At 42.7% G+C, this 144179-nt stretch overlaps 1 protein-coding gene and 1 pseudogene across 2 annotated transcripts; both read left to right on the top strand.

Annotated features, from left to right (window-relative positions):
* Nucleotides 1-3995: 3995 nt before the first annotated feature.
* LOC308528790 (prothymosin alpha-like) lies at nt 3996-5102 on the top strand (annotated as a pseudogene). The gene has a single exon. The product of its transcript is annotated as a prothymosin alpha-like (transcript).
* Nucleotides 5103-38478: 33376 nt separating this feature from the next.
* On the top strand, nt 38479-138651 carry WAPL (WAPL cohesin release factor). Its single transcript, XM_081104452.1, has 19 exons — nt 38479-39540; nt 43030-43550; nt 62365-63408; nt 66630-66730; nt 99121-99216; nt 102535-102687; nt 102959-103095; nt 105523-105634; nt 109257-109484; nt 113368-113479; nt 113852-113949; nt 115841-115917; nt 119353-119528; nt 119865-119980; nt 120916-121077; nt 123216-123423; nt 129881-129969; nt 135713-135808; nt 136354-138651. The coding sequence occupies exons 2-19, from the start codon at nt 43052-43054 to the stop codon at nt 136417-136419; spliced, it is 3570 nt and encodes a 1189-aa protein (XP_080960578.1). The 5' UTR covers nt 38479-39540; nt 43030-43051; the 3' UTR covers nt 136420-138651.
* Nucleotides 138652-144179: the final 5528 nt, after the last annotated feature.

Raw genomic sequence — 144179 nt, 5'->3', positions numbered from 1 at the left:
CATACACTAACTAAAATAAAGAATAATTCACAGGGATTCAACAATACAGTAGAGGATTCTATTCTGAGAATCAAATCAGTGATGTGGAATATGAGGAAATAAAAAACACCCAAATAGAAGAGCAAAAAAGGAAAAAGAATCCAGAAATATGAAGATAGTGTAAGGAGCCTCTGGGATAACTTTAAGTGTACCAACATTCACATCATGAGGGTGCCAGAGGGGATGGGAGAGAGCAAGATATTGAAAACCTATTTGAAGAAATAATGACAGCCCTAGCCAGTTTGGCTCAGTGGATAGAGTGTTGGCCCTCTGAGGGAAGGGTCCTGGTTCAATTCCAGTCAAGGGCATATACCTTGGTTGCAGGCTCAATCCCTGGCTCTGGTAGGGGCATGTGCAGGAGGAAATCAATTGATTTGTCTCTCTCACATCAATGTTTCACTCTTTCTGTCTCTCTCCTTCCCTCTACTCTTTCTAAAAATCAATGGAAAAATATCTTTGGGTGAGGATTAACTAAGAAAGAAAAAAAGAAAGAAATAATGACAGAAAAATTTCCCTACCTGGTGAAAGAAATAGACTTACCTGTCTAGGAAGCGCAGAGCGTCCCAAACAAGAGGAATAGGAATCCAAAGGGGCTCACACCAAGACACATCATAATTAAAATGCCAAGGGCTAAAGACAGAGAATATTAAAAGCAGCATGAGAAAAGCAGTTAGTTATCTATAAGGGAGCACCCATACGACTGTCAGCTGATTTCTCAACAGAAACTTTAAAGGCCAGAAGGGAGTGGCAAGAAATATTCAAAGTAATAAATAGCAAGGACCTACAACCAACATTACTCTACACAGCAAAGCTCTCATTTAGAATTAAAGGTCAGATAAAGAATTTCATAGATCCAGAAATCCTGCAACCATGGCATCCAGGGATTAGCTACTAACCCAGAAACAACAGATCTCAAGCAGCGCAAATATGTGGACTCAGAGGAGCCCTGCTCCTCCTCATGGAAAGGTCAGATTTCACCTACATAAAGGTGCAGTTTGCAATTCAGTTTGTGCCCCACAAAGTCCGTGGGCCATTGGGGCCAGCGTGATCCACGAGTGTGGAAGGGGTCCCACAGGGCTGCTGGCAGAAGGGAACTCTAAAAATAAGCCCATAGCTAGACTGGGTGTAAAAAGGCAGCCTCAGATTTTGCCAGTGTGCTGGCTGCTTAGTGCCAGGGGAGAGAGGACATGTGGAAGAGACTGTGCACAGAGCTTGACTGTGGAGGGTTGCGAATTTGCGCACCTTCTCAAACTCTTTTTTTTCCCTCTCCCCCTTAAATCTTTGCATTTGATTATTAAACCCAATACATAGGATCACCCAATTGGGGTCACTCACAGAGACTGCAGGGGAAAGTTGTTTTTGTGAAACCTGGGAAACAGAGCAGGGAATAATGATCAAAGAACCAGCTCTGGGCAGTTGACTCTCCCAAATCAGTCTACTGGCTAGAGAGGACTTATAGCCTTGGAGGTCAATCCATAAACACTGCCACCCAGGGGCTGAACCACAAACTGTCTCTTGTGTAAACACAAATAAAGGCAGTCTGTGAAACAAATACAGCCTGCTTTAAAATCAGGACTGTGGTTTACAACACGGAGGAACAGTGTATCGCAGGGAACTTCAACACTCACCTGAATATCTGACAGGACTAAGGCGTGCCAGACAGAAGAGTAGAAGAAGTGAAGGACCTTCACTACTGCACATTTTTATTTTTTTTTCACCTTTTAATTAAGAAACTAATTTTTTTCTTTTTTCATCACCTGATTTTACCTTTTTAATTACTACATTTTTATTTTTAACCAGTATTATTACTACTACCATTTTACCTTTTTTAAAAGTGTCATTTTATTTTCTCTTTATTTTATTTTGGGATTAGTGTTCTACATTCTATTTTCATCTTTCTTTTAGCATCATTTTTCTCTACCTCAACTTTACCTTTATCCCAAAACTCTCTCCCTCACTTTTCCCCTTTTGTTGTCCTGTTTCTCTTACTCTATTCCTGCTTTAGATTTTCCCTATTCCTTCTTTTTACCCCCTGTTAAAATTTCACCCTACTTATATATCTAATTTCCAATCCCCTGCTCTAAATCCATATACACCTCTCTCTTATCTTTTTTCATTATCCAAATTTTTTTTTCTCTCTGTCGTTTTGTTGTTGTTTGCTTGATTGTTGAGTATATTGGGGTTTTTTTATGCTTGATTGTGAGATTGTTTTGCTTTTTCTTTTTATTTGTCTGTTGGGTTTTTTTCTGGTTATTTTTTTGCTTCTGTTTTCCCTCGCCTCGCTTGATATTAGTTGTTGTTTGTAGATGCATCCATCTCCAGGGATCTGTTGCTTGAATTTGTTGGGATTAGTGGCTGTTCTATTGGAGTTTTCTCCCCATATAAATAGTTTCTTCCCCTCTTCTATTTCCTTCCCTTTCTTTTCTCTCTTACTTTTTATCCTTTTCCCAATTTCATTTTTGCACTCCTTCTTTTTCTTTTTCTTTTTTTTCTTTTTCTCTTCTTTCTTCCTTATCCCCTAATTCTCTTTGCTCTGGTGGTCACCTTTATTTGGGGTTATTAGTATCGTGAATACATTTGTGATCAGTGCCTTGTGCGTTGTGCCTTGTTGTGTTGTATTTTGTCCCTTTAAATCAACGCAGCAGAGAGCAAACTACATAACCAAACACCTGGAGAAGAGAGATCATGGGGAGACAAAGAAACAGCCCACATATGAAAGAAAAACAGGCATCACCAGAAAAGGAGGTAAACGAAATGGAGGCTATGGAGGCAAGCAACCTGTCAGAGAAAGAATTCAGAGAAATGGTCATAAGGTGGATGAAAAGAATGGAAGACAAATTCAACAACGTGTGTAAGAACCAAGAGGAAATGAAGAAGAACCAAGAAGAAATGAAAAATGACATCACTGCTATAAAGAACTCAATAGAAAGCATCAACAGTAGACTAGAAGAAGCATAGGACTGCATCAGTGAGCTAGAAGACAAGGTAGGAAAAAATACCCAAGCAGAGCAGCTTCTAGAAAAAAAAATTAAAAAGCAGGAGGAGAGCCTAAGAGAACTTTGGGACAACACAAAACAAAACAACATCCTCATAATAGGGGTGCCAGAAGGAGAGGAAACTGAGCAAGGAATAGAAAACCTGTTTGAAAAAATAATGACAGAAAACTTCCCTGATATAGGGAAGAAAAAACTCACACAAATCCAAGAAGCTCACAGAGTCCCAAACAAAATGAACCCGAAAAGACCGACACCAAGGCACATAATAATTAAATTGGCAAACACCAACGACAAAGCAAGAATCTTAAAAGCAGCCAGAGAGAGACAGAAAGTTATCTACAAAGGATCCCCCATCAGACTAGTGACTGATTTCTCAACAGAAACACATCAGGCAAGAAGGGAATAGAATGAAATATACAAAGTCATGCAAAGGAAGGGTGAATCCAAGAATACTCTATCCAGCAAGGCTATCAATCAAAATTGAGGGTGAAATCAGGAGCTTCACAGACAACAAAGGACTATGGGAGTTTATTACCACCAAACCAGCAATGCAAGAAATGCTAAAGGGTCTGCTGTAAAAAGAAAAAATAGGAAACAAAGAAGGAACACAGGGGTAAAGAATAAAAATGGCGACAAACAAGTATCGATCAATAATAACTTTAAATGTAAATGGACTAAATGCCCCAATCAAAAGACATAGGGTAACTGAGTGGATAAGAAAACATGACCCATATATCTGCTGTCTACAGGAAACCTACCTCAAAAAAAAAAAAAAAAAAAGGCCCCACTGGCTGCTCTGAAAAGCCATCTTTGCATTGTTCCTGTGGCTCCCTCTCCGCTCGCTGCAACCACCTCCCCCGCGCACCTCCTCCACTGCCGCGGACTCCGGCAGCTTCTTCGCTAGAGTCCTCCAACTCTCGCTTTTTAAAAAAAAAATCCGCTGCACAGGATCACCGGCGTGCCCCAGCATGTCAGACACGGCCGTGGACACCAGCTCCGCGATCACCACCAAGGACTTAAAGGAGAAGAAGGAAGTTGTGGAGGAGGCAGAGAATGGAAGAGATGCACCTTCGAATGGGAACGCTAATGAGGAAAATGGGGAGCAGGAGGCTGACAATGAGGTAGATGAAGAAGAGGAAGAAGGAGGGGGGAGGAGGAGGAGGAGGAAGAGGAAGGTGATGGTGAGGAAGAGGATGGAGATGAAGATGAGGAGGCTGAGGCAGCTACAGGCAAACGGACAGCTGAAGATGATGAGGATGATGATGTTGACACCAAGAAGCAGAAGACCAATGAGGATGACTAGACAGCAAAAAAGGAAAAGTTAAAGGCCTCCGTGACCTATTCAACCTCCACTTCCCGTCTCAGAATCTAAACGTGGTCACCTTCGAGTAGAGACTCCCGCCTACCTGCCTACCCACCCACCTCAGGCAGCGCCACCTGCAGATGACACGCCCTCGCCACCACCCAACCAAAACCACAACGTGAATTTGCAACAGGGGAGGAAAAGAGAACCAAAACTTCCAAGGCCCTGCTCTGCTTTTTTTCTTAAAAGTACTTTAAAAAGGAAAATTTGTTTGTATTTTTTATTTACATTTTATATTTTTGTACATATTGTTAGGGGTCAGCCATTTTTAATGATCTTGGGATGACCAAACCAGCCTTCGGAGCATTCTCTGTCCTACTTCTGACTTTACTTGTGGTGTGACCATGTTCATTATAATGTCAAAGGAGAAAAAAAACCTTGTAAAAAAAGCAAAAACAACAACAAAAAATCTTATTCCGAGCATTCCAGTAACTTTTTGTGTATGTACTTAGCTGTACTATAAGTAGTTGGTTTGTATGAGATGGTTAAAAAGGCCAAAGATAAAAAGGTTTCTTTTTTTCCCTTTTTTTGTCTATGAAATTGCTGTTTATTTTTTTTTTGGCCTGTTCGATGTATGTGTGAAACAATGTTGTCCACAATAAACAGGAATTTTATTTTGCTGAGTTGTTCTAACAAAAAAAACAAAAAACAAAAAACAAAAGACGCACACAGACTGATGGTGAAGGGATGGACAAAGGTTTTTCAGGCGAATGGAAACAAAAAAAAAGCTGGGGTAGCAATACTTATATCTGAAAAATTAGATCTCAAAGTGAAGGACATAAAAAGAGATAAGGCAGGCCACTTCATAATACTAAAGGGAGCAATCCAACAAGAAGAAATAACTCTGGTAAACATATACGCACCCAATATAGGAGCACCCAAATACATACGAAAAATTCTGGAGGAGATCAAGGGAGAGATTGACAGCAATACAATCATAGTAGGGGACTTTAACATTCCACTATCACCATTGGACAAATCCTCTAAACAAAAAATCAGCAAAGAAACATCAATCCTAAATGACTCACTAGATCAGATGGAATTAATTGACATCTTCAGAACATTTCACCCCAAAGCCACAGAATATACATTCTTCTCAAGTACACATGGGTCATTTTCAAAGATAGACCATCTATTGTGTCACAGACAAAGTCTCTTCAAATTCAAGAAGATAGAAATCATATCAAGCATCTTCTCAGATCATAATGGCATAAAACTGGAAATCAACTACAATAAAAATAATCCGCCAAAGCTGGTTTGGCTCAGTGGATAGAGCATCGGCCTGTGGACTGAAGGGTCCCAGGTTCGATTCCGGTCAGGGGCATGTCCCTGGGTTGCAGGCACATCCCCAGTGGGAGATGTGCAGGAGGCAGCTGATTGATGTTTCTCTCTCATCGATGTTTCTAACTCTCTGTCTCTCTCCCTTCCTCTCTGTAAAAAATCAATAAAATATATATTTAAAAAAATAAAAATAAAAACAATCCAAAAAAATCAAACACATGGAGACTAAATAGCATGCTATTAAACAATGACTGGGTCACCAGAGAGATCAAAGAAGAAATAAAAAACATCATGGCAACAAACAACAATGAAAACACAACAATCCAAAACCTATGGGACACAGCAAAAGCAGTCTTGAGAGGGAAGTTCATAGCTTTACAAGCCTACTGCAAAAAACAAGAAACAATGATAATAAATTACCTAACCCTACAACTCAAAGAGCTAGAAAGAGAGCAATAAGAAAAGCCCAGTGTAAGCAGAAGGAAGGAGATAATAAAAATCAGAGCGGAGATAAACGACATAGAGACCAAAAACACAATACAAAAGATCAACAAAACCAAGAGCTGGTTCTTTGAAAGGATAAACAAGATTGATGAACCTCTAGCCAGGCTCACCAAGAAACAAAGAGAGAGGACCCAAATAAACAAAATCAGAATTGAAAGAGGAGAAATAACAACAGACCCCACAGAAATACAAAGGATTGTTAAAAAATACTATGAACAACTCTATTCCAACAAACTGGACAGCCTGAAGGAAATGGACATATTCCTAGAAAAATACAACCTTCCAAAACTTAATCAGGAGGAATCCAAAAATCTCAATAGGCCAATAACCATGAAAGAAATTGAAGCAGTAATCAAAAAGCTTCCAGCAAACAAAAGCCTGGGGCCAGACGGCTTCACAGGAGAGTTTTACCAAACATTCAAGGAAGAACTAAAACCTATCCTCCTCAGACTATTCCAAAAATTCAAGAGGAAGGAACACTTCCCAGCTCATTCTATGAAGCCAACATCACTCTCATACCAAAACCAGATAAAGATAACACAATGAAAGAGAATTACAGGCCAATATCCCTCATGAACATAGATGCCAAAATCCTCAACAAAATCCTAGCAAATTGGATCCAGAAGTACATCAGAAAGATTATACACCATGACCAAGTAGGTTTTATCCCAGGGATGCAAGGATGGTACAATATCCGAAAATCAATAAACATAATACATCACATAAACAAATTGAAAGATAAAAACCACATAGTCATATCAATTGATGCAGGAAAAGCATTTGACAAGATCCAACATCCTTTCTTGATAAAAACTCTCAGCAAGGTAGGAATAGAAGGATCATACCTCAACATAATAAAAACCGTATATGACAAACCCACAGCCAACATCATAATCAATGGGCAAAAACTAAAACCATTTCCCCTAAGAACAGGAACAAGACAGGGATGCCCCCTCTCACCACTCCTGTTCAACATAGTATTGGAAGTACTAGCCATTGCGATCAGACAAGAAGAAGAAATAAAAAGCATCTAAATTGGAAAAGAAGAAGTAAAACTGTCCTTATTTGCAGATGACATGATACTGTACATAGAGAACCCTAAAGACTCCAGCAAAAAATTATTAGACTTAATAAATATAGCAGGATACAAAATTAATGCCAAGAAATCTATGTTATTTCTTTACACCAATAGTGAACTTACAGAAAGTGAGATTATAAAAGCAATCCCATTTACCATCGCACCAAAAAAATTAAGATACCTAGGAATAAACTTAACTAAGGAGGTAAAAGACTTATATGCGAAAAACTACAGTACACTGGAAAAAGAGATAGATGAAGACATAAACAGATGGAAGAACATACCGTATTCATGGATTGGTAGAATCAGCATCATCAAAATGTTCATACTACCCAAAGCAATCTATAGATTCAATGCAATCCCCATCAAATTACCAATGGCATATCTCACAGATCTAGAACGAACTCTCCAAAAATTCATCTGGAATAAAAAAAGACCTCGAATAGCTGCAGCAATCCTGAGAAAGAAGAACAAAGTAGGTGGGATCTCAGTACCAGATATCAAGCTGTATTACAAAACCACTGTTCTTAAAACAGCTTGGTACTGGCACAAGAACAGATGTATAGATCAATTGAATAGAATAGAGAACCCAGAAATCGACCCAAATCACTATGCCCAGTTAATATTCGACAAAGGAGGCAAGAGCATACAATGGGGTCAAGACAGTCTCTTCAATAAATGGTGTTGGGAAAATTGGACAGATACATGCAAAAAGATGAAACTAGACCACCAACTCACACCATACACAAAAATAAACTCAAAATGGATAAAAGACTTAAATGTAAGACGGGAAACCATAAAAATACTAGAGGGATCCATAGGCAGCAAAATCGCAAACATATGCCGAAGGAATTTCTTCTCTGATACTGCTCCTAGGGCAATGGAAACTAAAGAGAAAATAAACAAATGGGACTACATCAAAATAAAAAGCTTTTGCACAGCAAAGGAAACCATCAACAAAGCAACAAGAAGGCCCACTGCATGGGAGAACATATTTGCCAATGATATCACCGATAAGGGTTTAATCTCCAACATTTACAGGGAACTCATGCAACTTAACAATAGGAAGATAAACAATCCAATCAAAAAATGGGCAATGGGCCTAGATAGACACTTTTCGAAAGAGGACATACAGAAGGCCGAAAGACATGAAAACATGCTCAAAGTCACTAATGCAAATCAAAACGATAATGCAGTATCATCTCACACCTGTCAGAATGGTTATCATCAACAAATCAACAAACAACAAGTGTTGGAGAGGATGTGGAGAAAAAGGAACCCTTCTGCACTGCTGATGGGAATGCAGACTGGTGCAGCCACTGTGGAGAACAGTATGGAGTTTCCTCAAAAAACTAAAAATGGCCCTAACCGGTTTGGCTCAGTGGATAGAGCTTCGGCCTGCGGACTCAAGGGTCCCAGGTTCAATTCCGGTCAAGGGCATGTACCTTGGTTGTGGGCACATCCCCAGTGGGGGGTGTGCAGGAGGCAGCTGGTCGATGTTTCTCTCTCATCGATGTTTCTAACTCTCTGTCCCTCTCCCTTCCTCTCTGTAAAAAAATCAATAAAATATATTAATATTTTAATATATTAAAAAAAAAAACTAAAAATGGAACTCCCATTTGACCCAGTGATCCCCCTTCTAGGAATATATCCCAAGAAACTAGATACACCAATCAGAAAGGATATATACACCCCTGTGTTCATAGCAGCACAATTCACCATAGCTAAGATTTGGAAACAGCCTAAGTGCCCATCAGCAGATGAGTGGATTAAAAAACTATGGTACATCTACACAATGGAATACTATGCTGCAGTAAAAAAAGAAGGAACTCTTGCCATTTGCAACAGCATGGATGCAACTGGAGAGCATTATGCTAATGAAATAAGCTAGTCAGAGAAAGATAAATACCACATGATCTCACTCATTTGTGGAATATAGAGAACAACATAGACTGATGAACAGGGACAGATCCAAAGACAGAGAAACAGTGATCAGGCTATCAATACCCAGAGGGAAAGTAGGGGAGGGTGGGGGTAAGGGGAAGAGATCAATCAAAGGACTTGTATGTGTGCATATAAGCCAAACCAATGGACATGAACAACAGGGGGATAAGAGCATGAGTGGGGACGGGGAGGTTGGGGGTTAATGGGGGGGAGGAGATGAGGACACACTTGTAATACCTTAACCAATAAAGAAATTAAAGATTTAAAAAATAATAATAATAAAGAATTTCATAGACAAGAAGAAACTAAAGGACTTCATCACCACCAAACCAGTATTACATGAAATGTTGAAGAGTATTATTGAAGAAGAAGAAGAAGAAGAAGAAGAAGAAGAAGAAGAAATGAAAAATCTCTATATATAAAAGCCTAAGTGACCGAACGACCAGTCGACTGGTCGCTATGATGCACACTGACCACCAGGGGGCAGACGCTCAATGCAGGAGCTGCCCCCAGTGGTCAGTGTGCTCCCATAGCCAACTTCCCACCACTGGCCAACCTCCTGTGGTCCCTCCCCACAGCTGGCCCCAATGGCCCCAATCAGGACTGGGTGAGATGGCCCCGATCAGCCCTGATCACTGGCCAGGCCAAGGAACCCCACCCGTGCATGCATTCATGCACTGGGCCTTTAGTATGAACAATAAAATGGCAATAACTACATACATATCAACAATTGAATCTCAAAGTCAAAGTAAACAAACAAGAAATCTAATCACCAAAATAAACAGGTGAATAAAATAGAATCAGAGACATGGAAGCATGGAGCATACGGATGAATCTCAGAGGGAAGGGTATCGGGGGAGGGGTGGGAAGAGATTAACCAAAGATCTTACCTATGAACACAGACAGTAGGAGGGTAAAGGCCTGGGGTGGATTGGGAACCGGGTGGAGGGGGACAATGGGGGTAAAAGGGGAAACATCTACAATACTCTCAACAATAAAGATTTTTTTAAATGTTGGCAAAGATGTGGAAGAATTGGAACTTTGCATGGCAGTCAGCCTCTGAAATGGCCCCTATGATTCCTGGGCCTGATGTTCACACCCTCATGACATCTTCTTCTTTGTGCCAGAGTTAGCACAATATGGCGAAGGAATATGCAGAACTAATGGTATGTCATTTCTGAGAGGAGGTTATAAACCAGTGTGCCTTCCACCTTGGGCTCTTTCTCTTTTGGGTCACTCCATTTGGGTGAAGTTGGCTATGGGAGCACACTGACCACTGGGGGCAGCTCCTGCATTGAGCGTCTGCCCCCTGGTGGTCAGTGTGCATCATAGCGACCAGTCGACTGGTCATTCGGTCGCTTAGGCTTTTATATATAGAGATTTTTTATTTCTTCTCCTCCTCCTCCTCCTCCTCCTCCTCCTCCTCCTCCTCCTCCTTCTCCTTCTCCTTCTCCTTCTCCTTCTCCTTCTTCTTCTTCATTGCTGGGTGGAAATACAGAATGGTACAACCATTGTAGAAAACAGTTTGGCAATTCAAAAAGTTAAGCATAGCTCTTTGAGGAAGATGTGGTTGCTGCAGCGCAAGTGGTTGCCGCTGTTCATCAGGAAGTTGCCCGCCCCTGCCAGAGACCTGGCCATCTGGTCGACCCCCTCTCTCACAGATCATGGCTGTTAAAGGTACTGGGAAGACACCCGTGGAGCCAGAGGTGGCGATTCACCACATTCGAATCACACTAACCAGCCGCAACCTCAAGTCCCTGGAGAAGGTGTGTGCTGACTTGATCAGAGGCGCAAAGGAAAAGAATCTCAACATGAGTCCTGGCTTAGAGTCTCTTATGAGATTTTAGCGAAGATATAAGCGCAGGCTGCAGTCATCTGAAGGTTCACATGGAAAGGGACCATTTCCAAGGTCACTCAGGTGGTTGCTGGAAGGCCTCACTTCCTGTGGCTTTTGGCTGGAGACCCTGCTCCTCGCTGGGGCACCTTCTCAGGTTTTCTGAATGTCCTAACAATATGGCAGCTAACTTCACCCAGATGGACTGCCATGCAAAGTCCTTGAAAATATTCAGAAAGTATTTTCATCGTCGTGGTAGCTGCACATGTCAGGAAACCCAGAGGCACAGAGGAGACCGGCTGTTTTGTCCCACAGACACGGCTTCTGGGTTTCTTTCTTGGCAGTAGTTTCTCCCGCGCTGCACGCAGTGCGGTGGGTCTGACAGCCTGGGTGTGCCAGCCACTGTGCAGCAGCCACAACACTCAGCTTTAGCGAAGGGCTCCTCGAGTTCTGATAGAAGCGGGAGTGACAGAGCCTCCTGGAAGTGGTCCCAGTGGCCGGTTGGGACGGCCTCTCCGAAGAGGGCCAGAGAGCTGGCGAAGGTCAGCCGGAGTCTCCACGCTTGCGCTGGGTTGGGTGAGTCCCTCTCAGAGGCTCCTGGGGCCATCTGGCTGGCACCTGAACTGCTCAGGACCCCCAGCTCGGGAGCTGCCCCTCGAAGGCACCCCTTCCACCGTGCTTGAGGCCTTTTGCTTTCCCGGAACAGAAAGATGCACCCAAGCTCCTCAAAAGACATCTCTGTTGTTCCAAATTTCAGGTCAAAATTTTCAATGCTCTGAGAGTTTGTGCCTCTTCCACCATGCAAGTCCTTCATTCCCTGGGGCCGAGTCCTCTTCAGTAACTGGGGTAACAATCCCAGCCTCCTGGGAGTCCTGGGAGATGGCAGGAGAGGGGCGGGGAACAGGTGGCCCCAGGGTGTCCCCCAGGCATGTACTAGTGCACCTGAATTACAGATGAGCCACTGAGGAGCTTTCAGTTCCACTCCATTAGATGCTAGATTACCTTTCTCTTTTTTTCTGGAAAAAACACACAACTCTATTGTTTCCATTTGGCCCATGACATGGGGGAGGGCTCCCAGGTGGTGGGCTGCCTAGTGGTTGCAGGAAGAGGCTCAGGCAGGAGACAAACACCAGGGGGACACAGCAGGGCCCCTCCAAGACCTCTGGGCTCCTAGCCGTGCTTGAGGGTGATCCTTCCCAAGAGATACTCACCCAGCCCAGCCTGGGCCGGCAGCCTGCAGAGGTCAGTCAGGTGGTCCCCCATCCTCTTGATGAGTCTCACCTCCTCACCCAGGAAGTGGCCCTCCAGGAAGTCACAGAGATGGGGTCTGTGCAGACAGAACCAGAGCCTGCAGGTGCAAAAGGACCTGGCTGAGGATAAAACGGAGCTGCCCTGATGGTGTCCCAGGCAGTGTAACTGGCTGAGGAATAACAGTACTGACTGAACGGGCACCACACTACTCATTTTATCTGTGTTAACGTAAAAACACTCAAAGCTGTAAAGAATTTTTGTGAGTTTATTTGAGCCAAACTGTTGACAATTGCTGGGAAGCAGAGTCTCAATGGATTGGAATAATGCTGCGGAGAATGGTGGGTTTTCATCTTGTTTTATACCTTACATCAAAGGAAGAGATGTAAGTTGGTCACATGAAATCCATTGGTGGTAGATTAGGGAGGTGGGAGAAAGCAAAGTGGGGGGCGGGGAACCTCTGGGATTGGACAAAGAGTAAAATGATAGGCACATACTTAGGTGGGTGCAGGATAGTTAACAGTCAACTATTAACATCCCATATAATAAAGAGTTAATATGCTAATTAGACCAGACAGCAGAATGACCTTCTGGAACGAGGGGGGGGGGGGGCGGGCAGAGCCGAGGGCCTTGAGGCAGCCGGAGCTGTGAGGCAGCTGAGGCAGCCAAGGCATCTGAGGCAGCCGGGCTGTGAGGGCCGAGCCCCTTGCACGAATTTTGTGCACTGGGCCTCTAGTGATAGTATTAACAATGAAGGAATTTATGGTCTCTGCCCTGGTGCCCAGGTGCATTTGGCTGTGCTGGGAGGGGGCGGGGGGTTGGGGGGGAGTTACAAGTTACTCTGACATTTCATAGGTATCTTATCTTAGATGCAAAAAGACAATAGGCTCAGTCAAGGTAAAAATTGACCTTGCCAGGGAAGATACTGGTCTAGGACATGACTACCCACCATCACTGCTTTTAATTAAAGTTTTAATTTCAGACCATCTTTGTGGTTACTTTAGGTCTTTAAATTTGCAAGACCTCCATGCAGGCCTTCCCTGAGCTTATCAGGTTAACATGTGGCCTTTTTTTCCCGTCCATACCTTGTGGATTCATTTATTCCTCACAACCTGGCCAGGCAGGTACGATCATTATTCTCCATTTTATAGATAAACAAGCTGAGGCCACTGAAGTGAAGTAACTTGCCTGCAACCTCACAACAGGTAGCAGCAAAGCTGGGATGTGCATCAGGCTGCGTCCGCCAGAGATCTGCGTGTGCAAATAGGAGGGAGGACGGAAGGAGGCGGTGTCTGCGCTGACCTTTGGGAGTTCTGACAGATTGGGAAGGGAGGAAGGTCAGCAGGGCTGGAGGAGAACTGAGCCTCAGGCCCATATAGCGCCTTGGAGCCAGGTCTCTGTGCCCAGGGATCCCAAAGGCACTGGGCGTGGCTCTGCTGTTCTACCCCATTCTGACCTTGGCTGTGGCGCGCTGAGGCCCAAGGGTGAAGTTGGTCGCCTTCTACTCCTGCAGTGAGCGGCTGCCACCAGCAGGGGGCAGGGCGGGAGGACCGCGGTGAGAGCCTCAGGACCGCTGCCTGCCGCTGGGCGGCGCTGCGGCTCCGCACAAAGGGAACAGCGCTCAGGGCCGCGCGGAGTGGGGGCGCCCCGCGAGCCGTTCGCGCTGGGCTTTAGCGTGGAAAGAGGCACGAGGAGTAGTTGCCACCTTCCGGGCGCCCACGGCGGGTCAAGTGGACACACGGGTAACTAATTCATTGCTCCAATAATGGACGTAATGAATTCTTTCAACAACTGGCGCCAACGGAGGGACGCGGGGGAGGAGGAGGCATTTGAGCCTGGATGTCCGCTCCCTCGACGGGCCCTGCGCGGCGGGCGGGGGAGGCGTGCAGAGCCCGGTGAGGGCGCCCGGGGCCGGAGCGGGCGGCCGGCCGGGCCTCCGCCTCCAGGAAGCACGGGCTCAGGCGGCCCGCGGTGGGGGCTCTGGCTCCTGGCTGCACGGCCTGGCCGGACGCAGCAGCTCTCGGGCTGGGTGGCCGCCTCTGGAAGGGGGTTTCCTGCGCGCAAATGCGGTGAGAGCGAGAAGGCGGGCAGCGGCCGGCGGGCAGAGTGACCCGACAGCAGCGGCCCGCCCTGCGCTGCCTGGGGCTCCGGGCTGCGGGCTGCGGGCTCCGGGCTCCGGGCTGCGGGCTCCGGCGGGCGGAGGAGCCTCCGCGGCCCGGCCGGCAGGCCCAGGGGACGGCGTGCCTCTGCCCTCGGGGAACCGTTCCTCTCCGGGGGCCTGTGCATCCAGGCGGCCGCGCTTCGCAGCGGGAGATGGGCCGGCGGCCGCTGCCCGCCCGGCGGCGCCAGGTTACCCACCTGGGCCTGGCAAGCAGACAGGGTCGGAGCGCAGACGAGCGTTTATTCTAACGATGCTCGTCCCCAATAGGCGGTTTCTGCCCCTAACAGACACGCGTTAATTGAGATTTTAAAGGCAGAACAAAGACTTTGCAGAAGTTCTTTCAGAAGGTAATCCATCCTGGCGTGGAATCCCCTCCTGCCCTTGAACTGAAATCCGCTTCCCGGGCCAAAGCACCCGCAGGGGCGGCTGCACGTGCGGCGAAGGCGCGGGCCTCCCGGGGCCTCACCGTCCGGAAGGGGCGCTGCCTATGCCCCACCCGACGCGGGAGCTGAGGGCCGGGGCGCGGGGTGCCGGCCGGCCGAGCGTCATTCCGAGCCGAGACTCCCACGCCGGCTTTTGTCTGGGACGCGCGCTGGGAGGGGCCCCTCCGCACCGCCCCCGCGCGCCCAGCCCCAGAGCCAGCTTCCGCCCCCACCGGGGGCCCACGTCACCCTTAGAGATGGTCCCACCGGTGACGAGCCAGCGCGGCGCGGCGCGCACAGCCTTCCCGTAGGCGGTGCTCGTATTCGCACATCCCACCGCACAAGGTAGGAGGGGAGGGGGTGCCGCGGGGGCGGACGCGGAGGAAGGCGGCCAACTCTCGAGGTCTTCGCGCCCCTCTGCCTGTGCCATTTGCTCCTAAACAGTTGCTTTCTAAAGTACGGATTAAGGAGCCTCCAGCAGTAAATCAAGAAACACTTGGCTCAGGCTTTGAGGTCCACACACTAGTGCGATTGTCTGTCACTTCGTTCTCAACTCTACAAGGAGCTGTGGGCTGGGGCCGGTGGGAGGTGCCTCCTTCGCACTCAGGCTGCCCTGGAGGAGGGGCCGTGGGGTTCCCCCAACACACACACTTTCTGTCTGCTGCTGATGTCCCAGCAGAAGCCTGGGGACCTGGGGACTAACCCTGCCTGCCCTGCGGAGAGCCTCCCGCCTCGGAGCTCCCTGTTTGAATGTGAGAAGTGAACGTGGGCCAGCGAGCTGTGCCTGGTCTTTCCCTCAGCGTTTACTGTTGGCGTTGTCAGTACCTTGCTTGTGAGTTATCTTTAATACAGAAAGAGCTCATGTAAATCAAAGAAAACATGAGTCCCCCTAGGGGTCCTGGATTGGAGAAGGTGCAGGCTGGGCTGAGAGGACCCTCTCCCCCCTCCCCATGGGCATGAATTTCATGCACTGGGCCTCTAGTTTACTATATAGTACATCAAGAGGAGATTGGTCAGCTCTGGCCGAGTAGCTCAGTTGGTTAGAGCATTGTCCCAATATACCAAAGCCGCGGGTGTGATCCCTGGTCCCAGCACATACAAAAATCAACCAATGAATGCATAAACAAGTGGAACAACAAATTGATCTCTCTCTTTCTCTCTCTCTCTCTTCCCCTCTCTTTCCCCTCTTCCTCTGTCTCTCTAAAACCAACAAATTAAAATAAAGCACAGGTTAGTTAAACTATGGTATAACCATACAATGGAACACCATATAGCTAATTTTTAAAAATAAGAAAGATCCATACCTCTTGATATATGCCAATATGTCCTCAAAAAAACTGATTAAAAACTAGTATGTTCCTTCCCTGGCTTGTGTGGCTAAGTGGTTAGAGCATCAGCCTGAGCACCAAAAGATCTTGGGTTTGATTCCTGGTCAGGGGTATGTACCTGGATTGCAGTTTGCTCCCTGCCCCTGGAGGTCTGGGTGCATATTGGAGGCAGCCAGTCGATGTGTCTCTCTCCAATCAATGTTTCTCTCTCTTCCCTCCCTCCCTCTCTTCTATGCTCTGAAAAGCAGTGGAAAGGGTATCCTCAGGTGAGGATAAAAAACAAACAACAAAAAAATAGTATGTTCCTTATGAGTTCTTCTGTGTAAAAATATAAATCTATATATACATCCAAAATCTGGAAAGTTATACAGTAAATTAATTTGTGTTGATTTCTGAGAGAGGAAGGGAAAGGGAGAGATAGAAACATCAATGATGAGAGAGAATCATCAATTGGCTGCCTCCTGCACGCCCCCACTGGGGATCGAGTCTACAACGGAATCAAATCATGACCGCCTAGTTCTTAGGTCCACACTCAAGCACCACGCACGCTGGCTGGGCTGCTCTTTTTTGTTTGTTTGTTAATCCTCACCTGATTTTCTATTGATTTTTTTAGAAAATGGAAGGGAAGAAGGGGGAGAGAGAGAGTGTGTGAAAAATTGATGAGAGAGAGACACATCGATTGGCTGCCTTCTGCACGTGCCCCACCAGGGCTGGGGATTGAACCTACAACTCAGGTATGTGCCATTGACTGGGAATCGATCCTGAAACCCTTCAGTGCGCAGGTCAACTCTCTAACCACTGAGCAAAACTGTCCAGGGCTACAGTACATTGACAAAAATAAAACACAAAAGAACTCAGGGCAGATACCTTATATGATAAAATGCAGACAAAATGCCAAATTAACTCCACTTCACACATAGGACATCAAAGTTCCACTGCCTTAGGGATGGGCAGACAACCTTGATCAGAGGTTTGAAGGGTCAAGTCAAGCTTACAGGACTGTCATGGCAAACGGTTAGAATCAGCATGGAGACATGGCCCAGAGGCCTTCCTCAGTTTGGAGTGGAGAAGTTATTTCTAACTTCAAAGTTCTCCGAACTTGAGAAGTCAGAATAAAAAGTCCATCGATTGATTATATACTATTCAGACATTTCTGCATGGCAAAAAAAAAACAAACAAAAACAAAAACTCGAGAAACAATTGTCAAGACAAATGGCAGACCTTCGTTTCAGGCCATGATGGAATAAAAAGCACCAGGTTTAGCTTCCCACCAAAAAACAAGGCTGGACAAAGTATATGGAACAGTTGCTTCCAGACACTGAGTTAGCGGCAACACGCAACTATGATATTTGAGAGAAAGGAAACACAGGAGTGGCCCCATGATCATTGCTTTCTGCCGGGAGGCGTATGTCAGACTGTGGAGTAAGGAAGGGGAGGCAAACAGAGCCCAACCATCTTGCTGAGACCAAGAGCCAGACAGAGGCCAGGGGGTCTAAGGTGGCTGGAAATTGCCGGGCAGAGTTTAGAGGAGTGAATTATGTAGAAAAATAATTCCAGAAATCTCCATGAATCTTTACTGAATACTAAGGTGGGAATACATAGGATAACACTCCACAAGGCTGGGTAGAGAACAGCCAGGAGGCGAAGAGCTGAATGGTTCCCGAATTCACAAATGACTGAAACTCACTGGAGTTCTGACAGCCAGAGTGGAGATCTGTAACTGGTATCCAGCAGAGGCCCTCAGGGGCCATGCCTCAGTGAAAGACCTAGATAATCCGTCTGTCTCTAGAGTCACAACTTTAACACTTTTTAAAAAGCCTCAAAGGATCAAATTGAACTGCAGGTAACCTCATTGAATATGAGAACAAAGCCCAACACCTAGTAAAGAAAGACAACAAAATGTAGGCACTCAACAGTATAAATCATTGTCCAGCACCCGTTCAAATTTACTAAGCATTGAACAAGCCAGAACATGTGCTCTGTAAGTAGGAGAAAAATTAGGCCATCAACTAGAGCTGTGACTTACTTTCAAGGCTGCCAACCACTAGGACCTATCTCTGACTCCTGGTGGAAGTCCGAGACCATCCTTTTCCACTAAGGAAACCATGAAGTCCAGATGCTGCCTCTTCCAGCTTCCTTTGCAGATAGGGTACGGACACACGACACAGGCTCGGCCCCTCAGCTGGGTCCTCTTCAGAACCTGAAATGGGAGTCTGGTCTGAGGAGCCCTTTCTGGGTCATCAGTGGCATCCAGGTCCATCCAGGTCCGGGAAGAGTGAAGGGACCTGGGACAGCGTTAGCAAAGAGTCCAGGGCTTCCAGTGGCGAGGTCTCAGATGCATGCTGACAGATCGAGTAGATGCAGCAGTGGCCTCATTTTGCACCCCTGGTTTCATTTTACAGCATGGATTTTTAAAAATATATTTTATTTTTTACAGAGAGGAAGGGCGAGAGATGGAGAATTAGAAACATCGATGAGAGAGAAACATCTATCAGCTGCCTTCTACACACCCCTACTGAGGATGTGCCTGCAACCAAGGTACATGCCCTTGACCGGAATCGAACCTGGGACCCTTCGGTCTGCAGGCTGATGCTCTATCCACTGAGCCAAACCGGTTAGGGCTACAGCATGGTTTTTGCTGTGACTCTGGCTGCATAGCTTTCCTCAGAGCTGCCTATTTTCCAGGCCTGGTTCAGCCCATACAGAAGGTCACCTTCCTGGTGATAACATCTAGACCTCCCCACATTTCTTCAAAAACATCTTCTCCTTTGCTGAAATGTATATTCAAGCCTTCTGCCATCTTTTTAAATTTAATTTTTTATTGATTTGAGAGAGAGAGAGAAGAAGGGAGGGAGAGAGAGACAGAAAGAGAAACTTCAATTCACTTACTTATGCATTCATTGGTTGATTTTTGTCTGTGCCCTGCCCGGAATCAAACCCAAAACTTTGGTGTATCAGAACGATGCTCTAATCAGAACGATGCTCTAATCAACTGAGCTACCCGGCCTGGGCTGCCCATTTTTAAATTAGATTGTTTTACTGTTAATTTGTAATAATTCTTTATATATTTAGGATCTAATTGGTTCTTTATCAGACATGTAATTTGCAGTTACCTATCAAGTCTTAAAAGACAGCGCGTGGAGGAGAGGGAGGGAGAGGAAGAGGGAGGGAAGCAGGATGTAAGAAGCTAGGAAAAGTCTTTGGCAAGTGGAATGGGGAGACGGAGATAGGTAGCTGAACACACTGAGTAATTCACAGCCCATACAGAAGGTCACCTTCCTGGTGAGAACCTCAGTTGAATTTCAGCTCCAGGACCAGAACAGCAGCAAAACCAGGTGGGCGATCAGCTGCAATGACTGACTACCCTCTGCCCTGACAATGACCATTTGGCAGAGACCACGATGCTGAAGGGGCACACTCTTCCAGGAGTGTGCAGGAGGCAGCCAATCAATGATTCTCTCTCATCATTGATGTTTCTACCTCTCTCTCCCTCTTCCTTCCTCTCTGAAATTAATAAAAACATAATAAATAAATAAATAAAAACTTTACAAAGCAATGAAAAAATATCCTCGGGTGAGGATTATGTGGATGGAAAGGGGCCACATGCTAACGTGATTAGCTTGAGGAAGGCCTGCATGGCTGCTTACAAACTCAGAGACCTAAAGTAACCACAAAGGATGGTCTGAAACTAAAAGCTGTTTATGGTGGGTAGTCATGTCCTAGGCCGGGATCTTCCCTGACAAAGGTCAGTCTTTACCTTAACTGAGCCTTTGTCTTTTTGCATCCATGAGAACATATCATTGAAATGTCAAAGTAATTTTCCCTTTTCTAGACCCCTCAAAGCACAGGCACCCCTGCAGAGATTGCAAATCCCCTCATCATCATTGAGTTAATTGTTGACTGTTAACAATCCTGTACCCACCTAAGTGAAATAAGTATGTGTCTATCATTTTACTTTTTATCCAATCCCAGAGGTTTCCCTGCTTTGCTTTCTCCCGCCTCCCTAACCTATCACCAATGGATTTCATGTAACCCACTTACATCTCCTTTGATTGTAATGTATAAAACAAGGTGCAACACTGCCACTCTCTGGAGCATCATCTCGATCCATTGAGATTTTGCTTCCTGACAATTGTCAACAGTTTTGGCTCAAATAAGCTCACAAAAATTCTTCACAGGTTTGAATGTTTCTTATGTTGAAAACTAACAACAACTAATAATAATCTATATAATAAAAGGCCAATGGCCATAATGACCAAAACAACCAAATGAACAGTTACCAGGAAGTGCATGGAGCACCTCTTGGTCCCTCCCCCGCAGCCCACAGGCTCCTATCACAGCAAGGCTGGCAGCCTGTGGGTGGGCAGGGTGGTGGGCGGGGTGAGGCGGGCACTGTGGGCGAGAGGCAGGGCCTGATCAGCAGTTGCCATGGAGGCTGTGGATCAGGCCCAGAGATAGGCCCGGAGAGAGATACAGCTGTCAGCGGGGCCATTCTGGATTTCTCAGAAGAGTCAATGGCTGCCTAAGAGGCAGAGCTTTTGACACTGACTGGCATAGAAACCAACCAATCAGAACTAAATCTGGGTGAACTGTGAAGGCAGAACCTGAAGGTGAGGGCGAAGGAGGGGTTTTAAGGGCAACAGCTGTTTGGTGTAAGGTGTAAGAAAGCGGTTTAATTTTTCAATAACCTGTTTGGCAGTATAGTGCATATGGCTGGCTATCAGTCCAGATAAAGGGGTTATGTATTTTTGTCTGCCAAAAGCATCTCCTCCTGCTGAAAAAGACTCCTCTCCACGCCCCCCCCCCCTTTAAGCAATCCTATCCTATATAATCTATCTACACTAATAAAAGGGTAATATGCTAATTAGACAGGTCAACCAGCCATCTTCTGGACATCTGACTTCCTTCTGGACAAAGCCATGGTGGCAGGGGCCGAGGCAGAGGCAGTGAGGGGCAAGATCAGGCTGGCAGGGGGTTAGGGGTGATCAGGCTGGCAAGGGAGGGCAGTTGGGGGTGAGATCAGACCGGCAGGAGAGGGCAGTTGGGGGCAACCAGGCTGGCAGAGGAGGGCAGTTGGGGGCCTAAACCAGCAGTCGGACATCCCCTGAGGGGTCCCAGATTGGGGAGGGTGCAGGCTGGGCTGAGGGACACCCCCCACCTGTGCACGAATTTCCCCATGTATTACACAACCTCTAGATGCTGCTATAGGCTGTGATATGCCACCCACCAGGCACTGTGGGCCTTTCCTCCTTCCTGGGGGGAAATGGGAACATTCATTTAAATGTCTGTGTTAGGCCCTGGCCAGCTTAGCTCAGTGGATGGAGCATCAGCCTGCAGACTGAAGGGTCCCAGGTTCGATTCCGGCCAAGGGCACATGCCTGGGTTGTGGACTCAATCCCCAGTGGGGGGTGTGCAGGAGGCAGCCAATCAATGATTCTCTCTCATCATTGATGTTTCTATCTTTCTCTCCTTCTCCTTTCCTCTCTGAAATCAATAAAGAAATATATATATAAAAAATAAATGTCTGTGTTGGGGGTACTTGTATGTATTTTGTTTATTTAATTTATTTATTTTGGTTAATCCTCACTGGAGGATATTTCTCCCAATGATTTTTAAAAATTTATCTTTATTGCTGAACTTATTACAGATGTCCCTCCTTTTCCCCCTCTCCACTGAGTTTTTTGAGAGAGTGAAAGCAAGTGGGGGGTGGGGGAGAGAAACTTGAATGTGAGACACATCAATTGGTTGTCTCCCTCATGCGGCTGGGGATCAAACCTGCAACCCAGGCACATGCCCTTGATGGGGAGTCAAGCCCCAGACCCTTTGGTGTGCCGGACACTCTACCACTCTAAACACTGGCCAGGGCTTATGTGCATTTTTATAATACATAAAGCCGGCGAATTGGACACCCCGCCTTTTCCACATCTTAAGCAGGGCGTTGACATAAGGCCTATGGAGGGCCTTCTCTGGGGCAGGCAGTTTCATACATTTTTCTATTTAATCTCTGTACTGGGTGTCTTCTGTTTCCCGTTCCATATCCGATTTCACCCTTCTCCTCCCGTTGTGTGCCCCAGAGACCGCTGAGATAGCATCAGCCAGCTCTCTCCCGGCTTCCCCTTGGGCTTGGCCAATGAGGAGCACCAGCAGGAGACGGCCCACGGCGGAGGGAGCGCCTCGGGTGCCGGCTCCAGTTCCCCCGCAGAATCTCCCTCACACGGCCGCTCTGGCTCCAGGCTTTGTCCTCCTGACCCCGGGGAGGTGTCACCGGTTTTCTGCCAAGACCCTGCCCCATATCATCCCTAAAGAGATAAGGAATAACTCACCCAAATTTAAGAGTTAGTAAGTGGCGTAACTGGGCTGGGAAAACCAGTCTGTTTGCATCCTTTGCCAAGTCCGGCTGCACTGCCCAGGAAGGAGCCTGCCTGGGGAGGGGGCAAGTCAGGCACCGGAGAGGAGGCCCAGCGCTGGGCGTGGACTCCGGCTCCAAGCCGCGCCCACTGCCCGCCCCTCCCCCCCTCCCCCCCTCCCCCCTCCCCCTCCCCACCCCCCCACCCCCGCACACCCAGGGCCCTTTCTGCTCGGTCTCTCCGTGCGGGGTGCCCCCTCCTCCGCTGTCATTGCATTTGCCCCGCAGGCCTTGCTCGCAGCGCCCAGAGCGTTCCTTTCCATGGTTCCTGGGATGGTTTTTAAAACACGTCCAAATATCCTTGGAGATGCGTCCCTTCAGGAGTGGAGTCTAACTCTCCTTCCTCGAATATGGCTGACCCCCGTCATTTGTCTCTAGCAATTAAATGCGGAGGAAGTGGTGTGGCCTTACTTCCGAGGCGAGGCCGTAACGGTGGAGCAGTCTGTGCTGCCTCTGCCTCCTGGATCCCGCTGCCGCTGGGCGGGACACCTGGGCCCCGGGACAGCCACGCAGGGCGCGGCGGGCGCGGGCGCTGCGGCCGGAACCCCCCGGGGCTGGCGCTGTGAAAGCCGTGGACCCCCAGCCATGGTTTGCCCGCAACTGCATGAGAAGGGCCTGGCTGAACCGTCGACTCCAGGAACAGAGAGCGATAATGCTAACAAAATGAGCGCCATTATTTGAAGTCACAGCTTCGGGCCAAGGTGTGTGACACAGCAATAGAAAGTGGAGAACCTCCTCTGAGCCGTAGGGGAGCCACCAGGATGGGTTCTCCTTGGCTGTCAGCTATGTCCTGGGAGACCGCCCTTCTCTCATTCTCACAGACTCCCGACTCTCCCGTTTTTAGCTCCACCATGATCTTGTCCTAGATTTTACTCCTGGGTACTTTAAAAGTTAACTCCTTGGAATTAAATGTACCTGAAGTCTTGTTCAGAAAAAGTCCATATGCTAGAACTGCTTTTTATTTTTATTTTTTTCACTAAGTAATATATTGTTGGCAGCTTTCCAAGTGCGTGAATATAGGTGTCCTGCTTAAAACAACAAAACGCCCTGGCCCTGGCGGCTCGGTTGGACATTGTCCCGAGCAACAGGCCACAGGTTCAATTCTGGTCCCGAGCAACAGGCCACAGGTTCAATTCTGGTCCCGAGCAACAGGCCACAGGTTCAATTCTGGTCCGGGCACACACGGCTAGTGGGATGGACCCCAGGAGGGGGCATGCAGGAGGAAGCTGATCAATATATTGCTCTCATAATGATGTTTCTCCCCCCCCCTTTCTCTCTCTCTCTCTCTAAAAATGTTTTTAAAAATTGCCCAGCTGACATGGCTCAGTGATTGAGCGTTGACCTATGAACCTGGAGATCATGGTTCGATTCCCGGTCAGGGCACATGCCTGGGTTAAGGGCTCTATTCTGAGTAGGGGGTGTGCAGGAGGCAGCGATTGATGATGTTTCTCCCTCATCATTGATGTTTCTATCTCTCTCTTCCTCTCCCTTTCTCTCTCTCTAAAAATCAATAAAAACATTTAAAAAATGAGTGTTGCTTGTTTAAAAAAAAGAAAAATAAGGAAGAGGCCGCAGAATATGCTGAACTTTGGGCTAAGAAAATGAAGGGGCTGAAGAAACGTGCCAGGGACAAATGCCCAAGGGGCGTAGCCATCCTCTCTTAGAGCATCTGCTCGAAGTCTGTATCCAGTCAAAAGTGAGATTTTGTAAGTGTAACAACTAAGAACAAACATTTAAAAAAGTTTCCCAAGCTGAATATGCCACAGATAGCATCCACCTACTACCAGAGAAATTGCTAATTCATTCATTTATACATTAATTTTCTCATTTGCTCATCCAAAACACCATAAAGTGTTCCCTACATGTTGAGTGGTCATTTTTGAGAATATTAAGAACTTTTGAAACTCTAAGCCTAATTTTATAGGGACAATTTTTGCTTAAGTTAACCCAAATTGGTTGGTGTTTGTGTGCTGTTTTTAAAAAATATTTTTATTTATTTCAGGGAGGAAGGGAGAGGGAGAGATAGAAACATCAATAATGAGAGAATCATTGATCAGCTGTCTCCTGCAAGCCCCCCACTGGGGATTGAGCCTGTAACCAGGGCATTTTTCCTGACCAGGAATTGAATCATGACCTCCTGTTTCATAGGTTGAAGCTCAACCACTGAGCCATGCCAGTTGGACAATTTTCTTTCTTTCTTTTTTAAAAAATATTTTATTGATTTTTTTTACATAGAGGAAGGGAGAGGGATAGAGAGTTAGAAACATCGATGAGAGAGAAACATCAACCAGCTGCCTCCTGTACACCTCCTACTGGGGATGTGCCTACAACCAAGGTACATGCCCTTGACCAGAATTAAACCTGGGACCCTTCAGTCCACAGGCTGACGCTCTGTCCACTGAGCCAAACCGGTTAGGGCTGGACAATTTTCTTTTAATGGATAAGTAAGATATGTCAAAGACATAACCTTTTTTAAAAAAAGTTTTCATTGATTTTAGAGAGAGAGAAAGGGAGAGGAATACAGGAATACAGAGACCGAAACATCGATGAGATAGATACATCGATTGGCTCCCTCCTGCACATCCCCTATTGGGGATCGAGTCTGCAACCCAGGCACATACCCTGATCTGGAATTGAACCAGTGACTTCTTTGTTCGTGAGTGGACACTCAATCACTGAATCACACCGGCTAGGTAACCCAAATCGGTATTTAATCTTGCAATGAAGAACCCTGAATAGAACAGCAGTTCATATGAGGTGTGAGATGTAAGCAATAGTCTCATGGGAATGGAGAGAATCTGAGATTGGTCATCGTCCCTTGATAGAGTTGAAGATAATTGTGGTAGGCAGTCTTTAAGATGGCTCCCAGCCCTAGCCGATTGCTCACTGGTTAGAGCATTGGCCCCCCCTAGGACCGAAGGGTCAAAGGTTCAATTCCAGTCAAGGACACATACCTTGGTTGCAGGCTCAATCTCCGGCCCCAGTAGGGGTGCATGTGGGAGGCAATCAATTCATGTGTCTCTCTCACATCAATGTTTATCTCTGTCTGTCTCTTCGCCTCCCTTCCATTCTTTCTAAAAATCAATGGAAAAAATATATCCTCATGTGAGGATTAACAAAAAAAAATAAGATGGCCCTAACAGGTTTGGCTCAGTGGATAGAGCGTCAGCCTGCGGACTGAAGGGTCCCAGGTTCGATTCCAGTCAAGGGCCTGTACCTTGGTTGTGGGCACATCCCCAGTAGGGAGTGTGCAGGAGGCAGCTGATCGATGCTTCTCTCTCATTGATGTTTCTAGCTCTCTATCCATCTCCCTTCCTCTATGTAAAGAAAATCAATAAAATATATTTAAAAAAAAAATAAGATGGCTCACAAAGGTTTTCCCCTCCTGCTATTCAGGCTATAGTGTAACCTGGACCTAGTGACTTGCTTCTAACAAAGATATCACTTCCCTGATTAGGTTACAAAAGACTAGGATATGACTTCCATCTTGCTTTATTGCCTTCTATGTTCGCACACTTTAATGAAGTGAGCTGACACGTTGGAGAGGTCAAATGACAAGGATGGAGGGTGATTTCTGGCCAATAGCTCTAAGGAACTGAATCCTGTCAACTACCACATGAGTGAGCTTGAATATGGGTCCTTCACCAGCCATGCCTTTACTGATACCTTGATTGCTACCTTGACAGAAAGAGAACAGATAAACTGTGCCTAGATTCCTGCCTAGACACTGTGAGATAAGAAGTGTGTGTTGTATTAAGTCCCCAAACTGTAGAGTAATTTGTTATGCACCAATAGATAACTAACACAGTAATTATTTAGGGATGGGAACTTTCAAGTAATGGCATGTGATGATGAAGTTAGCGATTTAACTATTCCTTAGGTTTTTCAATAATGAAATTGAAACAAGGCTCTTGGGGACCCAGTGGCTGCCACCAACAATCATGTAGGAAATGAGGAATTCAAGGACTATGCGTGATCCCATTGCTTTGAACTCAGCTGGACAGTGTGAGGAAAGAGATGGAGAAACACAAGCGCATACGTTCTTGTTCTTCTGCTTCCCTTTACTTTTACTCTTCCCTCCTCTTCTTTTCCATGGCCTTCCTTACAAACCCAATCCTGAAGACATTAGATAGAACAAAGCCAGGAAGGCATTTGTGCCTGAAAAGGAAGGAGCTAAGGAGGCCCAGAGCGGAGTGTCGCACCTGAATTGGGCAAGAAGAGCATCTGTGTAGGAGGGCTGTCCCGCATGGAGGCAGACCCTGAGCTGCTGAGGGGCATTAACACAGGCGCGGGTCTTGAAGGGGTGTCAGAGCCCCAGAAGGCAAGGACAGCACCCAGAGGAGCTGCTCAGAGAGGTGTCACAGTCTGAGAGGGGTAATCAACACGTGTTAGTTATCTCTGTGGCATAAGAAATTACCCCCAAACTTAGTGGGTTAGAACGATAATCTTTTACTGCCTCACGGTTTCTGTGGGTCAGGAATTCAGATGGCACAACAGGAACGGCTTGTTGCTGCTCTGTGACAGCTAGGCAGCCTCTGGCTGAGGGCTGAAATCTTCTGCAGTGCTGGTGAGGCTGGGCTCAGCTTCCAGGCGGCTCACTTCATGCCCGGATTAACCATGGGGAGGGGACAGAGAAGAGCGAAGTAAAAGCTCTGTCCCAGAAGCATGTCAGTAACAGGGATGAGAGGAATCCAGTGAAGACACAGGCTAGGAGGCAGCAGGCTCCCTGACAGAAGGTTCAACCAGAGGCTGCAGTGGTGCAGGCGGCCCAGGGGGCTGGCTCCTCGGGTCCATGGCCCACGGTGGGTTCTTGGCTTCGAGCAGGAAAGAATGCAAATGCCAGCCAGCGTAGAGTTTAAAGTGGACGAGAGCTCATTGGTGAAGTGACAGAGAGTGGCTACTCCACAGACAGAGCAGCCCCTCCCTGGTGGGTTTAATTCTCGTATTGAGGTTTATTCAGTCAAAGCGAAGGGCATTCTATAAAGGGGAGGAATACTCAGGATTTTTCCGGGAAAGGATTGGGACTACTTAGAAGAGCCCTATTGGCCATTTTGTGTCCGTTTATGGCAGCGGTTCTCAACCTGTGGGTCGCGACCCCTTTGGGGGTCGAACAACCCTTTCACAGGGGTCGCCTAAGACCATTGGAAAACATATATAATTACATATTGTTTTGTGATTAATCACTATGCTTTAATTATGTTCAATTTGTAACAATGAAAATACATCCTGCATATCAGACATTTACATTATGATTCATAACAGTAGCAAAATTAGTTATGAAATAGCAACGAAAATAATTTTATGGTTGGGGGTCACCACAACATGAGGAACTGTAGTAAAGGGTCGCGGCATCAGGAAGGTTGAGAACCACTGGTTTATGGGCTTTCCTACTGGATCATGGTGGCTGGGCAGGGGGTGTGGCTGGTGTGCTAATGTGTTACAATGAGCGTATAATGAGGCTGGGGTCACCAAGAGGTGAAATTAGTTGCCATATTGGATCGAGCTGTTCTTCTGCGGATTCTAAGCCATAAATCCGTTGGGGTTGGCCTTGCTGCCTCTGATAGTCCTTATGGCTACAGCCCTTTCTCAGTAGCACTTGAGAAGTGACGAGCCCTGGCTGCAGTGGCGTGTGAGGCAGAGCACTTCACGGGGGGGCATTCCACCAGGCAGCGCCCTGGTAACAAAACCCTGCAGCTGCGCAGCCCAGCTGGCGGCGGAGTCCAGGCCGGCTGGGCAGGAGAGAGGAGGACGGGCAGGGAGTGCCGCCTGCGAAGGTCCTGGAACTGAGTCCTTGCAGCTGGGCCTCGGCAGATTTCATGGCTGGAGCCTGAAAATGGGTGCAAAATTAGGAGACCACGTGCATTTTCAAGGCACAGAGTTTGAAGAGAGTGGGTATCCTCTCTCAATGGCCGAGACTACAGGAGTCTCCGTAACTGCCGGCGCCTGCGGCTCCTGGGCGGAGCGAGATCAAACCACGCTGCCTGCGCCCGGTGGTAGCTGAGCGCGGCCTGAAGCAGCAGGGCCCTTGCCTCCCTGGTGCCTCCGAAACCCCTGGGGAGGGGAGGAGGCCTGGTATTATTGTCCTCATTTATCAAAACCGACACCCAGCTCCCTGTCCACAGTCCCAAGGGCACTCTTGGAAGTATCTGTGTGATTCCAGAGAGTGAGTGCAGCGGAGGCGGGTGTGAAAACACTCACTCCCCAGGGGCGGCGGGTCCGGGAAGCCGGGCGCACACAGCTAGCTAAGAGCAGGACGGAACCTCGTCGGTGCTCCCAGGGGTTTGGCGGCAGAGAGGAGGCCTCGGGCCGGAGGCTTTTAGGTTCCGTGTCCATCAGCCTCAGCAGGACGGAGGAAGCGATGCGGACGTGAGCGCCGGAGAGCGGAGAGCGCAGCAAAGCCGCGCAGGGTGGGCAGTGCAGCCGAGACACGCCGCTGAGAGCCTCGGGGGACCGGAGCCCACTCCCCGTGGCGGGCCCGCGCCCACGCGAACTTCCTCCGGCTGCACGGGCCGCCCCTCGGTGGGATGCGGTGGCGGCGGCACCGAGGTGCGGGTGTCCCCCTCTTCGGGGCTGGTCAGTGCATGTGGCTTAAAAAGCCCAAGGCGAGATCGAAGCCCAGATGGCGGTGGCCAGGTCAGTCTCGCAGCCGCCAGGCGGTCCCCTGCAGCTCCAGGGCGGGGCCGGCGGGAGCCCCAAGACCCGCCTGCACTCAGCGCCGGGCGGCCGCGCTCAGCCGGCAGCCTGAAAGGGGCCGCAAGGTCGTCAGCACAGGCAGCCCGCAGCGGCGCCTCCGTCTGGTAAATCATCGCAGGCTTCCCCCAGGGAACAGGGGAGTCCTGGGCGCCGGGAGCCCTCTCCGCTCGGGCGCCCACGCAGGAGGCTTTCCCGTGGCCGGTCTCGCTATTTGAAAGCGGCTCTGGGACTAGGAGACAAACCGAATCCGCGTTTGGGCTGGGTGGGAACCGGATAAACGTGTTGGTTCAAAAGAGAGGCAGGTGATACGTAGGCAAACGCGGTGGATGGTTACACAGCGCGGCCACTCTCCCCGGCCTCCCTGTGCACCGAGCCCAGGAGCTGGAGGAGTTTTCCCCATCCGCGGACGCACCCACCCTCGTTTGCACCCACAGGCTGAGGCCCCGGCAGCGCGGCCCCGCCCCCGCCTCGCCCGGAGGAAACCAGGTCAAGGGCAGAGGGCGGAGCCACGCCCAGGCCCTCGCCAGGTCCCGCGGGCCGGCCGGCGCCCGCCGCTCCAGTGGCGTGGCGGCTGGGTAACAGCCGGGCCCGCAGACGCTCTGGGAGCGCAGGCACTAAGCCAGGCACTTTCGAAGCCCTTCCCGAGGATTAACCTGTGAGCAGACGTCAGTCACTGACTCGATTCTTTCCAGAAAGGGCACACCACCTGTTCATCCATTCTCATGGGGCGAGGTCTGAGTGGGGCGCGCGACCCCTGGTTGCTGATGGGGCTCCGCTGTGCAGGAGTAGCTCCCGGCCCGGGATTTGTGTGTGCTGGGAAGGGTTGAGGCCCTCCCAGGCACCATCGTGGTCCCAAGCCGCTGCCAGGCCCCTCAACTCCTCAGCTTCAAGGTTCTTTAATCCGCTGCCTCCTCCAAGCAGGGCTGGCTGGCCTTCCAAAAGCTTGTGCCTCAAGGTAGGAAAGTCCGAGAGAGGAATGATCATTTTTCAACGCTGAGAGCCCAAACCACTCATACGTTAGAAGCAAGTCACACAAGTGACGGATTCTTTCCCGCTCTCCTGGGAGAAGCCCCTCAGTCCGGGGACTCTTCAGAGCTGAAAAACCACCCAAACTATGGGCCAGGCGGGGTGCATCCAGAGGGGTGGGGGCCCGCTGAAGAGCCTCCTACACCCAAAGGCTGGAGTTGGTCACCCGAAGCAACCCTAGCCAGGTTATTCATAAGCATTTCTTAGAAATCCAATTCTTCCTTTTTCTCTGGGCCAAGGGCAGCTGTGGGTGCCGTGGGCCAGCTGAGGGATCCGGAAGGAAGAACAGCTTGTAGAGGAGCCGCCCGCCCCCCTCCATCCCAGTGAGGGCATCTGGGTGCGGTCAGAGAACCCAGTGGGCACGGTAGGAAGACACTATACATGACCTGGTTAAGACAAGCCCTGTGGCCTGGATTGGTGACTCAGCCCAGCTTTGTACACATTGGTCTGCCCCTCTACATCGTCTCCCCGGTCTGCTATACCTCCCCGCAGGCTCCAGGCCATTCCTGACTCCTCTTTTAGAGGAAAGAGAGGCCATTTTCCTCTAATACCCTTGAGGCCTCCACTGGATCCTCACCCCTCGGGACAGGTCTGTACCTCCTGCTTGAAAGGACAGCAGAGGATGGGTTCCTGTACCTGGCATATTTAGGGCCAAGGATGGCACATGCTTCATGCCACAACCCTTGGAAAGTGGCTGGGTAACCTCGAGCAAGTCATTTATCTTTGTTCAGTATTCCTTAAGTTTCCCATCAGCAAAGTGGTGGGATATTACAACATCCTGAAAGATGTAGAGAAATCTGCACTGTAAACTCAGCACCTGGCAGCTGCTCACCTGTTACTGCAAGCTCTCCTGCAGCCCCACTGTTAAGATGGGAGAGAGTGAGGGTAATGTCACTGCACACCGTCATCAGCCCTGGAAGTGAAATACCTGAAACCAAATCACCCTGGCGTCCTGGTTTGGGGGAGCGGCAGTCAGAGGCAGATTGGCTTTCAGAGCAGGTGACAGCCCAGAGGCCTCTCTTTCTTCGTGGCCAGGAGGCAGTCAGCCAACACCACCTCACTGCTAAGACCGATCTTGCTTCCAGCAGGGATCCCACTGCCTCCTGCACAGGAGCTGAGCCCAAGCAGGTCTTCACTGACATTCAATACCCTGTTCTGCTTCCACTGTTCCCTTCTTAAGAATATTAGCACCTGGCCCGCCCGTGGTTATCTTTTCTAACATTTCCAAGATTAATATACAAACTCATATTATTCATTTTCCAAACTTAAAAAGTGACACAAAATGCCATATTCCTGGTTTTCTGTATCTACTTTTTAAAAAAAATATATATTTTTATTGACTTCAGAAGGGAAGGGAGATAGAAACATCAATGAGAAAGAATCTTGATCAGCTGCCTCCTGCACAGCCCCTATGGGGGATCAAGCCCGCAATCCAGGCATGTGCTCTTGACCGGAATCAAACCTGCCACTCGTCAGTCCGCAGGCCAACGCTCTATCCACTGAGCCCAACTGGCTAGGGCTCTGTATCTACTTTTAATTTAGAACCCATGGAACTAAGAAAGACAGCATGATTGACTTGTATGGGAGCGTGTATGATATGATAAGGTCCAAGTGGAGAACAAGGACGGTCCAGGCAGAGGGGATTGCGGGAGTCCAGCCACGGAGGCTTGAGACCCTGGTTGAGTAGTCTTGTTAGAGCTGGGGAGAGGTGGTGGGAACCAGGGGTGTAGTAGGGTGGCAAAAGGCTATGCCAATGCAAATACCAACGGATACACACTTATTTCTGGGAGACAGTGGGGAGCCACCAAAGCTTTTTAAAAGTGGGAAGTGGTTTATTAAATTTATGTTTAGAAATACAATTCTAGTGGCTTGCAAAAGTGGATTCATTTTTTAAAACAGACTTTTTAAAAAGTTGTAAGTTCACAGAAAAATTGAGCATATCATAGTATGGAGGGCTCCCAAATGCCTGTGGTGTATCTGTTATAATTAATGAGCCAATATTGATACATTATTAACTAAAGTCCATAGTTTACATGAGGGTTCACTTTCTGTGTTGTACAGTTCTCTGGGTTTTGAAAATGCATATTATTATGCACCCACCATTACAGTGTCACACAGAATCATTTCACCACCCTAAACATTCTTGGCACTTCGCCCACTCATTACTCCTCTTCCCTCCCTGTGAACCCCTGGCTTGATAGCTCATTTATTTCAGTAAGTCTATTTTATATTTTTCTTCAATAAATATTGACTGAACTTCTATATCAGTACAGTACTCTCCCATAGAGATATAATGTAAGTCACAGATTTACTTTTTCTAGTAACTGCATAAAAAAGGTAAAAAGAGATGAAATTTTAATAACATATTCTACTTAATATATTGAAAATATTTCAACACTTAATCAGTATAAACATTGAAGTACTTTGTGTGTTTTTTGTACTGAGTCTTCAAAGCCCAGTTGGTATGTTGCATTTTTAGCTCAGCTCAAGCTGGACTGGCCGCATTTCCAGCACTCAGTGGGCACTGCAGCTCGGGGACAGAGGGACCAGAGCGGATATCCTCTCTGCCCTCACAGTGTCCAGTCCAGGGTGGGAGACAGATAATAAAATAATACAGTCATTTCAGAGAGGTAAGTATTATTGAGAAAGTAATGCACCCAAATTATACAGAGACTGGGAAGCTGATTTAGGTTGCCTGGGCAGTCGGGAAAGCGTTTGCAAGGCTGAAATCCAAATGAGGAGGCATTAACCATCAATTATCTATTGCCACAATAATGCTGTAGAACAAACCATTTCAAAATTCAGAGGCTTAACATAATGACTAGTTATTACTGCTCGAGTCTGTAAGTCAGCCGGGCAGTTCTTCTGGTCCCAGATGGACTCACACATGCATCTGTGGGCGGCTGCAGGTCAGATAGGAGGCTATGCTGATCCTAGTGAGGCTGGCATGTTTGGGGTCTGCTGGCTGTTGCTTGGTGTTGGATGACCTCAGCTCTTTTCCATGTGGCTCCTCACCCTCCAGCAGGCTAACCCATGCTGGAGGCAGGGACCCAAGAGAGAATGTGGAAGCGTTCAAGGATTCTTAAGGCTCAGGCTCAGAACTATATAATTTCTGCCACATTCTTTTGGCCAACACAAGCTACAAGGTAGCCCAGATCCTCAGAGGAGCTGCAAAGTCACATTGCAAAAGCTGTGCATACAGGGAGGGATGGGAAATTCAGACATTTTTTGCAATTTATTTCCCTCATTACTTAAAAAGCCTTCAATTTCACCAGGAAGTTGTAACAATTTTACACTACTAATATATGTTCCATTATACTGTCCTCAAAATATAAAAATAGAACTGCAGGGAGAAATTGACAAAATGATTCTTATAGTGGGAGGTTTCAACCTATCTTGCAATTATTGATAGAAGAAGCACACAAAAACACCCGCACAGATACAGAAGTTATCACAACTTATGAGGTTTTCGGTCAACAAATACTTAAGGCACACTATTCTAGATCTGCTGGGCATATAGCAATGAAAAAAACCAACCATCTCTGTTCACATAGTTTATATTCTAGTGGAAGAAAACAAAAATAAACAAGTTAACATGCAAAACAAACATGACTCCTCTGAAGAAAAACAACAGGTAAAGGAGATCTGAAGTACTGGGATGCAAGGTAAGGAGCACGGTCAGGTAGGCACTGCTGTGCAGACAGGAGTGAAGACCTGAAAGAGGTGAGGAGTCATGTGCCTATCTCCAGGCTGAGTGGAGGGAACAGCAAGTACAATGGCCTTGACAGGAGCTGGTTTGGCAGGTTCTGGAAGTAGAAAGGGGCAGGCTTGGCACTGTGGGGAGGGATAGGAGTAGTCAGGGGCCAGATCATGTAGGACCTTGTAGACTATGCTAAGGGCTTCGGATTTTCCTCTTGGTGATGGAGGGCTTTGTTTGCAGGCGAGGGTAGAAGGGTGAAAACCCTGGGGAAATGGGAGCTGTTCCAAGATAAGAGTCAGGTATTGGGAGCTTTAGAGATCTGTGGGTACCAAACCTTGTCAGGCAACAGGTCCCCAGGGAATTTCTCTAGCTTGGTCTTTCAACTACCTCCTACAGTTCATTTCCCAAAGGAAATCACCATCTCCAGAGAACACATTCCAGTTATCCTGAAAAACAAGGTAATTGGGATTCTAGTAGTATTCCTTTTCTCAATTCTCAGAACGAAAACCTATCCAAAGCAAGAACAAAACAAAAGGTAACTCCAGAAAGCACTTTCCCTGTCCATGGGGAAAACCATCAACAACTTATGGAGCCACAGATTATGTAAGCAACTACTGTTTCAAGTCACTTTCCTTGTAAGATATAATTTTACATGAAAAAGAAAACAAATGGGGGCATTTATCAACACATACTTGTTGAGCACCCACCATGTGCCACACACCCTTCCAGGTGCTGGGATAGAGCAGAAACGACAGGCAGATTCCTGCCCTCACAGGGGAGATAAACACAGAAGACAAACACACAAAATATGTGATATGTAACACGAGAACATAAATGCCCTGGAGAGAAATAAAGTAGGAATAGTGAGCATTTGGGAGTGAGTGTGTGTGTGTGTGTGTGTGTGCGTGTGCGTGTGTGTTACAATTTAAAATAGGCTGGTCAGGATGAACTTAAAGTTCTACATCTGCCCACTGTGGGCAGAGCAGAGGGATGGGGGCGGGGGGGAGAGGGGTCAGAGAAAGGGCAGTGTCTGGCCCACCTCTTGGAGGGTCTTGCAACATAAGGACTACAACGTCCAAGTGTACGATTTATAGTTTTATTCCACTGTCTATGACAAGGAAGAATTTCTGTAACAAACATGGTAATTTCTGACTTCTAGTTCTCTGAACTGAGTTTTTAAGATGTAATATATTTTACTAACATTGTCAGAAAAAGACTACACAACTCTATTTAGCAGCTTGAGTTCTGACAATCCCCATGTCTGGGCTGGAACAAAGGCACAATAATGGCGAACAGATTCTCCTATTAGTTATCTTTGCAGGATTTTCTTTTTTTAGCTAAAGCGAAGTATGAATCCACCTGAGTGGAACTCAAGGTCATGGGGATTCTGCCCTCCTCCATGCAGCACACCGAAGGGAAGTCTGCTGTATCATACAAGCTTGGTTCAGATCCAGAACTTGCTTATGGCATAAATATGACATTTAATAGGGGAAAAATCAGATATTTGAGAGTTTACATAGAGCCATTCTAGCAAAGAAGGAAGCACCTACTGGCTATCTGCTTTGTGTGTGAGGCAGATTTGAAGAGGTTAAGAGAACCAATTTAGGTGGTGGATTATAAACTGAGGGAACTAAGAAAACAAAAGCAAAATAAAAATAAAAAATCTGTTTGCCTAGGTGTTATCCACACTGGAGTCCAGTTCACTCACTCTGGTGTGGAACTCAGGGCCAAGTCAAGGGAAGGGGGTGGGGCCTGCAGGGCATTTGCTTGCTACTTTGGAACCAAGGAGGTAAATGGTAAAGGTGGTGGTTCAGCCTGCAGGTCTGGAGTCTGGACTTCCTCCAGGAGGAGCCCTAGAGAGGGCAGGCTCCCCACTTGTCTCTAATGGTGGAGAGACCTGGCACAGCTCTGCTTGGAATTCATATACTAAGCTTCCATATACTTAAACACACACAATTTTTTACTTTTCAAATCATGTACCATTTTCTACCAGATTCAAGGATGTCTACAATAGCGGAAATAAAATGTTTAAGGAAAAGTTTGATTCTCCCAGTAGCTGCAATACCTTGAGCAAATGCCAAGCTCTCCACTTCCTCACCTATAAAATAGGGGTAACGTCAGGAAGGGATGCGAATGAGGCTTTCCAGAGGAGCGGGCATCATACCTGATGCCTAGTAGATTAATGCTCTCCTGCTCCCTTCCCATCCAAATGGAAGTCTAGGCTGGTGCCAGATGCTATGGGCACCCGTTAAACCAGTGCTTATCAACCTTCACTGTGCGGACCAGTCCCCTGCGGAGCCCCGCCGAAGGGCAGCTTCTGGCTCAGTGGAGTTTGGCGGGGACAGGAATGCTGTGCTGCCAACAAGCTCCCCGGTCAAGCCCATGCGGCTGACTGGGACCATTCTCTGAGTAACAGGAATTTAACATCACTAGTTCCATTACTTAACATAACCACAAAAAGCCCTCAAAAGGGCTCCACAGATTGTCTGCTTCTTTACAAAAGTTAACTCTCCACTTCAGCTTAGTGCAGTCACTGACCCGGCCAAGCTCCCAGCACCAGCCAGGCCCGGGCGTCCGGGAGGGTTCACAGGAAGATCTTCAAACTGTCGCCACCACTTCTGGGTTTTTTGATCTTAGCCTTTGCTTCTGATAATTACCCCTTAATTAGCACCCACCCCTTGTCATTTAAATAATTATAAAGGGCAGCTTCAAACAAATTGACAAAACAAGATTCTATGCTTATTTTTTAAAAAGACAAAACTGACCCAAATAAAAAAGTTATGTATACACCGACCATAGTGGAATGTACAGACTTGTTGTAACTGCCATTCATTCACATGGGCTACCCGAGTTGATTTATTTTGAACCAAAGGAAGTACCACATCGCCTTTGGGAAATGGGGATGTCAGAACATCACTTTGTAAGCAGCGGCGGGAAAGTAGAACATTCCAACCACGCGAGGGTCCCCCTTAAACTCCTCTTGGGAAGGCCTGCAGGATTTCTGAACTATTTCTTCTTTAGCGTTTTCTGAATGTATCGGATATCTCGGAGGAACCTGGTATCTTCTGGGTGCCCTCAAAGCAAACGATCTATTTGTGGACGAGGAGGCAGGCTTTTCACTGAAGGCAATAGGCAGGTTTCTAATTTCCCAGGAGGATCTCCATTAACCACCCCACCAGACCCTCCAGACCAGGGGTGCAGCAGATGAGCCATGCCCTCAGGAGAAACTGAGCCCTCCTCAGCACACACTCTCTGCTTTCCTGAATACGCAATATATTGACCAGAAAAAACCTTACATGGCACAAAAGATTAAACAGCGAAAAACAATACTTTATCCTCTCATTCCCTCCACCTCCCTGTCTTCCCAGCAATCACTAGGTCGTTTCTTTAACCTTTTTATCATGGAAAGTTACAGATATGCCTGGAGAGAGACCGAAATGAGCTCGTGTGTACACATCTCGCAGCAGCCACAATGACAAACATCCCGCAGGTTCAGTTTATTCTTCCTCTCTCCGTTTTGTTTGTTTGTTAATTTCAGAGAGGAAGGAAGGAGAGAATCATGGGTGGGCTGCTTCCTGCACGCCCCACACCGGGGACCCAGCCCGCAACCGGGGGCTGTGCCCTGACCAGGAGTCCAACCGCGACCCCCTGGTTCCGAGGTCCGCGCTCTGCCCCAGCCGCCGGCGGGCCTCCCCCGTTTTTATAGGAATTACTGTAAAGTGCACTCTGGGCACCAGCACCATATCACCTTATCCGTCAACACTTCAGTACGTTTTTTAAAAAAACACAACCACATCATCGTTATCACACCCAACAAGGTTAACGAGAATTCCTGATACCGCCCAATATTCTCATTCGCTCTAACGGCGCGGGCAGCGGAGGCCTGCGGAGGCCAGGGCCGCGCAGTAAGAAGCGGGCCGGCGGCGCCCAGCACCCGGCCTCCCCGCCCCGCGGTCGTTACCTGCGCGGGGCCAGCGCCCACCCGGCCGCGAGGCAGCTGAGACGCACGCTCCCCCCGCCCCGCCTCCCCGCCCCGAGCCGCGGCCGCAGCAGGCCCGGCGCAGCTGCACAACCCACCGTCCCCAGACACCGGCGGTCCCCGGAGGGGAAACGATTGACACAGCTGCCTGCACCGCGCCCGGCCCTCCCGCACCACGTGCGTCTCTGACGGGCCGGGGCTGGACCTGGCTCCGGAGCCGGGCGGGCCGCGACCGCGGGAGCTGCTCCACCCGCCGCCCGATCCCGCTCCCGCAACCGCGCGGGGCTCTCCGCACCCGCCACCTCGCGGACCGGGACTACAACTCCCGTCGGGCCCCGCGGCCGGGCCAATGGCGGGCGCGGGCGCGTGCGGGGCGCGGCGCGGCGCCTGCGCGGCGGTTTGAGTAAGCGGCCGCGCGATTGGCTGCGGGGTCGGACGCCGCGCGGGGCCTGTGGGAAGCGAGTGACGGAGCGAGCGGCTGTTGGAGGAAGGAGGTGGGGGCCGGAGCGCAAATGGCGTTGAGATGGTTCAGGGCCCTGTTCAAACTCCTGCGCTGACCATTCACCGGCGGAAGCGGCGGCGCAGGAGGCGGCGGCGGCCCAGCGGCGGCACGTAGCGGGCTCGGCGGCCCGGGAGGCCCTGGCCAGGCCCGGCTGGGGCGCTCGAGGCCGGGAGGGAAGTTGCGGTGCCGCCGCTCCTCCCCCCCTTCACCGGTTTCCTATTTACCGCGAGCGGAGTCGCGGGGTCTGACGGCGGCGGAGCCCTCGCCGCTCTCCGCGCACCAGCGGGCCCGGTCCTTCCGCGCGGGACGCCAGCGCCCGCCCGTGGGCCGTTGGGGCGGGAGAGGCGGAGGCGGCCCGAGGCTACAGCACCCGCCAGGCGCCGAGGGTGAGTGCGGTCTGGGCGGCTGCCTGGGCCGGAGCGAGCCGGCGGGGGACAGGAGGCTGGCTGCCTCCCCGCCCGGGTCGGAGGAAGTTGGGCAGGGACACCCGAACTCTATTATTTGTCCCTTTTCTGAGTTCTTTCCGGGCGGCTGCTGATCTACTTCCCGCCCCAGCCGCGCCGAGTGTGCCGGCTCAGCCCGGAGTCCTAGCCCGCGCCCTCCGCCCGGCGCCTCCGAGGCCTGGGCGGCCCGGGATTCGGTGGCCCAGGCTTCCGGGGCGTCGGGAGCGACGTCCCTTCCTGGGCGGTGGGGGCGGGGAGCAGGAAAGTTGCGTGAGCTCCGGCCGGAGCGGGGCCGCCGCTCGCGCTGCCCCCTGCGCGCTGGCGGCCGCAGGTGACGGTTTCTGGGGGGCTGGCTTTGCCCCTTCCGGCTTCATTGCCGAAGGGACTCCCCTAAAACCTCGGGGAGCCGAAAGACTCTGGATTTGGACGGGGGCAGGTGTGAGGACTTAGCGTACTTCCCTGAAAATTGACTTTGGCTGAGGAAGGAAAAGGCCCAGCGGCCGAAAATCCTTAGTTTTGAATCATCCCTTCTTCGGAAGTGGCGGCCTGAGCAACATACCTGTGTCCTTGCAACAGACTGAGCATAGTGTCAGGTATGTCCGCATTCTTAGTTCTTAATGTATACACACTTCACGCTGTAGGCTTACATAATGCCATCCCAATAATCTGCCTAATGACTTTTTAAAAAATATTATTTTTATTGAATTCAAAGAGGAAGGGAGAGGGAGATAGAAACATTAATGATGAGAGAGAATCACTGATTGGCTGCCTCCTGCACAGCCCCCCACCGGGGGCCGAGCCCACAACCCAGGCCCGTGCCCTCGACTGGAATCGAACCTGGGACCCTTCACTCTGCAGGCAGACACTCTATCCACTGAGCCAAACCGGCCAGGGCTGTCTAGTGTCTTTTGAAAAACAGACATGGAAAACTGTGAAGGAAATGAAAAGTAGGGGATATTATATAATGAACTCTCATGTACTCATCTCTCAGATTTAAGTTAACTCCACTGAAATTTTCTCATTTACACACTTTACCTTCCACACCCCTTGAAGTGAGGGAATCCTTGACATCATTTCTTCAGTATTTTAGTATTTCTTTGTAAAAGACAAATTCTTTTTAATGATATAAGCATGATTTTTCTTTAAAATAACTCCTTAACATTAAATATTTACCTTCAGACTTTCAGCTTGCAGCTGATTCCAGGACCATTTTTGCAGTGAGTTTTTCTGGTGTGGGTCTAAAGGAGCTCAAGTTTAGGTTTTTGGTTTGGCCTTCAGTCAACATTTTTAGGTCATTACTGTGTAAGTGTGTCCAGAACATTCCAGCTTTGTTGGGATCTGTGTGTAAATGTAGGTTTGTAGATCAAGGCTTTACATTCTTGGAGGAATGAAAATAAAGCAAAATCACTTCAGATTGTAATTCTTGTAACTGCCAAATATACTTAATTTTGTTTAGGCAGTACTTAAAAAAGACAATAAGATTCTTTAGTGTAAATCTCCAGTAGAAGGGAAAAAAGTTCTGTGATATGTTAAAAGGTTTTCAAACAATTTATGGACTCTTAATCTTAATTCAGGTGTGTATGATGAATAAATTATTATTTTGTCAAATTAGAATTGGCCTCTAACCAAACACCAGAGGGGGAAATTCTCTACTGAATATAGAGAAAACTAAGTTTATAGTTATTAAGTTAATACAGGGAAAACATTTAAAGGATAGATCAAGTATATTTAAAAATATGTCAGAAAAGAAAAATCAAAACAAAAATATATGTCGGATATCTTTCCAGTTGTAAGGATGAAGATTTTTTTCAAGCTCCTAGGCAATTGTTCATTTTTTACTAGTTATATTTAAATACTTAAAATTAAGAATGTCAAAGAAACGGAAAAGAGTTGGTAGTGTTTAAAGAGTACTTGTTTTTAACAATGTTTGACTCTTCTGATATACTGTCCTGAAATTTTTTCCTAGATTTGTTATTAAAATGTAGATAATTCAGATGAAACCATTTATTTTTTATAAAGCGAATAGGAAAATAAAGTTACATGTTTCTGTTGTTTCGTTTAATAATCCAAGGAGCATTGTAATATGCTGGAGTTGACCAGCTCCAAAAAATGTAACTAAGCAATGATCACAGGCCTATAGGATTAAGGATGAGAGAATAAGTATGGTTGCTTCTGCTTAGGGAGATGACCAACTAAATAATAAATATACGTGTGTGTGTGTGTGTGTGTGTGTGTGTGTGTGTAGTTATTCCTCACCAGAGGATATTGTTTCCATTGATTTTTAGAGAAAGTGGAAGGGAGAGAAGAAGGAGGGGGGAGAGAGAAAAACATCCATGTCACATCGATTGACTGCCTTCCGCACTCACCCTGACTAGGGCTGGGAATGGAACCTGTAAGCCAGGTACTTGGCCTTGACTAGGAATTGAACCCTTGAGACCCTTCTGTATGGTACTCTAACCACTGAGTTACACTGGCCAGGGCTAATGAGTATTTTTCAAGTCACACTTCAAAATTACATTAGACCTGCCGAAACCGGTTTGGCTCAGTGGATAGAGCGTCGGCCTGCGGACTGAAAGGTCCCAGGTTCGATTCCGGTCAAGGGCATGTACCTGGGTTGCGGGCATATCCCCAGTAGGAGATGTGCAGGAGGCAGCTGATCGATGTTTCTCTCTCATCGATGTTTCTAACTCTCTATCTCTCTCCCTTCCTCTCTGTGAAAAATCAATAAAATATATTAAAAAAAAATTACATTAGACCAAGAATTAGAATTTAAGGTTGGGTTAAAAACTGCATGTTTTAATATATGAGAAAATTGCACAATTTTCCCAATTTTCTCCCAATTTCCCCAATTTTCTTCCTCATGTTAATAAGTCTTCTGAAATTTCAAAGAACTAAATTTAGTCAGTTATTTAATGTTTCTGAAAAATGTAAATACATATATTTAATATATTTTTATTGATTGCAGAGGGGAAGGGGGAGAGAGATAGAGAGAGAGAGAGAGAGAGAGAGAGAGAGAGAGAGAAACAGAAACAGAAACATCAATGATGAGAGAGAATCATGGATTGGCTGCTTCCTGCATGCCCCACACTAGGAATCAAGCCCACAAACCGGGCATGTGCCCTGACTGGGAACCATGACCTCCTGATTTATAGGTTGGTGCTCACCCCTTGAGCCACTGGACACTCAACCACTGAGCTAGGCCAGCTGGGTGAAAAATGTAAATATTTTGTGCCTAAGATTATATATTAGGGAAAATCACCCTTAAGATTACCTTTTAAAGGTAAAAGGGACGTTGTTAATAGATTCATTTGAAACAAAATAAAATTGATGTTCCACTAGAAGTTGGTTTTGTGTATGCTGTATTATAAGATGGATAATCTTACTTTGTAAGCAGCATATGAATATAAAAATTTGACATGGGCCCTAGCCAGTTTGGCTCAGTGGATAGAGCGTCGGCCTGTGGACTGAAGGGTTCGATTCTGGTCTAGGGCATGTACCTCCATTGCAGGCTCCTCCCCAGCCCTCGCCCTGGTCAGGGCACATGCAGAAGGCAACCAATTGATGTGTTTCTCTCACATCGATATTTTTCTCTGTCTTTCTCCCACTCTTTCTAAAATCAATGGAAAAATATCCTTGGGTGAAGATTTAAAAAAAAAATTTTGACATGGAAGTCAATAGAGTAAAAAATTTGCCTCTCTCTTTATACCCCCACCCCGTATTTAACAATTTGTAAAGATTTGTATCTTTTTTTTAATGTTTTTTATTGATTTCAGAGAGGAAGGGAGAGACACAGAAACATCAACAATGAGAGAATCACTTATCAGCTGCCTCCTGACCACCCTCCACTGGGGACTGAGCCCACAACCTGGGCATGTGCCCTTGACCAGAACCAAATCTGGGACCTTTCAGTTCACAGGCCGCTGCTGTATCCACAGAACCAAACCGGCTAGGCTAGGGCAAGATTTGTATCTTGAATGTTGAAAAGCCACATGGGGAGAATCCCTGGGTTCTTAATTTTATTTTCAACGTTAATACTTAAGTATTTGGTGATTATATATATTCTTTTTTATTTTTTCTCACAGAGAATATGAAACAGGTGTCAAAATGACATCCAGATTTGGGAAAACATACAGTAGGAAAGGCGGAAATGGCAATTCAAAATTCGATGAAGTCTTTTCCAACAAACGGACCACCCTTAGCACAAAATGGGGAGAGACCACGTTTATGGCTAAATTAGGGCAGAAGAGGCCCAATTTCAAATCAGATATCCAAGAAATTCCGAAGAAACCTAAGGTGGAAGAAGAAAATACTGGTGATCCTTTTGGATTTGATAGCGATGATGAATCTCTACCAGTTTCTTCAAAGAATTTAGCCCAGGGTAAGGGTTCCTCTCATTCAGAAACTAGTGAAGCTGCTCAGTTGGAAGACGTCACTTCTGTACTTGAAGCTAATAGCAAAATTAGTCATGTGGTGGATGAAGACAGTGTTGTATCTGATAAATGCTTACATTTGGAGGATTCTTTGCTTGAGAAAGAAAAGAGCACAAACCGAATCTTAGAAGACGATGCAAGCAAAAGTAGTTGTGCTAAATTAATGACTTTAGGTAAGTTTTGATTTTCTTTATGAGCTAAAGAGCTTTATGTAAACCATTTAGTTAAAGGATTTAAATTCTTTAACTATACTTGGGTTTTCTTTCTACTTTTATGATTAATGGGGACTAAAATAATTTTGTAGAAGAGATTTAAAAACTTTAAAAAAACCAATTGGGGGTTGAAATTTTACTTAAACAACTTGGATAATGTTTCCAGACTTACTCATTTTGGGAACAGTCTTTCATAAATCCCTAACTCCAATTCCAATAAGAAACATCACTTTTGGTTTGTTTGTTTCAAATTACATGATTATACTCATGTCATCTTTTACACATATATATTTTTTGTTGATTTCAGAGAGGAAAGTAGAGGGAGAGAGAGATAGAAACATCAATAATGAGAGAGAATCATTGATTGGCTGCCTCCTGCACATCCCACACTGGGGATTGAGCCTGCAACCTGGGCATGTGGCCTGACCAGGAATTGAACCATGACCTCCTGGTTCATAGGTCGATGCCCAACCACTGAACCACACCAGCTGGGCAGAAACATCTCTTTTTGTTGGGTTAGGATTATACAATATCTAATTTTTATTACTGTGGAGGATTTGGATGGTTACTGATAATGAAAATGAGATGAGCATTTACAATGAGGATTAGGTTTAGGAGTGTTAGGCTTTCTTTCTAAATTAGTTTACTAGTAGAAAGATTAAGGAGGTACTGAGTACAGACATTGAAGAATTAAACTTCATTCCAAATTGAGACTAGCTTGTAGACTGGCACAGGTAGCAACTTCGATTAATCCACAAAATCAGATGTGTTTTTAAAATGTTAACTTGTAAATCTGGCATCTAGTGTTCATTCCTAAAACAATACAGTGGGGCCTTGACTTACGAGTTTAATTCGTTCCGTGACAGAGCTCGTAACTCACATTACTCGTATGTCAAATCATAAAGTGAACGAGTGAGACACATGATGCTGGGCTGATGTTGTGGCGTTCACTGTGACGGTCGCTGCGCCAACTAGCAGTGGGGTATCTGAAGCTGGCTCGTAACCCGAATTTTAGCTCGCAACTCAAAGCAAAATATCGGCCGAGAGACGGCTGGTATCTCAAAAAACTTGTTAGTTGGGACACTCGTAAGTCAAGGCCCCACTGTATGTTTTATCAGTTGTGTACACCTACTCCTTTTGTAAAGGAATTGAGACTTAAAGTAAATGATAAAAGTGCAGTTAACTAAAAGATTGAAGAGCTGCCTGGTCAGAGTAGCTCAGTTGGTTGAGTGTGTCATCCTGTGCACTGAAAGGTTGCTAGTTCAATTCCTGGTCAGGGCACATACCTGGGTTGCAGGTTAGATCCCTGGTCAGGGAAATAACCCCATCGATGTTCGTTCGTTTCCTTCCTTCCTTCCTTCCTTCCTTCCTTCCTTCCTTCCTTCCTTCCTCTCTAAGCATGTCCTCTGGTGAGGATTTAAAAACAAAAGGCTGAAGAGCTAAGATTGGAGGTGGCAGGGGAGACAGCATGCACCTTATCAGCAATAGGACAAGGATGGCACTAGTTGAAAGCCAACCTTAGTTCGTGACTTATTGGCAAAGTTTAGTAATGTAATATGAAAGGTTATGTAGATCTCATATTTTGAAAAGTTAAAAAGATAAAATTTTCTTAGTATTCAGTTCTTGAGAAGATTTGTTTTTGAGGCTTTTAATATCGGGGGGGGGGTGGTCTCAAACAATATGATAAAAGTCTTTGCCTTGAATAGTTTTAGTAACAATGCTGAACCTTTTTCACTCTTTTTCTCACCCTTGGATTAGAGCAGTGGTCGCCAACCGGTGGCCTGTGAGGTCTGAAAGGTTGGTGACCGCTGGATTAGAGGATGAGCCAGCTGTTATTGTCATTCCCTTGATCCTCCTGGTTAATTCTCATTTGGCTGCCTTTATGCTTTGCTCACATTTTCCCTGAAGCATTGTTCATAACTTTTCAGAAAAAGGCAGAGCATAAAAACTGTTTCCCAGATCAGCTCCTAAAAATCCTATCTAATAATAGACAAACATGGTAATTGACCATACCTTCGATACGCCTCCCATTGGCTAATCAGCGAGATATGCAAATTAACTGCCAACAAAGATGGCGGTTAATTTGCATATGTAGGTGCGAAGCGGTGGAGCGAAGATTGAAGGCGGCTCCGGCTGGAGCTGCGAAGGCTTGAAGGCAGCTCCGGCCAGAGCGAAGGCCTGGGTCCCGGGTGCCAGAGGAAAACCGGTGCCGGCAGCCAGCAAATCTTTTCGTGCAACAGGCCTCTAGTGTATTATAATTGAGCCAAGATGAAGAGGTCTAGGATCAGCTAGTGGCAGAATTGGGATGAGATTAATTTATTCATTTTCAATATGTTGAGCAGCTACTGTGTGTCCTGCACTGTGCTAAGGCTCTGGGAATGCTGTTTCACTTGAGTTGTACAGTGTTTTTACAGTCATATCTTTCTGTCCTCTGATGGTCGACCCACATGGGGCAGATAGGCTGGAGGAAGGAAGATGAGGCTGGGGAAGTGGTAAAACTGGTCATGGAAGGCAGACATAGGCTTCTTTCTCCACGTGCTGTCTTTTGAAGAATAGCGCATCACTGGCAGGCAGAGGGGTAGCAAGAGGATGAGTGTTTATATGGAGCAGGACTAGGGAATGTCCAGCCTGCGGCGGGCTGTATAAGGCCCTCAAAATCATTGGTCTGGCCCTGCCAAGGCAAATGCAGGTGGGACTCGAAATTCAATAAATCTAGGAGCTTTTTCATAGCAACATATATTTATATTAAGTGAATTATATTAAACGAAATGATGTTATAAATATTCAAATGGTTGTTGGCAGAGAGAAGATTCTCCACCCCTATGTAGAGGCAGAATGGGAACTGAAAGTTAAATATTCAAAGGCAGCAACTGCATATATAGCTTTGCTCGTGTTACATCTATATTATATATACGTCCAAACTGCCATGTGAAGTTGTTTGGCGAGGACTAGAAACAGTTTTCTGTAAAAGTGAGATATTAGCTTCCTAGGCTCATGTAGCTGAATTGTAGTTTTGGTGTTGACACTGTGTGGCCTGACTGGGAATCCAAACTCCTTTAGAATGGGTTTGTGAAAAGAAAATGTATACTAAAGTACACATGAATAAATGTTCAAGAACATCTTGTCCATCTTCTTTCTTCCTTTTCAAGGCACCCTTATAGGGTATGATACTGTGAATATTTCTTTTTTTTTCCTCCTCTCCTTTGGCCATCCAGAGCTGCAGCAACACTGGCAACCCCCTGTAGGATAAGAGGGGAACTTTGAGGGAGTGCTTTTAAGTCTCCTAAGTTGTTCTTATATAAAAGATTTATAAGTTCATATGTTTACAAGTTGGTTATAGTTCTGGGAATATTGTTATATGTTATGACCTTTTTTTCCTTTGCCTCTCCCCTGTAAAATTTGGATTCCCCATGTATCAATTTTTTTTTTTATTCCCCATGTATCTAAACTCTTTTCTTGTATTATGCCTGTCAGGTTGTCATTGCCTTTATTCTCATTCAGAAAGCCTTCTGATTATATAGAAGTTTAGAAACTCAGACCTAAGGTTTTTTCTTTTTTGTTTTTTATTAGTCCACATCCGAGGATATTTTTTCCATTGCTATTTAGAGAGAGTGAAAAGGAAGAGGGAGGGGAGGGAACATAGATGTGAGAAAGACATATCAATTGGTTGCCTCCCGCATGTACCCCCACTGGGACTGGATCTAATCTGCAAACCAGGTATGTGCCCTTGACCGAGAATCGAACCCGAGACCTGAGACCCTCCAGTATGTAAACCCACGCTCTACCACTGAGCCACGCCAGCCAGGGCCAAACCTAAGTTTTTGATAAAAGGAATCCATAAATCTAAAGTGGATCCTAACTTTTTTGAATTAGAGATCCTTTTGAGAATAAAATTTTGGATTTCAGATAAAAGTGTTTGTACACCTACTTAGGTCTCAGGAATCTCTGAAATCCTTTGCAGGTCATGTTAAAGACATAAGCTTCAGGTGTTTTATTCAAGAAATTTTGAGAAATTTTATGATCAAGCATGTTTAGAGTGTATAAGTTAAGTTCCATAGCATCCTTCCAGTAAAATGTTTCTGTTCATTCAGATCATTTTTCACTAAATAATTAGGGGATACACTCTCAGACCTCCAGTGGATGCCTTAAATCATAGATAGTACTGAACCCTATATATTGTTTTTATCCTATACATGCATACCTATGGTAAAGGTTAATTTGTAAATTAGTCATAGAGATTAACAACAACAATAATAAAATAGGACAATTATTACAGTATACTGTAAGAAAAGTTATGTGAATTGCTTTGGGGTCATTAAGTAAAGTAAGGTTTACTTGAAACAAGCACTGTGATACCATGACAGTCATCTGATAACCGAAAAGGCTACTAAGTGACTAATAGATGGGTAGCATATACAGTGTGGATGTGCTGGACAAAGGGATAATTTATGTCCTGGCAGGTTGGAGCGGGATGGCGAGATATTTCATCACACTACTCAGAATGGTGCACAATATAAAACTTAATGAATTGTTTATTTGTGTAGTTTTCCATTTAATAATTTCAGATTCTGGTGAACTGTGGAATATTAAAACTGGCAAACGAAACTGCATATAAGGGTGGGGGGACTGTTGTACATCATACCAGTGTAAAGGGCTTATCTAAACTCAAACTTATTATATCATTTCTCTTGACATTAGTGATCTCTTGCTCTTTAGGGGAGTTTGTGGTTAATTTTTAGGTGCTATTAACATTCATTTTAAATGTTTTATACTGGATAGTATATTAAAAATTGTGGCTTATTTGAAGAGGTAACTCAGAATGAGGTCATGGTAAAACATAATGGTTGCCATTTTCCTAATAGATGCTTGATGGGTAAGGGAACAAGAAGATTACAAACTGAATGAGAACTGCAAAAAACCATTCAGTTGGTAAAATGTCCTAATTCTTGATTTAAAAAAAACTAAACTAAAAACTTACCAGTGCATGGCAAATCTTGTTTCATCTATTTTACAAACTACTATTTCCACCTTTTATCCTCTACTCTGCATTATTTCAAGGCAGATTTAGGATTTTCTGTTTCATTTGCAAATACTTAGTTGCAGTTGCTATTAAAACCAGTGAGTTCTCAAACAAGTGTGCCACTTAAAAATGACTTAACAGGACTTAAAGGTTTGCCCTTTTAAAGAGATCTTGGAATATTCTTTAGTGTAGAATCCAGGGCTGTGTGCATTAAGGGTGAAAGAAAGCTTCTCTTGCCTTTTATATGAGGTTACTTCCATTTTCCACCTGTGCTTTCTGCTCTGGGTTTTTAATCTGGTGTCTAGAATAAAGTATGCAAAGATTTATATTTCTGCTTGGCACACTTGCCAGCCAGCTGGGATTCAGTCTACACATCCTGCCAAATATTGAGATAACTACTGCATAGACTTCTAATTTGCATGACTGGTTTTGTAGCCAGTAAAATTTCTTCCATTTGCTTAAAGCTGTACTGAAAATATGTGTAAGTTAGAGGGATGTTACTGTCAGGAAGTTAACTTTGATTTAGAACTAAGGATGAGTTTTAGAAAGGACAGTGATCTATTCTGAAAGCTTAAAGTAGGCCAGGAACTTGTGACTTGGGATAAGATTGTCATCTGCTCATTGGATAAAGTACAAGTGATTAATGACAATTATTAAAGAACTAGAGGCCTGGTGCACGAAATTCGTGCACAGGTAGAGTCCCTAAGCCTGGCCGGTGATCAGGACCCATCGGGGCCTTCCTTCCCCTGGCTGCTGCTGCTGGCTGCCAGCCGGGGCCTTCCTTTGTTCTGCGCCGCCCACTGGTGGTCAGTGCATGTCACAGCGAGTGGTTGAGCTCCCAGTTGGTTGAACTCCCAAGGGGACAATTTGCATATTAGCCTTTTATTATATAGGATTCTGAAAGTATAGTATCAGCAAGAGTTACTTGCCTAAATTTAGATTTTGAATGTATTTGTTGAATAAACTATACTTAAGTCATAACTAAAATCAAGTTCTTTTAAAGGAAGTGCCTAAGTCTCAGCCATAAAAAAAGAAAAAAGAAGTCTTACCCTTTCAACAGCATGGATAGACCTCCTAGAGGGTATTATGCTAAATGGAATACTTCAGTTAGAGAAAGACAAATGCCATATGATTTCACTTATCTGTAGAATAGAACAAAATAAATGAACAAACAAAATTGAAATAGACTCATAGATACAGACTGACTAATGGTTGTCACAGGGGAGGGAGGTTGAGGGGCTGGGTGAAAGGTGAAGGCATTAAGAAGTACCAGTTGACCCTAGCTGGCTTGGCTCAGTGGATAGAGCATAGGCCTGCGGACTGAAGGATCCTGGGTTCGATTCTGGTCAAGGGCACATGCCTGAGTTGCGGGTTCGGTCCCCAGTAGGAGGCGTGCAAGAGGCACCCAATCAGTGATTCTCTCTCATCATTGATGTTTCTCTTCCTCTCCCTTCCTCTCTGAAATCAATAAAAAAGTATATTTAAAAAAAAAGAAGTACCAGTTGGTAGTTACAAATAGTCAGAGGGATGTAAAATAGGGAATATAGTCAATATATGGTGCCAGGTGAGTATTGGAAATATTGGGGGGAGCACTGTGAAGTTTATGATTGTTTGACCAGTGTGCCATATACCTGAAACTAATACAAAATGATATTGGGAATGTAAACTATTAATAAAAAAGTTTAGAAAGAAGTGGGTAAGATTCCTATTACTTATTAAGTTCCTATTTTGTGCTGAGCCCTTTATATATCAACTAGAGGCCCGATGCACGAAATTCATGCATGGGTAGGGTCCCTAGGCCTGGCCAGCAATCAGGGCCGATCTGTGGGACGACCAGCAGGGCGATTGGGGGCTCCCTGCTGGCACCCACCCTGACTGGCCTGGTGCCGCCCGCTTGCCAGCCCTGCCTCCCTGACCCCTCTCTCCCCCAACCCCCCGCCACTGCCACTGGTCAACTCCCTCTGCAGAGCGACCAGCAGGGAGATCGGAGGGCCCCCGCTGGCACCCACCTTGGCTGGCCTGGGCCTGTGGGCTGGGGGAAGCTCCTGCGTTGAGCATCTGCCCTCTGGTGGTCAGTGCGTGTCATAGCAACCGGTTGTTCCACCGTTTTGTCGATTTGCATATTAGGCTTTTATTATATAGGATTGATCCTTAATCACAACTATGTTAAGACAGGCCTTCCTCCCATTAAAGTACAGTTCAGAGAGGCTAAATAACTGGGACTCTTAAGTGCAAGATCTGAGAAACATGCAAAGTGCTGCTGTATTCTGATGTGAATAATCTTAATTTTATAATATTTAAAGCCTTATATTTCAACTAACAGACTGTCAGCATATGATCAGTTTTATCTTGATGTTGGAAATAACTTTATTTTGACAACAAATTATAGATCTGTCTTGCCTCTAAGTTATTCTTAAAAATAAGAATGATATTCAAACTACTTATAATATAACTGACCTTATTTTTACAGGTAATAAGTATCTTTTCTAATTTTTTGTGCTGTATACAAACAAAAATTCAACAACATGTAAATTTTGAAGGAGGTGCTGTAATTTAAATTCATTTTGTTTTAAAGTAGAACTTTAATTTCTTGTAGAAGATTTTCTTACTAGGATCTGCTGATGTGGAACTCATAAGAAATCTTGGTTGGAGATGATAAATTTGAGGTTAAGCATATAAATGTTACTTGAAAGTATAGGATTAGATCTAGTCATTAAGGAGAATGTGAGAGGAAAAACAACTGAGTTGTGAAGAACTTGTAATAGTTAATGGATGGAGAGAAGAGGAAGAATAACTATCAAGAAATTGAATAGGAGCAGCTAGAGCACTTGAAGGAAAATCAAGCAAGTGATATTTTATAGAGGCCAACAGACAGTTGTTTCATGGAGGATCAGCTGAATTGGAGTGCTGCTGCAAAGTCAGTGAATACAGAGACTGCAAAGTAGGCATGGGAGTGTGGATACTGATTGAAGTTGTCTGTGTAGTGAGGGCACAGTGAGGAAATGGGGGTAACAAGTATATGCAGTTGTTAAAGATGCTTAGAGGGCAGCTGAAGTCCTGGTGAGCATGGCTCAATGGTTGGAGCATCGGCCCATGGACTGGACTGAATAGTCAAGGGTTTGATTCCTGCTCAAGGCCATGTGCCTGGGTTGCAGGTTTGATTCCCCTGCCCAACAGGCAAGTGCAGGAGGCAACCAATCAATGTTTCTCCCCTCTCTCTTTCTCTCTCTCCCTCTCTCCCACTCTCTCTAAAAAAAAAAAAAAAAAAAGGAAAATATCCTCTGGTGAGGATTAACAACAACAAAAGGGCAGCTAGAGATATATGAGGGCTTCTGGAAGATTTGATTGTATGAAAGACCCTTGAAGCACATGGTGGAAAGTGGTCTTGGGAGAAGGGATGCTGCATTTCCTGGACAGGAGGAAAGATGGGTGAAAATGTGAGCTTAGAGGATGGAAGAAAAGGTGGTGTATGGACAGAAGCATTTTCTTTTTCTCCCATACAAGGACAGAAGAAGTTATTTCGGAAAGGGAGAAGGTAGGGCAGGGGTAATGTGGGAGCTGGAGGGGAAAGGCAAAGAGTTCAAACATTGCGGAAAGTGGGAGAAGAAGCTGCCCACAGAGAGGACCTGTGGACATTATTGGGATCTTAGTTGAAGTTTGCCAACTAAAAATTCATAGTCACTAATCTACCTATTGTATGAGTGAATGTGTTCCCCTTTCCCTCCCACCCCCTCAGTAGGTCCTATTAGTTAGAACCTACACAGAATATAGAATATTGGGTAGGATAATTAGAATTATCCCAAATTGGCATTTTTATCTGACAAGATGTGGAATGAACATACAGGAGAAAGAGAATTTAGGATATTGCCCAGAAAGCGACTGAAGTGATGGACCGTGGGATTTAAAATGTTGAGTAACTGAACAAGCCTGGTGGATAAGAGGAAGGAGAGAAGAGGGGTCAGTATACTGAGAGTCTTATTAAATAAAAACAAGAATGGGATTACTGGAATAGTCAAGTTGGGTAGTAGGTAGGTTGAATTTAAAAGTGGGTTCTTTGATTTAATACTTAAGAAGTGAAGCCTTTTAGGACAGAAGGTCCTGATGAAATTGTGAGAACTGGTGGCTGAGATGGAATATAGAAGACTGTTGATAGGAAGTTAAAGAACTGGGAGGTTAGGGGAGTTTGGATTTGGTGGAATTCAGGATGATAGCAAAACTGGCATGAAGAGGTAGATTATAAATCTTGTGTAAAATTCTCAAATGAATTAAAGGTTGTTAGATGACAGGTATGGGGAAGATTGGAGGGTAACTAGCTAGGTGGCACAAGACTCGAAAGAATTGGCTTTTATAAGGATAGTGGAGTAATAGTTTTATAAAGAGGCTCTGGAGAGGCAGCATATCAGTGACCCCAAAACCATCCCACTCTGAGATACTCAGTAGACATTTTTATTTGTTATTGTTGTTAATCCTCACCCAAGGATATTTTTCTATTCATTTTTAGAGAGAGTGGAAGGGAGGGGGAGAGACAGAGAGAGAAACATCGATGTGAGAGAACATATCTATTAATTGCTTCCCATACGCGCCCTGACTAGGGAAAGGGATCCAGCCTGCAGCTTGCAGCCAAGGTATGTGCCCTTGACCAAAATCGAACCGGAGACCCTTCAGTCCATAGGCCGATGCTCTATCCACTGAGCAAAACCGGCTAGGGCTTCGTGTGTGTGTGTGTGTGTGTGTGTGTGTGTGTGTGTGTGGCTGGGGAGTGGGGGGAGCGTTCTTAAGTTTTCAGCTAGGACAGGAAATGGGAGTGGGAATGAACTCCCATGTATATGTGAGTATGCTGATGACTCAGGGCTGGATACTCTGGACTTATGAGGTGGGTGGTGGTGGTGGTGGTGGTGGTGGTAGGTTGGATTATGAGATTGAAAAGTACAGATACATTTTGAGTATTAGAGTATAAGAGTAGGTAGATGACAAGATGTGTTTACATTTTGGATTATGACCCAGAGAAATGATGAGAGAGGCATGGTGGTTCTAGAACCAAATTTTCCTAGAGCAGTTTTCAAACCTTGGCTCATAAATCATCTGAACAGTTTTTGAAAACTGATCCCACTTCAAACATTTCTCCCCCTTTCCCAATAAATTTTTAAAGTTTTCATTTTGATTTGTCAGTCATGGTCCCACAGGAAACAGAAGTTATGCCCCAATTAATCTAATATTAGTAAGGTTTATTTATATACGGGTTATTTACAAAGATGTGGGAAGAATGTTAGGGAAAGCTGAAGGGATGGTGCCCTGGCCAGGTTAGCTACAGTGAAGCTATTACCCATTTTCACAGGGACAAAAGGATTATCTGAGCCATATAGGGGAAGCTACCTTCTGTTGAAGGGCTTCATAAGGAAGGCACCGGAGACTCCTTCCCTTATCCTGCCGGGCTCCTCATGGATAAGGACTTCAAAAAAGATAACTACAGAACTAGTTTAAAGTACTTACTATGGTACCTTTGCCAGTTTTTATATTTTAGGCTTTTGAACAGACTATTTATAGATAGTATACAATTCAAGAGGCACAGATATCTTTTCCCTTGTCCCCCTCCCTTAGGGCAGCCATAACTATGCATAATATTTACCTGCCTCATTCTTTTTCATAGCTACACTAGAGGCCTGGTACATGAAATTCGTGCACCTGTGCAGGGGGCGGGGAGGGGGAGGGGCCCCTCAGCCCGGCCTGCACCCTCTGCAATCCAGGACCCCTACACCTTTTTCTTACCTAGCTAACCTCTTCACATTTAAAAAAATGAACTGAAATACCACGTACTCTAGGAAATCCTCTATGAACAAATCTCTTTACAATGTGTATTAAGTATTTTCATAGTATACCATTCTTTTTCTTTAGCCACAACTTAGAGTGGATGCAATGTGCTTCTCATTCTTGCATCTGAATTTTTTCTTGTTCTTGTAATGGTGAAGCTTATCCAATTTACATTTGCCCTTCAAGGGCTTATATTTGGTTCAGTTTCTACTTTGCTTCCTGCTTTTTTTTTAAGCAATAAATTTGGGTTGTGATAGTAAATCTCACTGTAATCAAGCCTGTAGATCTCCCTATCTGAGTATTTTAATAATACCTATCACTTTAGCATACTAGAGATTGTGTTCATTTGTAGAAAATAACAATAAATGTGACCTGATCATTTGATCTTCTAGTAATATTTTATAGCAAGATGTATTCTAGTAGTTTAACTATTACAATACTGAGGCATTCAGAAATGAATCACATTGAACAATAAAGAATGTCTCAAATGTCAAACCATAGTGTCCTTAGGACCTCCCTTGTCCTGTGCCTCAGATATCACAGCGTAGTACACAGTTCACATGGAACTCAGCTTCCTGTAAAATAGGAGGGGATGCCATACTCAAGAAGCAGCTACTTCACACACATTTATTTATTTAATTCACAGGACATACTCTTAGTACTAATTGTTGGAAAATCACCCTAGCAATTGCCTCTGTTCCTCTCTGTATTGTTGCCTTACATTCTGATGTCATTATTGCACTTTTATCATCCACTCGCTCTAATAAGATTGTGAATTATTTAAGGGCAGAGATCATGACTTGAGCTTGTCTCTGTCATGGTGCCTAGATAAATACTCAAATGCCATCCAGTCCAAATGACTGTGATGAGAGAGGCCTACCGTTGCTGGAGACCTCTGATTTTTATTGAAGGGGCCTCATTTGTTCTATGCCTTTACAGAGGGGTGAGTAGGGGCTGAGGGAATTTGGGGAAACCCAGACAGAATTCTCTTCCTGCAAGATTTTGCTAAGCTGGCGACTGGGACCGCCGGGCATTTGTCCAATTAAAACCTGGACACACAGCAATAACAAAGGCACTGGTCTCCTACTGCTAATGCGTGGGGATCAAACCCCAGCCTGCAGGAACTCACCCCCGCAGTCAGGACTGGGCCGATGGGTGGACCTGGGCTAGTACTCCTAACTCTGGGGAGGGGTAGACTTCCTGTGACCCAAGAAACTTCCCGTGACCTGGGAAACTACTATCAACTGAAAAATCAGAGAAGCACAGAGGGTGATTCAAAAACATGAACGATAACGCTGGCGATTCCTTCAGTCTCGGGTAAAAACAAAACCCTGAAGTTGTACATGCACGTGTGGAAAAACGTTGCTCAAGGTAAAAGTGATTCAGACCCAAGCCGGAGGGTGGCAGGCTAGAGGCCCCAGATTGCACTATGTGCCCAAACAGGTCCATAGCGCAGGCTGGTCGGCGGAGCGGCTTCTTCGCCTGGGTCCTTGGGCAGCGTGGCTTGGCCTCTTCACGGCCGCTGGGCCTCCTGCCCCCTGCAGGGCCGTGGGAACTGCAGCAGCAGGTGTGCAGAGCAGCTTGCCCCGCCCCCACTGTGGGCGCCACCATCTTGTGATGGTCAGTTTGCATATTACCCCTTTATTATATAGGATAGTATTTATATATGTGGCTGTATGATAATTTTTTATTGATAGGTATTTGTACTGTTTATGAAAGCAAAAGTTAGGAAATAGTTTTGTAGTGAGTTTCCTTGTTAATGTTATTTTATACTCATGGAAAGTTATTTGTAAATACTTGTAAATAAAACTGCTTGCTTAAAGGGTAAGTTTATTTCTTTCACATGTACATTTTTAATTTGAAAAGATATTATCATATTGCTCTCTGTAGAGGTTGTACTAAGATATGCTCCGACAGAAATGTAGTTATTTTTATTGCTATCCAGTATTTCTTCGAAGAGACTACTGTATAGATTATATTCTTAATGAATATTTAGGTTTTGTTATGATGTTGCTGTAAGCATACTTCTAACCATGTGAAATTGCTAATATTTTATTTTTAAAATGGAAGTTTTATATGGTTCAGATTAATATGTCTTTTGGTACATATATGTTTGTCTTTGGTAAGTACTTTGGAGTTTCTGGGTCATAGAATGTGTTATGTTTAGCTTTTTTAGTGGTTGTGTAGTAGCTCATTGTTTTAATTTGCATCTTTCTAATAACTAATGAATATAAACACCTTTTAATATATTTATATTTTATATGTTTATTGGACAGCCTTTATCAAGTGATTGGTCAAGTCCCTTGGTATCTTTTTACTACTGAGTTGTAGGCATTCCTTTCATAGTCTCAATCCCCCTCTGCCTCTACTCTGGTTTGTCTGGTAGTTCTCTTTTAAAAGACAATATTTTTTTTCATTGATTTTAGAGAGGGAGAGAGAGAGATAGAAAATCATCAATCAGCTGCCTCCTGCACGCTCCCCACAAGGTTTCGAGACCATAACCATGCATGTGATCTGAGGGGGAGTTGAACCATGACCTCCTGGTTCATAGGTCGACACTCAACCACTGATCGATGCTCAGTGGGGTAGTGGGTAGTTAGTTCTCTTAAGTAGTGTTTTTTATGGACTGATTTGCTTTTGAGGAAACAAATGTCTTTTCCTTTATGTGATGGTTAATGCTTTCGGTATCTTGTTTAAGAAATCCTTTCCTGCCTGGGTCATAAAGATATGCTCCTGTATTTTAAAAGCTTTATCGTTTCTCCTTCGTATTTAGTTCTGAATTTTCAGGAGCTGTTTTTAAATTAAGGATATTGACCTTTTAAAAATAATGTGTTGCAATTATTTTTCACATTTTATTTCTTTTGACAACATTTTTTTGCCATGCCGAAATTTTAGGTTTTAGGTAAATTAATATGGATTATAGGCTTTCTATCTGAGAAAGAACTTCCTCATTCCAGGGTAATGCACTTTTTAAAATTCCCTAGTTTTATTTTTCATATTTATTTATTTATTTATTTTTTAAAATATATTTTATTGATTTTTTACAGAGAGGAAGGGAGAGAGATAGAGAGTTAGAAACATCGATGAGAGAGAAACATCGATCAGCTGCCTCCTGCACATCTCCCACTGGGGATATGCCCGCAACCCAGGTACATGCCCTCGACCGGAATCGAACCTGGGACCTCTCAGTCCACAGGCCGACGCTCTATCCACTGAGCCAAACCGGTTTCGGCTATTTTTCATATTTAAGTCTTTGATTCATCTAGAATGTTTTCATGTTTGAGGTAAAAGCTAACTTTATTTCCCCCCCATATTTCAGTACCCTTTATTGAAGAATCTATCTTTTCTGTAGAGATTTGAAATTCCATAGTGAACATATACCGATTTCCTGCATATATTTTGCTCCTTGTCCTTTAAACCAATAAAAAAAAATATTTTAGAGTGTTTGAAAACTTGATAAAACTATAGATACTCTCCCTAAAAAATGGGTGCACAAACCTTTGTTTTTCATATAGTTTCATAAGAACCTGTGAAATGATTTCAAAGATATTCAATCAAACTTCCCTTTCCACTTTTTTTTGTTTTGTAAGAGAACATTTATTGGGTAAATTATAGAGAGAGAAAATAAATTCCTCATAGCCAAAACCGGTTTGGCTCAGTGGATAGAGCGTTGGCCTGCGGACTGAAAGGTCCCGGGTTCGATTCCGGTCAAGGGCATGTACCTGGGTTGCAGGCACATCCCCGGTGGGGGATGTGCAGGAGGCGGCTGGTTGATGTTTCTCTCTCATCGATGTTTCTGACTCTCTCTCTCCCTTCCTCTCTGTAAAAAATCAATAAAATATATTTAAAAAAAAAATTAAATAAATAAATAAATTCCTCATAGAAATGGTCTTGGTAAACCCCTTGGAGCTTGAGGTGAGGAAGCCTGTGGTAAAGTGCCTGGTGAAGGGGGAGGGAAGGGAAAGGCAAGGATACTGTCCAGGGAGGGAGAGCCTCCCTTCCCTTCCCACTTTCTAAAATACTTCAGAGAATTCACTTCACTCATGGAAGCCTGAAATCATCTCACTGTTTAATTTCCTTTATAAAACTATGTATACACTCCTATTATTGCAAGTACTGATATATTTGTGTTTTTATTTTAAGGGAATCATCTGTTTTCTTTCAAACTTAAGAATCCTTAAGAAAATAATGGGCATTTAATTAATATTTTAGAAGTTGCTCACTTTTTTATGTAAGCAGGATGGGGTCTAGTGAAGCAATATGACTTGTCAAATATTTACACATCTAGGTATTGACTTAGCTGTGTGGTTCAACCCCATGCTACTCAGAACTTCCAGATTACATGTTGTCTTCATTAAGATCAATTCCCTCCCTATGTGTTACCTAATATATTAAATACTAGAGGCCTGGTGCATGGATCTGTGCACCAGTGGGGTTCCCCAACCTGGCCTGCGGGGATCAGTGGACCTCCATGCAGCTGTAGCCCGGCCTTACCCGCCAGCTCGTTGGGCTCCTGCCCTATGTCCGCATCAGTCCCGCACAGCACGAAGTAGTGCGTGAAGAGAGGGGGGGGGGGCGAGCCCAAGCTGGGTGCCACTCCTGCTCATCCCGGCCCCACTGTGCCTGCTGCAGCTGCCACTTGAGATGTGCAGGGGGAGTGTCCGCGGGTGAAGTTCATGCCACCAGCTGCGCTCACCAGCCGTGAGCACTGCGTCTCATGTCAATCTGTCAGCTGGGCTGTGTGGGAGCACACTGACCACCAGGGGCCAGCTCCTGTGTTGGGTGTCTGTCTCCTGGTGGTCGTCTGGTCGCTTAGGCTTTTATATATATAGATTGAGTAACTATCTAGTGATGCTAAAATGTAGTGATGTTAAAAGGCATTAAGTATCTGATTGCAGATGGTGCTTGGCTAAGTTTTGTACTGAGCTTTCTATACATCCAGTCTTCATCCTCTAGCTTGAGGGAAAACATTAGGCCTTAGAGTGTGGTTTTGGATTCCTTGCATGAAACTGATAGATATAGGACATAAGGGAATATTGATGAACTTACAGGTTAAATTCCACTAAGTCTTATTAATAGGTTATTAAAAATATATTCTGTATTCTGGCAAAGTTGTAATAGCTATGATAATGTGCATTTGTGTAATGCTCTAGTGTTACATTCTTTTTTGTTTTTTAATTTTTTTAAAGAAAAACCTCTTTTTATATATATTGAGTTCAGAGAGGAAGGGAGAGAGAAAAAACATCAATGATGAGAGCGAATCATTGTTTGGCTGCCTCCCACACGCATCCTACTGGGGACGGAGCCTGAAACCTGGGCATGTGCCCTGAACTGGAATAGAACCAGGAGTTGAACCGTGACCTCCAGATTCATGCTCTAACCACTGGGACACTGGCCAGGGTTGTTACATTCTTTTATCTGTTCAACCTGCCCTGAGATGGATTTTATTAGTTGTTTTTTTTAGGTGAAGGAACTGTTTGAACTTGAGACCTCGTTTTTGCCAGTAAATGGTAGAGCTGACACTCATCCACTTAATTTCTAAAATGTTATTGCAGCTAGAAGTGCATTTTGTTTATAAACATATATGTGTTGTATTTATATATATATATATATTAGATTTAAAAAGAGTAATACTTAGCCTCCCTTTTAAAAAATCATCTTTATTTACCTTTTTAAAATACTTGATGTTTATGTTAAATGGGTTTACCTGACTGAGAAGCTGGCATGTTTATGGGAGGAGGGCAGTTGAAAGTAATTTAATTGTTGGTCTGCATTTTAGGGTAAGATAGCCTTGCCTTATCTTCTGAAGGTATAATTACCAATACTGGAGAGCTAAAGGATCAAGGACTGTAGAAAGCATTTATTTTTATGTTGGAATACTCTTGTGAAGAACTTGGACAGCTTTTCTTATGCAGAACTTTTGTTGATTAAATTGGCTTTTATCTATGTATTTCAGAAGTTTAAATTTGTAATGTACTTCAGTATTTCATTTGTAGAACTGTTTATGCTATATAATTGAATTATACTTACTAATACAACTTAATTATATATCTTTTTATAGGGCTCTTTATTATTCTTTGCATTTAAAACAAATTTATAAGATAGGCTCACAATACTTGTATGTAGGGTAGCCTGGTTATGAGAGTAGTTACTGTTAAAATATAATATGGATTCTTCTTTCTGATTTTAAGGGAAATGGGAGTAGTAAGTACAGCTTGGAGTAGTAATTTTTAAAAACATGGATAAAGTTTATTATCCACTTAAATTCTTTATTTTAAGTCAGAAGGTGTTTATTACATAAAATAATCATAAGCAGCCTAAATAAATTTGTGACATTTATACAATGAGAGGCTATGTAGTTACAAATATGATGTAGTATGGAATTCAGTGACATCTCATAGGCCTTGTAAAGCTAAATACTAAGCATTCCCATAGGCATTTGTTTATAAATAATTCAGTAACAGTTTAAGGTAGTTTGGGTCAGTGGCTTCCTTTATGAACAGGTGAGAAAGTTGGAGCCATTAGGAAAACTTCCAAAGTTAAGGGTATTGCCTGAACTCAAAAGAACTAGTTTAACCAGGGCAATACTAGTTTCCAGACTCAGCTATCAGTGCTCTTTCCACTTGTTATAAAAGCAGTTATTTTTTTAGGTTTGATTTTTAGACTTAGTTTTGCTTTCATGCCTTTTAAAAGTAAGATATTATAATCAGCTTTTAATTTTTGGTTTTTAGTATTTTATACTTAAGTGATTGGTACTTCTGAGATTATGAAAACTGTAGTTCCTTGCCTTCAGCTGGGAAATATCTAAGAATAAAACAGATATACCTATAAATTAGATGCCTTCTAAAGGTAAGTAAATACAAATCTTGAATTATGTTTAAACCCATTGGATAGCATTAACAATTGTAGGTACATGTTTTCGTTGCTAATCCTCACCTGAGGATATTTTTTCCGTTGATTTTTAGAGAGAGTATGGAAGGAAGGGAGGGAAGGGGGTGAGAGAGAGAAACGTCAGTATAAAAGAGACACATTGATTGGTTGCTTACTACACACATCCTGATGGGGGCTGAAGATCTAACCTGCAACCTAGGTACATGTCCTTGACCAGGAATCTAACCCACAAACCAGGACGAGTTTTGTTTTTTGGCACAGATATTTGCCAGGGTTTTTCTACCAATGAGTCTTGGGAGAATTAATCATATTACCAGTTTGAATCATACTTCTGTCTCATTTAGAAAGGTTAGCAAAAATGTCCCTGATGATAAAAACTAAAGGCAACAATAATGAATTCCTCAAGTACAAAATGAATAGGCAGTTTAAGATTTACTCCTGACTGATATACATAAATAACCACTGTAGTCACTTAATTTGGGCCTCAGAACTACTGTTTAAAAAACCAAAAAAACTATTGAAGTCATATGGCTTTTAAGATTTGAAGAATGGAAAGCAAAAATAGTTAAAGAAACCTGATCCTGGGGCAAGTTTCTAGACAGAGCTGGTCAGTCTATGGGTAATCTTATCCCAGAGAAATACAGACACACTGGAATGTCTTCATTTATTGTGCTATTCTATTTTTATTCTAAATACATTTTAATTTAAGCATTTTTTTTTAATTTGAAAAACCCTTTATACCTCTGAGGTTTGGCTGAGTCATTTAAGTGTCATTTTGAATTGATCCAGTTGCTTAGCAACTGAAATCTCATGAATTTAGGGTAATAAATTTAAGGGACTTGGTTTCCTAGGAAGAGGTCACTAGAAGACATGATATATATACAAGGTGTAAGGAGAAATGTCAACTATGTAAACATTAATGTCTCAATTTAAAATTGCAATCATTTCAAGATTAATTGATTCTGTGCTATTAATTAGCCACATATACTGTTACTTGTTAACTTTTACTTCGATGTCACTCACTTTTAATCCTTGATTTATTTTTAATTTTTATAGATAAAGTGGAGAATTTTAGTGACGAATATGAAAGGGATAGTCACCATATTTACAAAAATGCTGAAGACAGTACTAAGAAACCCAATGCAGAAATTATAGTGGCTTCTGGATACAAAGCTGATGAAATCAAGGAAACAAATGATACATGGAACTCCCAACTTGGAAAAAGGTCAGAGTCTCCATCAGAAGTATCTCTGATTAAGGGATCTGTAAGAACTGGTTTGTATGAGTGGGATAATGATTTCGAAGATGTCAGATCAGAAGATTGTATCTTAAATTTGGATAGTGATCCTCTTTTGGAGATGAAGGATGAGGATTTAAAAAATCGGTTGGAAAATCTAAACGAAGCCATTGAGGAAGAAGACATCATGCAAAGTGTTCTTAGGCCAAGCAATTGTAGGACGTACTGTAGGGTCAATAAAGCAAAGTCTTCACAAGGAACATCCAATTTTGATAAGCTATTAGACGGCACCAGTCAGGCCTTAGCCAAAGCAAACAGTGAGTCAAGTAAAGATGGCCTGAATCAGGCAAAGAAAGGCAGTGTAAGTTGTGGGACCAGTTTTAGAGGGACAGTTGGACGGACTAGAGATTACACTGTTTTACATCCATCTTGCTTGTCAGTTTGTAATGTTACCATACAGGATACTATGGAACGCAGCATGGATGAGTTCACTGCATCAACTCCTGCCGATTTGGGAGAAGCTGGCCGCCTAAGAAAAAAGGCAGATATTGCAACTTCTAAGACCACTACTAGATTTCGACCTAGTAATACTAAATCCAAAAAGGATGTTAAACTTGAATTTTTTGGTTTTGAAGCTCATGATGAGACAGGAGGTGATGAAGGAGGTTCAGGGAGTTCTAATTACAAAATTAAGTATTTTGGCTTTGATGATCTCAGTGAAAGTGAAGATGATGAAGATGATGACTGTCAAGTGGAAAGAAAGACAAGCAAAAAAAGAACTAAAACAGCTCCATCTTCCTTGCATTCTGCTCCAGAAAGCAATGATAATTCCCAGGACAGTCAGTCTAATACTAATAACACAGGTAAGACTTTAAAAAATTTTTTTCGTGTTAAAGTGCTTTTCAGTCTTAAATCAGCAGCTACTTAGTTTCCTCCTAGATACTCAATTTTAACTTATGTTGAATTTTAATAGTACTATTTAGAACTACAGATTAGCTTATTCAAGGTATAACATTTTAAATGTTAATAAGTTCCACATTGTAAGGAGCCAATTTGGATGTAGATTGTGGAATCTTTTCATTATTATTTATTTTATTGATTGATTTTGAGAGGGAGAGAGAGAAACATCTATGCGAGAGTGAAACATCTGGAACATCAATCAGCTGCCTCTTGCACACCCCATATTGGGGATTGAGTTGCAACCTGGGCTTATGACCTGACCGGGAATTGAACCCGCACCCTTTTAGGTGCACGGGAGGATGCCCAACCAACTGAGCCACACTGGCCAGCGCCATATTTGTTTTTTAATTCTATTATTAGCACTTGAGAATTTTAAAGAGAGAGAGAGAGAGAGTGTGTGTGTGTGTGTGTGTGTGTGTGTGTGTGTGTGTTCGGGATTAGCATACATCTTGATGTTTCAGTTTCAAAAATTCAAATCCAATTGAGACATAAGGATAGATTTTGGACATTTAGAATTACACTGATAGTAGATCAAGCATGTCAAACTCGCGGCCGATGGGCCCCATGTGGCCCACAACAAATATTTTTGTGGCCCAGCAAATGAAGGTATGTAAGAAACGTTTTAATAAAAATTTCGTAACTTTATTTTTACAATATCCTGTTATACATAATTATTGATAACGAACTACAGTGTTTGCTAATGATATCACTATAATCATGTTGCATTCATTTCCCTTACGTGCCTTATGCGCAGGCGCACCATTTCTCTCCACTAATACTAGCAGCGAATATTTTAGCAGCTGATTGCCATGTCATTAGTCTTGGGCTGACTTGTTGGGTATGTGCAACAGGAAATATTTCACTTTTGGAGAACAAGAAAAATAGGTTTATTTGCGTTACGCTTATTAATTTGTGCAGTTATTCAGTGTCTGGTAAGTTAATATTCAAGAAAAAATTTTTATTAAAATGTTCTATTATTTTATGTTAATGATTACTTTTTTATTTCAGCCCTTTGTATTCAGCATGTCTCTGTTGAAATAAACCTACATTTCTATAAAAATTGAAGCTTTTGTTTTTTTGCGGCCCACATAAACTTAAACCTTGTTTATTTGGCTCATGTTAGCCTTTGAGTTTGACATGCTTGTAGTGAGTGGATGGTTGTAATGAGGGAAATATTAGAAAATTACAATTGATAAAAAGCCTTTGCATTTGGCTCAAAACTAATCAACTAATAAATGTTTCAAACAATCTAAAGAAATATTAAATTTAAAATTAAGATTAAATCTTAATCTTAACAATTATCCTCTTAGCCCTGGCTGGTGTGGCTCAGTTGGTTGAGTTTGTCCCGGGCACCAAAATGCTACAGGTTTGACTCCCTGTCAGGGCACATGCCTGAGTTGTGAGCTGGATCCCCAATAGAGGGCGTGTAGAGGCAGCCAATCGATGTTATTACCCTGTCACATTGATGTTTCTCTTTTCCTCTTCCTTCCTTGCTCTCTAAAATCAGTAATAAAAACATTAAAAAAAAAAACTTTATAAAACTTTTGTAAAAAATTACCTCTTAAATTGATTTAATAAAATTAAGAAGTGATAGTTAAGTATTTATTCATTCTTAATGGTGAAAATTTAATTTGTCTTTTAAGATAGCAGGACCAGTAATGACTAGAGGTCCTCAAGGAGTTGATAGCCTCCACTGTGAGAGACAAACAAAAGAAATAGGTTAGCTTTGCTATAATTAAGTCATTCCCTGACAAGGGTTTTGTGAAGTGGATTGACTGCTGAGTGAGGAAATATGTGAAAGCCTCTCTGGGTTACAGGAGCTATATTTATTTGTATTTGACCAAATATAGTTTTTCTGTATCTGTTCACTTGTTAAATGAAGCTTTTGTCCTGTTAGGGTTATAGAGGAAGTATCATGGTAAATTAGAATTCTAATTGTATTCTCCCACATGGTTTTCTCATAGTCGTACTTGAGACTGCCCATCTTTTTGCTTTATTTGGCCTAAAAATAGTTTTGCTAGATTTGAATCACTCTTATCTTTAAACCTAGAATTATACAGGAGTAGTCGCTAAGGGCTCACTTCTGACTCCCCCACTGCAATAAAATAAAATAAAATAGAATAAAGGTATTGTCAGAATTATTAATGTTGTCTTGAATCTCTTCTGGAGAACTGATGATTGCAGGAACCTTGCTAGTTTCTGAGCTCTGACTGAGCAATAAGCTTTAAAGTTGTTCTCTGGGAGGGTGGGATGAGGGTGATAAGTAATGTATGCTAACCTTGATAGCAAATTATCTTAATCTGCAATTGAACATCTGTGGCTGAAGTTTACATCTTGGGATATGTAATTTTTTAAACTTTAAAATGTGAAATCAGTCTCCCTTTCAAAAACTTCAGGTTGATATCAAAAATTAAATTAGAGACAATTTTAAATTAGAGACCATTTGAGTGAAATTTGAGTCTTCATATAGGAATAGCAAACACTTTAAAATTTTGACCTGGAGAAAGTTTCTATTTTTGTGTTCTTTTTTAAGCTTGAAAATAAACATTTATAGCTATCTAGGAATTAATCTGATCTTTTGGTTAGTTTTGTGTGAATATACCCTAAATCATTTAACTACATTGTATTTGGTCATTTTGTGTCTTTTGCCAAAGATAGTAATCCTTTAAAAATTTTATTTTTAAATGTAGTCTTTATAGATGTAAGTGGGCCTTCTTTGAAGCCCAACCTGATTGTGTCCTTAAATTCTAGGAAAATGTTAAAGATAGATACCACTTGGTATTGTGTGTATCTTTAAATAGATCATACCAATGTCAGTGTTCATAGATATCCAGCAGTTATTGTGTAAAAGAATTGATTTTACCATTTATACAAAATAAAACTAGAGCAACTAGGTTTCTGATTTTTTTTCTTGATGGTGGGGGTGGGACAAGTAGGGTGAGAATGGGAGAATGAGATAATACTTTTGGCAGTATTTTATCAACTGTGTGGTGCTTTTATTCCTTTTTTGTTTTTTACCCTCTTCCCTCCCCACCAAATGTCCATAGATTGTTTGGTAGATAATTTGAAATCTTAGAAAGCTAGATAGTTTTGATTACCATTTCAGAAAACTTGGATTTTACAGAGGACTTGCCTGGTGTTCCTGAAAGTGTGAAGAAGCCCCCAAGTAAACAAGGAGATAAATCAAAGGAAAATACCAGAAAGATTTTTAGTGGCCCCAAACGGGTAAGTAAAGCATTATCAGTGACTCGTATTATTTTTATTGGAGGGCTCAACTCTTAATATTTTTATTTGAAAAATACTAACAAACATTAAGGCAATTAAATTTTCTTGCAAAGAATAAATGTAAGTCATTTTTTTAAAAAAGTAACCATTTTTTCAAAATGTGGTAAAATATATTTATTATATACAAATATACAATTTAGTGACATTAAATACATTCACAATGTTGTGTAACCATCACCATTATCTATACCCAAAACATTTTAATCATCTCCAACAAAAACTCTGTACCGATTAAACAATAATTCATGACTCCCCCTTTACTCCTTCCAGTCCTAGTAACCGCTGTTTTACTTTCTGTTTCTATGAACTTGCCTGTTGTAGGTACCTCTTGTAAGTGGGTTATTTCATTATGTATAATCTTGTCAAGGTCCATCCATGTTGTAGCCTATATCAAAATTCCATTTCTTTTTATGGCTGAATAACATCCCATTGTTTAGCCATTCATCTGTTGGTGAACACTTGGGTTGTTTTTACCTTTTGGCTATTTGAGTCCCTGTTTTCGATTCTTTTGGATTTGTCCCTAGGAGTAGAATTTTGGGGACATATGGTAGATCTTTGTTGAACTGTCCAACTGTTTTCCAACTTGGCTGTACCATTTACACTCCTAACATCAATGCACAAGGGTTCTAATTTCTTCACATCATCACCAGCACACATTTTCTGAATTTTTTTAAAATACATTTTTATTGATTTGAGAGAGAGGGAAGGAGAGAGAAACATCAGTGAGAGAAACAGCAATTGGTTGGCTCCTGCATGCCCCGTACTGGCAATCCAGTCTGAAAACTGGACATGTGCCCTGACCAGGAGTCAAAACTGGATGACATTTTGGTGCATGGATTGATGCTCAGCCACTGTCAACACCAGCCGGGCCTGAGGTTTTTGTTTTTATAATAACTATTCTAATGGCTGTGAAATGGTATCTGCTTGTGGTTTGTTTTGCTAACTAGTGATGTGGAGCCTCTTTTCATGTACTTAATGGCCATTTGTTTATCTGGTTTGGAGAAATGTCTATCCAGGTACTTTGATCATTTTGAATTGAGTTTGTTTGTTTTCGTTGTTGAGTTATAGGTGTTCTTTATATATTCTCGATATTAACCCCTTATTAGATATATAATTTTCACATAGATTCCCCCATCCTGTGAATTGTCTCTTTACTCACTTAATAGTGTGCTTAAATGTACAAAAGTTTTTATTTCAGCAAACTCCAGTTTGTTTTTTTATCTGTGCTTTTAGTGTCATATCCAAGAAATCATTGCCAAATTGAATGTCATGTAGCTTTTCAACTGTTCTAAGAGTTTTATAGTTTTAAATTTTACATTTAAGTCTTTGATTCATTTTGAGTTAATTTGTGTATACAGTGTAAGTTAAGGGTCCAACTTCATTCTTAATGCATTATGTAAGTCATTTTAATTTAGTTCAGCATAAATTTTGAGAATAATTTGCTTGGCTTTGCCTTTTTATTAAAAACTAGAGGCTCAGTGCACAAATTCGTGCGCGGGTGGGGTCCGTCGGCCTGACTGGCAATTGGGGCTGATCAGGGCTGGCCGGCCATCCAGGGGAGGGACTGAGGGAGGTTGGCTGTGGGAGTGCACTGACCACCCGGCCAGCCGGCGGGGAGGGACCACGGGAGGTTTGTTGGCCGCAGGAGGTTGGCTGAAGGGAGCGCGCGTCATAGTGATCAGTTGACCAATTGTAATGATCGCTTAGGCTTTTATATATATATAGGTTTCTTTACTTAAATAGCTTGTTAGAGTGGTAAATATATTTGTTATTGAAAATCAGTTTGTAATTGTCTAATCTTTTTGTAGATTGAGCCAATTTTAAGCAACTAAGAATGAATGTGTCTGTTTTTTTACGGTTTCATTTTATTTTTGTTCTTTTACCTCTGTAAAGAGCCAATTGGGAATCTTGTCAAGGTAATTGTGCTATACTCCAGGTGCCCAACCCCCACAAGAAATAAAAAGGTGCTTAAAGTTAATTTCAACAGAGCTATCTTGCCAGGAGCCAGGGTAGTGTAGTGTAAAGACTGTAGTCATTAATGCTTAGGTGAAGTTTTTGGATTATTGAAAAATGTGTATGGCATGTATTGATTTCCAGAGCAACAGTTAAATCATTTTTTTGGTTTTAGGACTACTTTACAATCTTAAAAAAATTATTGAGAATTCCAAAGAGCTTTTGAGTATATGTATATTGATATTTATGAAATTAGAGAAGTGAAACATTTCAAAAATACTTACTAGTATTTCACTTTAAAGTAACAAAAATCTGCCCTGGCTGGTGTGGCTCAATTGGTTGAGCATTGTCCCATGCACAGAAAGGTCTCTGGTTCAATTCCCAGTCAAGGCATGTGCCCAGGTTACGGATACGGTCCCCAATCGGGGTTCATGTGGGAGGCAACCAATCTATGTTTGTTGCCCACAGCAGTGTTTCTCTCCCTCTCCTTCTCCCTCTCCCTTCTCCCTCCTCCCTCTCCTCCACCCTCCACCCCTCTCCCTTTCCCACCCTCTCTAAAATTAAAAATAACAATAACCTATTACATGTTAACAGTATTTTTATGAAATAAATGTTCTTTAAAAAATAGTGAGTAGAATAACATTGTTTTCCATTTTTTGCTACTTTCTTTGAAGTTTGGCTTAATAGGCCCTAGCCGGGTAGCTTAGTTAGAGTATCGTCCTGATATGCCAAGTTTTCAGGGTTGATTCCAGTGAGGGCACATACAAGAATCAACCAAAGAATTCATAAATAAGTGGAACAACAAATTGATGTTCCCTCCCTCTCCCTTCCTTTCTCTAAAATCAAAAAATAAGAAAGAAAAATAAATTAATAGTTTGACTTAATAAAAGATAGCTGCATTCTCATATCCCCTGAATTCAGTATATTTCATTATGTTGTTTTGGTTGAAATATATGAAGAAATTCAGCCTTATACAGCTATGTGGTATTTTCAATAGATTTTTCACATAATTGTAAACTTTCTTTGATACTACACTAAACTCAACAAATGGGAGTTTTTTAAAGACTAGAGGCCCGGTGCACGAAAGTCGTACACTGGGAGAGGGGGTTCCTCAGCCTGGCCTGCACCCTCTTGCAGTCCAGGACCCCTCAGGGGATGTCTGAATGCCGGCTTGTGGCTGGATGGCCTTCTGCTGCTGCACAGCCTGCTGCTTGAACTTCAGCAGCTGCTGCACGTGCATGGGCTGAGCCACCACAATCTGTCCTGTGAACACCATCGAGTGGGTGAGTCAAGCACGAAGGCAGGCTCACCCTGAGTTCCCTGTGCTTCCCTGAGTCACTGAGTTGTTCAGACTGACTGCCTTTTACAGAGAATGGCACTGGGATCAGGCCTAAGCCGGCAGTAGACATCCCTCAGTCGACATCCCTCTCACAATCTGGGACCCCTTGGGGGATATAACAGTGAGGCAGGCGGCCAGGGAGGAGCCCGAATTGGGGCTGGGCACCGCGCTGCTCACGCTCAGCCTGGCCCGTTGCGCCTGCTGTTGCCACTTGGTAGTGCTGCCATAGAGTCGGGAGAGTCTCCCACCGTGGCAGCTGCGCTCACCAGCTGTGAGCCCGGCTTCTGGCTGAAGCCGTTCCCACTGTGGGAGCACACTGACCACCAGGGAGCAACTTCTGCAATGAACGTCTGCCCCCTGGTGGTCAGTGCACATCATAGCGACCGGTTGTTCCAGTTGTTCCACTTAGGCTTTTATATATATGGTCACTTAGGCTTTTATATATATAGATTAGTTGGAGCTTGAAATCTAACACCATTCTAATGAACTTTCCATGCTGTTACATTAAAATCTATTAGTTTGTTTTACACTTTGAATGGACCTTTTACACACACCTGCTTTGTAACATCATACATTTGTCATTTGGAAAATTCTAGTTATACTGATTCATGCAAATGGGCTCACACCTCATTACATAGTATCAAAATATCACAATAATATCACTGCCAAACTCATCAGAAAAGCCTTTTGGTATTGGGAAGCTGTCAAGTTCACAGTGGTAGATAAAGTTCTCCAGGATTTTAGTTTTTGCTTAAAAGTTGAAAATTTTCGTTGGTAGAAATTACTTAAAGGAAAATGACTAACAGTGAGTGGCCCACTTTGTTCATTTTTGAAAAAGTGGTCTGCCTACTACTCAAGTCTTTGTAAGCATAGTTTGTCAGTCTTTCAAGTAAGGAGTAGTGTTCCAGAAAAAAAAGGGGCTAGTTTATCTGGCAACTTGAGCAGTAATGTTTTCTCTTTAACAAAACAGATACTTCTTACACAGTAGAAGTGTTTAATCATACTTATGTTGTCACACAGCATATTAGAGCCTTCAAGGGTTGTGATATGATAAAATTAATAATTTTTAATCTTTCATCAAGGGCTTTTTCTAATGTGAAACTCATTTTTTAACTGTGAAGTATGTGGCAGTGAAGAATATGACTACTTAATACCCTTTGGAGTCCCTACCCTGGTGTGTGGTAAGGCACCAGCTTTGCCCACCATTGCTTTTACTGTCTGTACAAATGTCAACATTGTGAAAAAGGCAAATATTATTATTATTGTGAAATGTTTTTGGTTTTGTAGACACTCTGAAAGTTTTGTAGATCCTGCTGATTAATAACATTTTACTTTATTTTCCTGTCAACCTTTTATTATGAATGAGTTAAAATATATAGAAAGTGTGAAAGATCAGTACAATGAATACTCATACCTCTCTGTCTAGATTGATTTTTAGTTAACATTTTTACATAATTGCACACATATGACTCCTCTCTCTCCGTGTGTGTGTGTGTGTGTGTGTGTATGATAGTATACATTTCTTAAGAAAAAGGGCAGTCTCATACCTAACTGGTGACATGATTATAGTACTTATTTCCCATGGAACTGATTTTTTTAAGAGCCCAGGATATTTGTTTTGTAGAATGTTTCATATTCAGAATTGATGTGATTATCCACACTAATAAAAGAGAAAAATGGTAATTGGCGTACGGCGATACCCTTTTCATTGGCTAATCAGGGCTATATGCAAATTAACTGCCAACTAAGATTAGTTGGCAGTTAACTAAGATTGGCAGTTAACTGCCAACAAGATGGCGGTTAATTTGCATATGTAGGCACAATGCAGGAAGGCGAAAGGGAAAGCAGGAAGAAGCCCCCTGCCACTGACAGTGATCGGAAACCCAGGGGGGAGCTAAGAGCTCCCCAAGGCCGCCTTTGCCCTGCCCCCCAGCCATGATCGGAGAATCAGGTGCCTTTTCCGCCCTGGCCAGTGATAGCAGGAAGTAGGGGTGGAGCCAGCGATGGGAGCTGGGCACGGTCGAAGCTGGCAGTCCCAGGAGCTAGGGGTCCCTTGCCTGGGCCTAAAGCGAAGCCCACGATCGCAGGGCCGCTGCAGCTGCGGGTCCCTGCTGCCCTGGCCGGACGCCTAGGCCAGAGGTGTTAGGCCTGGGCAGGGGCAGAGCCTGCAACCGCGGGGAGCTGGGGGTCCCCTGCCCAGGCCTGACACCTCTGCCGGAGGCCTCAGGCCTGGTCAAGGGGCCCATCCGGTGATTGGTGATCGGAGGGTGATGAGGGTCAACTCCTCTGGCCGAGGCATCAGGCCTGGGTGGGGGGCGGAGCTGGGGATTGGGGAGATACGATGGTCCCCTTGCCCAGGCCTGAAGCCTGGGTCAGAGGCGTCAGGCTTGGGCGGGGGGTGGAGCAAGCTATCAGAGGGAGATGGGGGCCCCCTGCCCAGGCATGATTCCTGGGCCAGAGGCCTCAGGCCTGGGCGGGGGCCAGAGCCAGTGATCGGGGGGAGATGGACCTCTGGCGGAGGCGTCAGGCCTGGGCAAGGGGCTGATCAGGCGATCGGAGGGTGATGGGGGTCTACGCCTCTGGCCAAGGCATCAGGCCTGGGCAAGGGGCAGAGCCAGCAATCAGAGGGGTTTGGGGGTCCTCTGCCCAGGCCTGACGCCTGGGCCAGAGGCATCAGGCCTGGGCTGGGGGCAGAACCAGTGATGGGGGGAAATGAGGGTCCCCTGCCCAGGCCTGACGCCTCTGACAGAGGCGTCAGGCCTGGGCAGGGGGCTGATCCTGTGATTGGAGGGTGATGGGGGTCAACGCCTGAGGGCTCCCAGTATGTGAGAGGGGGCAGGCTGGGCTGAGGGACACTCTCCCCCCACCCCCACCCAGTGCACGAATTTTGTGCACCGGGCCCCTAGTCCTATATAATAAAAGTCTAATGTGCAAATTGACCGAAAAATGGAATGACTGGTCGCTATGATGCGCACTGACCACAAGGGGGCAGACATTCAACACAGGAGCTGCCCCCTGGTGGTCAGTATGCTCCCAGAAGCCGGGCTCATGGTTGGTGAGTGCAGCGGTGGTGGCAGGAGCCTCTCCCGCCTCCGTGGCAGTAGTAAGGAGCAGCGAGCAAGCGGGAGGTAATAAGCAAGAGGTATGGAACTGTGAGAGGGTGCAGGCCGGGCTGAGGGACACCCCCGCCCCCCCACAGTGCACGAATTTCATGGGCCTCTGGTTTCCTGATGATGTCATGTAAGCTGTTACACCACTATATTAAAGTAGTACAGTGTCAGAGAACACTAGAAGCTAAGTCTGATTAGCTTGATCAGGTTCAGGCTAAACATATTTTGACAAGAATACTTCAAAGTGTTATTGTATATGTTGCTTCACATCAGAAGCTACTCTTATTATTGCCTTGACCACCTAGTAAAGGGTGTGATCCACCAACTTTCTCCAAAATACAGGTACATTTTTCCTTTTACAATTTAATTTGTCAGTAAGCTTCTGGGTGCTGCTCTGCTACCATGTGAATATCCTTCTCCCACTGTTGTTTTACCCCTTCATTTTAGCAGCCATTGTTGATTTTTGCCTGCATCATTTATTACACTGACAGTTGCAGAATGGATTTTTCTAATTGCTATTTATTCCACATTCAATAGCTCAAATTCTATAAAGAAGAATTCTCTCCCTTCCCCCCACCCTCTCAATCACTATAGACTCAATTATTTTTACTTAATAAACATGTTTACAATAGATACAGGTAGTATAAACCATTTCCAGATATCTCTTGTGTCCTTTTGATATAACCCCATCATCCCTTCCTTTCTGCACATAAGATTACCCAGATTCATCTTGTACTTTACCTGTTTCAATCATGGAATCATCCATTTAATCAAGGATCCTTGTGTTTTGTTTTTGTTTTTTAAATACATATTTTATTGATTTTTTACAGAGAGGAAGGGAGAAGGATAGAGAATTAGAAACATCGATGAGAGAGAAACATCGATCAGCTGCCTCCTGCACACCCCCCACTGGGGATGTACCCGCAACCAAGGTACATGCCCTTGACCGGAATCATACCTGGGACCTTTCAGTCCACAGGCCGATGCTCTATTCACTGAGCCAAACCGGTTAGGACCCTTGTGTTTTTTATGTGGATTAGTACTTAGACACCGCATCTGAGTGCTGGGTGTATTCATTGTTTATAGGCTCTTTTATTGAACAGAACTATGGAATATGTTGAAAAATAAGCTAAGATTATTATAATACCAGTATTACTTTGAAGAATAAAAATTTCTTTCCAGTTCTTTTTGTCTTTCTATTATTTCACTTAAGGATGAAGTAATAGTGATGTGTTTGTTAAAAAGATTTGAACTAATTTTATTGTGTATACTTAAGTTAATTCAATAATCAGTTGAGTTCATTTGTACTTATTTATCTTCAGGTTTTTAACTTTGTTTTAAGTTTATATTGGAGTCTATTTTTATTTTTATTTTTTTGCTACTAAATGGCATAGAAGGCAGCAGTGTACATGTACTTGACCCGATTTTGAAGGACTCTCTCTGACCTCAAGTAAATCAGGTCATGCAACCTAGTAAGCAGAAGACCAATTTATTGTTGATAGATAATGTCAGAAGAAATAGTGCTTATTTATAAAACCAAAAGAGCTATGGGATTTAACTCATTGAAAGATGTAATGTGGGTAAAGCCCTGTCTTAAAACGATAGTGCAAACAACATTTTATTCTCTGAAGAGGCTTGCTTTAGTAAATGTTTTAATTTCCTTTTAAACCTCCAACTGAAATGTTTTTTCAAGACCCTTTTAATTTTAAGTGGAATTATATCCAAATTTTAAATTTTAGATGGACCAGTAAGCTTTAAAAATGAAACTTTGATCCTTAGTGTTGTAGTTCTTTAATAAGAAGGAATTAAAAATATTTTAGACCCCAGGAAGTTATGTATCTTTATGGAAATATGTAGGCAAGGAATGTAGAAGCCTACTTCAGGAACAGTGCAATGTAAAATCCCTAATGCTTGTAAGAAATAGGTCCTCCATTTGCCTTCAAGACATTAAAAGACTACTTTAAAGGTGTTAAAAAGAAGAGAACATTGAGAAACAGAAATAAGGGGAAATTGTACCTTCTGACTTAAAAAAAATTTTTTTAATTGATTTTTAGAGAGAGGGATAGAGAGATAGAAACATCCATGAGAGAGGAACATCATCAATTGGCTGCCTCTTGCATGCCCCCTACTCTGGGGATCACGCCCGCAACCCCAGCATGTGCCCTGACTGGGAATCAACTGTGTGATTCCTGGGTCTGTGCTCAACCACTAAGTTCCACGGCTGGGCCCTTTTGACTTTTGATGAGTGTAAAGGAATAGAGGAAATAAATGGGATCTAAGTCTTAAACATTAAGTTAGATGGCATAAATTAACATAGTGGAAATGATAGGTTTGTTTTATATATAAGAAATTAGGATTCATGTTTTCTGTGCAAAACTAAGCTTAATTTCCCAAGGAATTTTTATGTAGGCTACCTCCCAAATCTCCAGAGAAAAAGAAAGTTGGTGGTGGGGGGTGCTAGGTAAGTGGGTGTAGAAAATATTCTCAGCAGTTCAGTTCTCTATTACAGTAGAAACACCATCAGGTAGCTGATAGGTCAGTGGGAATGAATATCTGGGTCTTCAAGACACCAGTGACTTCACTTTTTAGTGGTAAAGAGGTAGCCCATTCTTATAGTGGCAGAAGTTTCCTTCCCTACCTACAGGCTTACCCTCAACACGAGATGTTGTGGAGTGTGGCCCTGGCCTTTACCCACTAAATGCTAGTAGCAACACCCCTCCCCAGCTTTTTTGTTTCAACCAAAAGTGTCTTTCAGGGGTCAAAATGGAAGCCCCTCCCATCTGGGGGTTAGGAATGATTTGAGAGTAAGTTGCAGACTTGATGCCCATTTCTCCTAAATACTGTACGGTAGTTTGTACTTTGTAAACACAGTATCTCAGTATGCCCATCAGAATCAGGAAGTTAATGACATTGATATGGGAATACAGTCTAATCCACATGTGTCAAATTTCACCAACTATCTCAATAATGACCTTTATAGCAAAATAATATCCTAAAGAGCCAGGATCCAGTCCAGAATCATGTGTATTTAGTTGTCACAAGTCCCTACCCTCCTTCAATCTGGAACAACTGTATCTTTCCTGCTCTTTTCATGTCTTTGACATCTTTGAAGAGTTAGATCAGTTAGTTGTGGAGTATCCCGCAGTTTGTGTTCTTCTAATGGTTTCCTCATGGTTAGATTTAGGTTATGTGTATTTGTCAGGAATACCACAGAAGAGATGCTGTGTTCTCACAGCATCACATCAGGTGGCACAAAGTCAATTTGTACCATTACTATTTTTTTAAAATATATTTTATTGATTTTTTACAGAGAGGAAGGGAGAGAGATAGAGAGTTAGAAACATCGATGAGAGAGAAACATCGATTAGCTGCCTCCTGCACATCTCCTACTGGGGATGTGCCTGCAACCAAGGTACGTGCCCTTGACCGGAATCGAACCCGGGACCCTTCAGTCCGCAGGCCGACGCTCCAACCCGGTTTCGGCTCTACCATTACTATTGATGTGATCCCTTGTTGGTATCTGTCTGATTCCTCAGCTTTCCTCATCAGACTTTCACCACTAGTTGTAACATTGATTTTTGTCTGAATCAGTTTTTATTATGAAGGTTGTTTTCATTCTTTCTACAGTTATTAATATTAGCATTCTGCTCTGAGGTAGGTGTTTCTCTTCCCTCCATGTCTGTAAGAATGCATGTATTTATGTATTTGTTACACGATATGTGAACATTATATATTCATATATCTATGCCTTTATGTCAGCGTGAACATAGATTTCTGTTTTATTCAATCATTTGTTACTGTAATTTAACTGATAGTACTAAAAATATTTTGAGATTAAGATATTTTTTATGATTTGGCTTGTGGATGTTTCTTTAAACTGACTTTGAATATGCTCCACTATTTTGCATTTTCTTATTGACATACTGAGATGTTCAAAACTTGTCATATACATGCCCCGTATTCAGCCATTTCTCCAAGGACCCCTATCTTCTTTTAGTGGGAGAATGTTATTTAGAAGATCTGGTCACTAGGTGTGGTCATTTTTTATGGGGTGTCATTGCTTCTGAGCCTATCTTTGAGTTGATAGAGGTAGGAAAATTATGTGCATATTCTCTGTCTCTCTCACACACACACTTACTTTGTTTCTATGTATGTTTAGAACCATGAGTTCAATCCATTTCTAGTTCAACCGCACATATTTTATTCTAACCTTCCCACGTTCCACATTTTACTTTGCTTTGCCAACAGTGAGAAATCTGGTTCCCATTATGCTCACCATATTTACGTATTTGCTCAATCCTCACATATATAACCAATTTCCTGACCACATAGGCCATCTCCTCAGCTTTAGTGCCACTAGCCAAGAGTTCCCTCTTCCCCTCCCACCTCCTCATGTTAGAAAACACTAACTTTCTAAGCATGCTCGGTGTGAGGATTTTCTCCAACACTTCACCAGGGAGGGTTGTTCATTACAGTATTGAGGGCTGGCTAGGAACACATGAGGCAGAAAGATGAGGGTGAAGAAAACTTCTGATAAGAACACAGTTGAAATGATTACTCAGAAAAGTTGTCACTTGCCGAGGAGAAAAGTAAAGATAGAATTTGAGAGATTAGGCTGGGCCATACCTGGATATAATTACATGTTTCTATATACAGTTGTATTGATAATTTGGCATTTTTAATGCTTTAAAAAATACCGTTATCTCTGATCACTGGCTACTATTTCCCTGCATTCTGTTATTTGCAGTTGTCATATATGTGCTGATCTACTTAGATCAGTGATGGCGAAACTTTTTGAGCTCAGCATGTCAGCATTTTGAAAAACCCTAACTTAACTCTGGTGCCGTGTTCCATATAGAAATTTTTTTATATTTGCAACCATAGTAAAACAAAGATTTATATTTTTGATATTTATTTTATATATTTAAATGCCATTTAACAAAGAAAAATCAACCAAAAAAATGAGTTCGCGTGTCACCTCTGACACGCATGTCATAGGTTCGCCATCACTGACTTAGATCATTTCTTCTGCCTGCCCTGTTTTTTGTTTAATTTCTAGCTTTTCGTTCAGCTGCTGTATCTGCCCTCTTTATAAGGCATTACTTGTATAATCATCCTAACTAATCTTTACTGTTTGAAGGAGGGTTATATTTTACATGGGACTTTGGCCATCTTATTTTGCCAGTTAAGACTGCTGCTGGGTCATTGATGAAACTAACCATAATGTCAATCTTAGTTTCAATTCTCGAATATATTGTATCTTCGCTTTTATCATTTCCCTGTGGTTTAATGCTGGGCCTGTCTGGCACTATCTTTTGTTTGACTCTTCAAAGGAACATTCTGGACTTTATTTTTTTCTAACCTTCTGTCATTCAATATGACACTGGATTGTGTAGTGTGTTCCTGGATAATTAAAATTTGATTATTAATATAACAATTACAGATTTAGTTGTATTAAAAAATTGCACAAAGCTGCAGCTTTAAGTGTAGCTTTATAGTTTATAAACTCATTTTTTTTGTTTTATAAAATGAGTTTATAGAGATTGGCAACTTAAAAACAGAATCTTACAGTTGAAGAGATTTTAAAGGGTAAGTCGTCCCACTTCTCAACCAAGAACAGATGTTCCCTCTTAGTATCCTTCTCTAGCAGTTAGGATTCACACTCATGAAGCACCTAATTTTTCTGTCAAATTGTCCTACTGCCCTAGCTGGCTTGGCTTAGTTTAGTGGATAGAGTGTTGGCCTGTGGACTGAGGGGTTCGGGGTTCGATTCCAGTTAAGGGCACATGCCCAGGTTGTGGGCTTGATCCCCAGTGTGGGTGTGCAGGAGGCAGCCGATCAATGATTATCTCTCAGCATTAATGTTTTTCTCTCTCTCCCCTCTCCCATCCTCTCTGAAATCAATAAAAAAGAAAAACTTAAAAAAAAATGGTTCTACTTATAGTTATCTTTGTTCTGTATCTGGGGATTTATTGACCATCTGGGATCTAGTCATCAAGACAGCAGTGTGAGATTCACTGTATTCTCACATACTAGATAGAAACCTAAGACATGGACGTGAAGTCTGAGGAAAACAGACTCTAGCCATTGGTTTGCTGATGAGAATACTGGCCAAAGTGTGAAAGGAAAAAGCCACAGCTCCCCATTTATAGCTCCTAGTTGGGTGATCCAAAGAGTTGTTGGAACTGAGCATGTTCTGGCAGAGTCGGGGTAGAAAGAGGGTTCATTTTATTTTATTTATTTATTTACTTTTCAGATACATTTGTATTGATTTTAGAGATGAAGGATAGAGAGAGAGAAACATCAATGATGAGAATTATTGATCAGCTGCCTCCTGCATGCCCCCTACTGGGGATTGAGCTCTCAACCCAGGCATGTGCCCTTGGCCGGAATCGAACCTGGGACCCTTCAGTCCGCAGTCTGATGCTCTATCCACTGAGCCAAACCAGCTAGGGCAAGAGGGTTCATTTTAGTTGGTTGTTTTTTGTAGTTGTTTTTATTTAACATATACTACATGCCTTTCACTGTACCAGGTGCTGGGGATACAAAAAGGAATAGATAATTGTCTTAAAAAGGGTGTCTGGTGAGGTAGAATGTTTTTCCTCTATGAAAATGTTTGAGTAGTCTTAGTATTTCCTCAGTGTCTTTGTTCCAAAGCAGAAACATCTATATACATAGCATTTAACTTAAGTATTAAGCCAGGTACTTAAATCATTGATCTGTATTGCATAGAGACTTAGGAAAATGTATATTATTCATTCTATATAGTCTAAGTCTTGTGGGGGTTTTTTCCTGTAATATTTTATTCTGGAAGGATTTTAATGTGGAATAAAAGTACTAGTAATGTTTTTATTTCCTTTAGTTCAAAGTCCTTTTAAAGTTTGAAAGTTCAAAATATTCCACTATAATTTATTTTTCAGAAAATGAAGTTTGAAATGAGAAAATCTAGCCCTATGTTAATCAAGAGCCTGAGAACTTTAACATACATTTGACACTTAGCCAAAGAGTGTGTATGTGCATGTGTGTATTAGAGTGTTTATAGTTTGAAATTTGTTTTTCCAGTTAGTAATATTTATGGTTCATCGGGATTCAAACATTCTGAAAACTCGTTGCTCAACTGATACTGGTACTCTGGTGACTTCTTGCTAATGATGACCACAAATTAACATAAGATGTATAATACTGGCAGTTTTGAGGATGGTGACTGTATTTTTTTCACCTTTAAATTCTCAGTGTCTGAGATATACAAGGAGTTCATAAATGTTCATTTCTGAGATTTTTGGAAGTATCTTTCAGCTTAGAGTTGTTATTTAGTACTAAATATTATTTTATATGTATACTAGAGGCCCGGTGCACAAAATTCGTGCACTGGCGGCGCGGGGGGGGGGGGGTGTCCCCAGCCCAGCCTGCCCCTCTCACAGTCCAGGAGCCCTCAGGGGATGTCCTACTGATGGCTTAGGCCCACTCCCCCTTAGGCCTTCTGCAGGGGCCAACCAGCAGATCAGGGGAAGGCGCCACCCCCATCACCCCACTGCTGCTGCCACTGCCGGCCGCTGCAGCCGCCAAGGTGTTTTTATCAACACGAACTTCAAATCCCTTCACCACGAAAAAATGACAACTTTCTTTAGGCATTTTCAAGATGTCTCTTTTATAGGCTATGACATTTCTTTTTTTTCTTTTTTTTTTATCCTCACCTGAGGATATTTTTCCACTGACTTTTAGAGAGCGTGGAAGAGAGAGGGAAAGACAGAGAGAAACATCATTGTGAGAGGCACACTTCGATTGGTTTTCTCCTGCATGAGCCCTGACCTGGGTCCCAGCCAGGGAGGAGCCTGCAATCTAGGTACATGCCCTTGATCAGAGTCGAACCCAGACCCTGTGGCCTGCAGGCCGAGGCTCTGTCTACTGAGCTAAACTGGCTAGGGCAGGATATGACATTTCTTAGCCTCTCCAGTAGCGGACCTTTGTTTTTTCCTCCAGGAGTGAGGTGGGAAAACCCTAGTTCACCTTCTTGGATTCTTATTACCCAAGTTACCAAGAACACCATGAGTGGCATACAGGGAGCTTAGCCAATGAGCAGTCAGAAAAGGTGTTTCCTCTGTAGCTCCCGCTCAGAGGCAGGACTGCTGGTGCACTGCAGCCTTTGGCACTGGGGACAGGCCCCCCTGAATGTTGTGTCTCAGCTCCGGGCCGCCCCAGCCCTTTCTCCTGAGCTGGTCATGACTGTTACGGCGTCCCGGCTAATTTGCACAATACACACACACACACACACACACACACACTAGAAGCCCATTGCAGGAAGATTCCTGCAAGAATAGGGCTTCCTCGGGCTTATTCCTGCAAGAATAGGGCTTCCTGAGGCCAGAGCGAAGCAGAGAAGGGAACAAAGCCTGCCGAGGTGGGCTTCACTTCCTTCTCCGCTGCCTTGCTCCCTCCCATCTCCGCCAGTTCGCTCCCTCCTGTGTCCACTGCCACTTAGCTATCTTCTGTCTCCATGGCCTCACTTCCTCCCGTGTCTGCTGCCTCGCTCCCTCTTATGTCTGCTGCTTCACTCCTTCCCTTCTCTGCTGCCTCAACTCCCTCCATGTCCACCGCTTCGCTCCCTCCCTTCTCCACTGCCTTGCTTCCTCCCGTCTCCGCCACTTCGCTCCCTCCTGTGTCCGCTGCCTCGCTTCCTCCCGTGTCTGCTGCCCTGCTCCCTCTCGTGTCCGCTGCTTCACTCCTTCCCTTCTCCGCTAACTCGGCTCCCTCCCTTCTCCGCTGCCTCACTTCCTCCTGTGTCCACTGCCTTGGCTCCCTCCCATGTCCACCGCTTCGTTCCCTCCCATCTCCGCTGCCTTGGCTCCCTCCCTTCTCCACTACCTCATTCCCTCCCATGTTTGCTGCCTCGGCTCCCTCCCTTCTCTGCTGCCTCGCTCCCTCCCATGTCCGCTGCCTCAGTTTCCTCCTGTGTCCGCCGCGTTGCTCCCTCACTTCTCTGCTACCTCAGCTCCCTCCCTTCTCCACTGCCTCACTTCCTCCTGTCTCTGCTGCCTCGCTCCCTCTCTTCTCCGCCACTTAGCTCTCTCCTGTCTCTGCGACCTCGGCTCTGTTCCCTTCTCCGCTGCTTTGCTCCCTTCTGTAGCGCTGGCTTCCTTCTACACTGTCTTCAGTCTTTGCTCCATGCCTGTGTATGCAAATTAACCACCATCTTTGTTGGGTTAATTTGCATATCACTCTGATTGGCTGGTGGGTGTCGCGGAGTGATGGTCAATTTGCATGTTTCTCTTTTGTTGTTGTAGATAGATTTGAAAATTGGTAAGCCTATCAAATTTTGAAAGATTTCAGGCAGTATTCTTCAAACATTTTTTTGTCTCTGTCTCCCTTTGGAAATTCCAGTTTGCACTTGTCCTACCTCTCTGTCAGCTCATGATTAACAGGCAAAATCTGTAGTCTGATTAAATCAGGCTACTTATTGCAATAAAGGATTCTACATACCAGAGGAACCTCAGGGAATCTTATCAAAGAAAAAAAACTTGTAGGATTTGGGGGTAACTAGGGTTTTAGATGAAATTGAAGTGAAATTGTTTGAGAGACTCAGAGCAAAGCGGTGCTATCTGTGAAGGACTCCAATCAGGTCAGGGCTGCAAAGTGGGCCCAGGGGTCCTGTTTACTTGGGAACTATAATGTTAAAGTAATTGTGGGATGTTGTGTCCAGAAACCCTTTATTTGAAGCTCTGCATCCATCAAAAGTGCATTAGATTCTAAAGTGGGTATTTTAATCTTACAAATGTGATTTGTAACAGCAAAGTTTCTGACAGCTTATGGTTTTAGTAAACAGTTGCACTGTGAGTAAGCAAGCAGTAGTAGTAGTCAAAGAAGAATCCTATCTAATAAAAGAGAAACATGGCAATTGGTGTACAACCGCTACCCTTCCCATTGGCTAATCAGCATGATATGCAAATTAACTGCCAGCCAAGATGGTGGCCGGCAGCCAGGCAGCTTGAAACTAACATGAGGCTTGCTTGCTTCAGTGACGGAGGAAACCAACGTTCCCCACCTGCCTTGCCGGCCTCTGAGCCTGCAGTTTAATAAACATTGTAACAAATATAGAAGCTAAACAAAACCCCAGAAACCTGCTTCCAGCGAGCTGGGATCTCAGAGCTGGAATTGATACAGAGTTTTGATTATAGAACCTAAACAAACCAGATACCTACTTTCAGCTGCGGATGCCTAAGAGCTGGAGCCTCAGAGCTAAAGCTGGCCCAGAATAAAAAAAGAAAAAAAGGAGCAGTTGGGAGCTTCAGTCCCAGCCTGAAAACAGCCCTCAGCCCCTCACCCAGACTGCCCAGGCACCCGAGTGGGGACCCCCACCCTGAAGGGTGTGTGACCAGCTGCAAAGAGCCATCATCCCCTCACCCAGTCTGGCCAGGCACCCCAGTGGGGATCCCCACCCTGATCCAGGACACCCTTCATTGCAAACCAGCCAGCCCCACCCATGCACCAGGCCTCTATCCTATATAGTAAAAGGGTAATATGCCTCCCAGCACCGGGATCAGCAGAGCCGCGAGGCCTCCCGGCACAGGGATCAGCGTGGCAGGGGGCAGCACCCAAAGCCCCTGATCGCCCTGCGGCTCTGTGTGTGACAGGGTGCGGTGCCCCAACCTCCCTAACTGCCCTGCTCTGTGTGTGATGGGGTAGGGGGTAGAGCCATAACCTCCCCATCGGCCCTGCCCTGAGTGTGACAGTGGCTGCGCCCCAACCCCTGATCTGCCCTGCTCTGTGTGTGACAGGGGGCAGTGCCCCAACTCCCCTATCGGCCCTACTCTGTGATGGGGGGAGCTCTTCAACCCCCTGATCGGCCCTGCTCTGGGCGTGATAGGGGGCAGCGCCCCAACCCCCTGATTGACCCTGCTCTGTGCGTGACAGGGTATGGAGCCCCAACCCCCCTGATCGGCCCTGTTCTGTGCGTGACTGGGGGTGGCGCTGCAACCTCCCCATCGACCCTGCCTTGAGTGTGACGGGGCGGTGCCCCAACCTCCCAATCGGCCCAACCCTGAGTGTGACTGAGGGTGGCATCGCAACCTCCCTATCCGCCCTGCTCTGTGCATGACAGGGGGCGGCGCCCCAGCTCCCCAATCGGCCCTGCTCTGAGCCCGACCAGGGGCTGCACCTAGGGATTGGACCTGCCCTCTGCCACCCGGGAGCAGGCCTAAGCCAGCAGATTGTTATCTCCTGAGGGGTCTCAGACTGCAAGAGGGCACAGGCCGGGCTGAGCCCCCCCCCCCCCCCAGTGCACAAATTTTTGTGCACCGGGCCTCTCCTCTCTATATATAAAAGGCTAATATGCTCAGTGTCTGACTGGTCACTATGACACGCACTGACCACCAGGGGGCAGGTGCTCAACGCAGGAGCTGCCATGGTGCGCACTGGCCATTTACAGAAAAACAGCACCGTGGACCTGGAAGCCTACAAGGCAACATTTGGCTTCCCCCAAATGGGACTTAAGCCCCGCCGCCACCACCTTGGACATAAGCCCCACCAAATCACAGCCAATCCTGCCAAGACCCCATGGCGCAAAATGTAGCCCACAGCCCAGCCTAGAAACAGTGGCTGTGGGCGCCAGGTAATGACGTCACATAGCAACACCCAGCTTCCTCTCCCTAGCGACTAGCCTTTTTGGAGTTTCTTCAGCCCAGGAACACCACTTGCTTTATTGCCAGGTGGAAACATTTTACACTTTAGCCAAATGTCTGTGAAGCATTTTCCCATGCCTCATCTCATGTGATCCTCATAGGAGTCCTGGAGTAGGTAGATAGGAGACTCGGTGGAATCCTATTTTCTTTTAATTAGCCAGAAAACTGAGCTTTAGAAAGCTTAGAAACTTGACCCGACTGAAAAGAAGTAAGAAATGGTGGACCTTGAAAATGACTTCAGGTTTTCTCACTGTGCAGAATATAGTCAAACACTCCTGCAGTTAAATATTTTACCCTTTATTTTCCATGTGTGATCTACAATAATAATCTGCTTCATGTTGATATATACTGCTGTGTTGCTAACAATTACCTGAAAGAGAAGTTGGGGTGCTTCACTGGGCTGGAAGAAGTTTAGCTAAATTAGAAAGCAGGTCTAATTGAGCAAGTTTATTCTATATATAGGTTATTCTATATATTCTGTAAAAGGCTAAGTTGACCCATGCATTCATGATACATATAAAGCTCTTGCTGGCCCCAATCGCACACGTGTGTTTCTATCTGTCATTGTTGATCGTGAATTTGATTGACACTTCTATTATAGAGAAAGGGCGAATAGTGATATTAAAATAATTCTTCTAATTAACTTACTTTCAATGTACATGAATTCGTGCACCGGGTCAGGTCACTAGTTAAAAATAGAAAACTCTTGCCTTGGCCAGTGAATTCAATGGTTAGAGTGTTGGCTTGTGCACTGAAGGGTCTTGGGTTTGATTCCTGGTCAAGGGCATGTACCTGGGCTGCATTCTCGATCCACAGGCCCCAGTTGGACATGTACGGGAGGCAACCAATCAGTGCGTCTCTTTCACATCGATATTTCTCTGTCTCCCCCCCTTCCCTTCCACTCCTCAAAATCAATGGGAAAAAAATCCTCCCCTGAGGATTAACAAAAAAAACACACAAAACTTGTTACTATCCTTGAGCTAAGTATGGGTTATATTTCAATGTTTTTCTATACCTCATAAAAGGAAGTATTGCTATTAAAAATTAATTTGTTATTGATGGGTTATTTAATTAACAATATTTAATGTCAGAATATAAATGAAAGGGTATCTTTATCCCTTCCCACTTTGTAAATTTGCCTGTATAAAGGTTATATTCATCTTTTATTACTTTTTGATTTCTTACTTTCTTTTACTCTTGTCTGCATTTGATCTAGTTGCTTCATGGAAATTAAAACTATATTAACTGATAGAATAATAAATGACTTATACTCTTTTATAAGTCTTTTTGAGAGAACTTAAATTTTTAAAAAGATTTTTTATTTGGAAATGATTTAAAATGTTAAAAAAGTTATTTTTGAAATATATCAAAATTATAGAAGAGTTCCAAAAATAAAATAGTACGAAGAACACTTCTTATACTGATTATTTTTTTAATTTTATTTTTAATTACAGTTGACATACAATATTATGTTAGTTTCAGATCTACAACATAGTGATTAAACATTTACATACCTTGTGAAGTGATCACCGTAGTAAGTCCCGTAACCATTTGCCACCATATATAGTTATTTCGAAGTTAATGACTATTCCTTATGCAGTACATTACATCCCTGTGACTTATAACTGGAAGTTTGTACTTAATCCTCTTTCCCTCTTCTGCCCATCTTCTCCCCTGACCATCAGTTTGTTCTCTGTATCTATGAGCTTATTTCTGTTTCATTTTGTTCATTTGTTTTGTATTTTAGATTTCACATATAAATAAAGTCATATGGTTGTTCTCTTCCTCTTGTCTCACTTATTTCACGTAATGTAATACTCTCTAGCTCCATCAATGTTATCACAAACGGCAAGATTTCATTCTTTTTTATTGTTGAATAATATTCTATTATATATACACATTCACACACATTTTACATATATATTACACATATTTTTAAAAATATATGTATTTTTATTGATTTCAGAGAGGGAGAGAAGAGAGAAATATCAGTGATGAGAGAATCATTGATCAACACCTCCTGCACACACCCCGCTGGGGATCGAGCCTGCAACCTGGACATGTGCCCTTGACGGGAATCAAACCCGGGACCCTTCAGTCCGCAGGCCAGCGCTCCATCTGCTGAGCCAAACCAGCCAGGGCAGAGGGCATATATCTTTTTAAGTTATAGTTTAAATTATACCTAGAAGTGAAATTTCTGGATTGTATGGCTATTCGGTTTTTATTTAACAGACATTTGCCATCAGCCTCAGCACTGTGTTTTCTTTATTTTTAAAAATATGTTTTTATTGATTTTTAGAGAGGAAGGGAGAGGGAGCAAAAAGAATAAAACATTAATGTGAGAGAAACATTGATCAACTGCCTCTTACATACTCCCTACCAGAGCTCAAGCCGGCAACCCAGGCATGTGCCCGACCAGGAATGGAACTGGTGACCTCTTGGTGCATGGGAAGACACTCAACCAATTGAGCCACACCGGCCAGGGCCAGTAGTTTTCTGTTTAATTTTTGAGGAATCTTCATACTATTTTGAGGAATCTTCATAATGGCAGCGCTGGGTTATAATCCCACTAACTATATGAGGGTTCCTGCCAGCACTTGTTATTTGTTGTCTCTTACCCTGATTATCTTAACATTTGCTTTTTCATGTTATTTTTCTCTGTGTTTTTGTGCTTTGTATTTTTTTCTGAATATTTACTGGTAAGTTCTAAATATCATAATCCTTTAACCCTAAATACACTGTGTATTTTCTAGTCCAATTACATGTTCCCATCATAGTAATTAACTTCAGTAAACTTAACATGTCCTTTAGCATTTCTTTTCTCTGATACAGGATTCAGTCTAAAGTGAGGTGTTCCATTTAGCTGTTAACCTGTCTCTCTCTCTTGTTAATCCTCACCTGAGGATACTTTTCCCATTGATTTTTAGAGAGAGTAGGTGGGAGGGAGAAAGAGAGAGACACAGAAAAACATCAATGTGAGAGAGACACATAAATTGGTTGCCTCCCAAAAGTGCCCTGACTGGGGCAGGAATTGAACCTGCAACCTAGTTATATGACTGGGGAATTGAATCCACAACCCTTCTGTTTTGGGGCTGTGGATTTAGTATATATTTCCTGTTCTATTGTTCACTATCCTGCATGCAAAATAATTATTTTCCATCTCTCACTTTACTTCTATATTCATCAGTTCTCAGCACTGCTATACTCACGAGCCCACCGCCCTTCACCCATTTATTTATTATTTTTTCTATTAATATGAACTCATGAATCCCTGTTTTGTTATGTTTTTTAAGGTTCATAACTCATTAGTTATTTTGAAGTTAAATTTTTCTTTGTTTTGCTAGTGGGGCCTGTTCAAACTGGTTGCTTCATCCTTGTGATATGCCTTCATTATTATATGACCATTTAATTACTTTTTCAGGCATAATACAATGTTCCAGGTTCATCTTATACCTGTTATGCTCCAACCTTGGAATCAGGCCTATTCTCTGAGAAGTCTTGGTTCCATTTAGTGGGATATGGTAGTAGAGATCAAGTTCTGGGCTTTAGATGTACTCATTGCTCCTTGGCCCATTTAGCAGATGGCGATCGGAAACATATGCATTCACGTATAGTCACGTATGCATATAGATTCCTGCTTATGTACATCTTTGTTCCAGAAATCATGAATTCACACCATCTCCAATATTAATCCATCACCACAGGGCTCTTTCTTGCCTTCTCTCTTAACCCTGACTCCCAGCAACATGAACACATTTACTCAAACCTATCATACATTTAAAATAGTTACAGAACTTCTTGGTCTGTTTCTCTGCAATAAATATATTTAATGTATTCAAGATTTTTTTGCAATCCTGCACATGCCCCTGACTGAGGCTCCAAAGTCACATACTGTGTTCATAGTTACTTAGATTAGTTATCTGCCTGCCTCTTGGTTTGTCTTTTTTTGTCTTCCCTTCATTGTGTTTATTACTCATTTGAATTATGAGTACATTTATTTGTTCTGGTTGCTTTCAACTTTAGTTCCCCCCCTTCCATTCTTAATTGATTTATTTTTTTTAATATGTACAACATTAACATGCTTCCAAAAGTCAAAACTATACAAAAAGGTACATTCAGTGAAGGGTCATTTCACTAAGATATATTCCAGTTCATCATCCACCCCTAAATCAACTTCACTGTTTTCTGCTTTATCCTTTTTGTTTCTTTTTATAAAAATTAGTATGAATGTTCTCATTTTCCCTCATGCTCTTTTGCACTCTTAAGTAATAACTCTTGGAAATCACTCTCTTTGGTTTTATTAGAGTATATATATTTACAGTTTTTTAAAAAGTTGGCTTAGACCAGTGATGGCAAACCTATGACACGCGTGTCAGAGGTGACACGTGAACTCATTTTTTTTATTTTTCTTTGTTAAATGGCATTTAAATATATAAAATAAGTATCAAAAATATAAGTCTTTGTTTTACTATGGTTGCAAATATAAAAAAATTTCTCTATGTGACACGGCACCAGAATTAAGTAAGGGTTTTTCAAAATGCTGACGCGCCGAGCTCAAAAGGTTCGCCATCACTGGCTTAGACTGTATTTTTTTTCCCCTTAGTTTCTCCATTCTCTTGCATGTTGTTATATCCTTTAAATTGTTTCTCCTTAAGATTATATGTGTATAGGTTATGTACACTAAGTCTTCACTTAACATCATTAATAGATTCTTCCACTTCAAGTGAAAAGACGTATAACAACCAATTTTACCATAGGTTAATTGATATAGACATATTATCAATGTTATAATGTTGATGTTAATAGAGGATCTGCTGTATACAAATTCAGTGTTGGCAGAATTTTGTATAGTCAGCACATCCCTATTATTTGGTCCTAATTTCAATGGGAGATTGTTCTAAGATGGTTAAGATTTGGTTCAGTTGCTGTAAAAGAAATTTCAAATTAGTTTTTAAATAGGTCGTTTTTCTCTGGCTTAACCAGTTTTTAGGTGTTTATCTCTGGACTGTTTGCAAGGTATGTATTGTTGGGAACCAGCTTCCTCTGTGTGGTGTTCTACCATTTCCAGAGTATTTATAAACTTAAAAGGAATGAAAAGGGGGAGGCAATCTAGAAGGCCAGGAGCCAGAAGGTTACCTCACTTCTGTTCATACATCATTGACTAGAACTTAGACATGTACCCAAACAGCAAGAGATGTTGGAAAATTGGGACAAGCATGTGCCCAGTTAAATATTCTTAAAAGAAAATGAATATTCTTTAACCACAGGTGTCTCAATGTGTTTACAGTTTCTCTTTTCATATTTCTAAGTACGTTAGTCATCTTCCCAATATAACTGGTTCATTATATGCTAGTATTTAGTGGTATATTTAATTGTAAAATGTTGACACCCTTTTCAGCTGATAATTTTCATCATGGCTTATTCTAATATCTTTTATAATCTATATATATAAAAGCCTAAGCGACCATTCTACCAGTAGCTATGACGCACACTGACCACCAGGGGGCAGACGCTTAACGCACAGCATGGAAACATGGAGCAGACTGATGAATCTCAGAAGGAACAGGGGGGTGGGGGCAGCTGGAAGAGATTAACCAAAGGTCTTCTATGCATACTAGAGTCCCGATGCACAGATTTGTGCACTGGTGGGGCCCCTCGGCCTGGCCTGCACCCTCTTGCGATCTGGGACCACTCGTGGGATGTCGGACAGGTTTTGGCCCAATCCCTGCAGGCATGGCCGAGGGACCCTACCGGTGCATGAATCTGTGCACTGGGCCTCTAGTTGAATTAAAAGCTAAGTTGTATTTCACAAAGTATATTTTTTTGTTACCTGGAAGTTAAGTGTTTATGTTTATACTAGAGGCCCGGTGCACAAAAATTTGTGCACTGGGGCGGGGGGGGTGGTCCCCCTCAGCCTGGCCTGTGCCCCCTCGCAGTCTGGGACCCCTTGGGGGATGGCCCCCTGCTGGCTTAGGCCTGCTCCCCGGGGAATTGGGCCTAAGATGGCAATCTGGCAGCCCGGCAGCCCTCTGGGGATGTCCACTTGCCAGCAGGGAGCAGACCTAAGCTGCATTCGGACATCCTTAGCACTGCTGAGGAGGCGGGAGAGGCTCCCACCACCACTCCTGTACTGGCAGCCATAAGCTTGGCTTGCGGCTGAGCAGAGCTCCTCCCATGTGAGAGCGACCTGACCACCAGAGGGCAGCTCCTGCATCGAGAGTCTGCCCCCTGGTGGTCAGTGTGTGTCAGAGTGACCAGTCATTCCCAGTCTTTCTCCTGTTAGGGTCAGTTTGCATATTACCCTTTTACAATATAGGATAGAGGCCTGGTGCACGGGTGGGGGCTGGCTGGTTTGCCCTGAAGGGTGTCCTGGATCAGGGTTGGGGTCCTGCTTGGGTGCCTGGCCAGCCTGGGTGAGGGGATAATGGCTGTTTGCAGCTGGTCACACCCCCTTCAGGGTGGGGGTCCCCACTGGGCTGCTGGGCCAGTCTGGATGAAGGGCTGAGGGCTGTTTTCAGGCTGGCCCACAACTGAAGCTCCCAGCCTCTCCTTTTTTTCTTTTTTTTTATTCTGGGATTTATTTACCTTCTGTAATTGAAACTCTGTTGCCGTCACTGGCGCTTCCAGCTCTGAGGCCTCGGCTGGCTGAAAGCAGGTATCTGGGGTTTGTTTAGCTTCTATAATTGAAACTTTGTTGCTTTTGGAGCTGTTGCTTTCGGAGCTCAGAGCTGGGCTACGGCAGGCGGGGAACCTTGGCTTCCTCCACCACTGGAGCAAGCAAACCTGCTCGCTTCAGCTGCGTGGCTGCCGGCCGCCATCTTTGTTGGCAGTTAATTTGCATATCTCACTGATTAGCCAATCAGAAGCGTAGCAGAGGTACGGTTAACACATTGTTGGCGGGTAGTTTTTATCGCGCACTAACAGGTGGCGTGGGCCATTTTTGCTAATTTTTTGCGCAAATGGCAACGTTCAGTAAAATTACGATAACTTTAGTTTACGTATTTATACGTTAACCGCATTCTACTGCTAGTCTATAAAAAACGTATCCCGCGTCTATAAAATACGGGTCCCGTGCTCTACTACCAGTCAACGTAAAAACATATAAATACGTTTCCCGCATACAATGTGTTAATTACCCTTTTTGTCTTTTATTAGATAGGATTCTATTTCAAGGTGATACTCTGATGTGACAATGGCTTGCTTTTATAAAACTTCCACTACCAATTACATTTTTGAAGTTGTACTCACAACTGAGTAGTAATATGTGTTGTTCTTCAGGCATGTATGAGTTGACAGTTTTCTCATAAAAACAGCAGCTGTATCTTTAAACAGTTTATCTGTGGAACTTAAGTGAATCAGGCAGGAAAGACATTTTTCAGCTCTACTCCTTTGTACCTGTGTATTATATTCTGTTCAATAATGCTCTGTATTAACATACTCTAAATGTCTAATTGTTTTACTTTAGAGATATCTGCAGTTTTCCCTCAAACAATTTAATCCTCTGAATACTGAACAAATGACGAAATTTTATTTTAAGTTTATCATAGTTTAGAACAATTTGAGATTATATGTTATGCTTAAAAGTTCTAAAGAGCTAAAAGGTATCCTAATCTTTATAAACCTTTCTCCCTCAAATTTCCTCAGCTTCTAATACTCATCTTTAAAAATATATATACACTTAACAATTTCTTAAAAGGCCAAATCCAGATTTTCCTGTTTGAATTGCCATCAAAGTACCCCTCTGCCCCACACATCCACACACTCACACACTATACACACTTGTGCATTGCATCTCTTAGTTTTGGCAGAACTTACTTAGTTTAGGCAGGGGTGGGCAAACTTTTGACTCGAGGGCCACAATGGGTTCTTAAACTGGACCGGAGGGCCGGAACAAAAGCATGGATGGAGTGTTTGTGTGAACTAATATAAATTCAAAGTAAACATCATTACATAAAAGGGTACGGTCTTTTTTTTCAATAGTTTTATTCATTTCAAACGGGCCGGATCTGGCCCGCGGACCGTAGTTTGCCCACGGCTGGTTTAGAGCGTACTGATTAGATTACTGGTGAGGGTGTGGTTCTGTTCTGATATTCTTGAGTGGGAACAGCTGGATGAATTTTTTTTTTAATCTTCACTGGAGCGTATGTTTACTGATTTGAGAGAGAGGGAGGGGAGGTGGGAAAGGAGAGAGAGAAATATCAGTATGAGAGAGAAACATTTATCGGCTGCCTCCCATTAAACCTGCAACTTTTTGGTGTGCAGACAATGTTCCAACCAGCTGAACCATCCAGCCAGAGCAGGCTGGATAAATTCTGATCAGCTTACTGTATTTTTCCTCATTTAATACTTAGTATTCTTTGAAAACTCAGAAATCTATTTGGTACTATTTAAAAAGTTCATATGACTTAAAAGCAGTTATTCTAATTTTTCCCCTTTTGGGAACCAGTTTAATGAAGGATAGCATAATATTGTCATTTCTTCTTAGCTTTTCATGAAGGAATTTTTCTTTCCTCTGCTTTAAAATTGTGATTCAACACACCATTCTGTTTAACCATAACCTTGGCATTATAATTGTAAGAACAGATTTTTATCCATTACCTTGATAGAAACTGGATCTCACTCATGAATATATGATTCCTTCATAGGTCTGTCTTTGGCATATTTTTGCTTTCACTGTAATAGTGTGTTACATTTGAGGTTCTCTTAATTTGTCATGCCCTGGATGATTAAATAGTAAAGAATAGTATGTTTAAGATGACTAGAACTGAACTGCATTAAAATGATTTCAGTCTTAGAGTATTCCCAAAGAGCTTTCTACTTAATTTATTCTAAATATTCTTCTCATATAGATTGCAGAATAAACAGTTCACAAATATTTTAACAGAGAAAAGTTAAGGAATCTGGTTAATATGACATGTCTGCTTCACAAGCCAGAATAAAATTAACAAGATTAAAGATGAGCCTGGTGGTGCAATCAGAATGATCCAGATAAAACTTAGCTAGGTTGCTAAATGGTATGGTAAGGATGACTTTCATTTTCCATGAAAAGTTGGTTGCTGTTTTTTTTGCAGATACTGTACACAGTCACTTCTACTGAGTGTCATTTGCATGTGATACAGTGTGTAATTTTCAGATACAAATTATTTCAGTGCATGTGAATTATCATATCATTTTGGAATCATGTGAAGAGCTCAGAGTCAGTCATTGTCATGCAGTTTGGTTCCTCTCCCCCAGTGCGTAATAACCACAGTCAGATGTTGTTTATCTCACTAATTTTTAGAAAGTAGGATGTATCCATCTCCTCCCCCTTCCTATAGTAAACCCTATAATAAGCCCTTTTTAAAAAAAAAAAAATCTTTTTATTGATTTTAGAGAGGAAGGGAGAGAGAGAGATAGAGACATCAGTGATGATTGAGAATCATCAATCTGATGCCTTCTGTACGCCCCATACTGAGAATTGAACCTGAAACCTGGGCATGTGACCTCCTGGTTCATAGGTCAACGCTCAACAACTGTGCCACACCAGGGGGTGAATGTGTCCTTTTAATATAACCTTCTGTTATTCTTTACATAGCTAGTTTTCAATGACTTTTTGAAAAATTTTTCATTGTGGTTAAAATCATAACATGAGATCTGCTCTCTTAAGAAACTTATAATATACCATACAAGTATTATTAGCTGTGAGCACAATGTTGTACAACAGACCTCTAGAACTTTTTCATCTTGCATAACAAACTCTATACCCACTGAACAGCAACACCCCATTTCTTCCTTCCACCAGCCCTTGCCAACCACCATTCTTTCTGTTTTAATGAATTCGACAACTTTAGATAGTTTACATAAATGGAAACATGCAGTATTAGTCCCTCTGAGACTGGCTTAATTAGCACAACATCCTAAGGGTGTTAAATGATGGTAGTTGGCACCAATTCAGTGCCAGCAGGAATCCCCAATTTGGGGTGAGGTGAAGGAAACTGTATTCAGTGCAAACAGTGATATAGCACTGCTGTGGAACAGCTCAGTTGTGATGCAGAGTTGCTGTGAAAACAGCATGGCTATGAGGTTGCTCCCTGGCCAGGCAGTCCTGGTGCCAGGCCCTTTTTCAGCTAGGCTGCTCTGATCTGTGACCATGCTCCAGTGAGAGAGGTTTTCATTTTTAGTGTCTTATAGCCTTCAGTCTTCAGTGGAGAATATGCTTCCCCAGCCGGAAGAGAGTTGGCTTATATGGACCGAAGTTCCCACCCCTGGTTCCTGGCTGGTCCACCCTCAGCAAATAAAGTTACAGTTTGATTGGTCCAATAGAGCCACGCTGATTGGTCAGAGCTATGCAGCTGATTGAATGAGGAAAGCCCCAATCCTATTGGTTGAAATAGGATTGCAGAAAACCATTTAAGGACTGGCTCAGATGACAGAAACTGCAGGCAGTTCAGTGTAGGGGCAGGCAGGTTAGCACAGAGGCTTCCCCACAAAGTGCAATTTGCATGCGAGGCCCTTGTGCAGAAATGGGCTGTTTAGCCTCCTAATGTATTTATTTATATATATTTTTAATCCTCACCCGAGGATATTTTTTCCATTGTCTTTTAGGGAGAGTGTAAGAGAGAGGGGAAACATCGATGAGAGAGAAACACATTGATTGGTTGCTTCCTGCAAGCGCCTGGACCAGGGCCCGGCCCGGGGAGGAGCCTGCAACCTTTGACCAGAACTCGGGACCCTTTGGTCCACAGGCTGACACAATCTGCTGAGCCAAACTGGCTAGGGCGGCTTCTGATTTTTTATTTGAGCCCAGTTAGCCATAGGTGTTCTCCCACACACCCTCCCCTCCCCCGGGTTCACAGGGCTCATACATATTGTTGCATGTGATAGTATTTCCTTCTATTTTATGGTTGAATAATATTCTGGTGTATGGATGTATCTAACATTTTCTTTATTCATTCATCTTTTGATGGCCAGTTAGGTTGTTTCCGCTTCTTGGCTATTGTGATTAAATGCTGCATTGAACATGGGAGTGCATGTATTTCTTGAAGATCCTGGGTTTGTTTGGGTTCTATAAATGTAACACTGTTGCAGTCCTGCTCGCTCCAGCTCTGATGGCTGAAAGCAGGTTTCTGGGGTTTGTTTAGCTTCTATAATTGCAACATTATTTCTTAGAGTGCAAGCTCAGAGGCTGGCAGAGGCAGGCAGGGAACGTTGGCTTCCTCCATCACTGGAGCAAGCAAGCCTCCTGTGCGCTTCAGCTGCCTGGCTGTTGGCCGCCATCTTGGTTGGCAGTTAATTTGCATATCTCGCTGATTAGCCAATGGGAAGGGTAGTGAAGTTACGGTTAATTACCATGTTTCTCTATTATTAGATAGGATTCATTCCAAGGACATACACAGCTTAAAAAGCTTTGGAAGTAGTTTCAAAAAAACTAGCTTTTAAGTAACAAGAAAACAGTTATAGAAGAAAGTTTAAATTAAAAGAAAAAAAATTTATTGACGAGTGGGAACATCCTCCATGAAAATGTGTACCTTGACTGTGGATGGCTGGGTGGCCTTATCACACCTTAGGAATTCAAATGCTTTTTACAATGAAAAGAAAGAGAGTTTCATCTCATTTCTCTCCCAGGGTAGATGTCCGTCAATAGAAGGTGGACATCAATAAAAGGAGTAATCAATCCAGAAAGTCAGCAATCTATGAAAAATCCAGAACTGAGTATTTACCTCCTCTGCCACACACCCTCCCTCCCAGCCAGTGAGCAAGATAATTACTCTCAAGTCAATCTAAGTGTCCCCCAGTCACAGTGGCCCAATGCTGACGTACAAAGCATACAAATAATTCTCACTCTGGCATAAAAGTGACAACTTTCTTGGAAAAAAAGCAGATACTGTAAATTTCTCAAAGTCTTCCTGAAACATTTTTTTAAAGTAATTTTTACTTCTTTAGAAAAAATGCATACATGGCAAACCATCTGTAATAAAAGGCCTATTCTATAAAATTTTAACTGGTCCTACTCATATCTGCAATCATAATCATATTTACAGACAAATGTATCTATACTAATAAAAGAGTAATATGCTAATTAGACTGGGAGACCTTCCAGGAGACCTTCCAGTTCTTCTGGACAAAGCCATGGTGGTGGGGCCGAGGTAGAGGCGGTTAGAGACCAAGAGGGGAGGGCAGTTGTGGGTGATCAGGCTGGTGGAGGGTGGGGCCGTTGGGGGTAAGCAGACCAGCAGGGGGGCCTGTTGGGAGCAAGCAGGCCATCAGTGGGGGTCAGTTAGAGGTGATCAGGACAGCAGGGGGGCAGTTTGGAGTGAGCAGGCCAGCAGGGGGACAGTTGGGGATGAGCAGGCCAGTGGGGAGGGAAGGTAGGGGCAAGCAGGCCAGCAAGGGGGGGCAGTTTGGGGTGATCGGACTGGCGGGGGGGCATTGGGAGGCAAGCAGGCCGGCAGCGGGGGTGGGGGGGCAGTTGGGGGCGAGCAGGCCGGCAGGCAGAGTGGTTAGAGGCAATCAGGCAGGCAGGCAGGTGAGCATTAGGAGCCAGCAGTCCCGGATTGCGAGAGGGATGTCCGACCGCTGGTTTAGGCCCGATCCCTGTAAATTGGCAGTAGGACATCCTTCGAGGGTTCCCAAATTGGAGAGGGTGCAGGCCAGGCTGAGGAACACACCCTCCCCCTGCACGAATTTTGTGCACCAGGCCACTAGTATTTGTATAAAAAGATAACTTTGTATGATGCTTAATTCCAATTATGTTAGTTCATTGCAGCTTGTAAAGGAAAATAGGTAATTTTTTTATGTAGATTTTTGGCCAATCTTGAAGTATGTTTCTCCTCTTGTACTCTTATTTTTTTTGTATTAGTACTGAAAATACGTAAATTATCACACTTAGCATCTCTAATGAGATTAAAGCCATTTTTTGAAGGTTAAAGAACAAAATTTAACATCATTTGTAACGGACGGATAAAACATTGGTCTTTGTGTAATCAGTCTCCTTTAGAAGAATTGCTACATTCATTTTATACAGGTTTTATCCTATGGATTTGATTATACAGGTTCACAATTCTTTATTCTCAATTCTGAAATAAAGAGTGTTAAACTGAAAGTTTTTTTTCATTTTTTACAGTAAATTGATTTGCCAGTAAACTACCCTAAATTGAGTTGGGGCAGTATCCTACTTAATGTAAATATGTATACATTTTGCTGCAGAAATCATGGATGTTATTACATACTATTTCTTTAGACCCCACTATGTTTTGTAACATGAGGCATATGTACAATATTTACCTTTATAACATTTGAAAACTTTTGAATGATGGTACTGATCTGACCCTGACAGTTTCACTTAAATGAATATGGCCCTTTATCACTTGTGCTGCCCGATTTCCATGGTTGGAAGAATGTGGGGCATGGATCAGTAGCATGAGGAATAAAGAACATATTGAATTAATTATATTGATTAGTAAGTTAGTACAGGCCTGGCAAGAGATTTACTTTCTTCTCCTGGTTGTTAATAGTTGTCCTCTAGACTAGAGCACTGATTATCAATTTCATAGAGAATGTCCCAGTGACTCTGTGTCTGCCATGGACATGGCTACATGGTGGGAATATGAGCTAAATACTGTTTATCTACTCTGTCTAGGGCAGTGGTCGCCAACCAATGGTCCGCAGACCACTGGTGGTCCGTGAGGTCCAAAAGGTTGGCGATCACTGGTCTAGGGCAGTGGTCAGCAAACCGTGGCTCGTGAGCCACATGCAGCTCTTTGGCCCCTTGAGTGTGGCTCTTCCACAAAATACCACGTGTGGGCGCACACATATAGGGAACATTGTGGAGTGAAAGAAGAAGTAGTATTGAGGATTGAGAAAGGTATGTTGAGATGGTTTGGACATATAGAGAGGATGAACGAAAAGAGATAGACGAAACAAGTATACAAGACGAGTGTCGATGGGAGAGTTGGAAGGGGTCGACCTCAGCGAATGTACCTCAATCAGATTGAGGACGTTTTTAGCAAAGGCCAGCTTAGGAGCACCCTAATTAAATTAATAACAATGCACCTACCTATATAGTTTAAGTTTAAAAAATTTGGCTCTCAAAAGAAATTTCAATCGTTTGACTGTTGATATTTGGCTCTGTTGACTAATGAGTTTGCCGACCACTGGTTTAGGGTATATGTTTATGCATTTAAATTATTTATTATGATTTTTATTTTATGAAATGAGACAATTTCATAAGGATGCAAAATATGGAAACAGTTGACCTTTTTCTCATTTCTGTAGTCTCCTACAAAAGCTGTGTATAATGCCAGACATTGGAACCATCCAGACTCCGAAGAACTACCTGGGCCACCAGTAGTAAAACCTCAGAGTGTTACAGTAAGTGAACTGTACTTTTTAGTTTCATCTTTGTTTTGCTATCTTTATTCATAATTTGGATGTCTCTGACTTTCCTCTTTACCGGTTTATTTTGGACTTCTTAACTAAAATTTAGTGGCTTCCTAATAAAAACTTGGTTTAATTCATTGGAAAAGTGAGGATTGTGGATGGGATTACAGAAATTCTGGTCCTACTAAGTCAGTGATGGCAAACCTTTTGAGCTCAGCGTGTCAGCATTTTGAAAAACCCTAACTTAACTCTGGTGCCGTGTCACATATAGAAATTTTTTGATATTTGCAACCATAGTAAAACAAAGACTTATATTTTTGATATTTATTTTATATATTTAAATGCCATTTAACAAAGAAAAATCAACCAAAAAAATGAGTTCACGTGTCACCTCTGACACACGTGTCATAGGTTCGCCATCACTGTACTAGGTTATAAATAAAAAGCCTTAAAATTTTTTTTTACTCCTGACCCACATTTTATGGAATTACTAGAGGCCCAGTGCACGAAATTCGTGCACGGGTATGGTCCCTAGGCCTGGCCGTTGATCAAAGCGCGAGCGTCGGGTGTGGAAGGGCAGGTCCCAGCTGACCTCTGGGCACTGGGCAGTACCTGGGCCCCCCGGCCCCTGCACGCCCCCCTCTGCCTGAGTCATTGGGCCCCTGCCCTGCTCCCTCAGCGCCTGGGAGCTGGGCGGCGGCCCTGTCGCCACTGGTCACTGTCTGTGGGGTGATCAGTAGGGCAATTGGCCTGGCTCCGCCCACTTACCTGCTCCACCATCCTGCCACAGTCCTGCTCTCATCGAGGCCCATCAGGGCTGGCAGTGCCTCCACTGCTACCCACTACCACTGCCATGTTGCCTATGCCTGCCATGTTTTGTGCCGCCCCCTGGTGGTCAGCACACATCATAGGGAGCGGTCAAACTCCTGGTCAAACTTTCGGTCGAGGGGACAATTTGCATATTAGGCTTTTATTGGATAGGATAGGATAGGATAGTGTTCAGTTTTAAAGGGCAAATTAGTCTGTATTTGAAGTTTGTATTTAGACTTGTGTTATAAATTACATCCTACATAGATGATAAAGTGGCTTTGAGTGGTTAATTCACTTTTTAGAGAACTTTTTCCTGCATTCCAGTAATTCAATTCAGAATGCATTTGAAAAACAATATTTCTAGATTAGTGGTTCCCAACAGAGGGGCAATTTGATTTTTAAGGGGGGCAATTCGAGAATGAGTTATTAACAGTGAATTTTTCACATTTCTTATGGTTCTAGGGGCCCCATATACAGTATATAAATCTATATTGTGACATATTTATGTATTTCAGTTCTCTATTATATGTTTTGAAACTTGCTATTTTTTTCATATCACTTCATGTTATTATTATTATTATTTTAACAATTTCTTTGTGATATCTTCCTCAGTACTTCAACTATCCTTTCGTTCTTTTATTTTTCTCTTTCGTGGATGCTATGTTCTTTGGAAGCTTGTTTTGACCAAGTTAATGACCTTTTAGGCTTCCTCCATGAGAATAGGAGTTCACTTTTTGAATAATAAGAATTATATGTCACAGGGGGGGGCATCAGGATGTTAGAGATGCTCAGGTGGGGCATGGCTGTTCTAGATAATGGTAACTCCTCAGTCATCTGGAGCTATCAATTAGTGCAGTGGTTCTCAACCTGTGGGTCGCAACCCCTTTGGCGGTCGAGCGACCCTTTCACAGGGGTCGCCTAAGACCATCCTGCATATCAGATATTTACATTACGATTCATAACAGTAGCAACAGTACAGTTATGAAGTAGCAACAAAAATAATTTTATGGTTGGGTCACAACATGAGGAACTGTATTAAAGGGCCAGAAGGTTGAGAACCACTGAATTAGTGAGTTCTTTTTTGTTTTTAAGGAATGAGTTCTTTGTAACAACAAAAATTAGCCATAAAGATCTTTCTAAAATATGTACTAGAGGCCCAGTGCACTAAATTTGTGCACTGGCGGGGCAGGGGGGCAGTTCCTCAGCCTGGCCTTGAGCCCTCTTGCAGTCGGGGACCTCTCGGGGATGTAATAGTGCAGCCAGTGGCAGGCGGCCAGGGAGGAGCCCAAATCAGAGCTGGGCGCCACACTGTTCACACTCATCTCCAGCCCGCTGCTCCTGCTGCCACAGAGTCGGGAGAGGCTCCTGCCATGGCAGCTGCGCTCGCCAGCCATGAGCCCGGCTTCTGGCTGAACGACGCTCTCCCTGTGGGAGCACACTGACCACCAGGGGGCAGCACTGAGCATCTGCCCCCTGGTGGTCAGTGCACATCATAGCAACTGGTCGTTCTGCCTTAACGGCCGCTTAGGCTTTTATTATATACATAATTAGTTCCCTCTCTTCTTAAGTTGAATACATTAAACTTCTTTTACTAGTATAAAATCATCATTGTACATATTAGTAATTATATGCTGTGCTCTTATTTTGGCTATTCTACCCTAAAGTACAGCTTTCTGTACTTTAAAAATTCTTTTATCTGTTGAAGTTTTTCTATTCCATCCCTAGCTTCTTATCAATGCTATTTATATATGGAATTTTGGTTCTTTATTCCTTCTAATAGTCCTAGAGACAAATAGCAGATTGTGTGAAATGTAAGTTTAAGGAAGAACAGCAGGAATTCCTGAGTGGTTCTTTTCTAAGTAAAACATATATTAATTTTACCTAGTAGTAAGTGGAATTTTTAAAAATATATATTTTATTGGTTTTTTACAGAGAGGAAGGGAGAGGGATAGAGAGTTAGAAACATCGATGAGAGAGAAACATTGATGAGCTGCCTCCTGCACACTCCCCACTGGGTATGTGCCTGCAACCAAGGTACATGCCCTTGACCAGAATCGAACCCAGGACCCTTGAGTCCGCAGGCCGACGCTCTATCCACTGAGCCAAACGGGTCAGGGCGTAAATGGGATTTTTAAAAATATATATATTTTATTGATTTTTTACAGAGAGGAAGGGAGAGAGAGAGTCAGAAACATCGATGAGAGAGAAACATCGACCAGCCGCCTCCTGCACATCCCCCACTGGGGATGTGCCCGCAACCCAGGTACATGCCCTTGACCGGAATCGAACCTGGGACCTTTCAGTCCGCAGGCCGACGCTCTATCCACTGAGCCAAACCGGTTTCGGCAATAAATGGGATTTTTAAATGTACCTTATGACCTTTCATGTCCCTATCACCCATCTTTTTTTTCTTAAACTAAATTTGCTAGGTAGAGGACATGTTACTATTTGTATGTATATATTTTTTTAGAATAACTAACTTAATACCCTTTTTAATAGGTGAGGCTGTCTTCAAAGGAACCAAATCAAAAAGATGATGGAGTTTTTAAGGCTCCTGCACCACCACCCAAAGTGATAAAAACTGTGACAATACCTACTCAGCCCTACCAAGATATAGTTACTGCACTAAAATGCAGAAAAGAAGACAAAGAAGTAAGCAGTCATATAGTTTTTCTATGCATGGATAGTTGTTGTATTTAACATTGAGCATTTCAGTGTCTTGAACAAATACAGTGCACTGATAGCTACAGCTTTGAGTCACAAACTTACCTGGTCCTAGTGCTACCAGTGTTTTAAAAGCAACTTTCAGTGGCCATGTAATAAATTATTTTATACACTTTGAAGTACAGTACAGCAAGCCTATAGATTTAACTACATATACCAGTTCATAGTTATAAAAGAGATGGACTTACTTTCTTGGCAGTTATATACTGTTGTTCAGCACGTGAAGCACTTCAATGATGTGGTGGAATTTGGTGAAAATCAAGAGTTCACTGATGACATTGAGTATTTGTTAAGTGGCTTAAAGAGCACTCAGCCTCTAAACACACGTTGCCTTAGGTAAGCTCTTATTTTTACATTTGATAATTATATGCATGCTATATAGCTCATTAAAGTTTTTCAAATGGATAGAGCTAAACATTTGTGATTTTGTTACCATGGATATAGTTTATAGTCAGTTATAATATGTTAAAATGTGATTGATTTCTTATAAGGGATTTTATTCTATGGAGGAAGGAAAGTTGGATGTTTATATCCTTTTAGCATAATCTAGGCTTCAGTTTCCAGATTCTTGAAAGAAGTGTTATGCTAAGGAATCCCTGAGTTCTTCTACAGCCCAATATTTTAAACATGCAAGTAGTAAATTTGATAAATTAAGCATGTTTTAATTTGGATAATCTTCTACATATTATACTAGAGGCCCAGCATATGGATTCATGCACCGGTGGGGGTCCCTCAACCTGGCCTGCGCCCTCTCACAACCCAGGATCCCTCGTGGGATGTAGTATTACGAGAAGTGGCAGGCAGCCAGGGCGGAGCCCTGAACCTGGGCCAAGCGCCACACCGCTCCTGCTGCACCTGCCACCTCTTGGTAGCACTGCTGTGGAGGCGGGAGAGGCACGTGCCACCGCAGCTGCGCTTGCCAGCCATGAGCCCGGTGTCTGGCGCCTATCAGTCAGCTGAGTGGCGCTCCTGCTGTGTGAGCACACTGACCACCAGGGGACAGCTCCTGCGTTGTGTCTGCCCCTGGTGGTCAGTGTGTGTCATAGCGACCGGAGCAGTCACTTCAGCTTTTTTATATATACTAGACGCCCGGTGCACGAAATTCATGCATGGTTGGGGGGGCCCTCAGCCCAGCCTGCACCCTCTCCAATCCGGGACCCCTCAGGGGATGTCCAACTGTCAGTTTGGCAACCGGCAATCGGACATCCCTCTCACAGTCCTGGACCAATGGCTCCTAACCGCTCACCTGCCTGCCTGCCTAATCGCCCCTAACTGCCCCCCTTGCCAGCCTGATCACCTCTAACCGCCTCTGCCTGCTGGCCTGATCGCCACTCACTTCCCCTCCTCCCTCACCCCCCCAGCCCCCCGCTGGCCTGGTTGCCCCACGCAGCCTGCTGCTCAGTCGTTTGGTCGCCTCTCACTAACCCCCCTGCCAGCCTGGTCGCCCCATGCAGCCTGTTTGGTTGTCCATTGGGTTGCGATGGTCACTTAGGCTTTTATATAGACAGACTAGAGGCCTGGTGCATGAAATTCGTGCAGGGTGGGGGGCGCTTAGCCTGGCCTGTGCCCTCACAGTCCAGGACCCCCCAGGGATCGGGCCTCAGTTGGAACTCAGACATCCCTCTCGCAGTCTGGGGCTCTCGCAGTCCAGGACCCCTTGCTCCTTACTGCCCACCTGCTGCGGAGGCGGGAGAGGCTCATGCCACCTCCACTGTGCTCACCAGCTGTGAGCCTGGCTTCTGGCTGAGCACGGGCAGGGATGGCGGAGAGTGTGGCTCAGCCAGAAACCGGGCTCACTGCTTCTTAGCACTGATCCTGCCCACTGGTTGGGGAGGGCAATCTGGGGCCAGGCCGTCTGGGGGAAGGGGTGTGGGAGGTTGAGGCACCATGGTCACACCCCATCCAGCCTCTGTGGAGGCTCTGGGATCGTGCTTCTCCCTGTACCCCCCACCTCTGCAGAGGCGTGGGACCAGGTCAGTGCTGCTGCCTCTGCAGAAGGGGCAGGACCGCACAGCCCCCTCTCCCGCCACCTCTGTGGAAGGGGCTGCAGCGCTGGGACCTCCGGGTGGCTTCGCCCGGGCCAGGTGCCCAGGACCCTGAGCGGCTTCACCCAGATCCCAGCTTTGTCAGGAAGGATGTCCAGGAGACATCTGGTCTATCCAGTCTAATTAGCATACTACCCTTTTATTAGTATAGACTAGAGGCCCAGTGCACAAAATTTGTGCGCTGGTAGGGTCCCTAGCCGCTGTTGGCTGCCAGCCACCAGCCAGATACTCCCTTCCTTCCCCCAGCTGCCTGCCACCACTGGGGCCTCCCTCCCTTCCCCCGGCCAGCCCCGCCCCCTGGTCAAACTCTTGGACAACTCCTGGACAATTTACATACTACACTTTTATTATATGGGATTGAATATCTTGATTTGATTTGAATTATTCAGTCAATCAGAATATATTCAATCAAATATAAAATACATGTATTAGAGGCATTATGAAGAGGAACTGAGACTTTTTGCTTTTCATGGTAGTAAGTACTATAAGAAATAAACTAAAGATGATCATTTGTTATTTATATCGTTTAATATAACATACCTAATCACATATATATTAGTAAATTTTTAATAATCTGGTTTGCTCATGCTTTTTATATTGTGATCTGTACAGGCAAAGCTTTGACATCCTACCCCATGCCCTTGTTTTGGTACTGTATGAACAAAATACTAATGCACTAGCTATTTTTAGTCTCCCTAACTAGTCTATTTTCTTCTAGTGTTATTAGCTTGGCTACTAAATGCGCCATGCCCAGTTTTCGAATGCACCTGAGAGCACACGGAATGGTAGCAATGGTCTTTAAAACCTTGGATGATTCCCAGCACCATCAGGTATTTTTAAGTTTCTGGGTTTGAGAAGCATTATTTAAAAATTCTAGTCTGTTTGGTTATTGACAAATATCTTTATGTATATTCAGATATAAGTATTTCCTATATGTGGATTGAGTTTTATTTGCTAAATATAGAGCTTCATGCTAGAAGTTTCTGCTTAATCATTTAAGATTATTTTCTCAGGACATTTTTTCCTCTGCTCAGTTTATATTGTTTACACATTATTCAGGCCCTCGCCTGCTTTTCTCAGTGGGTAGAGTGTTGGCCCACCAACACTGGAAGGTCGCAGACTCGATTCTGGTCAAGGGCATGTACCTTGGTTGCATCCTGAGCCCCAGATGCATGTGGGAGGCTACCAATGGATGTCTCTCTCACATTGATGTTTCTCTCTCTCCTCCCCCCCGCCCCCCTTCTACTCTCTCTAAGAATTAATAGGGGAAAAATATCCTCACGTGAGGATTAACAAAAACATAACATTATTCAGTTATAGCATACTGGATACCCCATGTCAAACAATTCAGTTCTCCGCCAAGTTGTTTACAGAAAAAATGTCTCAGTTGTCAACCAAACTTTGGTTTTCCACCTGATAATCCTTTCAGGCTGCTACTGCAGCATGACAAAAAGCGTCTCTCAGGCAACAAAGAGACACTTTTATTGCTGGCAAAATCAAACCAGTGATCAGCACAATTTTAAAACATAAAGAGACCATCAAGATTCCTGGTATTACTAAGGGTGCAAAAGAAACAATGATCACAGACAATTGAAGTAAAAAAACTTGCTGATTTAGATAAATGTAAAGCAGTTAGCCAGTGATAACTGTTTTGGCAGTGATATATAAACAAGCAAAGATTCATGCAAACCTGAAAGACATCCCTGGACCAAATGCGAAAAGTGATTCATTTAAGGCGGTTCGATAACTTTAAGAAAAGAACTGTTGCCCTAGCCAGTTTTGCTCAGTGCAGACTGAAGGGTCCCAGGTTCGATTCCGGTCAAGAGCAGGTACTGCTGGGGCTTGTACAGGAGGAAACCAATTGATGTGCTTCTCTCACACCGATATTTCTTTCTGTCTTTCCCTCTCTCTTCCACTCTCTCTAAAAATCAATGGAAAATTATCCTCAGGTCTGAGGATTAAAAAAAAAGATGTGTTTATAAATTAAACAGTACATTAGACCTGCACTGTATATAAGAAAGGTTAAAGCAGGGAATCATTTGGGGGTCTGGAATGGATTAATTCGATTTACATTATTTCTAATAAAAAAATGATTTGGTTTTCAAACAAATCTCTTTTCAAACAGCCTTCTGGTACGAATTAAGTTTGAAAACCAAGGTTCCACTGTATTTAATTCTATAAGCATTGATTTCCTCTAACCAGAAAGTACTAGAAAAAAAATATTTTACTAATCTTTGATATCAGTAGCATGACAAAAAAGGATTTGAACTTTTTGAAAGAGCATTTTGTGTGGATGCTGAATTGGAACATAGCTCATTGTGAAAAAGAATTTCTCATTTTCATTTTGACTTTGACGTTTCCTCTTAAAAATATGTGATAAAAGTCAGGTTTAACATTTTTGAAGTTAAAAAATAGTCATTGCTAATTATTATAGTGGTATTTTGAGATGACTTTATTATATTTTTTGTTCAGGGAAATTATGTTTTAAATGCAGAATAGGGGAGATACTCTGAGTCTTCCGAAACTGAAAGCATTGTACTTATCCCTCTGTGAGGAAAACTTTATTACCAAGTTGTAGCAGATTTAGAATGAGGGAGAAGAGAAGAGACTGTTAATTTGTTTTATTATGCAGTTACTAGGGGCCCTTTGCACAAACTTGTGTACCTTGAAAGGAACTGTGGGCCTCTAGGTTGCAGTGGGCACTGGGGCGGGTCTCGGCCCATTCTCTGCACCCCCGCCTGGCCCCTCCCGCCACAGTCCCTGGTCCCCTGTCTGCCAGCAGCCCGGCTCCTGCCACCACTGCTCCCACACACTGACAGCGCCGACCCCGCTCACACCCACTGACAGCACAGAGCTATTGGGGCTGGCGCCAGCAGCGGGTACAAGCAGTGACTGCTACCCCAATCCCCCCTCAGGAGTAGGGGAGATGGAGAAGTCCTCAGGGGCGATCAGGGCCGACAGCCACCGCTTACACCTGCTGACGCCAGTGCCAGTGATGCCGGCAGCTGGAGCAAGTGGGGCCACCGCTGGTGCAAGCGGGGCCAGCGCCAGCAGCGGGTGCAAGCGCCAGGTGGGACCCTGATGCACAGGAACAAAGAATTTTCAGTAACCACCAGAGGCTCACTCTGATGACAGCGACCGGCGCCCTGCTTTGGTCTGGCGCCCCTGCTCACCTGCTCCACCATCCTGCCGCGGCCAGTGCCTGCCATGCTCCACACGCGCCGCCTCGTGGTCAGTGCATGTCATAGCAGCCGGTTGTTCTGCCATTTGATCTATTTGCATATTAAGGTTTTAGATATAGATACAGATATAGATAGATATAGATATAAATTAGAGGACCAAGCCATTAATATGTGTTCTTGGGGGCATTGGACTCCCAAAGCCTATACTGTGTCATCCTAATTTCCAAAATTAATTTTCTGTGTAAGCATTTAATTAGTCACTTAGTCTGAAATCTCTTTACTTTGGGGGATTTAAAGTTTAAATGTTTACATAGTTAATTGTGCTTCTATGCATTGAAATAAGTGTAATACATTATATTTTATATGTTGAAATAATGCTGACCTAAACTATATCCCTTTCATTACTTATAGGTTTTAGTACCTATTATAAGCGAAGTGTGCCAGCTACCTGATTTGAATGATTTTGAGAACACATAATTTTATTTTTAAATACTTGGTTCAGCCAGACCTAATTGGTTTATTTTAAAGAAATTGAGTCTAACTGTGTTTATTTGGGCATTTTAGTTTTATATATTGACACAAATGCGGTTGTGTTTATTTTACAGAAAAACATAGCTAAGTTTCTGGTACAGATTTTAAAACACACATTGACTTTAAGAAATGTTTTTATTGACTTTTAGAGAGAGGGGAAGGGCGAGAAGTAAATAGAAACACTGATGAGAGAGAAACATCGAAGACTTCCTCCTACAGGCCCCCAACTGAGGATTGAGCTCAAAACCCCGGGCATGTGCCCTGACGGGAATTGAACTGGTGACCTCTTTGGTTCATGGGTTTATGCTCAACCACTGAGCCACTGGGCACAGATTATTGATTTTATTTATTGAAATTTGTTTCTTGAAATTTGACTTTATCTACTTAATCTTAAAGAATGATAGTGAAGTGTACTGTAAAATAGTATTACATAGAGCTGAAAAAATGTACTGTAAACTTCTTATTGAACATGGAATAGCCAAAGAAATATGTATTTTCACTTATATTCTTGTTTTGGAGCATTCATATAGGGAGGTCTTCAGAAAGCACAACTTCATGCAACAGTACTTTATTTAATTCACATTTCTATAGAATATTTTAAGGGGTGGGGTTTTCAATGAGTAAAACATTTTCAATATTTCCACCATGTGAATAAATGTCAAAATAGCCTTATTTCCTGAAATTGCCACTAATTGATTACATAATTTTTTTTATTTTTTTTATTTTTTGTCCATTGAAGAATCTGTCCCTTTGTACAGCTGCCCTCATGTACATATTGAGTAGAGATCGTTTGAACATGGATCTTGATAGAGCTAGTCTAGACCTAATGATTCGACTTCTAGAACTGGAACAAGATGCTTCTTCAGCTAAGCTACTGAATGAAAAAGACATGAACAAAATCAAGGAAAAAATTCGAAGGCTCTGTGAAACTGTACACAACAAGCATCTTGATCTAGAAAATATAACGGTGGGTTCCTTCCTTCTTTTCATTATAAAATGAAAATTACTTCCAGAAAGTTTTTAGTCACAGCAAGTGTGTGACTTTGGACAAATCATTTAGCCTCCTGGTTTATAAGACAGCAGAGTTTCCGAAGATTTAGTTCTGAGCATAATTCTGTTCCCTGCCTGAAATTCCTAAGCTAGCCCATCTATATTTAGTTTTTTTGGCCGGTAAAATTTTTATTGCATTTTGCCTAATTCTTTTCTCTCTCTTTTTAAAAATTCTTTATTGTTAAAAGTTTTACATATGTTGTCTCCTTTTTTCCCCATTGACCTCTCTCCCCGCCCACTCCTGCCCCCCAGCACATTCATTCTTTTCTCTTGATTTTATTTTTTTTAATGTAGAAGTTACTTCTCTGAACAATAAAGATTTAATTAAAAAAAAATAAAAATAAAGAAGTTACTTTTAAGCTATTAGGAATTTGAATTCTTATTCTCTGTGGGTTTTGGCAATAAGAATTAAGAGACTTTTGCAAGGTCACTTTCTTTTTTCTTTTTCTTTTTTTTTTAATGTTTTCCTTTATTTTTTTTATTATTATTTTTTGTTGTTAATTCTCACCCGAGGATATTTTTTCATTGATTTTTAGGGAGAGTGAAGAGAGAGGGAATGATGAAAGAGAAACATCAATGTAAGAGAAACACATCGCTTGGTTGCCTCCTGCACAAGCCCTCACCAGGGCCCGTGCCGGGGAGTCCCGGAGCTTGCAGCCAAGGTACGTGCCCTTGACTGGAATCAAACCCAGGACCCTTTGGTCCCCAGGCCGACACTGAGCCAAACGGGCTAGGGCTGCAAGGTCATTTTCAATGAGCATTCACTCGTTCTAGAGTGTGTCAGGGTGTCCCATTAACTGCTACCCTTATGCTCAACACGATTCTCCAAGTTTAAAATGACTGTTGTTTTTGGTTAATTCCAGTTCTTTTTTTTAAATCTGTCTTTTTCACTTGTATAATCAATAATACTCCTCCAGATTACCAGGTCAGTAGAAAATGATTTGCCTTGTCATTTTGAAAAAATAAAGTTATTTGTTTATATGTAACTTGGCTTTCAGGCATTTCCAACATCAAATCTACATAGACAGTGTTTTTTTCCAACTGTTTACTAAACTGAAGACTGCAGCAATGGCCTCAAAAATGTTGAGCTAGCCAGCTGTGACTTAGGGATATTGCTCTATTTGGTGAAAGTAGAGTATGGAATTTGAATAAAGTGGGGTTGAGAAGGGAAAGCAAATTAACATTAAAAGGCAGGATACAAAATTGACATGTACTACTAAATAGTACTTTCATGTATTAAAGTTAGACAAAAAATTGTTTTATGCTCAGTACTGGATAAACAATCCCTCTACCTCTCCAAACTATTTTTATACAACTTGTAAAATGTATTCGTAATTTTTATTTATTTTTTCATATTTTATAATATATACAAACTTTTAATTATATAAAGAATAAATTTGAGCTTATAATTTTTATTTGCTGCATACCTTTATGTGTTTGTTATAGCTCCCATATTGTTCAATATTAAATTCTTTCCAGGTATTTGGTATTAAATAACATGATAAACTTGTTTATTGTATTTCCTCCATGGTTTGTTGAATTTATTAGGGTGGTAAATACCAGCATAATAATTTTTTTATATTGTGTTAAGTAGTTTACTCACATGATTAAAATCTGAACAGAGTTGCTAATTTTAGAATGTCTTTGTTTCTCTCTTAATATCTGTTCGTTTTAAATCTTAAGTAGACGTTGTTTGTACATTGACTGTCCCCCTATGCATAAGTTTTGTTTTATTAATTGCTTAATTTCTTCCTCAAAATATACTGCCACTCCTGATGTGCCCTGGAAAGATAATTTAAAATATTAATATTATAGTGTTTTCAGGTATAATTTAAATAACAGAGCTAACAGTAGCTGAATATAATATTCTGATTAATGATTTGGCTGTGCTTTAACTTATGGGGACTATTTCAATTTTCAAGTAAATGTTTGGATTGTGTAGGCTGTGTTCAAATGCTAGCATATAATATATTGAAAATAGCTTAAAATATCCACAATCCTTTTTATGCCAATAGAAGTAAATAATAAAGTCCCTTTTTAGCATAAAAACTTACCAGCTTTTGCCATATTAACATCAAATTACTGTCCCCTTTCTTCCTAAAAAAGAAAGTCTCATTAGGCTCCAGATTCACTATGTGACTCATGAGCCTAATATACCGGAACCAATCTCATTAAATTATTCTTTCAAGGACTTCGACTGGGAGTGGGGGGGGAATGGGTCTGTTTTTGTAGCATTGAATTCAGTTCTATATTTTCACCTTGACATTAGCTTTGTTAGAAATTAGATTAAAATGTTCTAGATCTCTTCTAAATCTGTAATGCTGAGATTTGATGGTAAGATGTGTTTTTTGCATTTTTAAATACCCAATTTATATTCGGTTCCAAATTGGTCAGGAGGATTTACTGTAAACTTGCAAATTACAAAGGAAAGAAGGTTTGGGAAGAAAACCAGGTCTTTCTAGCTTTGCTAATTAAACCATTTCTTTTGTTATACTGAAGTTCCTATTGCAACAAGAATCAGACTGCTCTTTGGTGGGGGGATAACTATATGCTTTTAGAATGAAATATAATAGAAAAGAAAAATAATTAAAGGCAAATAAAGATAAAGAAAAACTTGTCTTGTTGTAAATATGACTTACTGTTCTGTGCTTCCTTTAGTGGTAGTCCCATATATAGTTTTGTCATGGTAGCCTCACAATGTGTATCCAAGCTGCTAACCCTGCAGTATAAAGTTTAAGTCTGGTAAATCTGAAACACTAATAAATAAGAAAATATATATAGCAGTAAGCAAAAGATAAGCAACCGAGCAGGTAAATAAGGAAAGAATTGACAGGAGAAAAGATGCTGAAGTTTACTATAATTAGAACAATATAAACCAAAGCAATAAGATACAATTTTTTACCCTCAGGAAAAAAATTTAAAGTGATAAGCTTTTGAGGATTCAGAACAACTGACACGCCCACACTTTGCTCCTAGATCAGTGATGGCGAACCTTTTGAGCTCGACGTGTCAGCATTTTGAAAAACCCTCACTTAACTCTGGTGCCGTGTCACATATAGAAATTTTTCGATATTTGCAACCATAGTAAAACAAAGACTTATATTTTTGATATTTATTTTATATATTTAAATGCCATTTAACAAAAATCAACCAAAAAAATGAGTTCGCATGTCACCTCTGACACGCGTGTCATAGGTTCGCCATCACTGTCCTAGAGTGTTACTTGTTTTAGCCTTTGTGGTAAATTAACCTGACATATATTGATTGGCAGTTAAAGTATAGGCACCCTTTAATTCAACACTCCCACTGGTGAGCATCTATTCCTTGGAAATAACCCCAGTATCTATTTCATTAAACTGATAAATGAGACTATACTTCCATGAAAGGAAACCAATGATTATAACCATTTCTTCAACTGATAGACTATTTAGATAAAAATTAAAATCACTTCAGTTTTACTTATAAAAGCACTAATACTATGGCCCTGGCCAATCTGACTCAGTGGTCAAGCATCGTCCATACATTGAAAGGACCCTGGTTCCATTCCCTGTCAGGGCACACGGCCAAGTTGTGGTTTGGTCCCTGGTCTGTTGCATGTGGGAGATAAAGGATAGATGTTTCTTTCTCTCCTCCCTTTCTCTTTCTCTCATCAATAAAAAATTTTTAAAAAAGAAGAAGAATACAGTGAACTTTATGGGCTGGTGGCATGCAGTGAACTTTTCTAAAGGAAACCTCTGAAAGTGTTGCCTCAGAATCATTGTTAAGAGTAAAGATTCATTAATGGTACTTCTGATTTTTAGACTGGGCATTTAGCTATGGAGACGTTACTATCCCTTACTTCTAAACGAGCAGGAGACTGGTTTAAAGAAGAACTCCGGCTTTTGGGTGGTCTGGATCATATTGTAGATAAAGGTATGATACATACACACGTAGCATTTTTATATATTTAAAAGCATGAAAAAATATTTACAAATTTCGAAAATAATTTTAATCACTTGAAAAGATCTGTTCTTTTAGTAGATTTTGTAAATCTCATAGGAAATGCCATTAATGCTTTCAAAGTAATGGAAAGTAATCGGGAAGTAATGGAAAGGAAATAATTACAGTAAATTAGAGTCTCATACATTTCAACATCTCATAGTATAAAACTTAGAATAATTAATGTCAGAGAGGTTCCAGCATATCCACAGCATGTGCACAGTTGGCTTTTAATGTTTGTCAAGGGGGCAGGTACTGAGGTGCTGAGATGTGCTAATTGGTACACATCCATGTCTTTTTTCCTAGTGAAAGAATGTGTGGATCATCTCAGTAGAGATGAGGATGAAGAGAAACTAGTAGCCTCATTATGGGGAGCAGAGAGATGTTTACGAGTTCTAGAAAGTGTAAGTATAGACAACTGTTTGGATAAAATTATTTGATCTTAATTGTGACTGTATGAGACTGCCAAGTAATATGTATTATGTGTCTCTAGAGTTTCACTTTTTAAAAAGTCCAAATTGTAATTGTGATGCATTCTTTGAGCAACCAATGTTAATAAACAAGTTAAATGAGCAGTTTAGTCTTTAAGAATATGTATATTGCTGCTCCATACAAAACCTTGCATGTCAGTTTTGTTTATATTGCCAAATGTTATTGTTCTTTCCTTAATGTGGAATTCTACTTACATATAGGGTGTCCAAAAAACTGTTTTCACACACTTTGAATAATTATAAAGGCAGTGTTTGTTAAAATACATTTCATTTTCAAAGTTGAACTATCAGCTATTAGTGTGTACACATTGTTTTGGGACATCCTTTATGTTAACTTGTTTAGGGAAAATGATAGTAAAAAGCAGTCAGGTGTTTGTTTTTTTAATTAATAAGGATTTTCTTAATATTTGGTGTTGAAAAATGGTACTATTGAACTGTGTGCCATAATAAGTATATTTGTTCTTTGCCTTTAATGAATAACTTAACCCAGTTCAGAGATATTATGCTGCCAGTGAAGTTTAGGATGCATAGATTGTGTATTAATCAGATTGGAGTAGCCAGGTGCTTTTTGAACCATATGTGGGGAAATAATCTAGTGTAGTTAAAACTTTTTGACCCTGACCAGATAGTTCAGTTGTTGGAGCACCATCCTGATACACCAAGGTTTTAGGTTTGATCTCTGGTCAAGGCACATACAAGAATGACCAATGAGTGCATAAATAAGTGGAATAACAAATCAATGTTTCTCTTCCTCCCCCTCCCCCATCTATATATATAAAAGCCTAAACAATGGTTGCTATGACATGCACTGACCACCAGGGGGGCAGACGCTCAATGCAGGAGTTGCCCCCTGGTGATCAGTGTACTCCCACAGTGGGAGCGCCGCTCCGCCGACTGATGGGCACCAAACTCCTGTGCTCACTGCTGGCAAGCACAGTTGCAGCGGCGCGAGCCTCTCCCACAGACACTCCCCATGCACGCCCGAGCTGTGGCAGTAGAGGCATGCAGCGAGTACGGGATGAGCAGGGGTGGCACAGTGCCCAGCCTGGGCTCAGGCTCCTCCCTGGCCACCTGCCACTTCACGCACTACTTTGTGATGTGCGGGATCGAGGTGGACAGTGGGCTGGAGCCCAATGAGCTGGCGGGTAAGGCTGGGCTGCGGCGGCACGGAGGTCCACTGATCCCCACAGGCCAGGCCGAGGGACCCCACTGGTGCATAAATCTGTGCACTGGGCCTCTAGTCAATAAATAAAATCTTTAAAAAAAATTTTGGCATAGTTGAAATTGTTCCTTCTCTGTTCTAGAGTACTTCAAGTACATTTGATAAACATATATACAGAGATGCGCAAAACTAGGTTTACAGTTGTTTGTATGGAAATAATACAACTAATAAATAATAATATAAGAATAAACTATTTTGTGTACTCACAACTGTAATCCTACTTTTGTCCACTCTTGTATATTTTGTTTTTATCTAAATGAATCCATTTAAGAACTTGATTAGTTTGTGTATAAGTTAGAGACTGCTCTTTTCTGACATTCAACGTGCTTGGTAATTCATTACAGTGAATGCATAGCACAGAATACATTAATTATGAGCAAGCAGTGTAACAGTAATGTTTTAATTTCGTGATAAAGTGATAGTTTTATTATTTAAAGCAGGAACATGTAGGTTGTTATTCCCTTACATGACAAGGGCTGAGTTTTCTCATCTTTGTCTGTTAGAACACTAGTCATAAGTGTGTTGTGTGTGAGTGACTGAAGTTATGGATGGCCACAGTCATTTCAGATTTTTTCCTTTTAGGTAACAGTGCATAATCCAGAGAATCAAAGCTACTTGATAGCATATAAAGATTCACAACTCATTGTTTCATCAGCTAAGTAAGTCTTTCTGAAATATCATACTTTTTATTTAAAGCATTTAGATTTACTTAAAGAAAATACTGTTGTATCATCTTCGTCCATAAAACACTTTGTCTGTCAAATTCTGTGTACCAGAAGCAGTACAGTATAGTAAAAGTTAGGAGTGCAGATTCTGGAGCCAGAGTGACTGGAGTGTGGATCCCAGCTTTTTACTTGCTTCAAGTTCTTCAGAGGGGGGCTAATAATTGTATCTACTTACTCGAGGTTGTTGTTATAATAAAAAAATAACATACACGATGTATGTTAAATTATAACATTTAAAATGTATATTAATATGTATAAAATATATTTCTAAATTTTAATGATTTTTAAATGTCTCTTGTATTTCATATATATTATGAACAATATATATTAAAAGAGTTAATACAGAGGAGAGGAAGAAGGGGAGTCAATAGAGGAAAAATGGGGGTATCTGTAATACTTTCAACAATAATATTAATTTTTATAAAGTTAATATAGATGCATAAAGCCTAGAACAATGCTTGGCATATAGTAAACACTAAATATTAGCCTTATTTTTTTTTTTAAATATATTCCATTGATTTTACAGAGAGGAAGGGAGAGAAATAGAGAGCTAGAACCATCGATGAGAGAGAAACATCGATCAGCCGCCTCCTGCACACCTCCCACTGGGGATGTGCCCACAACCAAGGCACATGCCCCTGACCAGAATCGAACCCGGGACCTTTCAGTCTGCAGGCCAACACTCTATCCACTGAGCCAAACCGGTTACAGCTTAGCCTTATTTTTATTATGAATAAACATCACTATCCATCCTCTTCCCTTTTGTTTTTACCTTCCCCCAGATCTGTATGTAGCTCCTTCCCCCATTCCACACACTCTCAGCCCGAATTCATGACATTAGGCCAGTGATGGCGAACTATGCCACTTCTGACACACGAACTCATTTTTTTGGTTGACTTTTCTTTGTTAAATGGCATTTAAATATATAAAATAAATATCTAAAATATAAGTCTTTGTTTTACTATGGTTGCAAATATCAAAAAATTTCTATATGTGACACGGCACCAGAGTTAAGTTAGGGTTTTTCAAAATGCTGACACGCCGAGCTCAAAAGGTTTGCCATCACTGCATTAGTCTAATTCTATCACCCCAGTGCAGCAGCCTCTTCCTGCTCTCTGTCCTAACTCTTGATATCCTAGCCTGTCTAATACAACACCACAGGGGGTTAACATCCTCAGATCTCTGCTTTGGCCCTGGCTGGTTTAGTTCAGTGGACAGAGCATCGGCCTGCGGATTGAAGGGTCTTGGGTTCGATTCCAGTCAAGGGCACCTTCCTGGGTTGTGGGGTTGATCCCTAGTAGGAGGTGTGCAGGAGGCTACTGATCAATGATTCTCTCTTATCATTGATGTTTCTATCTCCCTCTCCCTCTCCCATCCTCTCTGAAATCAATAAAAATATATTTAAATATATATATATAATATATAATCTGCTTTGTAAAAATAACCCCAAACTGCAAATCTCTGTGGTTCCTTACTGGTTTTGCATGTATATTCTAAGTCCTTAGTATAGTATCAAAGGCCCATTTACCACCTGACTCAAGTTTATCTGTTCTTAACCTCTTATTCGGGAGAATTTCATACTTGACAAAAGGAGACAAAATAGTATAATAAACCTTGATGTACATATCATTCAGATTGAGTCATCATCAATCCTGGCCAGTCTTGTTTCCATGTGTAACCCTCTCATTCTCCCTTCTAGATTATCTTGAAGCAAAGTACAAATTTATCATTTCATTCATAAATACTTTAAATATATACAAAAGGATTCTTTAAAATACAGCCACATTATTATTTTCAGACCCTATAAATTATTAACTGCCTAGTATTATATGTCCAGTCAATACTTAATTTCCAGTATTCTCAAATTTCTCGTAGTGTCTAGTTTCTAATCGATTTTCTTAATCTGTAAATTTCTTCTCCATCTCTCTTGTATTTTGTAAATTTTGTATCACACTTCATACCATTAAGGCATGTCTTCTAGTTTTTTTTACTCTTGTTATACCCTCCCTTACAAGGGAGGCTTCTTGCAAGTTAAATCTGTTATTTTTAAAATGTCTCTTGTATGTTTCATGACTCCTGACAAGGACAGGTTTTAGCTCTTTTGTTGTAATTAGGAACTTTGTGTCAAATGTCTTAGAAGTAGAGGTAGAGGTCAGAGTTGGATATTTGTGAAAGATCATTCATCTGGCTTTTTAAACTCTTCTGTAAAACCCTGATAAAACATTAAATAATTTACCTTACTTTGCTCCACCCAACTCTCAGTTTAAACTGTGATTTAGCTCAGTACTACTTAAGGCAGTTGAGTGAACAGTAACAGCATAGCACAGTGGTTCTCAACCTGTGGGTCGCGACCCCTTTGGTGGTCAACGACCCTTTCACAGGGGTCGCCTAACACCATCCTGCATATCAGATATTTACATTACGATTCATAACAGTAGCAACATTACAGTTAAGAAGTAGCAACGAAAATAATTTTATGGTTGGGTCACAACATGAGGAACTGTATTTAAAGGGCCAGAAGGTTGAGAACCACTGGATAGCAGTTCTGGCGAACATCCCTAAACATCCACATAAGACATTATTTTAGATGAGGCGTGAGGAACACCTTCCTACCCAAAGGGCAGCTGTGGGGGAACAGATACAGTAGTTTTCTTCAAGGGTTTTGTGTGATATATGATGCATGGAATATCAGCTGGCAGCTTACATCATCTCTCATCATAGACTTTTTTTTAATGTACTTGGTGATTTAAAGAGAGCACTCAAAATATTATACCTTCGTAAGCATTACATGCACTTGTTGTTTTGGGTAGCATCTTGAGAATCCTTGGCTACAGCTGATACCTTGATTCTGCCAGGAGACATATCAATTAAATGACCTGTCATTTGCTCTAATATTTATTAGTTAATACCCATCTATATAAGGTCATTTTATTGTGCAGTATTAATATAAATAATATTCTCTACCTAAGAGCATGCATTAAAAAAACATCTAAGTGAAATTCAGAAGTGTCTAGTGTTAACTCTTAAAACTTTAGCTTGTTTAGAGAAGGGTTGTAGTCATTTGTGTTAGAATGTTAAAATGGGGGACAACTGTTAAGTAATAGAGATAAAAACTTCTGTATAGTTTATGATTTAACTTGGCCTAGAAAAATTTAAATTATCAAATTTTCCCAAAATAAATCAAATGTAGCAGCTATTGTGATACCAGACATACTTGGTACATAATTGAATAGTTAACTTAGGGAATAGAAAAGTAAGTTAATATGGCAGCATGTATGACAGATTTTGAAACATTAAGGCCCAAGTAAGAAGTTTTTAATTTAACTATTTTTGTTTAGAATAATAGTCTACATTTTGTTTTCTCTCAAGAGCATTGCAACATTGTGAAGAATTGATTCAGCAGTATAACCGTGCTGAGAACAGTATATGCTTGCCTGATACCAAGCCTCTGCCTCAGCAGAATGTCACTAACCATGTGGGCAAAGCAGTGGAAGACTGCATGCGGGCCATTATTGGGGTGCTGCTCAATTTAACTAACGACAATGGTGAGTAATGTGTGTTACATAGATTCTCACTAAAAGGTTGTTCATTTACATGTAAAAATAAGTTACTCCCTGTTTCTTCTTTTCTTGATATAGTGATTTTTTTAAAATTGCCATCATGTAATTCACTTATTCATATATACTAGTAAATTTAACTGCTTTTAGGAGTTGATAATTTTAGAACCAGCCTGGAATCTTGGCTTGGGAATATTACAGTTAATGTGTTTCAAAAAAGAAATAGCTATACATTTCTAACTTAATATCCTTGTTAATGTATATTGGTTCTTGGTATCATAAAGAAGAACCAGTAACACTTTCACACTCTGTTTTCTGTTTTAGAGTGGGGCAGCACCAAAACAGGAGAACAAGATGGCTTGATTGGAACAGCGATGAACTGTGTGCTTCAGGTTCCAAAGTACCTACCTCAGGAGCAGAGATTTGATATTAGAGTGCTGGTGAGTTGAAGCAACTATTTCAGAAATGAGTAGTTGGTTGATTATGTGCTTGGTTGATAATGAAAACTTCATCTTAGTTTTGTAGTTAGAACCAATTATTTGATACTAGAGGCTCAGTGCACGGATTCGTGCACCAGTGGGATCCCTCAGCCTGGCCTGCACCCTCTCAATCCGGGACCCCTCGGGGGAGGTAGCAGTGCAGGAAGTGGCAGGCAGCTGGGGAGGAGCCCAAGCCCGGGCACTGCTCCTGTTCATCCAGCACCACTGGGCCTGCTGCTGCCACTCAGTAGCACTGCCACAGAGGCGAGAGCACGCTGACCACAGGGCGCAGCTCCTGCGGTGAGCGTCTGCCTCCTGGTGGTCAGTGTGCATCATAGTGACCAGTTGCTTAGGCTTTTATATGTATATAGATATTGCGGGTTTCAATAGATTCCTTATAAACATGATCTTACTGTACAAAAGAGCTGTGAAGGGCCCTATGTACAAATAATAAATATAAGAATTAAAAGTGGAGATGTTTAAAAAGTGAAATCAGCCCTGGCCGATGTGGGTCAGTGGTTAGAGTGTCTGCCCCCACACCAAAGGGTTTGATTCCCGGTCAAGTGCACTTACCTGGGTTGCAGGTTTAATCTTCAGCCCCAGTCGGGGCGTGTGTGTGAGGCAAACAGTCCATGTGTCTCTCATATCCATGTTTCTCTCTCCCTCCCTTCAACTTTAAAATAAATGGAAAAACATCCTCAGGTGAGGATTTTTTTTTTTTTTAAAGTGGTGAAATCATTTTTGGGGAAGACCATTATCTTACATATTAGTTTTTAACTATTTTGTAGATGGTAGGACACGGATTAGGTTTCTAGTTACCAGGAACAGTTACGTATATTGTGTTCATTTGCTTTTAATTCTCACCTGTGGTAATATGCATGTTTTGATTTTTGTAGGGCCTAGGTCTACTGATAAATTTAGTAGAATATAGTGCTCGGAATCGGCACTGTCTTGTCAACATGGAAACGTCGTGTTCTTTCGATTCTTCCTTCTGCAGTGGAGGAGATGATAGTTTAAGGATAGCTGGACAAGTTCATGCCGTTCAGGCTTTAGTGCAGGTAAGCAACAACTTAAACACCTTCAGTCGGTTGCATCTGTCCAATTTCCTTATCAGTTGCACTTCTCTCTGTCTTGTCTCCCCTCCCCTCCTTTCCTTTTCCTCCCCACACTCCCACTTCTCTCTCATTCTCACCAGTTCAGTGAGAGGTCCACTGTGTCAGAATGAATACCCTCACTGACTCTTACTCTGCTGACTGTTTTCAGCAGTTGTAAGCACTCCTTAAGGATTGTCAGTGAAAAGCATAAGCAAGGCATATTTGTTTATGAGTCAAAAATAGATTATTAATCACAAATTCGGAATCAGCCTTCAGCCCCACCTCATCCAGTGTCAGTCCTCCAGTACTTCCTGGTCTGATCTGCGCCCAGGACTGTATGTACCTAAATATCGGGTCATGCTCTTCAGAGCATGTCTGTGGAGTGATTTCCTGGTGTAGGAATTGTGTTAAAATAAGAATATTTAAAATTGATATCTCCAACTCACCCCACTCAAAACACACACTCCCTCTCCCTTCCATTTATATCTCCCCCCAAAAAATCTGTATGAGTTCTCGTTTCTTGACCACGGTGGACATTACAATTTTAATTTTTTTCCAGTCTCATAAATTCCTAGCTGCCTTTGTCATTTCCTTAAATGATAGTTTGCATATATGCAGAAGTGATAATAAACCATCCTTTTCTTGTTTCTGAAGGCTTTGCTAACCTGTTAATTCTTTTGGCCTATCTGAAACTAATAATGTTTGAACTGTGTCCTCAAAAGTAATCCACAACAACTTGATCTTTTCCTGAATTGCAGTTAGGAGCCCATCATTCTCATCTCAAACATTTTGATCTTTATACTCTTAAAAATTAAAGATATTTTGTTTATATGTGCTCTATCTTTCCAAACTTACTGATTTAGAAATCAAAACTAAGAAAATTGTGAAACATGGGCACCCATCCCATTAGGCACTAGAGCAGCAATATAAGTACAGGACCTGTGCATTCTGTAAAACTCTACTGTCAGAGAGAATGAGAGAAGTCACTTGACCTCTTAATGTCATTGACCTCATGGACTCCCTGAAAGGGCCTTGGGGATCCTTGAACCAGTTTTAAGAAATGCTGCTTTATATAAAACCTGAATTTTATTTTTTAAGGCATTAAATTGTATAGACCACTCTTTGTACACTAAGCAAATCTCTGAGGTCTACTTGGCATTTGATTATCAGGTATTAGTAACTTTGGGTTTTTCCCAAATCATGCCAGTATGTTCAATGCTCTCTGCATGTTCAGCACTGTACCCACACAGGGAAGATCAAGTAAGTGAGGGCAAGGAGGTTCAGGGTAGTATTCTCTTTTTGACGTAGAGTTTTCACTGTGCACTCCCATTGACAATTGCATTTCATTTTTAATATGATTAGTTGAGTTCCAGGTCTGAGCTTTTCTCTGAAACGTTGTACTTTTTACTGGTTTTTGTATTCTTTTAAAGAAGCCATGGTGCTTTTACCTAGTATTATGTAGTTTTATTCAGTGTTCTTCTTTTCAGTTAATTCATCCATTCTGCTTGGGGTTTTGTTTTATATTGTTTTTTAAACATTTTTATTGAGTTCAGAGAGGAAGGAAGAGGGACGGACGGAGGGAGAGAGAGAAACATCAATGATGAGAGAGAATCATTGATCAGCTGCCTCCTGCATGGCCCCTACCGGGGATGGAGCCCACCATCTGGGCATGTGCCCTTGACCAGAATTGAACCTGGGACCCTTCCAGTTCATAGGCTGACTCTCTATCCACTGAGCCAAACCGGCTAGGACTGTTTTGTTTTAATTATTCAAGTTATAGCATTTTTACTTTAATTTTTTTGTCAGTATTATCCAAATTAAAGGAAGTACTGAGATTTTCATTCTTACAAACAGAATGCCTGCCTGCATCATTAGTAGACACTTGATTGAATACCAACATCATTTATACTTTCAGTTTGGCCTTCATAAGATGTAGAGCAAGGATAACCAAACAAAGGCTTTTATTGATACTTAACCTTTTTATCATACAACTTGCTTCTCAGGATTAGTGATGTTAAAAAACAGATAGAACTTTATATTTGGCTACATACATGTCGGTTGGTGGTCTCTTTTTTAATCTCTTCAAAAATAATTTTTGTCAGCTATTCCTTGAGAGAGAGCGAGCAGCCCAGTTGGCAGAAAGTAAAACAGATGAATTGATCAAAGATACTCCCACCACTCAGCATGATAAGAGTGGAGAGTGGCAAGAAACAAGTGGAGAAATACAGTGGGTATCAACAGAAAAGACCGATGGTGCAGAAGAGAGACATAAGAAGGAGGAGGAAGAGGAAGAACTTGACCTCAATAAAGGTACATTTATTTTGAGTGTATTCACATGGAAAATTCAATGATGGCTTATTTTTTCTCCAGAACATACTTTTAATTCATGTGTTGTCATGATCTTTTATTTAATCTACTTCGTGGCCTCTCTAGTTCAGTGCACACAGCTTTGCTGTCTCAGTGCTCACAGGAGTTGGTTGGCACGCTGGCAGTGAGGAAAGTTGCCTTTCCTTCCGGAGCCAGCCTTACTTCTCTGTAAAGAGAAGCAGCTGAACAATGTGGCCCCTAAAAGTTTTTAGTTTTGAAACTTTGAGATTCTTTTATCATTCTCCCTTTAGGTACTGAGGTCTGTTGTCATAAATTACAGTTATCATTCTCAAATGGTATACGTAGTTGGTGGCAAACACAGTAAGGAATATACTGAAGGTAATGGCTTCACTAATCAAACATTATCTAATGTTGTCAGGAACTGTGATACATGATTCATGCAAATTCTGCAAAATAGCCACTTGTTATTTCATGTCACTCAAGTTACAAAATTTAAGTAATATGTTCATCTTCACCCAGCTAGGAAGCAAGCACCGGCAGTGTTTGGTTCTGAGTCTACTCTCTCTCTTGTGCCCATGCTCTCCAAATCTAATGTTGTTAGTTCTGATATTGTAAGAAATCTGTTTTATTTTCTCATTTACTAATTTTGATGTTTCCTTTGGCATAACATTTTTTATTGCTTAGCAGTCTTTTTATTTATTTCTTTTTTTTAAATATATTTTTATTGATTTCAGAGAGGAATTGAACCCGGGACCCTTCAGTCCGCAGACCGACACTATCCACTGAGCCAAACCAGATAGGCACTTAGCAGTCTTTTTAAATAATTGCTTTATTTGGGATAAATACTTGCTTTGTGAGGGCTGCCATAACAAAGTAACATAAACTCGGTGGCTTAAACAACAGGATTTACTTCCTCACAGTTCTGAAGGCTGAAGCCCAAGATCAGGGTGCCTTCTGAGGCCTCTCTCTTCTGGTTTTTAGATGATCAGTGTCTCCCTATGTCTTTCTGATCTTCCCTCTGTGTATGCTTTGTTCTTATTTCTCCTTATGTGGACAGTAGTCATATTAGATGGGCCCACCCTAATGACCGCATTTAAATTCGCTACGTTTAAACTAAACACCCTATTTCCAAGTGCAGTCATATCCCGAGGTCAACATATAAATTGGGAGGGGGATATAAGTTAGCCCCATAACAAGGTAAATTCAACCTTTTAAAGTAAACAATTGATTAGCTTTCAATATATTCACAAGGTTGTGTAGGCATCGTCATGGTCTAACTTCAGAACATTTTCATCACCTCCCCACCCCCGCCAAGAAATCCCATACCTACAAACAGCAATTACCCCTTACTCTCCATAGCCACTGGAAATTATTAATCTATTTTTGTCTCTGGATTTGCCTATTCTGGACATTTCATATGAATGGAATCATACAATATGGCCCTTTGTTACTGGTTTCTTCCACTTAGCATGTTTTAGTAGTCATCCATGTCATAGCATGTGCCAGTACTTAATTCATTTTTATTTTTGTATTCATTCATTCATCCCTCACCTGAGCATATTTTTCCATTGATTTTTAGAGAGAGTGGAAGGGATGGGAAGGACAGAGAGAAAATTGATGTGAGAGAGAGACAGCGATTGGTTGCCTCTCCCACATGCACCTTGACCAGGGCCAGCAATTGAGCCTGCAACCTAGATATGTGCCCTTGACCGGAATTGAACCTGAGACCTTTCAGTCCCCCGGCTGACACTGCATTCACTGAGCCAAACCTGCTAGGGCCCTAATTCATTTTTATAGACAAATAATATTTCATTGTATGTATATACCACATTTTGTTTATCTAGTTGTCAGGTTTTTTTTTCTCTGAATATTCCTTAGTTTTATTAACTTTTTGTAAAAATAAATAGAGAATTGCATTTTATTAGAATATTTATACACATTTATTGCTGGGGTCCAGCCCCAGCAGGTCCAGGGGTTCCCAAAGGTATGGACGGAGTCGGCGAAGAAGGAATGACATGGAGAGAATGTTCAGTTGATCAGCATAGCGAGGTTCTCTCCAGGTTCTCCAGCCAAGTTCTATCCAGGATCTCCAGCCAGGTTCTGTGTGTTATTGACTTGTTACATCTGTATTTATACCAGTTGATTTTAATCCTATCAATTTCTATTCCAAAGGTTGGGGCGTTTCTTATCTCCATTCCAGGGCGTAAAGATTATGTAGCTTAAGTGTGATTATTCTAGTTAAAGTGATTAACTACCCACCTGGCATTTAGTTAAGGGGTTTTATTCCCTTCCTAACTTAATGGAAAAATCCCTACTTGGGGAAACAACCTTTCTCGGAGAGGTGACCTTGATTAAAACACATAGCGCCAAGAAGGGGAGCAAACATATTAAGAACAGTATGCCATATACGCCAGGTCCCTTGAAACATATGCTGTGCAGATGTTTCTTCCCTGCAGCTACTGTGTCAAGCAGCAAGGATGGACCGGCTTCCGGCAGATTCCCCCTTTTTTATTTTTTAAACGATAGCGCGTGTAAATCAGCGGCCACCTCTCGGATTGGGTTGTTTAAGACTCGGAAGAAGACTGACAAGCAATGATAGCGAGCATAGCTATAAACATCGTGGATGGAGTGCACAAGGAGCCTTGTTCCTGTAGAAGGTTGCTGGCTTCTTCAGTCAAGGGATTTCAGCTGTCCTCAAGTCAGGGGTTTGGTTGTACTTGTTGATCTGGCTAGCAGGCGGCGTCATTGGTGATGGGCTTCCCGAAGTGTCAGCGTGTTGAACGGCTGGATCAAAGGGTCCATCAGGGCTGCGCTTGATGGTGGTGTGGGCGTCCGGGGAGGTGTCAGCTGTGCCCTCTGGGTCGGCTGATATGGAAGATACCGGGGAGGAGGAGGAGGAGGAGGCAGAGATGGAGGGTAGTAGAGAGAAAAAGAAGAGAAAGCAAAAGAACTACAAAGCATGGAAGTGTTTAGAAAAAAGAGGGAGAAGAACGGTAAGAAGGCAGCATCCTGACATAGCCCTTTCCTTCAGCTGCTCCTTTCCCTGTGGTCCAAGGTAGAAATGGGAAACAAGTCCTGTTTTAGTGAGAGGGCAGCTGCTGTCAGCCAGTCTCTGTCTTTACCTGGGTCCCAATCTGAGCTGGGTGTGGGAAGCGAAGCAGCCATGGGGCAGGAGACCTCCCTCAGGAGGCGTGAGGGTTCAGGCCTCTGCAAAGTTGGGGGGGTGAGGGTCTGTGCCCCACCTCTGTTGACCCCCAAGTTGTCTCCTGATGTTGTTGTTCCTTCCCTGAGGAATCTTACCTGCCTCTGGCTAACCAGCCATCCTCCAGGGCCAAGCAGAGTGATGTGAGGTGTGTGAATGAGGGAGGGGCAGCGCCCCCCTGCAAGAGGTTCAGTTCTGTCTCCTTGGTAGCCTATGCCCCCGTGGCCTCCACGCCCAGCACCTGCCTTGGGCTCCCCTCGCCTGCAAATGGAGTGTGAGAAGAGGGTCCCTCTTGGCACAAGGGCAAGAGGGGCCGGTACAGGACAAGGGAGGCACGGCCTGTCAGCATGCAGTCCGGGACGGGGCTTTCTCAGCCAGGATGCCAGGCTCTTGGCACAAGACAAGGCCACGTATGGGGCATATACCAGACACCCCCAGTCACGGCAGAAAAGGGAGGTGCCCTTCCTGGAACAGTAGGGTAGGGACGTTCTAGAAAAGGCTGTGTTCAGGAGAGAAGGAAGCAAACAAGTAGTCAGATTTAAAAAAAAAAGAAAAAGGAAAAGGAAAGGAGACATGGGGCAAAGCTGGGACATACGGACAGACAACAAGGAGGCACATGTGATCTTCCCAATGGACAGGTGGTTCCAGCTCAGGGCTGCACTTCTGCTGCAGACGGGCACTGGTCAGGTGTGCCAACTCGGCCTCCCAGGGGTGACGGTCCCCAGGAGGGAGGCAGAGGCTGCTCCTTCTGGAAAGACACAAAACACAACCTCTTCCCCAGATCATCACCAGATCTGGTAAAATGCCTGTCTGGTTTGTGCACCCTCCTACCAGACTGAGTCAGCAGAGGCTATTGTACAGGAGGCCCGATGCCTTTTGGCTGCTGTACAACCCTCTGCATTGTATTTTTTAAAAATATTTCACATATAACATTCTTCTCTTCCTTTTTTGTTTTTATAGAAAAGGTTTATATTGATGCAATTGTCAGTTTTTCTTTTTGTGTCAAGGGCTAACTTTGATGTGTTAAAACTAAGTAAAATGCATTTACTCAATCCAAAACAGACATTAAAAAGAAAAACCCCAAATGCTCTCTTGTATCCACTTTAAGAGTAGGATTGGCGCTTTCCGCTATTACCTGAGTCCTGATCTATCACCCTAGGGAAAGCTTGCCAGTCCTGTACTTTCCCGGGGTGGAAAGGCTGCAGTGGGGTTAAGGATAAGGCTCCTTGGGCCTACCTCCTCCCATGCCTTTACATTGACCTTCTCTTCCTCAGAAAAGCATGGACATACTTCTTGTATAAAACTTTCCGTCTGACTGGGAGTAACCTTAACTCCTCTGCTAGCAAGCATATGTATTAAAAGATCAGTATGGAGTCTTTTTTCTTTAGACTCAGTATGGCACATCTTCTTAATCTAAAGATCAATACAGAGTCTTCTTTCTTTGGACTCAGTATGGCACATCTTCTCAATCTAAGTTCTGTACTATCCACCTTCTTACCCTACTTATCCTCTATAGGGGGGTTTGCAGCACCCTGGTGGAGTCCTATCCATCCCGAGTGTGGGGGTTCTCAATGGGGGACTTACCTAGGGGAATCCTGTTCCAGGGGTTCCCAAAGGTGTGGACGGAGTCGGCGAAGACTACCCACTCTTTTCCTACGGTGGAGTCCTATCCATCCCGAGTGTGGGGGGGCTTACCTAAGGGGTACCTGTTCGGGCGCCATTTGATGGGGTCCAACCCCAGCAGGTCCAGGGGTTCCCAAAGGTGTGGTTGGAGTCGGCGAAGAAGGAATGACATGGAGAGAGCATTCAGTTGATCAGCATAGCGAGGTTTTCTCCAGGTTCTCCAGCCAAGTTCTATCCAGGATCTCCAGCCAGGTTCTGTCTATCTAGTTGTCAGTTGATGGACAGTTGGGTTTGTGTCTATCTTTGGTTGTTACAAATAATGCTGCTACTAACATTCATGTACAAGTTTTTGTGTGAACATATATATTTTCAATTTTGGAGGGTATGTACCCAAGTGTGGAATTGCTAGATTATTTGTTAATTCTATGTTTAACATTTTAAGGAACTGCCAAATGTTTTCCAAAGTGGCTGCACCATTTTAATTTCCTACCAGCAGCATGTAAGGGTTTCAGTTTCTTAGAGTTATGTGTCTCTTATTTTAGCAATTCGAGTGGGAGTAAAGGTGTATGTCACTTGATTTGCACTTCCCTAGTTAAGAAATGGTATTGAGCATCTTTTCACATGCTTAATGGTTATTTACATATCTTTGGGGAAATATCTGTCCAAATGCCTGTGTTCTTTTGTTTTTTTGTTTTGTTTTAAATACATTTTTATTGATTTCAGAGAGGAAGGGACGGGAAGGAGAGAGAAACATCAATGATGAGAGAGAATCATTAATTGGCTGCCTCCTGCATAAGTCGTTGTCGCCCACCTCCCACCCCTCCCCACTGGGGATTGCCTCCCCACTGGGGATTGAGCCTGCAACTCAGACATGTGCCCTTGACCGGAAAACCTGGGACTTTTCATTCTGCAGGCCGATGCTCTATCCACTGAGCCAAACCAGCTAGGACCAAATGCCCATGTTTTAAATCAGTTTGTCTTTTTGCTGCACACATTCTTTATTTATTCTGGATACCTGACCCTGATCACAGGTATATGATTTGCAGATATATTCTGAGGGTTGTCTTTTCACTTTCTTGATGGTATATGGTAACTTGAAATACAAAAGTACCTATTTTTTTATTTTATCATTTGTGGCTTTAGTGTTGAAGAAACCATTTCCTAACCTAATGTCACAAAGATTTAGTCTGTGGTGTTTGTTTGTTTGAGTTTAATCCTTACCTGAAGATATGTTTTTAATTGATTTTTAGGGAGAGAGAGAGAGACAGCTATTGGTTGCCTCCTGTATGCACCCTGTCCGAGGATGGAATCCTCAAACTGGGTATGTGCCCTAACCAGGAATCGAACCTGTGACCTTTCAGTGTATTGGACGACACTGCAACCACTGACCCATATTGGTCAGGACTAGTCTGTTTTCTTTTAAGAGTTTTATGGCTTTAGCTCTTATATTATCTTCCATTTGAGTTACTATTTTTTGTTAATTGTGGATATCCCATTTTTCTAGCATCATTTATCAATGTTTAATAGTTTTGAAGAAAAGATACCTAACAGAGTTGTTGAATTCGTGGGGTTTTATTTTTTGATATACTGTTACAGTGTTTTGTTTATTCGTAGCCCTTCAGCATGCTGGCAAACACATGGAAGATTGCATTGTGGCCTCGTACACAGCACTGCTTCTTGGTTGTCTCTGCCAGGAGAGTCCCGTAAGTAAGAGTTCACTGTTTTATGTGTATTGAAAAGATTCCATTGTGGCAGCTTCATACCATTATTTAATTAACTTATATGTTACTCTATTTTCCCCCCCATGTTAAAACTTTCAAATATGTGGTGAACTTTTAAAAAATGTTATTTTGCAATTATATTGTACCAGGGGTCCAATGCACGGATTTGTGCACCGATGGGGGGTCTCGCAATCCAGGACCCCCTCAGGGGATGTCGGATAGCCAGTTTCAGCCTGATTGCCGCAGGCCCAATCCAGACAGGCGGGAGCCCGATCCTGTGCATTGAGCATCTGTCCCCTGGTGGTCAGTGCATGTCATAGTGACTGGTCTACTGGTCGTTCAGTTGCTTAGGCTTTTATATACATAGATTGGTTCAGGTGCACAGCATGGTTAGGTGATCATATCCTTGACTCAGTGTTCCAATGTTTCCAGTGGCCAGCTGCCACTGTACAGAGTTATTCAATATTATTGACCGCATTCCCTCTTCTATACTTTATTTTTTATTTTTAGTTAATCCTCATGCGAGGATATTTTTCCTTTTTTTGAGAGAGAGAGAGAGAGAGTAGAAGGGAGGGGGAGAGACAGAGAAGGAGAAACATCTGTGTGAGAGAGATACATTGATTGGTTGCCTCCTACCTGCAACCTGACTGGGGTCGGGGATACGTGCCCTTGACCGGAATTGAACCTGGACGCTTCAGTCACAGGCCGATGAGGCTTTATCCACTGAGCCAAACTGGCCAGGGCCCTATTCTGTACTTTACATTCCTGTGACTATTTTGAATATTTGATGAATTTTTAAAGGTAGATTCCAAGTAATAGTACATGGATAAATGAGAACATTCTTGACTAATGGATGGTGAATCGATTCACATAACTGGTTGAAGTCAAAGAGAGCGTAATATAAAACCCGTGTTTAGCTGGCTCAAGGTGGAAGAGCCTGGCCTCAGTGATACCAAGGACTTGGCTAATTTCTGTCTTTAGACTCTACTGTCCTCTGTATGTTGTCGTTCTTTTGCCAGCTCCCCTCATGGCCCTGTGCCGACTCTAGCTGTACCGAGCAGGTAAAGGTGGCCTCTTCCTGTATATTTCTTCTTTTAAGAGCAATGCTTTTTTCCCCTCTAGAACCCCTTCACACCCACTACACCAAGTAGACTTCCCCTCATCTTGGCCAATATTGGCCCACATGCTTTTGTTTGAACTACTCATTGGCCAGGTAAATGGGGCTACTGTGTGAGATTTAGATCATTGTAATCTAACTATAAGAATTATGAATGTCCAGACAGTTCTGTGCTGAGAGAGCACAGAAGTGGGTGGTTCTGGCCTTTGGGACAGTCTGCTTTTAGGTGGAGGACACATGGAGGTTGTTGTTTTTTAAATATATTTTTATTGATTTCAGAAAGGAAGGGAAAGGGAGAGAGAGAGAAACATCAATGATGAGAGCGAATCTCTGATCAGCTGCCTCCTGCACGCCTCCTACTGGGGATGCCACAACCTGGGCATGTGCCGTGACCAGTCACTGAGCCACACCAGCTGGGCTCTTTGTTTTTGTTTGTTTGTTTGTTTGTTGTTGTTGTTTAAGGATAGGGACCAGCAGAAGAGCCCAGTTTTCAAATGAAAGGGTGATCAGGAGCCAAGAAGGAGTGGAGGTCTGTGGTATAGTGGGAAGGTTAGCGTCCCTTTTCTGAGACGGGAAGGTTAGACTGTCAGTGATCGTGTGTAGGGCTTAATTAGGAGAGGTATTCATGCTGTGGGTCTGTCCACCCACAGACACTTTGTCATCTTTGCCATCGAGCTTTCTGTATTGCCTTCCATCCCCCACCCCCACCATGGCCATGTGTCTTAAGTCCTGTGTCCTTTCTGAATCTTTCTTGTCTGTCGCTCCATGTTTATATTGCAGCCCAGCCCTGATCTAAAGCACACCAGCCCACGCCGTCGTTCATGGCCCTTACTGGCACATCTGCATTAGGATCAAGAGCAAATGGCTCATCATGGCTCTGGAGACCCTGCCAGATCTTTATTCCCTTTCTGTGACTCTTCAGCTCAGCCCTTCCAACAAAGGGGAGGCGGATCTCAAAAAAGCAGGGGAACATACTCTGTAAATTTTAGGCTGTTCTATTAAACACCCTAGTTTTAGTCATGTTCTTTCTTAAATAATGGTTCTTGAAATTAACTTATTACCCTGTGTGGTTTATCTTGAAACATCTTTCCTATTTGTTTTCTCTCTCATCTCTAAAGAGTGTCTGCATTGTGGGGAATTTTATGAATTCATAGAGACAGATGTTGCCTAGGGGATCATTATGATTAACCGAAAAAGCTAGCTCAAATGTGAAGGAAATTGGTTGGCTGCCCCATGTGTAGATGGGAGAGAGACAAGAAGGCAGGTAGTTGCAAATAGTAGATGCTGGTTTATGAAGGGCCTCATGCAGAGGAAGCCCAGAAGACTTGGTGTCACTGTCCATTGCCCACCAGACATCCAGCGCACGCAGTGGTCAATCTCCTTGCTGCTCTCTGGACTCTCTCCGTTCCTGAAATCTTGCACACTGCCGCCATAGCTAACTTCCTTAAGAGCATATTTGATCACATAACTCCTCTTACCAATCTTCCTTGGCTCACATCATGTAAGGAATGATGACTCTCTTTACTGCGACAAGACCCCAGACGTCATACCCTTGGGTACTTTGTAAGTTTCCCAGAGAGGCCTTGCTGCTCACACCTTTCCTTTCTGTAACTGCTGCCTGGCTCTTCCCACTGCTGTGCTGTCATGCCTCTGCCCTAGAAATGGGTTGGAGACATTTTTAAATCCAGCTTTACTGTAACCCCAACCCTTATGCTTTCAACTTCAGTATATTTTTTTTTAAATCCATTTTATTTTATTTTTTTTAAAAATATATTTTATTGATTTTTTACAGAGAGGAATGGAGAGAGATAGAGAGTTAGAAACATCGATGAGAGAGAAACATCGATCAGCTGCCTCCTGCACATCTCCCACCGGGGATGTGCCCGCAACCAAGGTACATGCCCTTGACCGGAATCGAACCTGGGACCTTTCAGTCCGCAGGCCAACGCTCTATCCACTGAGCCAAACCGGTTTCGGCAACTTCAGTATATTTTATAAATGTTTTGTAAAATCTCTTAAGTGCTTTAGCTTAGTGCTGGGGACCTGTGGTGGCTTTTGGTGGGAGGTTCACAGAGAATACGGCAATTGATATGCATACCTTAGCATACAGCTGTTTTAGCAACATTATTTTAGATCTTTTCTGAAACTGTTTTAGTGCCATTATTTTGCTGCTTAATAATTTCAAAAGTACCTGGACAGAAGAATTTTAAAAAAGGGAGAGGGGACTGGTAACACATTTCCTAAAAGAAAGTAACTGTAGTTCTCCTTCCTTGTCCCATCACAAAACTCAAACCAGAAGCGCTCCTGCCCTGCACGCGCCCCCCCCCCCCCCCCCCAATCCCCGTCCTCAGGACAGCGTGTCTTTTGTGTGTTTTTGTTACAGGTGAACCATTTAAGAAGAGCATTTCCTTTTGTTCTTTACGAACATCTAAAGCATTTCAAAGACATATTGAAATAGAACAGTTTTTCCCCCCACAAATAAAATGTTTTATTTGTAGTCCTTAAAAGTCTGAATTTTAAACAGGTTCTTGGACTGGGGACTCAAATCCATCAGCTTGTTCACCTTTAGCACCTGTAGCTTTTCTAGAACTGAGACCTTCACCATGAATCTCCATGAGTTGTCTCACTTCAAAGGTGGGCTTCTCCAGCATTTGACTTTTCTAACAAAGACATCGTGGAGCGGGTGAACCGCTTGGCAAGCCTTTTCCGTGTGTTTTCCAATGGGGTCTGGATTCAGTTTACAACCACTTCTTTCAAGTCATTTGTCTGCATCTCTCGGGTCATGATTTCCATCACCTTCTGGGTTTGGCGGACCAGCTGATGCTGAGCCTAAGAGGTCTTCTGAATCTGGTGGTTGCACTTTTAGTAAAACCACAGAATAGACAAGCAAACAACCATCGGCATGTGGACTTCAACATGAGCTTCAATCATGGTCTGCCGTGTTTTTTTGACCATGGAGCCCATTTTGTCTTCGGTCAGATGCACGCCATGGAAGTTAGGCAGTTTTTGCCCAGAACATCTTCAGTAATTCGCTCGGATTTTCTAAATGCAACTTCGTCCTCCTGCAGATCAGCTAGGCTTCCTTCAGAACCACAGCCCTTGAGACATCAGATGCGGTTTTTGGTTCCTTGAGTTCTCGTGACTAGTGTTTCCCAGTATCTCTTACATTGAACAGAGCTGGTGCTGTCCGGTCACACTGGCCCGTCTTAGGGAGTAGATTGGGCACTTCCTTCTCGGCTCCTTTTTTTGCTGCCTTTCCTGAGGCGCTTGTTCATGCAGCCACCATGGTGCTGCCCAGAGAGCCAAAGATGAAAGACAACAGTTTGTAAAGCAGCTCGTACATGTTCCCTGACAGATTGGTTTATAAGTAGTTGGACTCTCTCTTGCTAACAATAAAGGGAGGAGATGCCTTAATCTTCCCTGGCTTCTGACATGCTCCTTTGCATAGATTATGCTAGGTGCCTTTTTGGAAGATCTACTTAATTCTTAGCCTACATAATTAGTTGAATTCAGCTGTGGAACATGAGGAATTTTTTTTCTTTTTAATATAATATTATTATTGAGTTCAGAGCGTAAGGGAGAGGGGGAGATAGGTAGAAACATAAATGATGAGAGAAAATCATTGATTGGCTGCTTCCTGCCTCCCCCACACTGGGGATCGATCCCACAACTCTGGCATGTGCCCTTGACCAGAATCAAACCTGGGACCCTTCAATCCGCAGGCTGATGCTCTATCCACTGAGCCAAACCAGCTAGAGCGAGGAATTTTCTTTGATCTTTTTTTTTATTCCATAAGCAGCTCTGAGTACATTCTGAAGTGTAACATTGTTTTTTAATCTTTATTGTTAAAAGTATTACATATGTCCCCTCTTTCTCCCCATTGATCTCTTCTAGGCTGCTCCTGTCTCCCGCCCCAAGCCTTCACCACCCTATTTATTGTCGGTGTTCATGAAGTGGAACATTTTAAATCTGCACTCCTTCCTCCTCTCCTGGCACTCTCCCCACCCCCTCAACACACACACAAGCAAGCACAGTCAACAGCACATTTAGTTGTTTGAAGCATTTTTCTGTGCAGTTACGAAAGTCAATATGCGCACACAAAGTTCTTGTGTAGCCTTTGCCAGCTTTGCCTTTCTCCTGTCTTCCTGTGGCTAGGATAGGATAGGGAAGGGAACACACACATGCAAGCACTGTTGAGCGAAGAAAGAGAGGAAATGGCATATTAGCCAAGGAGTTCAAGGACCCTTGAACTGTAAAGGTTTGGAACACAGTGTGCCCCATAACCATCAACACAGTGCAAGGTGCACGCTCGTGTTTTTGTTTGTTTGTTGGTTTGTTTTTCAAGCTCGTGTTTTCTACCACCTGACATACATACACACACACACATACATATATACTAGTATATATATGTTTTAATATGTTTTTACTGATTTCAGAGAGTGGGGGTGGGGGAGAGAGAAACATTGATGTGAGAGAGAAACTAATCAGTTGCCTCCATACGCACCTTGACTGGGATCGAACTGGCAGTGTTACAGTGCATGGGATGATGCTCAACCAATTGAGCCACACTGACCAGGGCTGACCAGTATTTCTCTGATGTTTCCTCAGATCAATGTGACCACTGTGAGGGAGTATCTGCCTGAAGGGGACTTTTCAATAATGACAGAGATGCTCAAAAAATTCCTGAACTTTATGAATCTTACTGTAAGTAGCTTCCAGTACAGCTTTTGTGGTTTTAAATATATGTATATGATACATTAATGACAGTGGAACTAAAACTTCTATGGCCATAGTGAATGGAAAGAAAACTGGATCTTCTTTATTATTTTTTGCTGTTTTTATTGATTTAGGAGAGGGATAGGGAGAGAGAAACATCGATGAGATGAGAAAGATGGAGGGTCTGCCTCCTGCAGGCCCCCGACTGGGGTCAGGCCCGCATCCTGGGTGTGTGCCCTGACTGGAATCAAACCTTTTGGTATATGGGACAATGCTCCAACCAACTGGGCAACCCAACCAGGGCAAAAGGGATCTTCTTTTAATAAGTGTGCTCTATTGAAGATAATTGTTATAATGGCCAAATATATTGATAACTATATTATCAAAGCCATAATGTAGTCTCAGTGTGTTTTGATTCACAGTGTTCAGGTTAGTAAAGCTAAAGAATTTATGCTTTAATCTAATACTTCTCAAATTTGTGAACTATTAACTATTGCTTCCTCTCTCCCCATCCGACCCCCTCCCCCCTTCAGTGTGCTGTTGGAACCACAGGCCAGAAGTCTATCTCTAGAGTGATTGAGTACTTGGAACATTGCTAGCTGCTTACCTCTGCTGCGGGTGCTCAGCCATGCTGGAGCTGGTCTTAGAGAAGTCACGAAAGACGTCCTTGAAGAATACCAAGAACATTCATCAGTATCATTCACGTTTGGATTTCTAAGGCCTCCTGATTTCTTCGTCATGCATTCTGCATTTGCTAAATGACAGTTACTACATCAATCTGCAACTATCAAAAATGAGGGAAAAGGTTCAGGCTGTTAATTCCATGCAGTATTTAAGTACACTTACTTTGGCAGAGTTTATACTCTCCCCTCGTTCTCTTGCTTAACTCTGGGCAAGATTTAGGGGGAATTTGTGCTGCTGTTAGTGCAACTGCTGTGTATGTTGAGCCACTGTTGTCATGCCAGCCAGGTGCAGAGGCAGCTTAGCTACTGAGGCATCGAATGTTCTGAGGACATTCTAGACAACAGCGTAGTTCCTTTTTCAGGCTCATTTGCTTTTGCTTTTTTTGTTGAATGATTCCAATCGTAAATAAAGCTTTTAATAATTTTGTGAAATTTTTCTTGTTGTTCCCTGAACTACTGTCTATATTTAAAATTAGATGGAATCCAAAGACACAAGGGATGAATAGCATACTTTTTATTCTTGATTTGATTTAGGTTGTCAAACTATTTTTCACTTTTCAGACCGTGACCATGTTCATTATGATACTATAGTGAGTCATAACTATAGACGCAAGAAAACAAGTTAACAGTTGAAGGGACTGTTATCTAAGATGATGCGCCCTGTTAAAGGCTGAAGCAAAATTGACAACCCAGGGCAGTTTACGCTTCATGTTTGGGGAGGCTCCTGAAACATTAAGGTTTGAGGGAGGACTCTCTAGATGTATTTTCTAATGCTCAGTACAGTAAATATAAGAAGCTAAAACACCAATGTGGAATTCATGTTTCCAGATAACGTGTATATTCTTCTATAGAGTGACAGGATCAAATGCATAAACGCAAAGCCTTAAATTGCTGGTGTAGAAAAGACCCTTTTTTCCATTTAGATTCTTACTTCACAGAGCAGTGTGTTGTTTGGAAAACAGTCATGGAACACACGAAACACACATTTAATTTCACAACACTGCAAATGTTTCTTGTATTATTGTTCAGACTGCCGGTTATACATTTTTTCTTTAATTGATCCGGCCTGAATACAGGCTTGTAGAGATCTATTTCATTCATATTTTTAAATACCTTTCAGGTAGTCATATCATGTTTCTTCATTGGATTTGTAAAACTTGAAGCCATAAAAATATTAGTTTGGTGTGTACTGGGGAAAATAGCTAAAAGTCTAATATTTACTCATTTAGACTTTGTTATTTCCTTGTATAAAGTGACAAATCGGGGCTCTTGTATCAGTGCCAGCTGTAATGTTTTTAATGCAGTGGCTGCCTTCTAATGTCTTCCTATTTTTGATAATGCAGATTGTTGGGAAATCTATAAGGAAGTAACTGGTTCCGGGCAAATTGTTTTCTCCCTCCTACCTCCCCCGACCCCACCCATCACCTTTGGAGAGCATAGTATGCCAGTGTAACTTGGGAAAGACAGGTTGTACTTGCCCTGAGTACAGAAGCTAGCTTAGCAAACTATTTTAAAGGCATATCAGGAAAAGATACCCAGAAAATGGAATTAGATATATTTTGTTTAATTATTTTAAAATACATTGATATTTATGAATCATTGATTTAGGAAAAGGAACAGATTTTTGGTAAAAGCTGACTGGCAGGTGGTAGGAAATACAAAACATTGGGATGAGAACAATCAGGGCGAACTACATTTTTCTGTTACACTGGTAATCATTTGAGAATTGATTTACCTCGGTGTTTAACAGTTTTTTGTTTTGTTATTTAAATAATAACTAGTTGTCAAGCACTGATAGATGCAGATTTTGGTGGGGGGTGAGGGAGACATCACCTCACCAGCTGCAGCGCATTTGTGTGTTTAACCCTCAGAGAACTCTGCATTTTAGGGTACTTGAGGCTGACTTACAAATTAAAGTTTTAAAGTAACCTTTTTTTCCATTGTAAATATCTCTGTAAATACTACCAGTTGGAAATTAGAACAGTAGAGTACTTTTCTGAATCCAATCTTATTTTATACAGTATTTCTCAGCTGTGATCTTTGGAGCAAAAGCCAACGGCAGGAAAAAAATAGTTTGTACCAGTTTCATGAAGTATGTCTTTGGGTTTTTTGTAAATAATTTTAACTCAAATAAAATTGCTACTTTCAATACACACGTTGTCTTTAACATAAATCTATTGAACTGTTTTGGAGGAAGAAGTCTCACGGACTTGATGTTGCTGCCTAATGTCTCACTTGAATTCCACATTTTCAACTTACACATAAAAATTGTACAACTAGTGTTTGCTAAGCATTATGTACCCCTCCCTGCTTTTAATAATACTCACCTGGATATAACGCTAACTCTCAGCAACTCGGCTGCATTTGGTACAGTCGTTTTCTGATTGTGTAGTTGGGTAAGTGTGCTTATTAAGTTGCTTTAGTCTTTTTGCCTCTGAATATGACCCAATACTTCTTTTTGAAAAATCAGACAGAGGCCGAAAACCAGGACTACAGGCTTTATTAGAGGAGAAGGACCTGCCGGGCTGTCTGGCAAGGGGAGGACAGCAGTACGTGCAGGGGTGGGCACGCCTTTTGAGGGGCGGAATGGGAAGGGGTGGGGGGCTTAGTGTACTTGGCGCACACTGATTGGTGGCTTACTGCATGGCCCATATAGGACAAGGCTTAGGGTATTTGGCAGGTGTGGATTGGTGGTCCAATGTATAGTCCATATAAGGTACCTGGTTAGTCACTCAGGTATTTCTGGGCTGCAGGTTACATCATACTCCGCCCACCAGTTGGGGGAAGGGAGGATCTATCACTTTTCTTTTGAGTTTTTATAACTGCTTTTTAGTTTTTTTCAGTCTCTTAGTTGTCAGCCCTTAGTTTCCTGCATTTTTACAAGTGGAGTCCTCAACCTCTGCTCGCCTCTTCAACCTCAAACCTGGGTTGGAGGGCCTCTCCTGGGAGTTCCTGTCTGCTCCCCTCTTACGTTAACAGTGTAGAGCCATGTTTAAGGGTGCAAGCTATGAGTATAGAAAGACCTAACTCACATACATACACTTCAAGTATTAGTACTGTTTATCCTATTGACTGAGCAAATTCCTGAACTGTTACCCAGTTTACTCACTAGACAATGGAAATAGTATGTGGTGTGACCTTGGGTTGTGAAGGTCAAGTAAAACTGCCTGTGAGGCATTAGCATGGGGTTCCGGACTTAGAATGGTAAATGGTAGCTTTTAGCAAACAGTTCTGTTTTCACTCCCTTGGGTATTTTAAATGTTCTAAACAACAGACTACTGTGGCTATTTTGGACCCTTGGAAGAATGCCTTTCATATTGCTGAGTTCGTTGAGTTTAGTTTACATTTCCATTTTACCTAGGAGAAACGAAAACATTCAACAGAAAAACTTGTGAAAAATTATTTATAGCCATTAACAGCAGCCAGACACTGGAAACAACCCGTTTCCCTCAACAGGCAATGGCTAAACAAATGGTGACACATTTATGCAGTGGACGACTACTTTGCAGGAACTGGAATGGGCTCTCAGCAGTGTGGATGGATCTCAATGCTGAGTGGAAGAAGCCAAGTAAAAACTCACAACATGAATCAGCTGATAAAAACTGTAGAACAGGCAAAACTAGTCAAAGGTGAAAATGGTTACAATTTACGCATTGTTTTTATTCTCACAAGAAGAGTGAGATATATTTTTCTCCCATTGATTTTTAGAGAGTGGGAGGGAGGGGAGTAGGAGTGAGAGAGAGAAATGGACATGAGACACGTCGATGATTGGCTGCCTCTTGTTCGAGCCCCAGCCAGGGCCGGGATTGAGCTTGCAAATGAGGTACATGCCCTTGGAATCAAGCCTGGGACCCTGCGTATTGTGGGCTGATGCTCTATCCACTGAGAAAAACCACCACAACAATTAAAAGACAATAACAAAAGTTAGATGAAAAATTCCATTATGTTTAGAAATTTTAAAACACATCTCTTGGTAATTCATGGGTTAAAGAAATTATAATGGGCCCTAGCCAGTTTTGTTCAGTGGATAGAGCATCGGCCTGCGGACTAAAGAGTCCCAGGTTTGATTCTGGCCAAGGGCACGTGCCCAGGTGGCGGGCTCAATTCCCCCCATCCCCCCAGTAGGGAACGTGCAGGAGGCAGCCAATCGATGGTTCTCTCTCATCATTGATGTTTCTATCTAGCTCTCTCCCTCTCTGAAATCAATAAATACATATATATGTATATATATGTTATATATATATTATATATATGTTATATATATATTATATATATATTATATATATGTTATATATATATTATATATATATATAATTCCATTATAATGGAATTTTTTTAAGAATTACAACTAAACGATAAAAGTAAAATGTGTCAAAAATCATGGGATATAGCAAAATACCTAAGGAGAAATGTTTAACCTTAAATGTTTATATTTGAATACCAAAGTGACAAAATTTTAAAATACCAACTCCATTTTAAAGGTAGATCAACAGTTACAGAATAAACCTTTGATAAGTAGAAAAAAGGTAAACAAAATAATTTGGCAAAATATTGATTCTTTGGTCAAGATAATCTAACTTTGGGGGCACTGACTAAGAAGGAGGGAATAAAGTACAATTTTTAAAATTAAGAATATGTAAGTACGGCGACAGCTCAAAAGACATTAGCTGAATACCTGAATAAATACATGCTAATGAATTTGATAAATGAATTTACTGGAAAAATAAAGTGGATTAAAGACTGAAACGAAATGAAATGGAAAACAATCCGTATTGAAAAAATTTCTCTAACATATAACACAAAGTTAATGGTTTTGAAAGTTACTTCCACTAAATTTTCAAGAAATAATTCCAATCGTGTAAACTCTTCTAGAGCACTGAAAAAGAGGGAGGCGTGTGTCTCACGTCTGAAGTCTGTACACAATGGCTACAGACTGAGACAAGGATAACGGGAAAAAGAAAACTGCAGGGTTTTCCGCTCATACAGGCACTAAATTCCTTTAGAATGGCAGCAAATTGGGTGCAGCAACTTATAAAAAGAGAAGACAAGATGTCCAAATTGGATGTATCATGGGAATGCAATGGTAAATTAACATGAGAAAAATCAGTAGCCAGCCCTGGCTGGTGTGGCTGGTGGTTGGCATTGACCTGTGCACCAAAGGTCACCACCAGTTCATTCCTGGTCAGTCATGTGCCAGCTTTTGGGTTCCATCCTGGGTCTCAGTGAGTATGGGAAGCAACGTATCAATGTTACTCTCTCACATCAATGTCTCTCTCTTCCTCTCTAATATCAATAAAAACATTTTTAAAAATCAGTAACTACTAGTAACTCACCACACAATTTATTCTATTAATTATTCCTTTATTCTAGGAAGAAAACATGGTACCTCCCCAATGGATGCACAAAACGCATTCAATTCAAATAATATTGAAATATTAAAAATATTAGCTGAGATCTTTTATTTGAATATTTGACATTAATACTAGTAAAACAAATTCAACAATATTAAAGAAAAACGCCTTTCAGCAAGGTAGAAATGGATAGGAACTTCCTTGAAACAGCTAAAGGTATCTAGTAAAAGCTACAGAAATTACTTTTTTAAAAAATTTTTATTTTAGAGAGGAAGGGAGAGGGAGTGAGAGATAGAAACATCAATGATGAGAGAATCGACCAGTTGCCTCCTACATGCCCCCTACTGAGGATTGAGCCTGCAGCCAGGGCATGTGCCCTGACCTGGAATCAACCAGTAAACCTCTTGGTTCATAGGTCAATGCTCAACCACTGAGCACATCAGCTGGGCCAGAAATTCTTTTTTTTTTTTAAATATAGTTTATTGATTTTTTTTTTTTTTTTACAAAGAGGAAGGGAGAGGGATAAAGAGTTAGAAACATTGATGAGAGAGAAGCATCGATCAGCTGCCTCCTGCACACACCCCCTGGGGATGCGCCCACAACCAAAGTACGTGCCCTTGACCAGAATTGAACCTGGGACCCTTCAGTCCGCAGGCCGACGCTCTACCCACTGAGCCAAACCGGTTAGGGCCAGAAATTATTCTTAATAGTAAAATTCCTAGAAGCGTTTGATTTAAAGTTGGGGACAAAACAAGATTTCCCAATATTAGTCCTTCTAGTTAACATCAGGCTCTAGTAGCATGATGAAACAAGACAATTACAGACATAATAGCTGGGAAGGACTAAGGAACGCCTGAAACTAATGGTCTACAAAGAAAATCCAAACAAAACCATAGAGAATTTGTTACAAATCAAAAGGCAGATTAACAAAAATCAAAAAACAAAGAACCAGCAAAAAAATGCAGACCTACTCTCCTGCTGAAAATAATTAAAATGCTGAAAAAAACTTTTAAAAAAGCATTAAAAAAAAAAAGAACTCTCAGGATAAGGCATTATTTGGCCTAACTGAGGTGAAAAGGAAGAGCCTGCCTCTCACAACCACTTCTGTCCTGAAAAAATTAACAGAGAAACTTAGAGGCAAAAAGTATTATGAATCATAAATAGTTTACTTTCTTTTTAAAAAAATATATTTTTTTATTGATTCAGAGAGAGAAGGAGAGGGTGAGAGATAGAAACATCAATGATGAGAGAGAATCATTGGCCAGCTGCCTCCTGCATCAAGCCCACAACCCGGGCATGTGCTCTGACCAGGAATTGAACTGTGACCTCCTGGTTCATCGGTCAATGCTCAACCACTGAGCCACACTGGCCGGGCATAAACATTATGCTTTCATTTCCTAATGATAAAATGGTCAATTCACCAGGAAGATAAAAATACTAAAACATTGTTTTCATCTAATAATATGACCTCAAATATTTAAAGCAAGATAATTTCCAGAATTCTAATGATAAATATATTGATAAACAGGACTATATCAAAATTAAGAACTTCTGTTCTTAGAAAGACACTGCTCAAAGAATGAACATACAAACCACAGACTAGGAGGAAATATGTGCAAGTCTATCAAGAAAAGTACTTGTATCCAGAATATATAAAGAACTCTCAAAGCTCAATAATAAGAAAATAAACAACTCTATAACAAATGGGCAAAAGATTTCAACAGACACTTCACCAAAACAAATGCAATACACATAATGGTTATGTGGATTTGTAGTGGGTGGGAACTGCAGGAAGGAGGGATTCAAAGGGTCATGAGAAAACTTTTGGGGGTAAAATATACTCGCTTGTGGTGATGTTTCATTTGTTATACCCATGTCAAAACATAAAACTGAACATTTAAATATATGTAATTTATTGCATATCAATTATACCTCCATAAATCTGTTAAAAATAATAAACCGCCCCCGCCCTTGCCAGTTTGGCTCAGTGGATAGAGTGTTGGCCTGCAGAATGAAGGGCCCCAGGTTCGATTCTGGTCAAGGGCACAAGCCCGGGTTGCAGGCTTGATCCCAAGTAGGGGGCGTGCAGGAGGCAGCTGATCAATGATTCTCTCTCATCATTGATGTTTCTATCTCCCTCTCCTTTACTCTCTGAAATCAATAAAAATATGTTTCAAACAATAATAATAATGATAATAATAAACCTTCCTATAAAGAAAATACTAGGCCCATTTACTTTTACTGGTGACTTTTCCATTTTAAGAACAATAAAAACAGTCCTACACAAACTCTTTAAGGGGACAGAAAAAGGGAACCACTTCCCAG

Source organism: Myotis nattereri (assembly GCF_964212035.1).
Source record: "Myotis nattereri genome assembly, chromosome: 13".
NCBI lineage: Eukaryota > Metazoa > Chordata > Mammalia > Chiroptera > Vespertilionidae > Myotis > Myotis nattereri.
This window is presented reverse-complemented; position numbering and strand designations above follow the sequence as displayed.

Coding starts and splice junctions, on each gene's coding strand:
- WAPL (XM_081104452.1), top strand. CDS start 43,052: ATGACATCCAGATTTGGGAAAACATACAGTAGGAAAGGCGGAAATGGC. Junction 43,551..62,364: donor TGCTAAATTAATGACTTTAG/GTAAGTTTTGAT, acceptor TAATTTTTATAG/ATAAAGTGGAGAATTTTAGT. Junction 103,096..105,522: donor CTAAACACACGTTGCCTTAG/GTAAGCTCTTAT, acceptor ATTTTCTTCTAG/TGTTATTAGCTTGGCTACTA.